The sequence below is a fragment of the Microtus pennsylvanicus genome, chromosome 15, assembly GCF_037038515.1.
Source record: "Microtus pennsylvanicus isolate mMicPen1 chromosome 15, mMicPen1.hap1, whole genome shotgun sequence".
NCBI classification, from domain to species: Eukaryota; Metazoa; Chordata; class Mammalia; order Rodentia; family Cricetidae; genus Microtus; species Microtus pennsylvanicus.
Window position 1 is genome coordinate 22,180,707 of NC_134593.1, and position 144,179 is coordinate 22,324,885.

A 144,179-nucleotide genomic window follows, 5' to 3' on the forward strand; every position below is an offset into this window, starting at 1 on the left:
TTCTGAAGAATGCCCAGCCCTGCTCTCTAAGGAGGCAGCAGGAGGTCTGGGGCAGAAATGTCTGAAGTCCAAGTGAGTCTTCCACTGGGCACACAGCAGGGCCAGCTGGCTGCTGCTCAGCTGACCTCCCGTGTTCTCACATCACCCCCAACCTCTTCAGGGGATAATCCTGAGTTCTGATGCCCTCAGCCAAGCTGAGTCTCATTCGCCAGCAGTCTCATTTCTCTTGCCTTCTTTCCAACATAGAAACGACCCTGAACCTTGAGAGACTCTCAGTGCCTTGGTGGCTGAGAAGTGAATGTCTCTCCAAACCCAACTCTACAAAAATCAATGTGGAAGGCTGGGGATGTAGTGCAGTCTGAAAACTGCCTGCCTAGCGTGCAGAAGGCTCTGGATTTGATACCTACAGTGTTGTGTTTCTTTAAACTCGGTAGCTACCCCTTCAGAAACTGCTGTCCTAATCGGTAGTTGCAACTACATAGCTATCAGTAGCTGTTGGGCCACCCTGGCAATAGCCAGGCAGGAATTCTGTTCCCTCAGGCACCAGCTTTATCATGGCCACTAAAGGGAACTTTACCTAGATCTCTATCCCTATATAGAACTCAGGATTCAAAGGTTGAGGTGAAATTCTGCTTGCTCAGAGAGCCCAAATACCAAATAGCTAACTTTCTCTCCTAGCTTGTGGCTCCCCCAAAACATGGCCATCCTTCTGCTCAGCCCCCACTTAAGAAGCCTAACTATACGTGGTTCCTCTTACTACTTCCTGTCAGCTAGTTACTGACAAGGATTAATTTTATTTAATCAAACAAATATAACATGCCTTTGCATCACTAAACAAATATTCCACAGCATAAACGAATGTACCATACCTTAAATTAATATTCCACAATACTACACCACTTAAACCTGTAATCCCCCCACTGGGGAGGTGGAGACAGGAGAATCGGGAATTTCAAGATGACTTGCAGCTGCACACGGAGTTAAAGGCCAGCCTTGGATGCATATGATCCTGCTTTAGAAATCAAAAGTCAGTATGCAAACCTAGAAGTAGGAGGGGCTGCTCCAGACATGATCCGTTTGAGCCAGGTGGTTTTGGTGACACTTTGTTCCACACACGTGATGGCTTAAAAATCTAACCTTTCCTATCTTGTGGAATCCTAAGTACTTCAGATGGAGGTCAGTGCTTATTTTGGCTCAAGGCACCTGCCACCAGTAGCATACTATTGTAGTTAGCTCTGTGTCCTTGAGCAAATCATTCTGCTGTAGGATAATGCTTTTGTACACTGTAAAGATTTGTCACTTGTACTGGTTTAATAAAACACTAATTAGCCAGTAGCCAGACAGGAAGTATAGGTGGGACAACCAGACTAAGAGAATTCTGGGAAAAGGAAAGGCGGAGAGTCAGTCACCAGCCAGATGTAGAGGAAGCAAGATGAGAATGCCTCACTGAAAAATGTACCAATCCACATAACTAAATATAAATAAGAATTATGGGTTAATTTAAGTTGTAAGAGTTTAGTAACAATAAGCCTGAGCTAATGAGACAAACAGTAATGTAAACCTCTGTGTGTTTCTTTGGGACTGAACGGCTGCAGAATCAGGCAGGACAGAAAGTTCCATCTACATTATTCCTGTTAAGACCTCAGCTCAGGGATGCTACTCTTTTCTCTTTCCTCTGAAGACTTATCATGGGAGCCTTCTAGGTCCCAGAAGTGTGATGCTGGCCCAGTGGTGACTAGCCTATTGGTATGATTGTTTCTACCAAAAGCTCTCCCTACCACGCCGTATGTTACCCTCTGTCTCTGTAGCTTCCTCCCCTCTCACTTTCATATTCTTTCATATATCACTGGACGCTGATGATGTGAAAGACAACCCTAGGAATCCATTTTTGGTTGTGCCTCAAATTCACATCCCACTGGTCTCTGAACTTTAAAGGCCTAACACTTCACGGTGACCCTATCTAAATTGTCACAGTTTCACCTGATTGTTTTTTATGCAAGAAATTCATGTACATTCTCACAAAAGGTTAGCTGGAGCAAGAGCAGGCCCCACCCCCTACTGGTGCCAGCCAGGAACCTGGATGACGATAGTCTTCTTTCTATGCAGGTCCCTGTCTAGTGATCAGCATCCAGATGCTGTTGTCTTCTAGCCAGCAGCCCTAGAGTTGCCATTTGCCCAGCCTGATTTCAGACAATTCACATCAGCACTTTTTCTAAGAACTAAATCCTATTTTGTTATCCTTCAGAAAAATCTCTCAGGTAAACTAAAGCAGATCAACAGATCTGGAGCTTGACACCTCAAGCCAGCTCTTCCCCTTCACACCCACTGCCACCAGGGGAAGCTGTGCCTTGGTTCATGGTCTGCTTGCCCAAGGGCAGAGAACCCATGGCTTGTGATGGAAACATCCCATGGTGCTGGCTGTGAACTTGTTGTACAACAAAGGATGAGTGAGGGAGGACATGTGAAGACTTTCTGTTGTCTGTTGTTTTGTTTCGTTCTTTGGCTCTTTGGGGGGCCCACCACCCAGCTCCCAAATAAACACACAAAGCTATTTTCTTACTTATGAATGCCTGGCCATAGCTTGGCTTGTTTCTCGCCAGCTTTTCTTTTTTTTTAAATAATTTATTTTAACCTTATTTTATGTGCATTGGTGTAAAGCTACAGACAGTTGTGAGCTGCCATGCGGGTGCTGGGAATTGAACCCGGGTCCTCCGGAAGAGCAGCCAGTGCTCTTAACCGTTGAGCCATCTCTCCAGCCCCCTCGCCAGCTTTTCTTAAATTATCCCATCTTCCTTTTGCCTCTGGGCTTTTACCTTTCTCTGTTTCTGTATATCTTTTCTTTCCTTCTTATTCCATGTCTGGCTGGGTGGCTGGCCCCTTCTTTTCTTGCTCCTTCTCTCACTCCTAGACCTTTCTTTTTCTCCTTCTATTTATCCTCTCTGCCTGCCAGCCCCACCTATCCTTTCTCCCAGCATTGCTATTGGCTCTCTTTATTAGACCAATCACGTGTTTTAGACAGGCAAGTAACACAGCTTCACAGAATTAAACAAATGCAACATAAAAGAATACAGTATATCTTTGCATCATTAAACAAATGTTCCACAGAATAAACAAATGTAGCACACCTTAAAATAATATTCCACAACAACTCTCCCCACTCTGCCAAATTGTCCAGGACGCTTAGAAAACAGTCATGCTCAGAGCTGCAGTATGGGAGGCAGAGGGCCGCGTGGTTGAGACTCTGAATGGGTCTAACTTCTAGAGGTCCATGTAGAAATGGCTTCAGAAGTATGAACACTGCATTTGCTTTGCTTCCTCAGTGACACCCACTATTAGCAACATAGACTTAGGGAGGTCACTGTATATGACCAAAGATTCATCTTCACTCTAGGACTTGTAGTGTTGGTGATGGTGTGCGTGTCTGTGTATAGGTGTGTGTATGTGTGTGTGGGGGGGGTGTTGTGGTGAATCTATGTTAGTGTGTCTGTGTGTGCACTCTTTTGCAGGTGTGAATGCTAGTACCTGTGAATTGCTGTGTAGGCCAAACTGTCTGGCTCCAACCTTCTAGAGAGTTTCCTGTCTCTATCTTCTGGTTCCCATCTACTTACCTGATGTGCCCAGCTTTTACAGGGATTCTAGGGATGCAAATTTAAGTCCTGGACTTGAGTGGCAACTTCTTAGCCCATGTGAGACTTTTAATAGAATAAAAGTAATTGAGGAGGGGATCTAAATTGGAAGGAAAATTTTTAGAGAGAAATTATTTTAATTGTTATAGTGAAAGTCTAGTGTTATCTCTCCCTCTCTTCCTCCCTTTTGTAAATGTTCTACATAAACATGTATAACTCATATCAAAACAGCTGAAAATTTCTGTTGCTTTGCTCATGGCTTTGGTTCATTGAAAAGTCTCTCTCAGAATTTTGATTTTCACACATGTCTCATTTAGTAAGTTACTTGGACCATGTGACACATGTTTTGTGCTTCCCACTCAAGCACCCAGCAAATGTTACCAGAAACCAAAAAGGTGATCTTCTAGCCCTACAACTTTAACAGTCTCAAGAGGCCCTGGGTGTGATTCCTTGACCCTCTTCCTCAGTCAAGAATGTAGCCTTGGCTTAAATTGTGTCAACATGTAGGTGGAGGGTAGGGTTAATTAAGTTCTGAAATTTTTTTTCCCTCAGGGCTTTAGAAGGAATCTTGGGTATCCTAGGGCATGTCACGATTATGCTGAGAGTCACTGTGCCTGTCTACAGAGCAGACTAGGGAAACACACCCAGCCCAGGAGAGACCAGGAAATAATGCTCATCTTTGCTGCCAGTCAATTTCCAGCAGATAGCAACTGAACTGCCTCAGGAACTCATCTTCCAGAGCCACTGCTGACTTTCTCCTAGGAGTTCCATGCCGGTGAGTCAGGAGGCATAGACTCTACACCATTAGTGGTTTTGAAGTGATCTGGACCAACCACTTCTGAAAGCAAATAAAATTATATAATCCTAATTTATATTGCACTTGCTCTCGTAGTTTGTAGGATTTCTTATACTACAGAAAATGTATGAAGTTCCAATATCACTGATGTTATGGGAAATCAGGCTCTCAAGAGACCAAGCTGCACTGGGAGAAGAATTTGGTTCATTAGACCATGTGGTGGTTTGAAAGAAAATGCCCACCAAAAGGAGTGGTACTATTCAGAGGTGTGGCCTTATTAGAGAAGATGTGGAATGTTGGAGGAAATGTATCACTGATGAGATAAGCAGTCTCATATGCTCAAACCATGCCTAGTGTCTCAGTTCACTTCCTGTTGCCTGCTGATCAAGATGTAGGATTCTTAGCTCCAGCACCATGTCTTCCTGCACCCTGCCATGACAAGAATGGACTAAACCTCTTAACTGTAAGTCACCCTATTAAATGTTTTCCTTTGTAAGAGTTGCTGTGGTCATGGTGTCTCTTTACAGCAATAGAAACCCCAACTAAGATGGACTAGGTAACTCAACTGAGCTAGCTGGAGAGAGATTAGCTAATGCAAAGGCTTGGGAAGACACCTGTTTGTCCACTTCTCTCTGCTAACAGAGTTGTAAGACTAAGGAAAATCTGAGGACAAAAGAGCTTCCCAGCAATGATTCTTGGCAAGAGCATTTTACTATTTTTAAACATAAGGTTTCTGTACTAGTTTCATCAGCTGACTATTCATCAACAAATAGCCAAAACCCGACACCTTTTCAAAATGTAAACAGGAATCAATGAGCTTTTGTTTTCTTCTTTGATTTGTTTTGTTTTGTGATTGTTGTTGTCGTTGTTGCTTTTGTTTGGTCAAAGCCTTGCCAAGTAGCCAAGAAGCTCAAGCTAGCCTCCTTTTCAGGGCAGTCCTTGCCTCAACCTTCAAAGCACTGAGATCACAGACGCCTGCTACCATGCCTGACATGGATCTTTATTTGAGCAGATTCCTGGGTAAGGATTCCTTGGACCTTTGAAGACTACTTTTAAAAGTAGCTTCCCTGGTACTATTGTTTTCAAGTTTCAGTAAGAGAACACCTCCCACGTGGCATGTGGCTTTCCGAGCGTTCTTCTGAGTTGGCTGAGTGTAGCTCTCACGGCCTGGATTTAGGGTATAAAATAATTATCCTGAAGATGGTGTAGCAGTCAGGGGACAGAGGCCAGGAGTGGCTGGAAAGGCTGCCCTGGATCTCAGATGGAATAGACCTGCACACTTCTGTATGCTTGTCAATGAAAGAATCCGATACTCCACACTGGCTATGCCATCTTGAATAAATTTTTACCTATTAGAACCTCATTTTTCTGTGAGGAAGTGATAATGTATTTATCTCCCAGGGATACTGGCACAAAAAAAGTTCTTAGTACACAGACTTGTTGTCATTTCTTAAAGTAAGTTAGTTCTCCTCTACATATATTTCAAGACCCCCAACTTTCCCCCAAGCCAAATACCCTCAAGGTTCAACCCCAGGATTAGTGACTCATCTCTGTGAGCTCAGCCCTGAGTTGTTTACTGTGCATACATTGTCCAGGATGCTGTGACCAAACTCCTCCATGGAAAAAAGATATCCAGAAAAATATCAGAGCTGGATAAGTGGTAAGCAAGACACTATCTTCATTGTCAATATTTCCAACCCTCCATAGCACTTCACAGTCTCTTTGTGACCACACACTTTAAAAATCTCCCTTCAGTTCTCTAGCAAGTCAGATGAAACATTTAAAGTCTTTACATCCATGGTTCTTATTTACACAGTTAAAAAGTATGCAGTAGACTGTGGGACCAGCTTACTTATTGTTAGAACATATTTTCTCTTGCCTCAAAAGTCTTTACTTTTTCCTTCCCTGAAATCACTCAAAATGAGAGGACGTCTTTTAATTTTTTTTAAATTTTACTTGGATTCTTTCCTAAATTGTATGTGATGCACCAATAACTGGAGCCTGTTCATTTTATATTTATGCAAATAAATCAGGAAAGGCAGGTTACAGATCAGAAAGAAGATTTAAGTAAGGTAGAACAAAGCCCTTATAATTCTATTCAAAAGGCAGAGTTATATGCTATTTTCATGGTATTAAGGGATTTTAAAGAACCTCTCAATATAGTTACTGATTCGCAATATGCAGAGAGTTGTCTTGCACATTAAAACTGCTGAATTTATACCAGATAATAAAGAATTGACTTCATTATTCATTCAGGTTCAAGATATAATCCACAGAGGAGACAATCATACAGGTGTTAAGGAAACCTTGTAAGGGTTGGGGCAGGATTGTGTTCTTATTTTTGTAGGAAAATACTCATCTTCAAACAGTCAAGAGCCTCTGGATGTTTGGATGCCTAAAGAGGAAAAGATAACTATCCAGAAAGGATCATTGGATAAAGAGGAATATGGTTTATGAGGACAAGTCATCTGCAGAGTAAAATTTTGTTCTCTGTACATATATATTTATGTCTACGGACCAGTAGAATTATACTCTCACTTAAAAATCAAAGCTGGCTTTGGAGTTAGACAATGGCTGTTATTCTCTAAATCCAAGCATGTTGTTAAGAGAAAAATTCAGAGTTTCTGTCTCATGTCAGGAGCTACCTGGTATGGGATAGAAAGAAGAAAAGATTTAGGAAAAGTTTTACTTTTCTCCATACCTATTTTGTCTATATTGTATCTTTCATTAAATATTTGTCTATATGAATAATATTTAAGTTTTCTACAATGAACAGTAGGTTTTCCTGCAGTAATCTTTGAAGTTTCCAGGAAGAAGATGGGGCCCCACAACAATGGCTCTACCTGGTTGATAGGACGTCATGATGTTGATAGTGCTGCTTTAAGACTGGTTTGGGGTACCAGCTGCTCAAGATGGGCATTTCCCGTGAAAAATCAAATTGTAACTTTTATGTAGGTCTCTCCTGTCTGGTTCATGACAGCACACATTTGAACCGAGCTGCTGGGCCAGGGAGTACATACCTTGCTTCCAACACAGACAAGGCTCCATCCGGTGACAGAGAGCTAAGACCAGAGTTGGGTAGGGCTAGGTCTGAAGGCCAGTTCTTAGGTCTACACCTCGGTTTCCTGTCTGTGCAGTGTGGCTAATAAAAAGATCTGTGTTAGGCTCGCAGGACTTGGGAGGGAGGGCACTTGACTGGGCCACAATAATACTGCTCCACCAAGATCTCTAGAGGGTGCCATTATTAGACCCCACTGGAGGCAGACCTGGAGCTGGTCTCATTCTCCCCCCTCCCCCCGACCTCACATCAAGTGGAGCCCCCTGATGGGAAACAGTGATTCCAAATCCTCCAAACTTTTTGGGCTGCACCGTGCAGAGCAGCCACCCCCCACCCCCCGTTTCAATGGCACCTTTAAAGAATGACTCAGGCGGTTGGTTGACGTATCATGATCACGTCTGGAGGTTAAACAGCCACGCATCTATGAATGCTCATCGCGCAGTTAAATATTCTTGAATTTTCCTGTGCTCTCAGAACATATTCTATGTGTTTAATGGTCCCTCGGGGAGCACCAGGTGCTTTGGTCCCGCAGACAGGGCCAGTTGTGTCAAACCTCTGCATCTGTCAGGGTCCTCTGTGTGACGAATAATTGCCTGATTTCCATTTGAAAGTGCAGCCCTGACATTGAGGCCACAGAAACCCACCAGGGATAAGAATGGCTTCCTGACACCTCCGAGAGAGACGGCAGTGGGGAGAAGAAGCACGTGTTCCCCAAACGAACGCTTGCCTTCCTAGGGGCCAGGCCTGACTGTGCAGCTGCAGATGAGTGTCTCCCGGGGAACAAACCAAACGAAATAAAGAAAACGAAAGCCACGGATTAGCACGAGTCTGTCGCAGCCAGATGGTCCTCTGCGGAGGACAAGTTCCTCCGCTTGCTTTCTCGGGCTCTCTGCGGAACGGACAGACGACAATGATCTCACCCCTCAGCCAGGCAACCAGCGAGTGGCTCCTTTCCTTTCTCACACAACTTGAGCTGAAGGAAAAGTTGAAAGAGAAAGAAAAAGACTAAGAAGGGACAGGGAAGCCAGAAGCCTGGGAAGAATGAATAAGTCTTAGCTCAGGAGATAGATAAGACACCAAGCCTGACTGGAGTATCAGGAATTGGCATCGGCTGGGCACAAAGAGAGCCCTTGGAGGAGAAAGCAACAAACAGGGGCCCCAGCAGACTGCCCTCTCCTCCTCAATGCCCGAGAACTTCGCCTCTACCATCCAGGACTGTCGTGGTATGCAGATTAATGGGAGCAGGGGTGTTGTGGCTCTTAGAAACCTGGGTTTGAGTTCCATGCCCCTGCAGTGGAGAGTGTTTTCAACCGTGTATTTAGGAAACTGTCACCTCCCTCCGTGGCTAGAGGCCAATGAGTCTGTCAGTCTTCGGTCTGAGGACCAGCCATCTGCCGCCATCTGGATAGGCCGTGCCTGGGAGAGGTGCCCTGAAGTGGTAGAAGCTAAGAGGGGTCTGAACAAGGCAAGGTTATGGGGTAAAATGATCCTGCCAAGCTGTAGCTGTAGCAGAAAGTTCCCTGGAACCTTCTGCTCTGGGAAGGGTTCGACCTAGAGTCAGGCTGTCCAGCAAGCAAATCATTCATGGCTCATCAGCAAGTCTCTCATCGGAGTGACAGCCCAGGTCTGCTGGTGGCCATGAGGCAGACTACCAGATGCTTGCATGAGAACACAGCATGTACGTACAGGTGTGTGCAAGGACATAGACCTTCCCTGAGCTAATTGGTTCAGTAAGAGTTCATACCACTCCTGGATTCTGGGGCCTCAACCCGCAGAAGATTCCAGACCAAATGAAGGTGCACTGGAGGTGTGAGAAGCCCTGTGAGTCTTTTATCAGCCTGGCCAAGCTTCCCAAGTGTGGTGGATTGAATGAGAATGACCCTCCTTCCCCATGTGCCAGTGATGGACTAGTACATCTCTGGTACCGGAAACCCCAAATAAACCCTCCCTTCTATAAGTCGCCTTGGTCATGGTGTTTTAACAAAGAATAGAAAGGTAACAACACACCCAACACTGGGAAGATCGTCTCTAGCAGTGTTTAATAGGATAAATGGCGGCTCCAGGGAGACATGTGGAGCATCCGGAAAGTAAAATGACTTCCTTTCACTGGCCCAGTGCCTTCCCCAGCCCGGCTGTCTTAGTGGGTAACAGTTTAGAAACTGCAGGGTCTGGGCCTTTCTTCTCCAGCTTCTCTTCCTTTCCCCTCCCGCTTCCAGTTAAATGGCATGCTGCAACCCAAGATCAGGGTGTCCTGTGAAGATGGACTCTAGAACACCAATTCAGAGGCAGAGATTGGGAAGCCATGGAGCTGAGAGCAAGCAAACAGAAACAGACACAGGCCAAGTCAATATCTAGAACAGATACAGCTCCAGCCCATTTGTGGCTGGCCGTGACCCATTTCTACAAAGCATTTTCCAAACCTCGCAGAAAGAGATGCAGTCGGAAACATTTTGGACTTCCAAATTATTCTAAGTTAATTGTCTTCGCCGCCATTGATGAAAAGAAATGAGCCACATAGGTTCGCTTTTTTTCCTGATCACAAAACAACACAGAAGACAGACGGCTCGGGACCACTAGCAGGGAAACTTGTCTTGGTCTGATCTGGCGGTGGCTGGCCATTGGCTGCATCCGTGGAGTCTGGCCCTGCCACAGGGCTCCCAGCAGGTGTGACTTCGTCAGACACTGAAGCAAGACAGAAGTGTCAGTGGACAACGCTTCCAGCTGGTTTCCCTGCAGGGGGAAACTATTGAAGCCAGGCTCCTGGAAACACAATGTGGCCCCACTCAGTACGATAAGGTCTTCCCAGCTGCAATAGCTACACCCCCACTCCTCTCCGTAATTTTGCTCTGCTATGCTGTGCTGAAAATATCATCATAAGCCTTTATCTCTGCACCACTCACGTGCCCTTGCTGGCGTGTGACTGTCTGTGTGTTCTGAACAGCAAGGCCACAGGGGATGGGGTGTTCAGACCTGGGGCTGTGCACTGGGGAGTGTGGCCCTGCTTGCCTGTGAGTGCCATGGTATTTACTCTCTGGGTCTTGTGTTTGCTCATCTGTAAAATGGGAGAAACTAATAATTAAAGTGAGGACCTATATCAAGTGATTAACACAATGTCCCACGTGGAGAGAAAACTCCAACAGCCAATTTGTCTACCTGTGGGAGGCCAGAGGGCAGGCTGGGGACACAGCAGCCTCTGGGATGTGAGCCAGGAGAGGAGGGGGGAGTGGGGTTAGAGAACTCTGGCTATAGGAGGCGTCTCTCAGGCTCTCTCTCCTCCTCCTAAGTCATCTCCATTTTCTTTTCTATGATAATCATTGTTCTGGACGCACTTATGTTTAAAAAGTCCCTGTGTTGTACAGAGGCTCATATCCTTCTAACATCCTAGAAAGCAATCAGACAAATCTGCTCTCCCTCCCCAAATTTGTGAGTAGGCTTCTGTGGCCTGGGGTAGGGCTTCGCAAATCTGCCTCGTGGTCAGTTTTGTTTAAGATCTGAAGAGGATTAGGCAGGTTCCAGCAGGGCCAGACTGTGACAAGCCTTGTTTGATAAAGTCTTCAGTGAATATGAGGTGAGTCAAAAGTCTGGGACTTCCGGACCTATCTCCAGTCATGTGCCCTCAGATCCAGAATTAAAGAAGACCCGAACAGGCAGAGCCTGCCTTGGGGCAGCTCAAGTAGGCAAAGTTATGTCTAGAATTTAAAACGGAGAGTGTAAAGTGACAAGAAATCAAGGTCCATAGAACTCTCAAATGCACACAACTTTTTCGCATATGGCATATTCTTATAGAACGTGGCCCAAGTGGTGTGGCTGAGTATAGGTTCCCCTAGATAAAGTTCATCTGATAGTCTAGCATTCCCCTCTCCCCCAGTACTCGGCCTGCATGAAGGCAATGCTCAGCCGCCAATTGTTACCTATTCAAGTCTTAGGGCTGACTGATTTTCTTTTGTTTTGTTTTGCTAATCTTATCATTCTTAATACCCCTTATTTCTTTCACTTTTAATTATGGAGTTTATTGAACTACTAGGTTTCTTGGAAATCTGATAATTATAATTTTAAAAGTGATTAAATTTTTCAGAAATGGACCGTGCAGGTTGAATGGTCAGAGAGTGTGTTTGAAAGGGCTTGGGTTCACAGTGCAGAGATGCAGGACACAAACTCAATGGTTTTTGTTTGTTTGTTGGTTTGTTTTGTCGGTTTGCTACTGAAAACACTCGGGGTTTAGAAGATGGCTCAGTGGGGGAAGGTTGCTTAAGTGCACCATAGAAGCTACAAAGGTTGGTGGGTTTGACAGTTTCCCCGTAATCCCAGCACAAAGGCATGGGAGGTGGAGACAGAGGATCTCGCAGCAAGATGGCTATCTGGACTCTGAAACACCTGGCTTCACATTTGGTGAGAGACCCTGCCTCAATATATAGAGGCAAAGACATCTGAGGCCAACCTCAGGCCTCCATACCATACATGCGCTCGCTCGCTCTCTCTCTCTCTCTCTCTCTCTCTCTCTCTCTCTCTCTCTCTCTCTCACACACACACACACACACACACACACACACACACACACACAGAGCAACCTCCTTACCACCACCTTTCAAATCAGCAAGTGTGTCCGTGGGTACATGTGAGGAAAGAAAGACATGGGTTTGGGAAGAGTCTTAGTCGTACAGCAGTGTTCCTCTGTCCCGTCCTCCATCATTGGCTTTGAGAAACTCCATCTCACTGTACGGAGATGGCAATGGCCACCATGGGAAAATGCCCAGGCCCCCTGAGGTTACCATGCCCCTTAGGAAGCAGGACCTTCCCAGATGTTTCCTGGGAACTCCAAGCTTTTTCATTGCTGCTGGAGGCCTTGCCAGTGTCCTTCATGGACCAGGGGCAACCCAAGAGACAAAAATGCCTTGACCTAGAGCCTATGAGGCTTATGGCATGCAACCCAAGACTGCTAGGAAGGAAGTGGCCATGGTGAGGGCAGTGTGTGAAAAGCGAAGAGATGGATCCCATTTGAGGGCCCTGCACAGCACTGTGCTCTTTATCTGCATGGTGCTCCCTAGCTCAAGGGAACCTGCCAGCAGAGAGGGTTGGAAGAGCAGTTGCTTACGTATCTAAGTCAACAAATCCCAGTTTCTCTCTGGAAAGCACTGGGTGGGGGAGGGGGGTGTCTCTGCATGTGAGTGGCACAGACCTGAGCAGAGTTTCAGTCAGACCTGGAAGGCTTCTGCCCTGCCCTTGTGCCTCTCACTACGACGCCCCAACTCCCATCACTTCACTTACTTCAAACACCAACAATAAAGAGGAATGGCAAAAATAACCTCTGAACTATGAGAATGGCATGATGGAAGGGAGGCAGGGACGGATGGAAGAAGGGAGGGAGGTTGTTTGTAGTAAAGGTGCCAGAGTCTAGAAATGGAGACCCGAACACCTATGAGCATTGGTCCTGGTGACTTAAGTCAAGGTTTCCTATAGTTTTTTATTAGACCCTTCCATCTCAGTGTCTCCACCTGGATAACAGCCTAAACCAACCTCAGCTCCCAGGGATGTTCAGCTGAACCGAAACTAGAACAAAAGGCCATGAAAGTCGATCTTAAAGTTCTGCGAACGGCCATCTCATTGTTGGAACCACAACACTTTTAAAGAGAGGGGCTATATTCTGTGTGTCCCCAAGAGTCACCTTGCATATCAGCTATGTGAACAAGAAGTTCCTGGGTTGAGAACTTTTCGTTTGGGGTGCTCTAGAGCAGCTGAAGATCATCAAGTGTCAGACTGAACCCATTTCCTTGTCTTGCTTTCTTCAAAGGTAACAGGAATTGCCCCTGCTATAGAATTTCCTCTCAGACCTGCATTTTCCTCTTAATCAGGGCAGCAGCTGTAGGAGATGGATCAAGTCTGCTTTGCAGCACCAGGAACCTCACTGTTGGATTCTAGTTTCTGTTTTGGGTACCACAAGCAAAACAGTGGCTTTTTGGTCCAACTCAGCACCAGGTTATTTTCCCCAAAGTCCCACTGTCTTGTTATCCTTCAAGTGAGTTATGATTTTTATCTCTCTTTCCAATTGGAAGGTTCTAGTGTGTGTGGAAAGCCTACTCAGGAGCCTCTGCTAGGGTGAAGAGGCAGGAGAAGCACTCAGTAATTTCCTAGCACAGGAGCATCTGTGGGAAAGCTCATTGCTTGGATACACAAGTGCCATGGAAACTGATGCAGGTGAGAATTTGCCTAAGGATGTGAGCATCCAGGGAAAGATTGCTGAGCTGATCATTGCAGGTGTCCACTGCTTAGATGGTAGCAGCATTGTGGAGGGTGGGATGCTGCCACGTGCATGGTATCAGCATTGTGGAGGGTGGGATGCTGTCACATGGATGGTAGCGGCATTGTGGAGGGTGGGATGCTGCCACGTGGATGGTATCAGCATCGTGGAGGGTGGGATGCTACCACGTGGATGGTAGTGGCATTGTGGAGGGTGGGATCTGCCATGTGGATGGTATCAGCATTGTGGAGGGTGGGATGCTACCACGTGGATGGTAGTGGCATTGTGGAGGGTGGGATCTGCCACGTGGATGGTATCAGCATTGTGGAGGGTGGGATGCTACCACGTGGATGGTAGCAGCATCATGGAGGGTGGAATGCTGCCACATTTGACACCTCTGCAAAGCTCAGTGAGGAACACCCGGCACCGAGGACAAGTCTTGTGGGTGTGCTTACCTTTCTGATGGGCAAGTGCTGTAGGTCGCCCCATGATCTCATCCTCAGTGGCATTCAGATTCTGGACCAGAAAGTACGTGGTCATTTTGCCTTTCCCTTTCACTTCGATCTCTCCTCTCTTGACAATTTCAAACCCTTTGTTTTCCAGGGCTCTATATAGAGAAAAACAAAATGTGCCAAATAGCAAAGATCACAGACCAGTCCCAGACCCACAGCAGAAGAGGGAGGATCTGAGGTGACATCCTCGAGAGCCTGTTAGGACATCAGGGTGAGGGACTCCATGGGGAAGGAGGGAGGCAGGAAGTGCCAGTGTTCTGATTAGGGTACCAAAGGCTGGGAATGGCTACAGGGGACCCACACACCTTGTTTCTCCCTCACTGTTTGATCTTTACTCCCCAGCACCCTAGTTTTCTCTAAATCCTTGTTCAAGTTTCAGCTCGAGCATCTCCATAAACCCTTTCTGGATACGGACCCTTCCCAACCTCCCGCAGCCCATGCTCCAGTTCTACTGGTGGGGGAGGAGAATGGTCAGAGTGGAGTCTGCACATCACCCAGCTCTTCCTGGCCTTCTCAGAGCTGAAGCAAGCTGTTAGCTGTTTTTTCCTTTCTTTTGCTTCTAAGCCTCAATATCAGATTTCCCCCCTTACTCTACTTTTATTGAAAATATTTTTTTCTACAATATATTCTGATCGAGGTTTCCCCTCCTTCATCTCCTACAAAACCATTCCCACCCATCCAACTCCAAGCCTTCTTTCTCTCCTTCTCTTTATTTAGGAAACAGGGAAATTAAAACCAACAACAAAAAATTTACCGGAATTCATTTTTAAAGGTGTTTCGTATAAATAAGAGTGGCATTGGTTTCTCTTCATGGAGCAGCTTAACAGCGGAGGAGCTGACCTACCGGTATGAAGGAACCTAATCTAAGTGTGGCTTTTCCTAACTGCTCGAGAAATAGTGCCATTTGGTGCACACTTTCATGTGTGTTCTATTTCAATCACAACCATGAATTCTCTTTCTTCCCCTACTAGACCAAGACGACAAGATTTTTCTGGGGAAGACCAGAGAGTGACTGTTTCAGGCATTGTGAGCCACAGTCTCTGTCATGACTGCCTGACTCTGCCACTCACAGACACATCAGCAGTCATGGACGATGTGGAAAGAAAAGCAAATGTCTTATATCAGAGAGACCTCACCGCTGAATTCTAGCTCTGCTTGGGTACCACAAACCAAGCAGTCACCCCATCATCCAGCTCAGCAGTGGGTGATTTCCCCAAAGTCCCATTTTCTTGTCCAATAAAACTATTTCCAAAACCAGGCAACAGTTTGGATTTGGCCTGGGGGTTATAGAAAAAAAACAAGGTATGGTAGAGGCCCCTCCCCACTTCCTGTCTGTAAGCCAGTAAAGCACGGGAGAAGAAACATCAACCTCTTTCCTGTCCTTTCCATACTGGGGGGCAGTCAGATGGTTTGGGGAAGCTGGAAGAACAGTGAAGCCAGGGGTAAACCGATGGCCAACCTGTAGGCCGTGGGGCTCAGATGCACTTTGTTGGGAAGCCCGTGACTTTCCATCCTCGAGGCTGTGTTGACAGTGTCACCAAACAAACAGTACCGAGGCATCTTGTCTCCCACAACACCTGCTAAGACTGGTCCCGTGTGGATTCCCATTCTGATCTGCGCGGAGAGAACATCACTGAGAAGAGAACTTTGAATCTTCCTGTCTTTACTCTGAAGGCACGGTTTAGCCAGGATGAAAACACACCTACCGAAGGGGTTAGCTCCACGAGGTTTGACAAATGCACGTTGTGCTGCAATCACAAGGTGATACCTTGTGTTATAAAGTAAATACATATTTAATTTTTTGCCAAACCAAAACTGCCCCGAGTTTTCCAAGGTTGATTCTCCAGTTCTCCATTCATATCTGTAACGGTACACACCTCCGCTGAGCTCTGAGCTATCAGGGACATGCTCGGCATGCATTTGCCCAAGTAGAAATATCTGCTCAGCAAAGCCAAGTCACTTGAAGTGATGTTTGAGCCAAAAAAGCAGGAATTACAAACAAGGAGCCCTCAGCACCGTCCTATTACAAAGAAGAGTATCCATGAGTCCCAGGAAAATCTCAGAACAAACAGCCTGCCCTGGAGCCTGGGGGAGCTGAGCCTTCTTCCAAGCTTTCCTGCTTAGGAGCATAAGCAAGAGAAGAAAGGACTTTGATAGAGGGTGCAATGTCAACGGTGTCGCATACCCCAAGTCCACCTGAGCAGACCAGAGCTTTACTCTCGTGTGTTATATTTTGTCTCAAGTGAAGTGCTCCTTTGCTCCCTACCTGGATGGGCTCTCCAGTGACAGGATTCATCACTTCTTCTGCAGAAATTCTCATCCCCAAAGCAAAATTAGCGACTCTCTGGGCATGGCTCTCAACAGGCACTGGTACTCCGCCTACCACCATGTAAGCATCACCAATTGTTTCCACCTGCCAGGGCAAACATAGAATAAAATAAAATAAAATAAAGTGTTCAAAGTGTTCAGGGAGTTTCCTTCATGTCCCATCCAAATACCTATATGTGCCTCTCATTGACAACAAGCTATTGATTCTTTGCTGGGGAAATGAGGAGTAGAAAGGAGAAGGAACACAAGGTGGCCAAGAGATCTTTCTGATTTTATTTTGTTTTACTTTTGGTACCAGGGATGGAACCCAGGATCTCACATGGCTAGCAAGCTACATCCCCAACCTCCTTTCTGGTTTTAGTGAAAATGAGTCCCAGAGATGTAGTGTGGTTTTGTTTGTGTTTTAACAAATAAAGCTTGCTTGAAGATCAGAGGGCAGATCTAAGCCACTAGAGGCCAGAGAGTGGTGACACACACCTTTAATCCTAGGACTCAAGAGAGAGAGGCAGAGGGATCTCTGTGAGTTCAAGGCCACCCTGGGTTACAGGAGATTGACTCTGTCTAAAAGAGAAACAGTTCACACAAAGGTGATCCCAGCATTTGGGATCACACAGCTTTGTTTAGAATTGTTTGTTTGAATTTGTTTAAAATATGTATTTTTCTCTGCTCCCCATTTTTCCTCCCCCCTCACCTTCTACCTTCTCCCAGGATACCCATGCTCCCAATTTACTCAGGAGATCTTGTCTTTTTCTACTTCCCATGTACATTAGATCCATGTATGTCTCTTTTAGGGTCCTCCTTGTTGTCTAGGTTCTCTGGGGTTTTGAACTGTAGGCTGGTTTTTCTTTGCTTTATGTCTAAAAGCCACTTATGAGTGAGTACATATTATAATTGTCTTTCTGGGTCTGTGTTACCACACTCAATTTGGTGTTTTCTAGATCCATCTATTTGCCCACAAATTTCAAGATGCCATTATTTTTCTCTTCTGTGTAGTATTCCATCACGTTAATATACTACATCTTCTTTATGCATGCTTTGGTGGAGGGGCATTTAGGTTGTTTCCAAGTTCTAATTATTATAAATAATGCTGCTATGACCATAATTGGGCACATGTCCTTGTGGTATGATTGAGCATCATTTGGGTATATACCCAAAAGTGGTATTGCTGGGTCCTGAGATAGATTGTTTCCTAATTTTCTGAGAAATCGCTATGCTGATTTCCAAAGCAGTTGTATCAGCTTGTACTCCCACCAGCAATGCAGAAGTGTTCCCTTTACCCAATATCCTCTCCAGCATAAGCTGTCATCAGTGCTTTTGATCTTGGCCATTCTTACAAGTATAAGATAGAATCTCCGAGTTGTTTTGATTTGCATTTCTCTGATGGCTAAGGATGTTGAGCATTTTCTTAAGTATCTTTCAGCCATTTTAGATGTTTAGGTCCATTCCATAATTTTTATGGTATTATTTGTTCTTTTGATGACCAATTTCTTGAGTTCTTTGTATATTTTGGAGATCAGACCTCTGTCTAACGTGGGGTTAGTGAAGATCTTTTCCTATTCTGTAAACTGTGATTTTGTCTTATTGACTGTGTCCTTTGCTTTACAGAAGCTTTTTAGTTTCAGGAGGTCTCTCAGTGTCTGTGCTGCTGGGGTTATATTTAGGAAGTGGTCTCCTGTGACAGTGCATTCAAGTGTACTTCCTACTTTCTCTTCTATGAGGTTCAGTGTGGTTGATTTTATGTTGAGGTTTTTGATCCATTTGGACTTGAGTTTTGTGCATAGTGATAGATATGGATCTATGTTCATTCTTCTGCATGTTGATATCCAGTTATGCCAGCACCATTTGTTGAATATGGTTTTTTCCATTTTATATTTTTTTCTTCTTTGTTAAAAAATCAAGTGTTTGTTGGTGTGTGGATTGATATCCAGGTCTTCAATTCAGTTCCATTGGTCCTCCTGTCTATTCTTATGCCAATACCAGGCTGTTTTCAGTACTATAGCTCTGTAGTAGTGTTTGAAGTCAGGGAGTATGATGTCTCCAGAAGTTCCTTTATTGTACAGAAGTGTTTTGGCTGCCTTGGGTTTTTTGCTTTTTTAAATGAAACTGAGTAATTTTTTTTTGAGGTTTGTGAAGAACTTTTCTGGGATTTTGCTGGGCATTGCATTGAATCTGTAGATTGCTTTTGGTAATATTTTTATTTTTACTATGTTAATTCTACCTACCCAAGAGCATGGGAGATCTTTCCATTATCTGGGTCTTCTTCAGTTTCTTTTTCCAAAGATTTAAATTTAATGCCAGCACTAGGGATATAGAGACAGGAAGGGCAGAGAGGGGGATATAAGGTGGGAGGAGACAGGAGCTAGGTGCACTCTGAGGATGAAGTCTGGGAAGACAGACCGAGGACAGGATCATCCCTTGTGTCTGAGCATTGGTAGCGGTAAAATATCGCTCCAGTGGCTGCCTGCGCTGCTTCTCTGATCTCTCAGCTTTCACCCCAATATCTGACTCCAGGTTTTATTTATTAAGATCAATTAAAATTCATGCCACACAGAGAAGATGAAGTTCCTAGGTAGTCACATGATGTTCTATATCAGATGGTGAATTATGTGGCTGAAACTCTGCTGAGCAGGAGACCGATGCCTGGGACAGTGATGATTGCTGCCCCTGGGTACCAAAGCACTGCCTGAGCACGGGCATTCTAACAGGATTCCTATGCACTTCTCAATCCCTGCATGCCTCTCCTTCTCAGACTGGTGTAGATGCAGGAAGGGAAGACAGACTCAAGTGCTTCCCTCCTTGCCTGATTTCAGAGGCAAGCAAGCAAGCACACACACACACACACACACACACACACACACACACACACACACTTACTTTGTAGACCTCATGAACACTGGTTAGCCTGTCAAACTTGGAGTACATTGTGTTCAGCATGTTCACTATTTGGATAGGTTCACAGGCTGCACAGATGTTGGTAAATGTTACCACATCACTGAAAAGGATTGTACACGTTTCAAATTCTCCTGCAACAGAAATGAGGTCAGCGGTAGCCAAGGATCCAGAATAATAATTCTACGAATTTTTAATCCAATGTCTTTTGAAGACCAAGCCTGCCTGCCCCCTCGGGGAAAGCAGCTGACGTCATCCCCTTTTCCCCATCTAGTCAACAGATATGAGCACATACATTGGGTCCCTACTGTGAGACAGCCTTTGTTCCACAAGAGTCATATTGCATGAAATAAGCAGAAGGAGCCCTGGGTCTTAGGGAGTTCCCCAGCTAGTGCTGGAGGCAGGAATTTGAGTCAGCAAATGCTCCCCTGAGAAGTGAAAGTGCTGTGGGTTGAGAGAAACGGCCTCTTTGATCCAAAAGCGGAGCCTGAACTACAGAGATGCCAGTATTGGGTCTGGAGGAGTCTGTCTTGGCACAGTGGCATAGCTGCCACATTCTCCTATTTCTTTCTCTCTCTCTTCTACCCTGGCTTCCATTGACACTAATTTCCACATGGCAGACAATGATCTTGCTAATTAAGAGTCACTTATTTATCCTTGGTATACCTACAAATGGGACCATTCTCCGTCTGTGCTGCCTCTGACCAAGTCCCCATGACTCCTGGTTTACATGGGTTATCTCAGCCCAGGGAGCGCCTCCTGCCTTGGAGCCTGCACATCTGCTGTCTCCTTGCATGATGTACACTTTTCATCTCAGTGAGAACTAGGGTGGAGACTTACTGTTATCTGCTGCGTGCTAGCTAGTGTGTACTAAGTCGATTGCCAAACCCTGGAACACAGTGGGGAGTGGGGGAGCTCAGCATGGTTTATCCGCATGGCACTAGTCTCCCTTCACGTGACTCTACTGATCATGCTTCTGTTCTTCTCAGCCTTCTCCCTTTTAATTTTTTTCTTGTTCATTGTGGCCATTTTTTTGAGTCCTAGTTTGCATCTCTGTTGCAGTCATGAAACAGTGACTAAAACCAGCGTGGGAAGAAAGGGCTGCTTCCTCATACAAGTCCCAGTTAGCAATCGATCACGAGGAAAGCTGAGGCAGGTACAGAAGCAGGAACTGAAGCAGAGACCATGGAGGAACTGCTTGCCCACTTGCTTCCAGGCTCATGTTGAGCAACCTTTCTGATACAACTTAGGACCCATGCTCAGAGGTGACACCACCCACAGGGAGCTAGGCCACCCTCTATCAACCAAGAAAACACCCCACAGACATGCCACGAGCCAATCTGATGGAGACAATTCCTCAACTGAGGTTCTCTCCTCCCAGATGACTCTAGCTTGTATCAGCTTGACAGAAACTAACCAGATGATCTTACGTCATCCACAGAGCCTAATAGATTCTAGACCTATGTAGTTCTATGCTAGAACTTTCCCTCCAGGTCTGTCTATAATTCTAACACTTGCTGCTCCTGTTAGGTGAAGTCCTGCAGCAATCTCACCCTCGACATTTCTAAACCAACCTGACTGCCATTGCCTCAGGCCTGATGTTCTTTCTGGAGTGTGTGTGTGTGTGTGTGTGTGTGTGTGTGCTGCATAGACATGAGAGTTCATATACCTGAGCCCACAGAAGAAGGAATGTATACCTTCCTCTCTGCTCCCTGACTAACTCTGTCTTGAAACAAGGCCGCTTACTGAACCAGAAGCTCGCCTTTTTAGCTAGGCTGGCTGGCCAGCAAGCTCTTGCATCTACCTGTCTCCGCCTCCTCCAACCCCAATGCTGGGGTTTTAGGTACATTCAGCCATACCCTGCTTTTCATGTGGATGCTCACAATTTGAACTCCGCTTCTCTCACTGTATCAAGCTTCTGTGTGCTCACGTGTGGCTTTTTGTGGAGGTAATGGGGATTTGAACTCAGATCTTTATGTTTGTAGAACAAGTGGCCTTATCTCCTGAGCTGTATTCCCAACTCCTTATTCCAACTTGCAATACATTATAACATGTTTTGATGTTATGACAACCTCAGAGCCCTCACCTCTTACCCTCGGGATAAAATCTTGCTGGTCCCCCCTCACCCAGCCTCGGCCCAGGCCTTGCTCATGTGTGATGAGCTCCCAGTCTTCCCTCCCTTGCTCACTACATCACAGTCAAACCTGGCATATGTTAAACGAGCCATGCCACCTCTACTATAAGGAAAAGGAACTTGGGAGTAGGGAGATGGCTAAGAGGGTAAGGTGTGAGCAGGAAGGCCTGAGTTCAAATCCCCAACACCCACATGAAAAGCCTGTCCAAAAGTCTGCATGTGGCGAGGGGTAGATACTGGAGGATTTCTGAGGCTTGCTCTGGTGTCAGTGAGAGGCTTTGTCTCAAAGGAATAAGACAGAAAGGAGTAGAAAGAGGTAGGCATCTCTGAACTCCATGTGTGAAAAGGCATAAACACTAACACACATACATGTATATATACCCCCCCAACACACCAGTGAGTCTTTACTGTCTATACAATAACAAACATTTTCTATAAGAACCCAGAATCATTATTACACCCCCAGAGTCCCCTTGTCCATGCCCTGCTCTGGAAACAATCCACACTCCACTCTTGTGTTATCTTTTATTATCTTCAGTATAGAGAAGAGAAATAAAGATGTGGGTTAACCACTAAGCCCAAGATGATGCCGTTTCTAAATGATAAAGCCACAAGTCAAGCCCAGATCTGCCTAGGTTCAGAGTCCACACCCCTTAGCATGAGCATGATCCTCCCTAGGGTACCTTACCTGCAGCCACCTTCTTGCCCTCCTTGAGCTGGTTGGCCACGTGTTCAGGCAGCATGGCATACAGCAAGGTCTCTGTCTTCTTCTTTTCGATGGCCAGGTGCTTGGAGAGGACTCGCAACTCCTCCTTCTTCTTCTCCAGCTGGCGGGACAACTCCATCTCTGCCAGCCTCTGCTGGTTGAGGAGGATGAGATCCCTGGTGGTGTCGTGGGGAGCGATGTCAGAGAGATGCATCTTGCTCTCCTCCAGCTCTTGCAGACTGCGGAGCTTTGGAGAACACACGAAGATCATGCAGCGCAGAGAGTCCATCCAGATCATCTGGCCTGCCCATTACAGAGAGGAATGTACCAGTAGAGAATGTCTGACAGGGAACAGGAGGCCAGCATCACCCGTACCACATGCCCTTTAGCCTCTGCACAGTCTGCTCCCTCCTTCTTAGCCATGTGTCATGAGAATCGTCTGGACTTCCGTCTCCACTCTCATCTGTGGCTCTCCACACAGTTCTGTGACTGTTGTTCTGAGCGTGAGGTGCCAACACCAGCTGCTATGTCTTCACTCTTCTCTGCTCTTCTACTGTCTTAAAATGTTGACTTAATCTTCCTTCTTTCTCCTGAAGCTTTCTACCACTAATTTTTCTCTGGGCTTCCCTACTTGTTTGAAGTTTTTCTTTAGTCTGTGTCTATCTGTGTCTAGCCTCCCCCGCTTTCTCTCACTTTCTTAAATGTTGCATTGCCTAAGATTTTGAGTTCAGCTTCTCTCTCTCTCTCTCTCTCTCTCTCTCTCTCTCTGTGTGTGTGTGTGTGTGTGTGTGTGCATGTGTGTGTGTTTATTTCTTTAAAAAATTTTATTTGTATGTAGGTATGTGTTTATATTCCTGACTTGAGTGTAGATGTGTCGGATGCCCTGGAACCAGAGCCACAGCCAATTGTGGACCTCTGATGTGGGTCCTGGGAACTGAACTCGGGCCCTCTACAAGATCCAGTGCTCTTAACCATTGGATCATCCCCCCCATCTCATTCATTCATTCATTCATTCATTCATTCATTCATGTATTTTTGATGTCAGGATATCACTTGTAACCTGGGCTAATCTTGTACTCATGGCAATCCCCCTGTCTAACCCTCCCAAGTGCTGGTATTATATGTATGAGCCACCATACCTGTCTGGGTTTTCTCTTTTAACATTATCCAGCTTTATCCTATACCACAATGACAATAAATCTGAGTCTCCTAAGAAATCTTGCTTTCCAGACTCAAATTGTGCATTTCTTTAAGAATATGATTATTAATGTATATCAAAAGCAGTAACCATTCATTACAGAAAAGGAAAAAAAAACATAAGTGAATGTCATCTATAATAATCCTATTGCAGATACATATTGGCTCTTAATATTCTGAATTACCCAAAGAGGCACTATCTGATATCTATTTGCAATCTGAATTTTCACATAAAACATATTTCCTGTGGTATTTGGTACAGATATACAGCACAATTTTTGCTGACTATATTGGTCATGGTGTTTTATTTTTATAAGCCAGCATTGATTACATTGTAGCTAGTGTATCTTTCTATAAACAATACTTCTATGAACAAACTTGAGACCTCTTTGTGTATACCTGTGCCTGTTTTGTTAAAGGATACACCCATGCATATGGTATTGCTTAGACAAAAACATGCTGTTTCTTGAAGTTCTAGATACTCATCTCCAGTTGCCCTCTGTGATGGCGTGGCAGCTATGTTGGTTTGTTTCCTCTCTCCCCATTAGATGCTTGTTTGCAGATGTCTGCATCTCGCTTCCCAGCATCCCTACAAATGCTCTATATCATGGAGTCTTTTGTCACTTAAATATTAAGTACCAACCATTGACCTGGCACATGGTGGCATGAACTGACAAAATTCCTGTTCTCAAGGATTTTAATCCTTGCCATTTCTCAGTTCCCCACACCTTCCTTACCAGTTTGGTAATAATTGTCCTAACTAGTCTCTCATAACACCTACCATGTCCTGCCTTATTATGTTGTGATTGTGTCCTGAGAGTCATCCCTGGACTCCTCCCTAAGTTAATCTCACCTGCACCCCAGCAATGGCCGTCACCTGCCCACCAGACTCCATTTCTCTAAACCATTATCTATTCTTTGACACACTTCTAGTCTCAAACCTCAAGCAGTATCCACAAGAGACCTTTTAAAGTGTTTCCAACTGCATGAGAGAGGCCAGATATCCATCTGGCTGCCTTTGTCTCCTATCACCACACTCTACCATTAACTCAAACCTTCAGAACACCTTTTCCTGGGGCTTTTTCCTCAGCTCAGTTTGTACACATGTTTAACATAAATACAGATTGATCATCAGTCTAACGGGCAGCTCAAGGAGCCCCTGACAGCAGGTACAAAAATGTACTCAAGGGACGAAGATCTAAGCATAAGAGGAAAAGTATGAACTTCTTCGAAGACAACAGAGGAAAATGGCTTTGCTTGTGCCAATGGTTTTGTGGATGTGACAGTAAAAACACAGCCAGAGAGAGTAATGCAGATGAATTAGACTACACTAAAATTTAAAACTTCTGTGCTTCAAGAAACACAAACAATAAACTCGGCCAACCCATAGGATGAGAGAACATATTTGTAAATCATCTGTCCAATAAGGAGTCAATAACCATAATGCATAAAGAACCACCTCTCTTACACACAGTAAAATATTGACAAAAGACTTGAATGAACATTTTGCCAAATACATGAAGAAATTCTAGGAGTGATGGTATTGGCATAACTCTAACCAGGAAAATGAAAGACTTGTATCATGAAAACTTCAAGACTCTGAAAAAAGAAATTGAAGAGAATATCAGTAGCTGGAAAGATCTCCCATGCTAGTGGATTGGCAGGACTAATATTGCTATGATGGCTATCATACCATACTCATCTACATTTTCAATGCAATCCACATCAAAATTACAACACAATTCTTCACAGAAATTGTAAAAAACAGTTTTCAACTTCTTATGGAAACACCAAAAACAACAACAACAACAAACTAACCAATTAACCAACTAACCAACAAAACAAACAAACAAACAACAACAACAAAAAACCCACCCAAAATAGTTAAAACAACCCGGAACAATAGAATAAATGCTGGAGGTATCACCATCCCAGATTTCAGGTTGTACTATAAATCTATAGTAATAAAAACAGCTTGGTATTGTAATAAAAGTAGACATGTCAGTCAATTGAATCAAATTGAAGGGCAGCATTTACTTAAGGGCACCTAGTTTTTTTTTTAACAAAGAAGCAAAATAAGCAAATAAGTAAACATTGGAAAAATGCAGCTTCTTTAACAAATGGCCAAACTGGATGGTATATACAGAAGAATGAAAGCAGCTCCATTCTATCACCTTGAACAAATTCAACTCCAAATGGATCAAGGACCACAACATAAAACCAAATACTCCTACTCTGATAAATATGAAAGTGGGGGATAGATTTAAAGTCATTGGCACTACTATTTCCGAATAGTAGTGCATCATTAGTACAGGCACTAAGACCAACCATTAATAAATGGGACCCCATGGAGCTGAAGAACTTTTGTACATTAAAGGATTGTATAATTTGGGTAAAGCAGTGACCTATGCAATGGGAAAAGGTCATTATTACTAATTATACATCTGCTAGAGAGTTTGAGAGTTTGAATCTAAAACATAAAACTGGACATCAAGAAAACAAATAACCCAATTTAAAAATGAGGTACAGAACTAAACAGAGAGTTCTCAAAAGATAAAACACAAATGACTGAGAAACACTTAAAGAAGTGTTCAGCATTCTTAGCCACCAGAAATACACAAACTAACACTACTTCCATTTTCAGCTTACCCCAGTCAGAATGGTCAAGATCAATAACCAAATGGCAGCATATACTGGCTAAGATGTGGCCAAAGCTAGTGGGAGTGAAGACTGGTATAGTGGCTGTGGAAATCAGTATGTCAGCCCCTCAGAAAACTGGGAATTGATCTACCTCAAGATCCAGCCATACCACTCTTGGGCATCTAACTAAGGGACTCTACAGTCTACTACAGAGGTATTTGTTTATGTTCACTGCTGTTCTATTCTCAAGACCCAGAAATTGAAAACAGCCTTGGTGTCTATCAACTGATGAATGGATACTGAAAAATGTCACACATTTACATGATATACTATTGTTCATAGATGATGAAATTGTCAGGTGAATGGATGGAGATAGAGAAGGGGAAACTAGAACAGGAGGATTAAATAGGGAGGGGGATTAGAGAGAACAGAAAAGGAAGGAATATGGGGAGGGATAAGAAACACTAAAGGACATTTGAAAAACCATGTGAAAATCTCCAACTATAGAAGCTTCCTAAATATATACAATATAAAAGGAATCTAAGTAGAGTAGACTGAATATTAGGTGAGACAATATGCCAAATAGACTTTTATGACACTCAATAAAACCTCCAATGCCGGGATTGAATATTGTTGAGATGTATTGTCAAAACTGTTGGTAACTCTCCACAATCTGATGGTGAGGCCCTACTGCTAAAGAAAGCACATGTGTCACCTAACATGGAGAAGTCCAGCTGATGCCTAACTAGAAGCTTCACCCCTAGTGACTAGCATTCATGGTTCTAGAGGGTACTCTGCATGATACAGGACTAAGGCAATCATCAATATCTTCTAGCTACAAGCTTTACAAACCTCACCTGTGACCTACATCCAATATATATGTTTCTGTGTAATAGTGGCACAAATGTTATAGGTGTAACCAACTACTTTGTGATTAGATTTAAGGCCCAGTCCTTGAGAAGGAATCCACTTCTGACACTGCTCAAATGGCCAAGAACCTTAGAACAGATAGGTCATGGGCATACTATTATTCTACTAAAGAAATGTGACAAATATGACTTCTAATGATACACAACTATACCCATAGATCAGTGCCTCACTCAACCCACATCAAGAGAAGTTTCTACTTGCAGTGAGTGGAAAACTAATGCAGAAATAGACAATGTGCAAAGAGTAAGAGACTTTAGATCACTCAGTTCTAAATTGAATGTCTTAATTAAGTCTCTCCCTTATGTACTCAGGGGGAAATAAAGAAGATGAGGCAGAAATATCCTAAGAGCCAGAAAGGATAGACAACACCGAGGAAACAGTTTCCTCCAGATGCCACAGGACCGATGCCCATATAAATTCACAGAGTCAGAGGGGAAAGACAGCACCAAGGAAACAGTGTCTTCCAGATGCCACAGGACCGATGCCCATATAAATTCACAGAGTCAGAGGGGAAAGACGGCACCAAGGAAACAGTGTCTTCCAGATGCCACATGAACTCACAAAGACTGTGGAATGCACAGAGCCTGCACAGGTGCAAGCTAGATGGGGACCCAGTGCTGAGAGGGGGATGCAAACATGATCCCCCACCTCTAACCAAGAAGTTATCCATAACTGATACGTGCCAACAAAGGAAAAATTAGTTTTCTCCAATGAAGTCTTACTGGTTATATTAACTACACTTCAGCATAGGATCTATCTTCAGGAGTAATTGGCCAACACAAAGCAAACTCGATGGTATTTTTGTAGTTTTTTTTTTGTCTCATTTTACTTTGTTTGGGCATTTTATGACTTATTTTTTTTTTTGCTTGCTTATTTTGCTTTCTGTTTGAGTGTGTGTTTCTTGATTTTTCCTCTTTATTTCTATATTTTAAAGAGAGAGAGAACATGAAGTTGGGTGGGTAGGTAGGAGGTGGAGAGGAGAAAAAAGATGGTCAAAATACATTGTATAAAAAACATTTTCAATAAAAAAGCAATTTACTACATGATCTAGCAAGACAACTTCTGTAAACAGGCTCAAAAGAATTAAAATCCAGGACTCAAGGAGATAGACAGATAGTCTATGGCCACAGAGAGTCACACTAGCCAAAGAAGTAAGTCAAGTCTTTAGTGAATGAGTAAGTAGACACAATAAAGCAACAGAATACTGTCAAGCCAAAAAGAGAAGGAAATGAGCCAGTCACAGAGGAACAAGTCCTATAAGACTCCACTTCCCTTACCCAGTACCTAGAAAAGCCATGTCACAGACATGAAGGTAAAGCTGGTGGCCATGGGGAGGAAGGAGGAACAGGCAGCTATTTAATAAGCATAGGATTTGAGTTCTGTATATGTTTAAAATGTTCTGGATATGGATAGGGTGATGTGTGTACAAACTGTGAGTATTCTTTATATTACTCTCCTGTAGTATGGATTAAAATATAGAAAACTTCTGGTATAATTGAAGCAAAACCAAAGTGTATTCCCTACCAATAGGTCAGATGAGTTTGTTGCTTTAGAAAGACTAGACATTAAATTAATATATTATCTCTCGTGTGACAGATAGAAGAATTTTATAACTATAGAGTTTATAATCACAACTGTGTATTTTAGTGTACAGTATAGCCATATCATATAGTGTTGGAATAGACAATATATACATTTCCATGTAGTATGTTTATGTGCATATATATATAATATACTTATTATATAACCCTTTTATGTCTAAACCAGAAATGATTTAAAATTAAAAGGTGTTATTTACTGATCAGGCCAAGTAGACATATCAGAAAATAAAAAACAAACAAACAACCCAGCAACAACAACAGCAAAAACTCCAACTTTGCTCTCAATGTAGTTCCTTCGCTGGCTTGGGAGAAGTTGAAAAGCTGCCTTCCCTGCTGATCTAACAGGCAGAAGGCAAAGGCATAGGCTCTTACCCCGGAGTTTGAGTGCCGGCTGGCTCTTCCATGCTTTGGGCATCATTTCTTTTCTTGTCTTCAAGACAAATTGGCTGTTAATGAACTTGCAGATGCTGGAGATGCTGAAGGTGACTTGAGGGTGGATGATGGAGAAATACTCATCTATCCCAAACTTCTGGGTCAGGAGTCCAGGGACATACTTCTGAATATTCACTCCTGCTTGCTTGACCCTTAGCTATCCAGAGAGGACACACATCAGTCTGGGGATCAGAGAGCCACTTCCACCACTGGCTTTCCCTAAGATACGACATTTGGGCTTTGCTTTGCAACTCACTGGGGAGAAGAAGGATCAGTGAGGGTATAAACATAATAAAACTATCATTTTTTTAAATGGTCAAACCTGCAGCTGATGTTGGAAGAGGAATGGCATAGCATGGGGCTGCTTAGAAGCCCTTTCTGACTGCCAAGAGGCATTAAGGCTCTCAACAAGGTCGGTAGTTCCATCCTGTATTATCTCTCCCTGTCCCTCACACAACCCCTGTCCCCAGTCCATCCTGGGTCTAGGGCAAGGTTTCTTTGCTTTCTCCAGAGAATGCACAGGAGGAGCACGAACTGGGGACCATGACATTACCTGCCCAATACCAGCACAGTGTCTGGGAGCCTTTACTAACCATAGGAACTCATGTAAGCTACAGAAATCACCTTCATGTATCATTCCGTTCCCGTTCTCCTATACCCAAAAGCTGAAAGGGAGGGGAGTATTTAGAGCAGACTGGATTGAAAGCAATGGCGTGAATCATGATGTTGTAGCATTGGAAAAACGTGAGCATTCATTGGCTTATAATTCTGTTTTCCACCTATGGGTGTTTTCTTACTGCCATGATGCCGTCACGTCTCAGAGGAAAGACACTACACTCAGGTGAGTATATGCATAGAGTTCATGCGAAGTAGGCAATTAACATGTAATGTGCATTTGAATTTCAACAAACACTAGAGGAAATCATATTGGCTGACCTTCTTAACAGATATTTGGGACTAAATTCATTTAGCATACATGCCCTTTAAATGAATAAAAAAAAAGAAATCAACTCAGTTCACAAGTCTGTATCATCTGTGTCTACAGCTGTTTTGGTTTTGAGGTGTTATCTTTCAATATGCAGCCCAGGCTGACCTTGAACTTAACTCTTGCCTCAGCCTCCTGAGTGCTGTGATTATAGACGTTTGCCATCAAATCCAAGCTCCAGATGAAAGGTTATTTTATCCTGGGAAATTGAGAGCCACCAAATTTAAATGGCCATGCCCTCAGCCCCACAGACCACGACAGGGAGCACTCCTAAGAATGAGCACCATGGGAGGGAGATTAAGAATCAGTTGTGCTCATGGGGGGGGGGGCAGGTCATGCTTAGGACCATGGCATAGGGTGAGATGCCTCTTTCTGGAGTGAATTTTAAGGTCTTCCTCCAGCCTTTCTTTCCCATTTATTCACTGGTTCTACTTTCTTGTTCTATTGACCGGAGGAAGATCATACATTTCTAAAGCTTCTAGAACATGACATGAAGTCAATGGCCCCTCCAGGGCAAAGTCTAGTCTCTAAAGCCACGTGAACTCGGGGATCTAAGTCCTTACAGTGAATTGAGCTCCCCAGCCCTGGTTTAGCCCCAAACCCAAGCTTCTGAAAGAAAGGAGCTCTTACTGCTTCGTCAAAAACAAGGTGGAAAGGAAAAACACTGCAGAACACCTCCTCTTCAACCCACAGTCTCTCGGGATAGACAGGCTGGAAGGTGTCCCCGAGGGGCCCTAGACACGCAGAGAGAAAAAGCCATGGTGAGAGGCCCTTGTGGAGCCACTTGGACAGGGTTAGAATCTTAAGTGTGTCCCAAGGAAAGTGTGATTCCCACTCCTTTGCACAGGCTCCCTCAGCATCTCCAGATGGCCACCGCAATTATTCCTCCAAATTAAAACAAACAGAAAATTTGCGACCAGGTTGAGAAGCCCTCCTGCCCCCTGCCAAGTTTCTGCCCACTGCTGAAGAGTTAGTTTCTGGGCCAATTGAGTATGTCTCGCCATGAAAACAGAACCGGCATTGAAATGGTGACAAGCGGACAATGAGCCAGGAGAGGAGTGAGTTTGTGCCCGGCCCAGCATCGGGGACATTTGCCATAGAGCTTTTCAGACTGACAGTTTAGGGTGGCACGTGAAAATTTAACCAACAGTCCTATTTGGCAGGGGGTGCAGATTCTCAATGGAGCCTTTTTGATATGAAAATCTCCCAGACAAAGGATGCCAACTGTGTTTGCCACAGCTTGAAGGACTCAGAATGCAGCTCTTTGAGCCCTGCAGACCCTCCCCCAGATGCCTGTCATTTGACCTACCGGGCCATGACAAGGAGCATCTAGCTCCCTTCTTCTGCTGGGTCAGAGCTCTGATTGCGACTTGAGTGTCAGGTGCCGGGGGACAGACTCGCGCGGCGCCCCCAAAGACCCAATGTGTCGAGCTTACCACCTTCACCTTGTGAATGGAAGGCTGGACAACACTTTCCCACGTCACAGCTCCTCAGAGACAGAGACAGGCATGGGCTTTCTTGGTTCTTGCTTTCTGTCCTTCGAACTGCTGGCTGGCTGTGGTTAGCCACAGATTCCCAGTCCAGAAACACACTCCAATTAAGAAGGCCTGGGTCCAGAAGAGAGGCAGAATTCACTGTGCCCAGGATGTCTGTGCCCAGCTTCCTCTTCCACTGAGCCCATACTAGTGGCTTTCCTATTCCAGAGACGATGGTGTCTCCATGCGGACCAGCACAAACAAAAGAGCTGTTGTATGGCAAGTTGGAAGCTGATTTTAAAAGTTAAAAACCACAGATGCCAAATCCAAGCTCCAAGGGAATCGGAGGCCTTGAAATAATAGAGCGTTTTGCCCTCTTTGCGTAAGGGGGCTCTCCTGCAAATGTGGTCGTTCTGATCTAAGAGGCCAAGAGAACAGCACACTTACCATTTCCAGACATGACTGATGCCCTCACATCCCAGTGAGGTTTCTCCCCAGGGCAAACAGCGCTGTTCAAAACTTTCTCCTTCTTCCTAAAGAGTCTTGTCTTGAGAGCCTGAAGGGGGCAGGAGGGAAGCTCAGGCACCAGGTTGCAGGGCATGAACAAGCCTTGCCTGCTGCTGCTGGGCCCATCTTTGGGTACTGAAGAAGGCTGGCGGCTGGAGGAACAGTGTGAGGGCTCGCAAGATCAGTTCTGTCAAGAGCCTGAGGCTCCAAGGTGTACTTGCTGGTGACTCCTCAAGTCATTTTTCTATCACAGGAAGCCAGATTTTTTTTTTAAAAAAACAAAGTCTGTGGGAAATGCTTAGAGGGTCATGGCTTTCTAAGTGTCGCTCTGAGACGATGTCCCAGGGTGAAATACAAACTTTGGCAAAAGCAGGTAGGGAAGGATGCTCACCACAGACCCCTTTTACAATAGCAAAAGGTTCGTAGTGACTGAATAGTTGCTATCTAACTATGATAAATAGTTATCTAGGCAGCTAGATAACTATAATTTCCCAGGGGACGATGTCCACACACAAAATGAGCAGCAGGAAATGACTCTCCCTAGGCAATGGACGTGTGGGGTCTTAGTGGACCGTGAGCTGATCACACACCACACAGAACCCTCCTCTAGGTTGGTGAGTCTCAGCTTGGGCCAAGAGAGTGTGCAGAGGGTTTGTGAACTCTTTACTGGTTCAGACTGTTGATACTTTTAAAACTGACTGGGCCCAATAACGATCATCTCAGCCTCCATCCAGTTCCCACCATAAGACTTACGAGGCAGGCAGTGTGCTGGTACTCCTCCCGTGGACCCTTCCCCCATTGCCAGAGCTCTTTCTCCTGTTTCCCTAATACATCTGTGTTCATTCTGAATACCCCTTATCCCCATTTCCCTCTTCTTCTTGGATGTGAGACAACAAACTCAGAAGCTACTGGCTCATCGGTGGCTGTCATTTGTCAGACACCCTAGAACCTGAGGCAAGCTCACCAAGAATGGAGACAGTCCCCATTACTTTCAAAGAACCCATAGCACTCTTCCTGATGTTGGGGGATTATTTTTTTTAAGGCGTGCTGCTTTTGTTTATGCTCCATTTGTTTAACTCTGTGAAGCTGTGATCCTTTGCCTGTCTAAAACACCTGACGTTCCTAATAAAGAGCTGAATGGCCAATAGCAAGGCAGGAGCAAGGATAGGCAAGGCTGGCAGGCAGAGAAAATAAATAGGAGAAACAAGGACGAGGAGGCTCATGAGAACAAGGAAAGGAAGATGTAAGGGGTCAGCCACTCGGCTACACAGCAAGCCATGGAGAAAGACGTAGAAAAAGGTATACAGAAATAGGGAAAGATAAAAAGCCCAGAAGCAAAAGATAGTCGGAATAACTTAAGTCAAGAAAAACTGGAAAGAAACAAGGCAAGGTAAGGCCGGGCATTCGTAACTAAGAATAGCCTCTGTGAGTGATTTATTTAAGAGCTGGGTGCAGGCCTCGCCCTCTACCCACCCCACCAAAAGCCAAAAGAATAAAAAAATAAAACATCACACAGCACCTGGGGTTGAAAACTCTTCTGTGAGTGGACCCTGAGCTTTGCATGTTCCAAGACATAACCCCCAGGCTCCAGGAATCATAGTCCTATCTGTGTGTTTGAATAGACTACGTGGATACGGAGAGATCTTAACACATGTAGCATCTAAACTGGCAATGCTCACCTTCCATGCTGCAGCTGAGGTGGTCAAGGATGGCTCTTGACTGCACAGTGGACCTGGAACTGGTTCCACCTGCTGATAGGTACTGAGGACCCGATGGGTCTGCTCATTGCAAGCAGATTGCAGAAGAAGATACCAAATTCCAACTCCAAATCCTTTACCTTGGTTTGTCATTGAGGCTTTAAGAGAGGGTTCTTGTTCTTCATCCCAGACTGGCCTCAAACTCATAGCAATCCTCCTGTCTCAGCATCCCATTATAGGTATGAACTATACCTACACCCAACTTTGACATTTTTACATGTGAACACTTGACAGGCTAAGGTTCATCCTAGAAAATCTGTATTAAGTTACCCTTGACTTTGCGGTTCTCAGCTAGAAGTGAGTTTTACCCCCACCTCTGGTCTATGGACATTGGCAATGCCTGGAAGCAATTTTGATTGCCACAGCTAAGGGACAGGGTTCTAGTCACGCTGGATAGATAGATGTCTGTGAGGGGGCAGAGGATCCTACAAAGCACAGCCCATCACAACTCAGAATAATCTGGTCCATGGTATCAATCAAGTCAGGCTTGGGACAGCTTGCCTTGAATTCCACTGCCCAAGGCCCACTCATTTGTGTTGTTTGCACAGACTCTTCCAGGACAAGCAGCCCATCCTGGGGAAACTATGCTCTCTAAAGACAACAGTGGATCGGTACCTCTTGCTCTGTGTCGATGTCCTCACTGTCCTGTGACCTCTTTGCTTTTGCAGTTCTCGTCTGTCTGCGAGCCTTTTGCACAACCAGAAACACAACATGTTCCTTTTTCCCGGTCCTCTCCACCTCTTCGTTCATGTCAAGGATACTCATGGCCACATCAGTGTCAAAAAAGTCCTTGGCCACAGCTTCAATGATGCCTGCGGAAAAATGACACCTGTGGGTGAGGGATGGCAGAAGGCAACACACTGCCAGGCAACACTAACTTTTCCAGTTGTGCAACTCTGTGGGTTTTCTTTAGTTCACTATGTCTGTGTCTCGCCTCAAGATAGACATCCTATAAGGGCTCAGAGGGAAGCATATAAAGGGATTTAAGTTTTGAAAGTCTGAATACTAATTATGTCCCTGTCATTTAAGTTTCTGCTTCAACATCTATTCAAGCTTTTATTCCAGAAAGGCACCTAACTCCCTAGACAAACTCTGTAAAGGGAAGCAAAATTTCACTGGAAATGAGTTAAAGCTCATGTGTTCAGAACTATTGTTCTGGGGATCCATCTAGGGGTGAAATATAAAATATGAAGAAAGCATCACAGTGCCTACATTAGCAAGGGATGAGCAGCAACTCCACATGCAGTGATAGGAGAGTTAAAGGGAGCGTGGCATTAAATACCCACTTGCCTATACAGGGTTTCAGGGCAGGAGATGTATCTCCACAGAGGAATATGTATACTTAGAATGCAGGAGGCATTGGGTTCAAAGTACAGACTAAATACCAAGACTTTTCTACAATGCTGAATTCTTTTAAAGAGTCAATAGATACAACAATCTCCACAGAATTATCACAGCTCTGCAAACAACAGCAGTGTGTTAAAGATCATGTCTTCTGGTGTTCTGGAATTATTGTAAAAGTCTCCAGATCCTTAAGATCATGGCAAAGAAGCCGGTCACTCTAGGAGATGGTGTCCCCTCCTCACAGCGGGTGTATGGCCACCCTAGAGGGTGCTGGCATGGGCTGATCCATTTCCTACCTGGTACAATGTGGCACAGGCCATTTCTGTCCGAGTAGTAATGGAGAAGCATTGCCCCGTCAACTCCTCCCTCTACGCGAAAGGATGGAGCATTCATTTCCTAGCGAACAGACACAGCACATTTTCCCAGCAGGGAAAACACGTTGTTTATATTAAGGACCATAGCATATTTTTATTTTTCTAGGTTAATATACAAAATAATAAGTTTAACCACAGCATCTTTATATATCATGTTTTATTCTTATTCCGTCCACTCCCAGACTGGCCCTACACCTCTTCCAGCAGGTTCTCTTTCTTCTTCACTTTATACCCATGGGCTTAATTCTCAGATGTATTCCATCACCTTTCCTTCCCACCTCTCTTAAGATCTCTCGTTCCTCTCATGATCCCCTTTCTGTTCTGTAATGCTAACACAATACACGTTAACATATATGCATTAACATACACATATATGTATATTTGCACACACATAATTTAAAAAATACTTGGGTTACTTATTTTTACTTGACATGTATAAGTGTTTTGCCTGCATGTGTATGTGTACCACATGTGTGCTTGGTGCCTGTGGAGGCCAGAGAGGGTCTTGGATCCTCTGGAACTGGTGTTGCAGATGGCTGTAAGCTGTCATGTAAGTGCAGGGAAATGAGCCCGGGTCCTCTGAAGAACAGTAAGCTTCTTTAATCACTATGACATCACTTTAACCCCTCCCTGTAAATTTTATTTTTGAGATAGGGTCTCTCTATGTAATCATAACTAGTCTAGAATTCACTATATAGACCGGGCTGACCTCACTAACAGAAATCCACCCCCCTCTTCCTCTCGAATGCTGAGATTAAAGGAGCACACCACCACACATGGCCTGCACATACATGACTTTAAATCCAGGATTACCTATGGGAGAAAACACATAGTATTTGTCTTTCTGAGTCTGGCTTCTTTCACTTAACGTAATCACTTCCGGTTGCATCCATTTTCCTGAAAATATCATGATTTTATTTTTCTATATAGCTGCAAAAAACTCAGTTGTGTATGCATATCATATTTCCTTTGTCCATTGATGGGCATCTAGGCTGGTTCCATGTCTTGACTGTTCGTGTAGTTCAGCAATAAACATGGATATATAAGCATCTCTCTAGCCAACTTAGAGCCCTTGGGTATATGCCCAAAATGGTATAACTGTCTCAGAAGCCATGATTGTGTGAAGCAATAGTATGCAGCCATTAGCACACAGAGAACTACAATAGTGCTTACCCTTTACTATACACATAAAAGTACAACAGTGTTTATAATAGATAAATAAAAATACGCACACACAGATCGACAATAATATGCATACATCACCACCACTTCAGCTCCTGTTGAGGAAGCTTACCCTGAGTCTCTCTCCCTAAAGTATTGCATTTGGCAATAGTTCCCTCACCCAGGGAACTTATGAAGGAGATTAATGAGAGAACCATTGCTAAGCCTCCATGATCCCTGGCACCACACCATGCTGCTCCTGTACACCCCCAAGGGTTATCTGTCGCCGTGCTTGGCCTGTGACCAAGCCACGCGAGCATTTTCACTTGGGAAGATGAGCTGCTCAGAGACTTCACAACTAGAAATAATCAACTCGTTTTTGTTCCAAAGGCTGGTTCCACTTGAAAACTAGAACCCTCAAGAACATACAGAAAGAAACATTATTTGTCCAGAAATAATTGTAGACCCTTCAGCATGGCCCTCTTATGATAGGCTAGGAAAAGGTCACTGGGAGGTTCTCTGAAGGAGTGGACGGGGAGGGGGTCCCCTACTGCTTGTTCAGCCACAATTCAGGACCCAAGACACTGGACTTTGGTCTAAACTAGGGGAGAAGACTAGTGTCCTTCACGGTGCAGGGCTGCTTGAGAAAATAGGTTTCTTCTTGAATTTCATATACTTGTTTTATATTTCTAAAAGTTTATTAGTGTTGGTAGAATATCAGTTTCCTCCCGTATTGAAATATTCTGTCCTTCAGGGAAGCTTTTTAAGCCATCAGGTAAACAACTCAAAACAGCTTCAGGAAGTTCCCGAAATTGACCAGACTCACTAGGCTTCTTCCTCCCAGAGTAAGCAATAAAGATGGCTGAGGATCCCCCTCAGACAAGTCATGCTACAGAGAAGACCCTGAGACTCAACCAGCTGCCTGGAAGATGTTTAGAATCATTCAGTCACTTGGCAGGGGCATGATCCAACTCTTGAGCTTGCTGCCGTCTGTGTTGCATGTTCCAGGTTCCCAGCTCTTGTAAACTGTCACCGGAGCTGGGGTGAGCTTTTGGTGTGAGCTAATGCAGGTGTCTGGGAGACATTTCAGCTCCTGTAAGTAACCCTTCACCCATATTCCAGTAAGTAATCCCAATAAAACTCATTGGTTCTTCAAGTTGGACTTGGGTTGTTTCCATGCTCTGGTCTGTCATGGACTCCCAATCTAAATGTCTTGCATCTCCCCAGGAAAGGTCTTGTCACCCAACAACAGAGTATGTATGAATATGTGTTTATATCTCTATTTGAGTGGTATGTGTGGTGTATGTGTGTATATGCACACGTGGGGTTAGGAAGATAGGGTCTAACTATTCGCACCCTGCTGGGTGTACTTTGGTGAAGAAACTTGACCGCAGCTGCCCTGTAAGTTCTTATGATGTTGGAACTGTCTATGCTGACCAGAGTGAAGGAAGCGCAAAGAGAAGCAATTGTTCACAAAATGCCTTCCTTGGGTTTACTCCAATATTATAGACCTTTGTATTGCCTCTTTCAATCCACACATCACCATGAGGTGGGTTATTTGGTTCCTTATTTTTTCTGTGTCAAATGTCTTTTTTTAAATTTTATTTATTTATTTATTAAAGATTTCTGCCTCCTCCCCGCCACCGCCTCCCATTTCCCTCCCCCTCCCCCGATCAAGTCCCACTCCCTCATCAGCTCAAAGAGCAATCAGGGTTCCCTGACGTGTGGGAAGTCCAAGGACCACCCACCTCCATCCAGGTCTAGTAAGGTGAGCATCCAAACTGCCTAGGCTCCCCCAAAGCCAGTAAACTCAGGCCCTCACACTTTCAAAGTAAGGGTTTTTTTTCCCCATTGAGTCATCCTGACAGCTCCTAAATAGTTAACGGCATGCCTACTGTGTATGAAGCACTCTTAAAAAAGGCATTTTCCTCATACTTGGTTGCCTTGACCAGCCTTGATAGGAGAGGTTGTGCCTGTTTTATTGTAACTAGTTATGCCATGTTCAGTGGATATCCTTGGGAGGCCTGCTCTTTTCTGAAGGGAAATGGAGGAGTGGACCTGGGGGAGAGGGGAGGTAAGAGAGAGATCTGGGAGGAGTACAAGGAAGGGAAACTGATCAGAATGTAATGTTATGAGAAAAGAATAAATAAAACAAACTGTTTTATATAGGCTAATAAACTATTATTTATGCTATGAATGAACACTATATCTTTACAATAAAGCATCTTGATGAAAATCTAAACATTTGAGTTTTCAATAAACTCTCCCAGGGACACCAGCAAGGCATGGACTCCAGGGGGACATATCCCACTTGGGAATGTAGTTTCCTAACACCTTAGTCCGTCACCCCAAGGGGTTAATCAGGGTTGGATGGTTCCCAGCTCTGGTTCCTGGCCCTGCCAAGCTTTTCCCTCCGATATTTGCACAGGCCTAATCTGGTTGCCCAAGCTATTATCAGCTCTACCCAGGCCAAGAGACCTGAAGAGAGATTGGAAAATCCACCCCAACCTGTTTTCCAGCCCTTGCTCCCACTGTGCTTGACTTCTCAGATTCATTCCAAATCTGGGTCCAAACTTCAGAAGTTACCCCCTCCCACAACCACCCCAAGGCTAGAACTCTGACTTCTCGCCAACCATTTATAAAGGAAGCCATTGGGTAGTCATCCTCCTTTCTATCCTCTAAGAGAGCTACTGGGCCCACTGATGCCAGAGGCTACGGATTGTGCAGCTCCTCAACTGAGAACACTTTCTCTCTCTCTCTCTCTCTCTCTCTCTCTCTCTCTCTCTCTCTCTCTCTCTCTCTCTCTCTCTGCCTCTCAGGACCACCAAGACAAAGCTCAGATGGCCTTACCTGATAAGACAGTGCCAGGTAACTGTGAAGGGCATCTAGGTTTTCAATAAACTCCGTGAGATTTCCTCCCAGGGTCCGCAGCATCCTGTCATAGCCAGACACCTTACAGAACTTGAAGAAGTATTCTCCAAAGAGTTTCAGAATGGCTTCCATGGATACATCTGTGGAATACATACCCCAGTAAGGTCCTGAGGTGGGGTTATCCCTTCGGTAGTCTTTATCCAGATCCAGAGTGCTCAAATCCTGCTGCTGGGAGACTCATGTCTAATCCTTCACCTTCATCATCAGTGACATGTCTAGAATCACCTTAAGGCATCATAAAGAGCTGGGAGCGGCCCTGGTTCACTATGAGTCCCTCCCAAACTCCCTCACTCTCTTCTGTAACAGCTAAGAAAGATATTTCCCAGGGGTTCGAGCGAGATCTGTCGAGCTAGTGTTCTCCCTTGAGCACTGATCTTGTGCCCGGATCCAGGTTAACTTAGGGCAGGGTAGAGCACAGCCGCCCCCCAAATCTCACCCACCACCTCGTGCACCTTCAAACAACAGCCTGCTGCAGAACTGAAGGCTGACTCTGAGCTGACAAACACGGAAATGCAAAACGAATTTGCCCAAAATGAGAGCAAATACCTGTGACTTCGACTCCTCTCTCTCTCAGCTTCCCCAGGTCTCTGTCTCCCTTCAGGGTTGTTCTCAGATGAAATTCTCCATAACCATTTCCCTGCCAGTCTTGTGGCCACCCCAACTATGCTATCCCGGCATACTGCACTTCCAGCTTCCTAACTAACGGGCAATTCTCATGGGCAGCAACTGAGCCCTACTTATTTTCTTTAGCTAGATACAAAGTAAGTAATGATAAATTCCTGAGTTATCTACAATCAAAGATGGGGGCAGGACCCCGTGTCTCCCCATTTCTCATCTGTATGGTGGGGGCAGCGAGCAATTTTCAAGTGTAGTCTGGAGTTCCTGCAAAGTTCGGTAGTCAGTTACTCTCAGAGCACGCTAGGATATTGGAAATAGATGATCCTGTTATCGTGTCCCGCTTTGTCCAGGAGGGCAATGGAAGCAAGTTAGAGGACAGATTTGCTGCCATGTCTCTGACTATTCCATGTCCTCTGGACCACACCCCACAGCCAAACAAGGTGAAGGCTGCTCTCACTGTCATCGTGGACACAGGGCGTAGACCTCACTGTTGTGCCAGCCTGGAGCATCCTGAGACCATTCTCTTACGTAGGGTCGAGTTCTGACTTGTGAAAGTCCCTGGAACTGCTATGAGAGTCACAGCTCCCTAAGGCATTCTTAGAGGCTGCTTCTCCTGATGGAGCTACCATCACAGTGAGAAGCTCACCGCCTTCAGAGCACTTTGGTGCAGAACACTCCAGAGTGGCAGGTGTGCAAAGTGGTCCTTACTTCCCAGGCCCTGCTCACTGAAGATCGTCTGGACAGTGAGGCCTTATGGTACATAGCTATAAGATACTCAGGAGGCTGAGGCAGGAGGATCATAAACTTTTGGCATGTCTGGGCTACAGAGTCAATTCAACGCTAGCCTGGACAACCTTGGGAGATCCTGTCTCAAAGTGGAAAATAAAAAGAAGGATGGAGATATAGCTCAGTGGTAGGGGGTCTCTTAACACACATGAGCCCATAGACTCAATTCTTAGCAACATGTGCATGTGTGAGTGAACACACACACATACACACACACACACACACACACACACATACACACACACACACACACACACACACATACACACACACACACACACATACACATACACACACACACACACACACACTCACACACACACACACACACACATACACACACACACACACACACACACCACGACAGGTTCCTTACAGCTCTCTGTTTATAGCCAGACCTCTGGGAAGATAATTCTTATGGAATCTGAGCTTACACAAATAAATCAAACATAGTTTGCCAAAACTACTAGTCAGTTCTTCTGAGTCTAGACAATGGTCCGGATAGGAGGGTGGGAGAAAGCCATGGCCTGTGTAAATTGTCTCTTTTGTCCCTCCTAGCTGACAACAAGCTAGTCTATGCCAGAATTCAGGAGCCACTGCTCAGTCCTAAGTGAACTGAAGTAGGTTCTATTTAGGTCTTTCCTGACCCGAGAAGCTTGCAGACAGGTGTGCAACTGCCGCTTTCCACTCTGCCCTACCCCTCCCTGCTGCGTGAATCCAGCCCATTCAGGCTAAGTCGAAACAGCTGTGCTGTGCAGCCGCAGCCTGAGCCCTGTACAGGTGCATCCTGTTACCTGCCAGGAAACCTGCAGGGCTCCCTTCTCCCGGGGGAACCGCCTGTCTGACTTGACTTACAGCTGAAAACCTGGGGGAGGAGGAATCCACAGTATTGGCTGTTTCAGCCCCTGTTGCTTTGTCTCTGGGTACCCAGCACTGTCAACAGAAAAGTCTCCCCCGTCCGCGGTTAACTTCCTTAGACCGCGACGTGGGCTTAGGTGGGGAGCTACCATCTGTGCTGGCCTTGAGCCGCTCCTGGGACTCTTCGTGCAGAACGCCTTCCTGAGAGGGGACAAAGGCTCCTTTTCAGATCAGCAGCTGTCTTACTTTTTAATTCAGTTCCACCTCTGTGAATTTAGGATTCCAAGAGCCCTCTGATTCCCAGGAGACCAGGGCCATATGGAAAAAGGAGGGAAAGGGAAGAGAGCCCAAAACCCAAGTCGGCTTTAAAATGTTATTTGGTAGTGGGAAGAACGATTTCTAGTACATGAGCTTTTGCATCTTTTGTCTAGAAGAGGGAACTGAAAAGGGAAGCATCTCTCTGTTTATCTGACAAATTAAACACCAGCAGTATAAACCAGGGACTTTTGACTGGGTTCCTAAGGGACGTTGGTGGGAATGGGGTGGAGAGTAAAGTCGTGAAGGGTCGGGGGTTAGCACTTCCCGAAGCAGACCTCCGTGCACAGCTTCAGCCTCATGAATCATGTTCCTGACTCATGTGCTTAGGCTAAGTAAGTAAGACAAGGATAAAGGAGAGCTCTGAGACAGAAAACCAAACCAAATCAGCATTCGGGAAATAATCTCAGCTATTCAGGGGACTGAGGCAGGAGAATCACCAGTTCAGGGTTCAACTGGACTGCATAGCTAGTTCAAAGCCACCCTAGGCCACTTAGCAAGACCTTGTCACAAAATAAAAAATAAAGACAGGGCTGGGTACATGACTCAGTAATAGAGAACTTGCCTAACAAGTGAGATGAATTAGACACAATCCCTAAAACAAGGAGAGAAAGACATCACACTCACACACACACACACACACACACACACACACACACATGACAGAGGGAGAAGGGGAGAGGTGTGGACATACACAAAGAAAGAAACAAAGAAGTCATCAGAATAATGTTTCAACAGAAAAATTTGGATAGTATAATTACTCAGGAAAAAAATTTCACCTATCTGGGCAGAGAGATGGTTCAGTGGTTAAGAGCATGTACTGCTCTTGAAGATGACCTGAGTTCAGTTTCTAGTACCTATGCCACATGGCTCAGAACCAGCTTTAAGGGATCTGATGGCTCTTCCGGCCTCTTAGGCACCAGCACTCACATGCATATTCAAACACAGGCATAAATATGATTTTTAATATCATTTTTAATCCTTAAAATCCAATAACAGTTAAGCATAACCTTTCGACTTCTTTGTTCAAAAGTTAAAGACAGAACTCTGAGCAACTGTCTGGTTGTAATCTGAAGGCCTTGCTATCACATCAATGTGTCAACAATTTTGAACGTACTTTCTAAACATTTAAGAACTGCACACATAAGCAAAGGCAATGACAATAAATAAAGCCAGGTTTCTCACAATCTAAGAATGTAGCATGAATAATAAAAATTCAAAGACAGATATTGGGGTACAAGCTAAAGATCAGAAAAGTAAAGCAGCCAGCCACTAAAGAGACCTTTTACCTCTACCAAATCTTCAGACTGAAAGGGTGAGATCCTGTCTTCACAAATCCTCAGACTCCACACTCCACTGACTTTCTGTCTTTCCCCTTTATATTCCTCTCTCTGCCCAGCCATATCACTCCTGTCTCTACCTCCCTAGTTCTGGGATTAAAGGTGTGGGATCCCAAGTGCTGGGATCACCTTTGTGTGAGCTCTGTTTCTCTTTTAGACAGATTCAATCTCATGTAGCCCAGGGTGGCTTTGAACTCACAGAGATCCCCCTGCCTCTGTCTCCCGAGTCCTGGGATTAAAGGTGTGTCCCACCACTCGCTGGCCTGTATGGCTGACTAGTATGGCTGCTTTGTTGTCTTATCTTCAGGCAAGCTTTATTTATTAAAACACAAATAATATACCACTATGTAAGAAGAAGGCTACAACTTCAGAAAAAGGAAGAAAAGAATGAATACTGTGTGGTTGGATGAGACAAATCTGCCATAGCAATGGGCTGGAGAGGCTCTATTAGTAAACATGAGACCCAAGTTCTGATGGCAGCACCCATGTGAAAAGGAGGGTGTGGTCCTATGTGTGCTTGTAGCCCTAGCACTGTGCAGGGCAGAGACAGGAGTCACTGGGGCTTACTGGCCACCAGTCTGGCTCCAGGTTCACTGGGCAATACTGTCTTAAAAAGAAGAAAGCACAGGGTAGGCAAGACAGCCCAGTGGGCAAAGGGGCTTGCCAACAACCTGATCATCTGAGTTTGGTCAGGACTCCATGGTGGAAGAAAAATACAGACTCCTCAAAGTTGTCCTCTGACCCATGCTTACAAGCCATGGCAGGGTCGCACACACAATATAAATAAATTGTTGTAAAACATTAAGAATACACACAAAAAGACAGAATGATAAAGCAGGACACTCTCACATACAATGCACACACATACATCACACTCATACAGACACAAACATATGACATAAGACCATGAAACCCAGCGTAGGATATAGAAAACTAGACAGTTGAGGTTAGATAATGGCTGAATAGAGAGAGAGGGGATAGGTAGATAGGAAGGTAGGTAGGTAGGTACGTAGGTAGGTAGGTAGGTAGATAGATAGATGATGGATGGATGGATAGATAGGTAGATAGATGAATGGGTGGGTGGGTGGATAGATAGATAGATAGATAGATAGATAGATAGATAGATAGATAGATAGATAGATAGACACACAGATGGTAGACAGTGTGTATGTGTCTGCCCACTGAGGAGGCCTAACAGAGGTCAGTCTTGGTAAGAGCACTGAGTTCTCCTAGTGTCCAGATCATGGATTTTTAAAGATGGTATCCTCGACTAAACAGAACCAGAGCTTCTTTGAGAAACAGAACATTCCCTGGCTGGAACAAGGAAAGGAAAGAACAAATTGAACTTGTCATGCAAGAAAATAAAGAGATGTGAAAGAATGGTAGAGACATCAAGGTATCGGGGAGGGGCTGTCTCCGTTAGTCAGGTCTTGAATTTGATCATCAACAAAAATAATAAAAGCAGTGTGACCTGTTTTTACAAATGAGACTCAAGATCACATTGGTATAAACAGACAAGCAGGGACGGGAGACATCTTTCCTCATGGCAGACTAAATAATAAATAGGAGAGGAATAATACACACAGAGAATCTCAAGTATTCATCCACAGAGGTCACAGGGGACAGTGTCCCTGAGAACTAAGATCAAACAAGAGGGAGTTTGAGAAGGAACCAGACACCTGCATTATCCGAGAGCTGCTTCTCATGAGGTTCTAATTACAGAGAAGTCGCCGGCTTCAGCGTAGAGAAACCTGGCAGATGCCAGCTTCACCAAGTGATCCAAGTTCACACTGCCCACAGCAAGGACACGGAACACCTGCCACTCCTGACAAAACCAACTGGGAAAGACGAGAGATCACTTTTGCAATCTCCCTGCCAAGAGGCATCAAGAAAAACTAGTAATGATCCCCCCAATAGAGGACACTCTACCAAGCAGCTGGTGAAAACTTTGGCAAAGGCCTTCATGTTATGAACTGTAACAGAGACTGGGAATCTTCCAGACTAAAGAAGCCTGAAATAACAGGGCACTATTAAAGGATTTCTTTTCTTTTTTTTTTTTAAAAAAGGACATTATAGGTCATTTGGAATATTTTTGTTAATATCTACAGGACTGTCTTGGCACTCATTTCCTGAGTTTGATACTTTCACTCCCCAAGAGAATTTTTAAGGACAAAGGTTATTTTATCAGTGTCTTGCTAACAAGCCAGAGGCTATGCAGATCCAGCCTCAGAGAAGGCTGGAGATGTTCACAGGGGGGGAGGGAGCGGGTATGAAGGGTAGATGAAATGGTTTTGGTACCGTTCCGATAAACTTGTAGTAGGGTTGCATTTATGGTGAAGTAAAAGGGTGTAGCTGGTAATCCTGCAAAGACCTGAAGAGATTGCATGCAAGACATCCACAGAGAACTTGTGTCAGATGTGGCTGGAGCCACGCTCTTCAAGGTCTCATGTCTAGAGTCAGAGCATTGTCATTATGTTCCAAAATGTCTTTACACTGCTAGAGACTCCTGCTGAAATATTTTTGAGTGAAATTATAGGAAACCTGAGACTTGTTTTTGAACATTCCAGCAAAAACAAAACCGGAAAATGGTGGAGGGATCCAGACATGAAATAAGATGGGTAAAATCATTTGATTAGAGAAATTGGGCAAAAGACATGTAGGCCCCAATCTATGAATCTCTACTGTTGTAGATGTATTAAATATCTATTAAAAAGTGTTTTTGTTTGAATGAAAGATTCCTTCCTTCCTTTCTTTCCTTTCTTTCTTCCTTTCTTTTCAAGACAGGATTTCTCCGTATAACAGCCCTGGCTGTCCTGGAACTCTCTTTGCAAAGCAGACTGGCCTCAAACTCACAGACGTATTCCTGCCTCTGCCTTCTGAGTGATGGGATTAAAGGTGTGTGTCGGCTTGTCTGGCTAAGGATGAAAGATTTCTCTGTTAGCAGGAAAATAGCTGGTACGCGGCATCTACACTTGGCCTCCCCAGAGAGGTGTGGAGCCTTTAACCAGGCTCTTAAATTGGATGCTGTATGAACTTGGGAGGTCGAGCTTAACAAGCTTCGCTCTTCTGTGCTGCCCAGAAGTATTTACTTCTTGTGTGGTTACAACTCTGGGAATTGGAAAACAGAGGCAGACTGTCCAGGGCTGGGAAGAAAGGCCACCTGCTGACGTCTGGATGAGGGCTGCAATGAAGCAGCTACCACCTGGAAATCATCGCCTCAACGAAGGGCAGACTTGGGACTGGATTTCTCATGACCCCTGCCCACATCTCATCATCCAAGATTGGGACATCAGGACCTATTCCTTATCTCTGTCCCCAGGGGTACCCAGAGAAGCATGCAGGGATCCACAGGATAGGGACTTGCTCTACAACTTACAATGGTCTCCTTTCACGATAACGGCTTTTGTTTATGGTGTGAAGCATCCGCTATGTGGGAAAAGCCATTCACAGAATTCCTCTTCTTGTTTCTCTGTGCATGGACAGCGGTTAATGCAGAAAGCAAGAGAGCAAGGCCATTAGAGGGCTCAGCCCCCGAAGAGACATCTGTGCCATTCCTCCCATACACGAGGCTCTGGACCATCAAGAAGCTAGCCTGAGTCTGGGGGAACCGGGACAAAGCAGCATCTCCTGGGCAGGGCTGCTGGGCTTATGCAATCATAGCAGGCATGCTTGCCTGCACAAGGTCAAGCTGGTCAAGTGTGGAGAGGAAAACGGGTTCATGAGCCTCCAGCCCTAACTGAGAATGGACAGGTAGTGGTTTGCAGGGAGAGCAAAAATCAGTCTTCTTTAGCCCTGTGGCTCCTGGTAGCCCCACCATGCTGCAGGGAACGGCCACATACCTAGGAGTGTATGGGTGGTACACACTGGATTTAATGACTTGTTTTAAAAACAAATGGAAATGAGTACAGGGATGAGTAGGGAGGTAGAGGTAGGTCGAGAGTTGGTAGAAAGGGCAGGGGCATGAAATTCTCAAGGAGTTAATGCAAACATTTCTTAAAGAATATATTCTAGAATGATACCACTTAGGTCAGTCTTGGACTAAAATGTGCATTTTATTAAGGCAATACAACTGATAAATATCTACAGGGTACAAGATCATTGTCCCACAGCAGAAACAGAGAGGAGTGAGTGTGTGTGTGTGTGTGTGTGTGTGTGTGTGTGTGTGTGTGTGTGTATTTGGAGGTATGTATATCCATGCATGTGAAGGTCATAAACCTCTTTGGTTAGGCCAGGCAGGCTGGTCTGTGAGTCCCTGGAATTAGACTGTATCAGGCTGTCTCAATCTCCACTGGGATTGTAGCCTCATGTGACCATGCCAGCCTTTACTCAGGTCCTAGAGATTCAAATTCGAATGTTCACCCTTGGACAGAAAGTATTTCAACCCCCCAACTGCTGTGTATTGAGATTTCATGATCCTAATATCCTATTTGTGTGATGTACCTGCATGCTTATCTTTCTTTTGAAATATGACCCAACAGATTTTCTAGAGATAACAAGGAGACAAAATTTTTGATAGTCGAAGTGAGCCAAAGAGAAATGATTGTGGTAAGGCTGGCTTTGGGTTGGAAGGAACAGGGTCATGTCCACACATGGGTCTACAAACTCGTTGCTGCCTCTAAACGTGTTGGTTGGGTTGGAAACAGGACCAGGACAGGTGTGTGATGGCGTCTCCCCACTGAAACTGCTGCCACATTTAAGAGTGTTCTACAGAATCATTACCAAACACACAAGGCAAGTGATCTATAGAATCACTACCAAATGTGCAGGCTGAGTGTTCTACAGTGTTGTCACCAAATGCACAGTGAGTGTCCTACAGTATTGTCACCAAACACACAGAGCGAGTGTCCTACAGTATTGTCACCAAATGCACAGTGAGTGTCCTACAGTATTGTCACCAAACACACAGAGCGAGTGTCCTACAGTATTGTCACCAAATGCACAGAGTGAGTGTCCTACAGTATTGTCACCAAACACACAGAGCGAGTGTCCTACAGTATTGTCACCAAATGCACAGAGCGAGTGTCCTACAGTATTGTCACCAAATCCACAGAGCGAGTGTCCTACAGTATTGTCACCAAATGCACAGTGAGTGTCCTACAGTATTGTCACCAAATGCACAGAGTGAGTGTTCTACAGTATTGTCACCAAATGCACAGTGAGTGTCCTACAGTATTGTCACCAAATGCACAGAGTGAGTGTTCTACAGTATTGTCACCAAATGCACAGTGAGTGTCCTACAGTATTGTCACCAAATGCACAGTGAGTGTCCTACAGTATTGTCACCAAATGCACAGTGAGTGTCCTACAGTATTGTCACCAAATGCACAGAGTGAGTGTCCTACAGTATTGTCACCAAATCCACAGAGCGAGTGTTCTACAGTATTGTCACCAAATGCACAGAGTGAGTGTTCTACAGTATTGTCACCAAATTCACAGTGAGTGTCCTACAGTATTGTCACCAAATTCACAGTGAGTGTTCTACAGTATTGTCACCAAATTCACAGTGAGTGTCCTACAGTATTGTCACCAAATTCACAGTGAGTGTTCTACAGTATTGTCACCAAATTCACAGTGAGTGTTCTACAGTATTGTCACCAAATGCACAGTGAGTGTCCTACAGTATTGTCACCAAATGCACAGTGAGTGTCCTACAGTATTGTCACCAAATCCACAGAGCGAGTGTTCTACAGTATTGTCACCAAATGCACAGAGTGAGTGTTCTACAGTATTGTCACCAAATGCACAGTGAGTGTCCTACAGTATTGTCACCAAATCCACAGAGTGAGTGTTCTACAGTATTGTCACCAAATCCACAGTGAGTGTCCTACAGTATTGTCACCAAATCCACAGAGCGAGTGTTCTACAGTATTGTCACCAAATGCACAGAGTGAGTGTTCTACAGTATTGTCACCAAATTCACAGTGAGTGTCCTACAGTATTGTCACCAAATTCACAGTGAGTGTTCTACAGTATTGTCACCAAATGCACAGTGAGTGTCCTACAGTATTGTCACCAAATCCACAGAGTGAGTGTTCTACAGTATTGTCACCAAATCCACAGTGAGTGTCCTACAGTATTGTCACCAAATCCACAGAGCGAGTGTTCTACAGTATTGTCACCAAATGCACAGAGTGAGTGTTCTACAGTATTGTCACCAAATTCACAGTGAGTGTCCTACAGTATTGTCACCAAATTCACAGTGAGTGTTCTACAGTATTGTCACCAAATTCACAGTGAGTGTTCTACAGTATTGTCACCAAATGCACAGTGAGTGTTCTACAGTATTGTCACCAAATGCACAGAGTGAGTGTTCTACAGTATTGTCACCAAATGCACAGAGTGAGTGTCCTACAGTATTGTCACCAAATGCACAGAGTGAGTGTTCTACAGTATTGTCACCAAATGCACAGAGTGAGTGTTCTACAGTATTGTCACCAAATTCACAGAGTGAGTGTCCTACAGTATTGTCACCAAATGCACAGAGTGAGTGTTCTACAGTATTGTCACCAAATGCACAGAGTGAGTGTTCTACAGTATTGTCACCAAATGCACAGAGTGAGTGTTCTACAGTATTGTCACCAAATGCACAGAGTGAGTGTTCTACAGTATTGTCACCAAATGCACAGAGTGAGTGTTCTACAGTATTGTCACCAAATGCACAGGCTGAGTGTCCTACAGTATTGTCACCAAATGCACAGTGAGTGTTCTACAGTATTGTCACCAAATTCACAGTGTTCTGCAGTGCTGCTGCTGCAAAACTACGCAGGATGAGAGCAGGCGTGCAGAATTGCTTATTTCTGAAGACTTAGACACTTGTTAGAGTTTCTAATCCATGAGGGCACCTGTAACAACATGCCCCGGACAGGCCTTTAACCACGGCGCTTTGTTTTCAGACTGTGGTGACGGCAGCTTGAGATGCTGACCAGGATGGTTTCTGGTGAGGGTTCTTCTGGGCTCATGAATGACTGTTTTCCTGCTCTGTCCTCACAGGAAAAAAGAGACAGGCTGGGCCTCTGGTGTCAACTCTCAGTGGGACACTTTACGTCTAAACCTAGTTGTTTTCTAAACTCCATCGCCAACACCTGGCAGCCAACACCTCAAGAGGTAACTTTGTCAGGGCGCAGTTCAATCCACAGCGGCTCTTAGCTAATACCAGGTATTGTTTGTTTTATCTTCAAAAATAAGTGATTTGTCAGAAATTCATTCTCTAGACTATGAAACAGCAGAGTTCTTCTCTAAAAGGAACTTATGGAAGGAACACTCTAAGCGTCACAAACCATATGGATTCCATTGGGACAACTCAATTCTAACAATATGCCACAGAAGACATATAGATAATATGTAAACAATCGGGTACGGCTGTGTTTCAATAAGACATTGTTTACAAAACCGGATAGGGACCCAGATCTGGCCCGTGAACTACTTTGCAGACGCTTTTCTGAACACTAGCCAGAGGGCTCAGAGCATTATTATGAATTTTGACTACAGCCATTTGACGTGACCAGCAAAGCCCTGCCACTACTCTTAAGCGAGGCCAGTGGCGCGCCCTGCCTTTCTCTGAGGTTCAACACTCAGTCACATTTGCTGAGGTCCTAAGCATTTTGCACACTGACCGCTTCATGGCTTACAGTTGGGATTTCACTGATTATTCGATCCCAAGTGGTCAGCCCTAAACACGTTTGCATGAGCAACGCCAAATAGACTCAGTAGGGTGTCTCTAATAATTGAAAGTTAAGAAGCCATGAATCTGAGGCAGAGTGGGGAGGGCAGAAATGGTTGGTGGGGGATGGGGTGGAAATGATGAAACCCTAAAAATTTAAATATTTAAATTTTAAAAACTGATAACTAATCTAAAAAAAAAAACAAAAGCAAGAACGCAGCCATATGATTTGGGAAAGGATATTTCATACCACAATCATGCATTTACATTTTTTTGTCCTTTCGTGCTTTTAGATTGGCCCAGAAGATATGAGACATTGTTATGGCATTTTCCTGTGTTTTAGGGGGTTCCTCTCACTCTTATTCCCAGCCACTTAAGGAAGCCATGTCTAAGCTGGACATGGTGGCTAATGCCTACAGTCTTAGTACTTCAGAGGCTAAGCCAGGAGGCTCACCATGAGTTCAAGGCCAGCCTGGGCTATAATGTGAGACACCCCCGCCCCCAATAAAATAAACAACACAATGACTAGAAAAAAATTCCCTTAGCAGGTGTATCAAAGATAGCTGATAGGAGCAGTCCTATGGTTGCGAGTCAAGCAAGGCACTATGGGGAGCGGAAGTGAGGCCGGTGGTCAGGTTCCTAGTGTCCTGACCCCACAGAACAGAGTACCTGCCCTGAACCAGGACTCCATGTAGAAAAGCGGCTGCCAGCTGCCCTGACAAGGTGCACCACCACAAACTTGCCCTGCTAGTGGCTGTGATTGCCAGGAGTGTGCAGGGGCCTAGAGCTATGAAAGGAAGGGACCACCAGTGGCTTTGGGAGGGGTCCAAGAAGGTGGCTGAGCAAAGTTTGAGTGCTGGAAGCTGGAGGAAGGAATGCCCCCTCATTCCAATGTGACAGTTCCAGTCTTAGGCCCAACCCTGTCTCCTAGCAGGAGGTGCAGATAGCAAGTGGCCAGGGCTTATCTAGGTGGGGTACGGGTCCCATGAGTCCCTCCCTGACCCAGGTTGGGCCAGTGACAGGCCCAGACTTGTGGAGATTCTGAACAGGCAACTGTACTGCTGTGAGATCCCACCTGCCACGGCTGTCCACACATATTCTTTCTGCCTCAACCCTTTTAATCAGAGATTTTTAATTTTTTTTAGACTCAAAAGAGAAGGTAACAAGTCTAATACCTTGCCCACTGCAAACCCTGAGCCTCACAGCCAAGAGGAATCAGCCATAGTTAGCTGTCCAAGCTCTTCGAGGCACCTGCAGGACAGGTGACTGTTATACCTGGGGCTGCATTTAACCTGTAACTGTTGGACACTTATCTCATTGAGATTCTAGTTACTGTTTTAGGCACCAAAGGCTCAGTAAAACTGTCCCCGAACCACAGGTCCTGTTGTTTGATTGTTTATGAGCTACACAGGATCCAGTCTGAAGGCTCCATAACCAGACACTTGTGACAATTCTGTCCTGGGTGATCAGGTACTGGACACAGACACTGATGCTCCTGCCCATGATGGCTCTAAATGCTTGTCTCACATCCTCACGGGTTCCCACAGTGTGAGGAAAGGGTGGACGGGGAAAGAAAGGATTCTCTCTGAGTCGTTCTGTGCTGAAAGCCACACTGTATGTTGCCACGTGCGCTACCTCCTACCTTGACACAAACCTAGAGGGCAGACGGTGATCTTTTTCTTTGACCAGCTAGAAAATTGTGGCTGTTTACTTAACTTGTCTTACATATTTATTTTTTGGTTTTTCCAAAGTAGCTCTGACTGTCCTGAAACTCACTCTGTAGACCAGGCTGGCCTCAAACTCACAGAGATCTACCTGCCTCTGCCTCTCGAGTGTTAGGATGAAAGGCATGCACCACCACCTTTGAAATAGAGACAAAGCTAAAATTTTCTTTTGTCCTATACTCTCCCTCATCCTGAAAATTCACGTCCACGAGAACCTGTGAATGTCAGCCTTACGTGGGAAACAAGTTGGGGCAGATGTACTCAAGGTCATACATAAGAGTCATCTAGGAGTGCCCCTAAATCTAATCTGATTGATGGAATCCTTATGAGACAGAGAAATTAAGACACAGAGAGGAGGTAGCTGCCTGGAGACAGAGACTGGAGTTATGTTGCCACAGACTACATACTCCTGGGGCCACCAGAAACTAAAAGAGGGAAACATTCTCCCCTCGCATCTCCAGAGACAGTGCCATATACCAGCCTCTTGGTTTTCACCTTCCTACCCCGTATAATGACAGAACAAATTGCTACTGTTTAAAATTACTCAGTTTATGGTGCGATACAGTTGGTCCCCATTATTTGCTATTTTTACTACCAGCTAAAAGAGGGGAATCTAAACTCAGCCGTGTCTGTGGGGCATTTTCTTGGTTGATGCCTGATGAGGGAGGGCCCAGCTCACTGTAGGTGGTGTCACTACTGAGCAGCCGATCTTGGGTTCTAAAAGAAAGCAGCCTGAGCAAATCATGAGGAGCAAGCTAGGAAGCAGCATTCCTCTGTTGTTAGGGTGTGTAAACCAGATAAACCCCCACCTTTCCCAAGCTGTTAGGTAAAATATACGAGGCTCTGTGCCATGTGCTTGTTGCAGCTCTCCTGAACACATAAGCTCACTATAACCCAGGCTCGTGGTTTTCTGATTTCTAGTTGTGATTCTGCTGTTTAAAATGCCCAAGTGCATGTCGAAGAGCTCTCTAACGTCCCAGAGAACAAGAAAGCTGCCACGTGCAGACTTACAGAGAATTTTCATTTTATTGTCTTTTTTTCAGACATAATGTTATGACACAACTTGTCGTGAGGTTAGTGGGTTTCTTTAAATATTTTATTTTAATTATGCGTATAGGTGTATCCCTGTGTGGCTACATGCACGTGAGCTCATTGCAATAGGATGCCAAAAGAGGGCGTTAGACCCTCCAGAGCCAGAGTGGTGGCCCCGATGTGAATGCCACATTAGAATTCTAGAGCTGGGATTATGAGCCCCCAGTGTAGGTGTAGGGACTGGACTTGGTTCCTTAACAAGAACACTATACACTTTTAATGACTGAACCAATGTCAATGAATCCTGTGTGTGTCTGTGCATGTATATATGCCTTTGTATGTCTCTGTGTATATGCCTGTGTGTGTTTGTATGTGTGTATATCTGTGTGTGACTATGTGTGTGTCCGTGTATGCATGAGTATGTGTGTGTCTGTATGTGTGCCTGTGTGTCTGTGTATGTGTGTGTCTGGGTGTCTGTGGCCTGTTTGTCTATGTGTCTGTGTGTGTGTTTAAACAGAAACTCACATAAACAACATCACACTTTGGTTGCTTCTCAGATATTGTGACAAAGACACAGAAGCTGAGCCCCGTATTTCCCCTAGGGGTCAAATGTCTGTATTTACTACTTCATTGTCTGCAGGAACTTCCTAGCAGAACAACCGTAAGTGATGAAAATCAACTGTAGTGTTTCTTTCTTATAACAGCCTTAGAAAACCCAAACAAGCCTTTCTGGACTTACCCAGGACCTTGCAGGCTTCTTGGATGAGCTTAATGGTGATGCTGTCGTCGTACACAGTGTAGGTCATGAAGGCGTCTTGCACTTCTGCAGAAGCCCTGAAAGATGCAACAAGTGCAGTTGAGCACTGGTCCGCGGGAGCTGAGTCCCAGGACAGTCGCTGACCCAGCAATGTATGGTACAGCAAGCATTGCATTCAGGGCCCTAAGCACTGTGACTGTGTGGGTGTTGACTCCTGCTGAGCGCATCCTCTGGACTCCAGTTTGAGCCTGAATAGGCTCAATTTAGATGAAGATGGTTAGTCTACCCACCGCCACCCCTGCTGGACTCCTCGAGGGTGGCTACGGTCATTCGCCCTTTATTTCTGAATCCCAGAAAATGGCACTGGTCCTGACTCGCACATTCCAGGATGCTCAAACAGACAAGGGGTACTTGGGTCTGCAGCTGAGTCTCTGGATTCCCTACAGGATTCCTGGTTTGGGTCCAATGGTTTCTAAGAGTTATTATGTGCAGCTGGAATAGATGAGGAGGCTGGGGCCGATGTGGAGTTGCCGCAAACCCTCACTACTACTACGAAAATGGGGTATTCTCCACTATGTTGGAGTGGCCTCTCCACCCAGGCCACCAGGGGCCTTGTGAACCAAAAACTAACAGGCCAGACCCTAATTTAGACTAGATACATGGCCACAACCTGAGATGAAGGCTCGAAGGGAGGCGATGTAAATCCCAGGCCCTTACAGAGTATGCTCTCTGTGGCCGAGGCTGTCCTCACCTCACCTCCACTTCACCGTCCAGGTCACACAGCCTCTTCCTTCCTGCAGGCTGAGCTGACAATACTGTAGTGTCGGGTGTTTTTCTGGTTTGTATACATGCTATACGTTGCTGGGGTGGCAGACATGCTACCAGCTAGGACTTCTGGCCTCATTCCGGGTCTCTAACGCTGCATGCAGCGGTCACCACAGCCACGGCACACTGGGACACATAATCTGTCAAAATCCTTTTGGGACACAGTGTGCTGGCCAATAGTTTATTCAAAAAATAAACAAATAGACATTTTAAATGAGATGACCAAACTTCTGCTAAGAAGGGAGGAAGAAAAATGACAGTGGGAGACACCTCAGAGAGACCAGGACTTGAGAGAGCAAGTGGAAAGAGACATGAAGAGGACACTCAACATGTAATGTCAATGCCAGTCATACATACAAGGGCTCACCTCCACACATGCAGGGCCTCACCTCCACACATGCAGGGGCTCACCTCCACACCTCCACACATGCAGGGGCTCACCTCCACACCTCCACACATGCAGGGGCTCACCTCCACACCTCCACACATGCAGTGGCTCACCTCCACACATGCAGGGGCTCACCTCCACACATGCAAAGACTCATCTACACACACACACACACACACACGCATGCATGGTCTCACCTCCACACTCAAAGGCCATAGACTAATTGATATTTTACTGGAACACCCAGGGTTCCTCATTAGTGAATAACACCTAGTGTTATCCAAACTATCTATGCAGCAAGCCAGGGCTGACTGCCTGGCTCAGAATAACTTGAGGAGAAAAACAAGCACACACACACTCACACACACACACACACAATAAAACAAAAAAATGCAGGCAGGCTCTGAGTCTTATCTTTTAACCACTTGTCTCTTGTTTCTCAAAGCTGAGAAACTGCAACTCCCCTATACTTTCTAGATTCAACACAGAAAGGAAACGAGTGACAAATGACGGACCTTACATTATTAAGCTGATGTCATAGTTTGTTAGAGTCCAGGGTGAGTCATAAAGGTCCCAGGAGAAATGAGAAGTTCTTCAAGGTAAGTCTTGGGCCACGGAAATGGGGTGGACTTAAGCACTGGGAAGGCGTTCTTTCAAGAACCCCTTACAGTAGTAAGGTTTGCCTACAGCTGTACTGGGGACAAGGAGATGAGGAAAACTGGAGCGTATTTCCCGTCCTGACGATCTGTCCCTCTAGCCCATCCCTCCCCTGTAGTGATATTTCATTTGTATTTTAATAAATAAAGCCTGCCTGAAGATCAGAAAAGTAAAACAGCCACACTGGCCAGCCTTACAGATCAGGCAGTGGTGACACACATCTTTAATCGCAGTAGCCACACTGGTTTGCCATAGAAACCAGATGGTAGTGGTGCACACCTTTAATCTCAGAACTAGAGAGGAATATAAAATGGGGGGAGACAGCTCCCAGTCTCAGTCTCATTCTGAGGTTCCCTGGAGGCAGGATCGCTATTTTCGAACTGAGGTTGAGGTAAGAGCCAGTGGCTGGCTGCTTTGCTTTTCTGGTCTTCAGGATGAACCCCAATATCTGTCTCTGGGTTTTTATTAACTGTGCTACAGTCCCCAGTTCCTCTAGTGTCCTTGGCAGCATCCAGACTTAGCTAGACATTTTTGGCCCTCCCTCCCATACTCCCGAGCCAACCCCCTGCTGCTTGGACCCCTCTAGCTGCTCACAATGCCTTCCCTGCCTTCCACAGGCTCCCTCCACCAGAAGGGTGCCCACTCCCTCTAACCTGGCCAGCTTATCCTCTTTCATCTGGTTATTGTGAATCTCATGAGCGTTCATGTATCCACCCCCTCCATGGTCCCCAGCGCCTGCAGCACCTGCCTGGGCATGGACAAGTCCTGACACCTATGAATGACTCTCTGATGCTTCTTACATCCCAAGTCTAAAGACCAGGCTGTGTCCTTTGATTTCATATCTCCAATATCTGACACTGTCCCTGTCACACAAATAAAAACTGATAAACACTTAAAAGAGGATTTAGGATTTAGGATTTGTGTGTGTGTGTGTGTGTGTGTGTGTGAGAGAGAGAGAGAGAGAGAGAGAGAGAGAGAGAGAGAGAGAGAGAGAGAGAGAGAGAATCTTATAACTTAGCATGGCCTCAAACTCAAGAGAAAGCTGAGCATGACCTTGAACTTCTGACCCTCCTGTCTCTACCTCCTGAGCAGAAGGATTTTAAGCATGTGCCACCCTGCCTAGTTTATGTGGTGCTAGGGATGGAACCACATAACCATGCTAGGGCTCTACCCACTGAGCTACAGGGCTATCTCAGTCTCAGAAGTTTTGATAAAAGATACAAATCAACAGAGGCTCTTAACCTCGCTGCAAGAGTCAGGAAGAGATCCGTATTTTGGCTAGTGCTCCACCACTGGGCTTGTCGCCTACCCCCTTTTGTTGTTTTTGTTTTGAGGCAGGGCCCCACCAAGCTGCCCATCCTGACGTTGAACTCCATCTGTAGTCCCATAGACCTTGAACTCGCTGTTGTTCCATCCCACACCAGCTACTTTTATAAAGGAAAGTCTCTAGTCAAGGAAACTTCAGACCTCAAAATGCCTGTTTCTCATCCTGCTAAATTCGCCCCCAATATTGTTGACAGAGGTTTCTGTCCCACCCAGTCCTGCAGCCATTCAGTCCCAAAGAAACACACAGAAGTTTACATTAATTATAAACTGGTTGGCCTATTAGCTCAAGCTTCTTATTAACTCTTATACTTAAAAGTTCACCCTGAGAAAGGCTCGGTGCCACACTGGGAGCCTGATCACCCAGTGTATTTGCCGACCAGCTAATAAAGACTTTCTATTGATTTAAACCTGTGTCTGAGCATCTCCTCTGGTAAATACCCCACCACCAGGGCCATTTATCCTCTTCACTTGTAAGTGGGAGTGAAGAAGCCCAGGGGTTAGTAACCTGTGCTCACTGGAAAGAAATGTCAATGCCTTCCTATCTTCTACACATATTGATGCTCTGGTCCCTAAAAACCTTCTCTCCTTTTACCTTCTCTCAGACAGCACACGTGTGATACTCCAGGCATGGTGGTTGCTTCCCACCAAGTTCAGCTCACCTCAAATCTTTTACTTTGGCTGTTCCCTCTTTCTGGAGCACACACACTTCCCTGACCCAGCTTGGCTCTTTCCTTCCAGTTCATAGATTCTTGTTGTCTGAGTTTTCTTCCCTGCCTGGTCCCTGCAGTCATTAAGTCCCCCCCCCCAAAAAAAATCACACAGAAGTCTACATTAACTATAAACTGATTGGTCTAGTATCTCAGACTTCTTATTAACTCTTACAACTTATATTAGCCCATTATTCTTATCTGTGTTAGCCACATGGCTCATTAACTTTTTCAGTGGGGCAGTCATATCTTGCTTCTTCTGTGGTCTGGTCAGGACTGCAGAGGAATGGGCTTCCTTCTTCCCAAAATTCCCCTGTTCTCTTTGATCTGCCTCTACTTCCTGTCTGGTTGTCCCACCTATACTTCCTGCCTGTCTATTGGCCAATCAGCGTTTATTTAAAATATAATTGACAAAATATAGACATTTGTCCCACACCATATTCCCTCTCCAAAGAGTCTGTTTCTAACCCTTACAGGGAGACCTGCATCTTTAGGCAGTCTCTTTCAAACGCTTTACGTTTGCATAGCTCTCTGAGCAACCTGAAAAGTTTTTTGTTTATTGTTTGCTTTCTGTTCCTCACACTAGACTCCATTTCCTGACACAGTCCCTGAGTCTTCTCATCACTTCCTTCCCCAATGCTTGTACCTCTGCTCGGCACATGCTAGGAGCTGAGCAAGCTCCTGCCTCATGGAGAAAGTGGCCCAGCTCAGCCAGTGAGCAATCTGGGCATAGTTTGGAGACAAAGCTTACCCCAAAGGTCCCACTCTTCCCAGACTATCAGCTGCCTCCACTGTTGAGGTTTAGGCCAGGAGGTTACAAAAGCGTGGCTCGGAATTAGAAACCTATAAATCTAGACTATATGAGAGGAAAATCAGCAAGGCCAGCAGAGAAGGACACACATCTGTTTCTGATTATTCCATATAAAATATAATCTATGTCATAACGTCTGGAGACATAGTTCACTTTGCCTAATCATTTCTTCTTAAATTTTGTATGGGAATTGATGGCTTTTTTCCCCCCTTTCAGCAAAAATTCTGCTTTAAGAGCACCAGGGAATTTGTTGTTTAAACACAGCCCAAAGGAGATCCTTCGGCGCAGCAAGCAATCTTGGCTCGGTTTCGATTTATGTTTGTAAGCTGAGTTTTCTGCTCTGTGAAGTTCTTTTTCATAGTATTCCCTAAATGAATCCAGTTTCCCAGCTAGCTGTGCTTCTCGAATAGGCCTTCCTCTTGGCTTTTCCTGTGTAGTCGCACAAACCGCTAAACACCGTGTAAACACTTCCTCAAGTCTAGGTTAAGCAGACACTCCTGCTAAAACCTGATGACACAAACCCTGAATATTGTCTTGCTAAGTCCTCTGCTCCCGGAGGTCTTCCTTTAATCCCCCTGCAAACGTGTGCTCTGTTTTGGTCATTTTTCTCACTGCTGTGACCAGATGCCTAGCAAGATGTAGCTTCTCCTTGATGACAATCTGAAAGACAACGTAAGCGGCGCAGGCATGGCAGTGGAGACTGCTCACATTTGGGTGAGTCAGAGGGAAATGAATGAAGATGTTTAGGCCACATGCCCCTTCTCCCCTTTTTATTTGGTCTTTGCCCCTAGCCCAGGGAACAGCACCACCTGTGTTCAGTGTGGAGTTTCTATCAGTTAATCCCCTCCAGAAACATCCTCACAGATACACCCAAAAGTGTGCCTCAACCCTGCCCTACGCCTTTTGTAATACCATCAAGTTGTCAATCAACTAATTATCCCATGCTCCTCTCTTAAAGTCTTTTATCATTTGGAATCCATGATTTTCTGGTGTCAGGAAATGCTGAAACCTGTCCACTTAGAGTGGTGTGGGAAGAGATGACACAAAGAAATGACATGATCCGTATCGTGAGGTCACACCAAGGATCCAAAGAAGGGAAGTCCTTACCGTATGTTTGCACATAAACTAATAAACCCACTTTCGTCCTGGATTTGGGATGCTCAGCCAATCAGAGTGCCAGTCTGTCCATGCTATCATGCAGCCTTGTGATGGAAGGGAGGGGGCAAGGCCTGCCTTAGACAGTGCATCTCAGATGCCAGCAAGCAAATTGCTGTTTACCTCTGCTTCTGAGGACTTCAGCAGTTTCCAAAACTCTTCCCTTTCTCCTAGGCGGGATTGACAATGGCAGGCAAGCTTAGTCCTAAACAGGAAATGAGATGGTACCAAGTGTTGGCCCAAAACTCAGTCTTTCCCTCTCACTGGCTATGATGGCCCACACTGGATACCAGGGTGATCGGGTTGAAAGAAAAGTTCATTAACACATGCCGGCCTTAGGAAACCCTGCCTCTGGACAAGGAAGGGGCTGTGGAGACACAGTGACCAGAGCAGCGGAACAGTTTCTGACAGTGTTGGGTGTGGTGGCCCCTCCGCACCTGTGTTTGGAGGCGGGATGAACACGGCCAAGTTCCTCCAAGATTCCTCCGTGTGTTGTTCTGCTCAGCCCTCTCCTCAACCGCAGAGGGTGGGCATGTTATTCCCCTCTCATCCAGAATCAAAGATTTAGGGAATGAGGCCAAGTGACTCATGAACACACAGATCAGAACAGCATTGCCTCAACTCAAGTCTGGTTCGAAAGACTGCACACCCTAGGGTCCCTCCATTTCCCTGTCCCAAGGCTTGCATCTTGAAAAGAAACTGACAACAACCCATGACTTCTATGACCGCAGCTAGTGTTTGCAGGGTGCTTGCTGCAAGTTGGGTGTCTGACTTACACATCCCATTCAGTACCTGCAATAATCCTACACGGAATAGGCACTCCTTCATGACAAGACACCTGGTTCACTGAGTGGTTAGATGCTCGGCCGGGGCCATGTGGACTGTAGATCGTATTTCTGACCTTTGACCCTCCAGTAACTGTAGCCTTAAACTATATAGACTGACAGCCCAATACAGTAGCTTCTGGGACTAACATCGCTCCTCAAAGAGTTTCCTTTTCCTACTCAGTGATCACCTCACAGCCTGCAAGAGCTACCTGTCTGCCCTCTTCCTCCTAAGGCTGGAACCCCCAGGCATAGATCTTCTGGGAGATAGACGGGCATAGAGCTTTAGGTGACTGACAGCTGTCCATTCTGTGCTGGGACAATGGTCTCAGCATCCATGGGCTATGGACCAGTGAGGCCTTGCTTTCCACATTCCAGGTCTGTAAGGTAAGGTCTCTGCCGATGGTGAAATTGGCTGGGTGACTGATTATTGGATTCACTAGCCCTGCAGTGTTTCCACAGCACCAGACAGAGCAATGGAGGTCAGTAAATGCGTGTTTAGAGATTTCCTCTGTTGTCACCCGGAGACAGCGTAGGTTAAAAGGGGGTGCTTTTGCTTTCTTTTCATAGCCAGACTAGTCCGGCCTATCTACTACACAGCCTCCAACAAGGGCCTTCCCAGGGCTCAGTTTCCTTCTCGGGGACAGGGGAAACAATGTGCTCTCCAGGGTATTTGTTAGGCTTTGATAAAAAGGTGTCCGCCGCAAAGTAAGTCCTCAGCGGAGGAGGAGTTTCTCCCTGTGTTCTCCCCACACTTGCCCTCCATCACACCATGGCTATAAACAAAGGCTGTGCCATCCAGGCAGTACTCCCCGGGGCAGCTCCCCAATGGAGCCCTTGAAGATACGGATGCTGGCACTGGAGAGAGGACCCAGGGTTTGGATTCCAGTGCTCACACTGGAAGACTCACAGCCACCTACAGTCCCAACTTCAGGGAACTGAATGCCCTTTTCTGGCCCTTACAGGTGACCACATGCATGTACCTACCCCTACCCACCTTGGGAGGCAAAACTGATGCTGATATTTGTGTCCTGGCCTAGTCCCTGACTTGCAGGTTGGTGTCAGTCAGGTCACCTAGCCTGTCCAAGCCTCAGGTTATTTATTTATTTATTTTGTTTCATTGCTTTCTTTTTGAAGTGAAAATATTTGGTCTAAATGATTGCTGATTTGGATCGGGAAGATCCTTCAAACACCCGAACGCAGGCGCCCACAGAGCCCAGGGTGTGGGGTCGTGCCTGCCTCCACCTCAGTTTAACCCATGCTAACAGGTAACACACTCCCTCCTCAGCTCTTTATTTGAAACTGGAGGTAGAGAGAAAAATTTCACTAAGCATTTTAGGTTTGTTTAAATAAAAAAAAATAAGAAAAACCTCTTAAAAGTTAAATAGAAAAAAGGGGATGGGGGAATTTGGCTCACAGGTATTGAGAGAAAATCCAAATTCAATTATTACTTGTTTTGAGCTTTGTCTTACGTTTTTGCTTTGTGTGTGATTGATCTGGTAGTTACATGAGTTAATTTGCTTCTTTTGTTTAAATAAAAAAATAAGAAAAACCTCTTAAAAGTTAAATAGGAAAAAGGGGATGGGGGAATTTGGCTCACAGGTATTGAGAGAAAATCCAAATTCAATTATTACTTGTTTTGAGCTTTGTCTTACATTTTTGCTTTGTGATTTTTTTTGATCTGGTAGTTACATGAATTAATTTGCTTCTTTGGTCTTAAACCTAATAACGTCACACAACTTGACAGTGAACCTCACAGACTTTGCAGGCATCACATACAAGAGTACAAATTGTGTCGTTCCATTTGTTGGCTGACTTGTTTTTGACAACCGAAGAATTTAATTTCTAACTTATTCCATAGAAGGCGCTGTCATATCTTCCCTCACATATGTGTGTGATGCAGGACGAGATCATATACTTTCCAGAGAGCAGATTTTCACCAGCTGGCTCCGGCATGAGCGTGTAGCTCATCTTCATAGCTTTCCACTCCCGGGACTGCACTGACCGTCAGTGCCAATGGGCAAGTTCCCATTTTGTTCTGCTTACTTAACTAGAATTGGCTATTATCATGTAAAATTTTGGGGGATTTAATAAACGAAGCTGTGCCAGGTTGTCGTAAGTGACCTGTTATTGATTAAGTGGGGAAGCCAATCATCTTCCGTATTTTTGCACTCATTTTGCTTCTAGAGGACTGGGTGGTTTCTGAGACCTTTAGACCCCAATCTGTAACTCTGGAAGGTGTGGAGCCAGGAAGATTACAGAAACCGAACGAGGGACTATTGGGAGTTGTAAATGGCAGAATTAAGGAAAAAACTCCTGGATGAAGTCAGGAAGGGAAAACTAAGAATTATCTGAAGAATTTGGAAGGAGGGAGGCTATGTGTTAGGAAAAATCTTAAGATGAGCCTCTCTGCCCATGCAAAATAACTCAAATCAGACCAGATTAGGCCAAGTTAAAGATGCCCATATTTAATAAATGCAGCGCTCCCCGGTGGCACAGGAGCATGGGGGGGGAAGAAAGAGGGGAGGCCACGTAAACCCCAAGACCATGTGTTCCTTTTTCCTGGTTTGAGCCTAAATAGCCTGTGGGAGGGGTCAGTATCTGGTGGGCTTTCCCAGAGGTCAAATCCGGACCAAGGCAACTCCCGGGGGGGGGGGTTTGAAATGGAGCATTCTGCACCATTTGCACCCCTAGGACGGATACCAGGGACTGGAGTGATGCTTCCAATCACTATGGCTTAGTAGTAGTGTGTTTGCCTGACACATCCAGGACTCTGGGCTCTATTCCTACTCCCTTCCTGTCCCCCTGTTTCCTCTCCCCACGATTTGCTCTCTCATTAGGGATGACAAAGAGTGAATGAGCAGGTGTCGGCCAGCGCTAAGGACCTAGCATGTCCAAGGCCCTGAGTTTAATCCTACCGTTAGGAGAGAGATACATAAGAATAGAGAGACAAGAGTGCAATGGAAGTTCATTCATGAAATTCATGCTAGCATCTTGTGAATGCTTATCAACATCTGGGGGACCCTGTTTTAAGGCTTATTTTAGGAATAGAGAAGACGGGGGGCTGAGAAGATGCCTCAGTCAGTAAAGTGTTTGTCACACAAACACGAGGACCTAAGTTTGGATCCCTAACACCCACATAAAAGCAGGGCATGGTGGTACACATCGGTAACCCAAGCATAGGGGTAGGGGAAAACAGAGGCAAGCCTGTCCCTAGAATTTGTCGGCCAACGGTCTAGTCAAATCAGTGAGCTCCACGTTTAGTGAGATACTCTATCTCAAAAAAGACAGTGGGAGAGATTGAGGAAGCTACCTGATGGATCTCTGGCCTCTCCATGCAAACAATACACATGTAACCACATACTCACACGTGGACACAGTTGCACAAAATCCAGATATGGTTTAAGGAGTTTTTTCCGTATCTAGCTAGTATGTTTAAGTGTCTCCACGTCACTAAAACTCCCTGAGAATTAGAAGGGTACAGTTATCCACTCAATTGACTCTCTCATCAAGAAATCAGTAAAATACTGGAATCCTTCAAAGCAAAAGAAAACAAACAGCAAACCACGTGGAAGCCCACAGGGTGCTTCACCTTCCTATTGATATACAACAGCAGACCACGTAGAAGCTCACGAGGTACTTCACTCTGTTTTGATGCACTTACTTCAGTTTTTCCCACGTCTCTTCACCAAACTTCTCTGTCACAAGAGACTGCAGACAGGTGTTGATGAATCCATACTAGAACACAAAAGGAGAGAAAATTTGGAAAATGAAGCATGCCACCTTAGGCCTAGCTTTCCTGTGGGTATCTGCAGGTGGGTGTGGCCCTCGGGAGCTGACTGTGGCTTTTCTGCGGTTCTCTAGTCACTGAGTACTAGCTATCACTCTTTCCTGGTGGAGGAAAAACTGAGCAGCCAGAGGCTGGTAGAGTGCATACAGGGATCGTGGGAGCCGGAGTTCTAATCTTACATCTTCAGAAGGTGTTTCCTGCTCCTTGGGGCCCCACTTTGAATAGGAAGCTTCTTTTGTTAGATGAAGGGTTCAAAGGTGTTACAATGAACATTGGAAGACTAAGGGTACACACTTCACATCAGGTCCAAGAAATTACTAAAAGTACAAATTGTTTTTTCTTTATGAAAATGAATCTAGGGGCTGGAGAGATGGCTCAGAGGTTAAGAGCATCGACTGTTCTTCCAAAGGTCCTGAGTTCAATTCCCAGCAACCATATGATGGCTCACACCATCTGTAATGAGATCTGGTGTCCTCTCCTGGTCTGTAGGCAGAAAAATGCATATATAATAAGCAAATAAAGTCTTTAAAAAATGAATCTAGGAACAGAGGCCACCGCTCGCTGCTTACCATGATGTCCAGCGACGTGTCTCTAGGAGCAAGCTGCACACCCTGTGTCCTGGCTTGTTGAGTCTCTGGAAGCTGTCTTGCAGCTGTGGAGATAATTCCACAATGAAGTTAGAACTAACCACGGCCTTCTGCTGAACCCGGCCCAGGGACTTAAAGGCTAGGCTGTCGCTGTTGGGAGCATCAGGACCTGCCACCTGCCACCCCAGCGGGGTGCACATCTCCTGAGCTAAGCTCTCAGGAGTTAAGTGTGAAGCCTGAAGCATCCCCCTGAGTGTCAGCACGGTAGCCTGGCGCCATGCTCTCCCCATGGAGGCTGTAGCCCATACAGCAGAGACTGGTAGAACTCCAGGAGGCTGGCCAGATGGCCTTGCCACTTGTGTGTGGTGAGTTGGGGGACTTGAAGGGAAAGAGAGCCACAGTCCTGCCACACCCTCAAGACTCTGGTGACTGGTGACTCTTCATGCTGGTTCTGCCGTGTGTGCCCTCCCTCCATAGAGGATGGCTGGTGTCTTCCTTCCTTCTTTCCTTCCCCCTCCCTCTTCCTTCCTTCCTTCCTTCCTTCCTTCCTTCCTTCCTTCCTTCCTTCCTTCCTTCCTTCCTTTCTTTCTTTCTTTCTTTCTTTCTTTCTTTCTTTCTTTCTTTCTTCCAAGACAGGGTCTTTATGTAGCCTTGGCTGTCCTTGAACTCACTAGATTGACCAAGGTGGCCTTGAACTCAGAGATCTGCCTGTCTCCGGCCCCTAAATCCTGAGGTCAACGGTGTGCCTGGTTCATTCTGAGAAACAGACGCAGAAATTCCTGTCTGCTGTTTGACAGAGCCGCTTTACACACAGCGTGTTTGAGGACTGAGGAAAATGGGGGCTCACTGCAGCAACGCTGTTTCTGGACGCCAGGTCACAAGCGCATTCCCAGAACCCTGAACTTGGCTTCAAGAGGACCCCTGCATCCCTCAGGAAAGCGGCCTCTTACAGGAGAGTCTCTGCTGGGAGGCCTCTAATGAAACCCCTTTGGGTGACATCCAAGAAATGCCTGCCTCGACCAGCACTTGACCCTGTAATGCTATCGATGTGGCATCCCCTGGGGCCTGAAAACTTTCTTCTCCCACTGAACCACTGAATCACTGCTATAGTGAGGGCTCAGGTAAGCTGTTGGCCTGAAGTCTACTTCCTGAGTGTCTCTTGGGGTTACAGATGAGAAATCCAGCCGCTAACCGGATCCCATGAGTGTTGCCTGAGGCTGTTCCAGCGGACCTGGTAACTGTGGTGCAAACACAAGAGGACGGATAAATAAATGCAATAAACTGAAGGAGGAGGGTGTGTTAGACCCTCCTGAACACACAGCATAGAGGTCCCTGGCAGCCACTCAAATGTGACATTCGGTTAAGACAGCATCTCATGACCTTGGCCATGAGGAGGCTGCGCTGGTTCACTGACGTCTGTCCAGACAGACCCTGGAGCTCTCCTGAAGACAACTGGCCATGGGTCTCAGGAGCTCCAGCCTGGCAAAGGGTGGGTACCCCTCACATTCTCCTCTCCAGAGCCCCCTCCCACACAGCTGCAGCTTCCCTGAGAAAGCTTTCCTGGCATCCCCATCGTTGACTTCCTCCGGCTCCTTGATCCCCTCTCTTCGCTCTCACCATCCACTCTACAGAGAGGCCAGACCCTCAGGGACACCAGGACCCCGGGAAGCCCCTCCTCACTACAAAATTGTGATTTTGCAGATTTGCAAAAGCTCGGTGACTCCGAGCTGCTCCTATGTGGAGGGGACATGTGGTCCTGAGAAACCGCCTCCAGAGTAGACGATTTCCATAATTACGCTCCCCAGACCCTTCCCACCACGTTCAGCTGACAGCTCTTTCGGCCCTGCCAAATGGCCTTGCTCTGGCTCCCCCTTATAGCCCACACCCCCCACTCTGTTTCTTCAAACATACAAATACTCACACTTCACAATAAGTAAATGGTTTTCTTAAAAAAAAAAAAACCCTCCTCCTTTCTTTTTCATGAAGCAGATGGCGGGTCTCAGGAACTTGGTGGGAATTAGGCTTTCTGATTTTCTAATAATTTTCAGCATCTCGCACAAAAAGCACAAGCTCATTTTCATTCTGATGTTAAGTACCATATGGCCCATCATCCGTGGAACGTGGCAGCTTCATAACCAGAGTAATGTGGAAGGGAGGAGCTTCCTTACGAGGCCAGTGTGAATGAGCCAATCGGACTCGAGGGCGACTGCCATTTGATAATAATATTGTATATGGCAGAGGCCTAATTATCCCTCTTTTATGGTATGTGTTAATTTTCTCTGCCAGTTTCCCTAATTACAACTGCCACCCAAAAGACGACTCTTTGTAAATACTCCGTAAACATTTGAAAAGACAGTGTGTGCACGGATAAAGCCGTGCCCGGGTTGCGGAGCTGTCGAGAAGATTAGCTGACATTTCATGTGTTTGTCAATTGCTCAAGCAGCCAAGAAGGACTTGTTACTGTATGGAAAGAGCCCTTCCTTTCCCATGACATCATGGGCGTCCTGTATATTCTGGGACCACTGTTTTGAGGGACAGTTTTGGGGTTTTTTTTTGTTTTTTTTTTTTTATGGTTGCCTTTTGTTACTCTGAAGTGAACTGTCCTGCGAATTCTGGCAAACGTATATGCCAGCATTATTCAGACCCAGATATAAGAGTGTCTCTATTGTCAAGCAAGTTCCCTTGGTGCCCCTTCTCTGCCAGCTGGTCCCCAGCTTTCCACTGCTCTCTTCCCTGGACTTGGGGATGGTTTTGCTTGCTCTCAAACTCCACACGCACTGAGTCATAAAGCACGCCTTCCTTCCGCTGTGACTGCCATTTTGACGTTTTGCTCCCTTCCCAGTACACTCGAATCGGACATTATCCTTTCTTTTAAGCGGACATTTATAAACACAGCTTCGTCGGGTGCACTTCTGGTAAGATGAACGCTGACCCAGCACGACAATCTTATTGTTATGTGCAACGAGAAACTTTCATTGTTCATAGGACAGCGGGGAAAGGCAAGATACCACACACTCAAGTAAACTTTAGCTATTGTTTAACAATATAAATTAGAAGTATGTATCAGGGGCAAAGATCAGCGCAAAAACCCCACCCTCAGCTGGTTTTGTTGAGTGTTTTACATGTGCATTTGTCTAGCTTTGTGTGCTTCTTGATCTCCCCTGGCGTGGCTAACACCTCAAGGTGGCTTGGGTGGGGATGCCTAGGCTGAAGGTATATCTGGGGTTAAAGCCAGAGTTTCAAGTCAGGCACCGTGGGACTGGCTGGTGGCCCCAGCTAGTTGGGAGATTGTTTTACAATAGACCAGGCAATGGAACAAGAACCTGTTTCAAAACCGAACACTTATGTCAGAAGACTGGTGTGAATGGCGCTTGTAATCTCACCGCTAGGATGGCTAAGGCAGGGGGATGAGGAACTCAAGTCAGGAAGACCCTGTCTCAAAACAAATGAATGAAAACCAACAAACCAAAGGCTGCAAATTTCTTTCAGTTCTATTTCCAAAGTTATTAATTCAGCATTCAAAAGCCAGGGGAACCAATACCGGCAGACCAAGCAGTCTGTTTCCTTAAATGCCCACAGCCACAGGGTGCTTTAGACTGGCCACACCAGCTGTGGAAATCATCGGGTTGTTTTTTTTTTTTTTTCTGCACCCCCGCACTGCACCTGGCACCAAGCACTCGGCTTGGTTTACGATAAATCACACAACACTGCCGGGTTTGCTCCAATGGATATGAGCAACGTCCTTCTGGTCTGCCTAATTCCCTTTCCTCCTTATAACGACCTTGTAAAGTTGGTCCTCTAATTCACACACACACACACACACACACACACACACACACACACACACACACACACACACACACACACACACCGAAAGATGAAGTCAGAGGCTTTCTTGAGGCTGCCACGCTAGCCGGGGGGTCAAAGCTGGAACTGCCCCCTTTCTTTTACAGTAAAAGCTTAGGGAATCAGGTGATGTCCCCTTCTCTAGCAAAGTCAGCTATCAGGTCTTATTGGTCCGTTTTCCCTCTTCTAACAAAGAAAGATGGGAGTTTTGATTTGCATGTGGACCGAGGCTTGGGTTTCAGCACCTAGCCCTTTCATTTCACATCAGAGTCTTCGCTTGGGACCCAGGAAACCAGCGAGAGCGTAGGCTTTTTCCACAGTGAGGACACCCACTCACGAACCCAGATCGCCTCCCTGCGGACTCGTGCCCACACTACCCGGATCTCACTTCCTCTCTTCGGTTTGCCGTTTATTTTCAGTCAGCGGCGGACCGGGAATTGTTGGGCGTAGAGCGCCACCATGTGGCCAAAGTCGTGCACCCAGGCAGATCCTTAAGAGGGATGCGGGGTGTGAGGTTGGCTCCCCCTACACAGCCTTGATCACCAACCTAAACTGGGGCTAGTATCTTCTCCAGGCCACTGTCCTTTAACTGCAGTGCTACACACAGAAACAGGCTTGAGAGGTGGTTATAAATCTAAATGTACCGTGACATGCAGGGGCTCATTTAAGACCAACTTCAGCTTCCTTTAAGTTTAATTGAATCTGATTCACTTGATAAAGTAAAAGCCACCTGCAAAACAGATAACCCAACTGTCACGTTGCAGACAACTGACTGTCGCTTAGATACGGGTGCTTTGAAAGCCCGGAAAATGTTAGCCGCAATACTGACCATTCCCACTGTGCCCCAGCCGCTGCCGTGAGGACCCAGGCACCATCCAGACATGATTCTGCATCAGGAGCTGGGGGCCCGGAGCAGCCCTCCGCAGACACGTGACTTTGGAGAGCCCACTTTCACCACAAGTTGGTACTCTGTCTTCCTGAAAGTGGTTTTCTTAGTTGGTTCTTCCTTCAGCGATGCTTAGAACATTCTTGGAAGTTTTATTTCACTACTGTTTAAGTGTGTGGCAAAAATTAATAGCCTAGGCGGTAATTAATCCTGCTTCATTATAGCCAGTTAATGATATGGACAGGCCTTGCACTTAGACAAGTAATGATCACTTAATCATCACCTTAATGCTCTAAGTTAGAAGTGTTAAACCACATACGTGAGGTGCACTGTCTTTCAAAGCGCCGTTACAGCACAGGAAGTCTGGGTCCAGCCTGGGTCTGACGTCAGGCTGAAGATGATGATGATGTCAATGATGATAGTGAGGCAGGATGGTGGCACACACCTTTAATCTTGGGACGTGGGAAACGGAGGCAAGACCTCTGAATTTTAGGCCAACCCAGCCTACATACTGAGTTCTAGACCTGTCAGAGCTACATAAGGAAACTGTCTTTAAAATGGGGGAGAGGGGCTGGAAAGAGGGTTCCACTCGCTGTTCTCCCAGAGGACCCAGGTTTTATTCCCAGTGGCTATATCAGGTGTCTCACAACTACTTATATCTTCAGGTCCAGGGGACCCGGTGTCCTCTGCCTCCCTGGGCACCTGCACATTCATGGCATACATAAGCTCATGTATCTATAAATGAACATGTATAAATGAATGCATTTTTATTTTATTTTATTCTATTTTATTTTATTTTGAGACAGTGGTTTTCCTTGTAGCCCTGGGTGTCCTGGAACTCACTCTGTAGACTAGGTTGGCCTTGAACTTGGAGATCTTCCTGCCTCTGCCTCCCAAGTGCTGGGATTAAACGCATTGCCATCACTGCCAAGTATGAATACATATTTTTAATTAAAAAATAAAATAATAATAACAGAGCTAAGCATAATGATAATCTAAGCATTTAGGATGTAGTAATAATGATGATGATAAAACATAATTATACTAGATTCACATTTGAGACATATGTGTCCTCAAGATCCCCCCCACCCCCATGCTAACTGGTTGCTGCTCATACATCCAGCTTACATCCATCTCGTTCTGCTCCAGGGTTCCCCTGCACTCAGTGTTTGACATCTCGGCTTGTTCTGTAATATCTCATGAATGAACTGAAGCCCTGAGCCCCCTCAAACGAGCCAAACCTCCTCCAGCATGATACAGCCTTGGCCTGAATCCCTCTCTAGCCCCCAAACCCTTCACAAGCTGTTGCCTCTTGCTGTCCGCCGATCTTAGTGCCTACACTTCACTCTGCTTATTCAGATGAGCTGCAGATCAACCCACCCACGATTTGTCATTAGCGTGGTTCCAAGCACCGAGGACAGAGAGGACTCCGAGAGAAACGGGGAGTGTCTGTGTGAGTGAGCATCCATCCACTCAGGTTAGGTCCCGGTGAATACAACCAAGAGGTCCTCTGCTGGCGGGATGGAGTGCCTGCTGGGAGTGCCTGCGAGCTGACTGTAGAGCTGGAGAGAAACTTGGCAAGGCCCGCAAAATCTTTCCCCGCTAGCCTCTTCTCCCTAAGAAAGACGTTCCTGTGACAAAACTCGGGTGACATCAAGGACCTTCTGCAGAGCTTGCTGCCATCCTTCTGGCACTTCACACTTCAATGCAATCTTGTCATCAATGTCCGTCCCGCCCACAGAATTAAAGCCAGGCAGGCCTCTATTCATATTATAATCCCAGACGCAGGATAGAGCGCTGCTCAGTATTCTGGGCCAAATGACAAATAAATCGACAAAGACACAATGCCCTTTGCCCCACCCAAGAGAATATCCATCATATGCTGGCATCTTGTGTGGCATGAGATCTATTCAGTGTCAACTCTGGCAGGAGGCAGATAGCCACTGGGGAAGCAGGCTAAACCACACACACACACACACACACACACACACACACACACACACACGGATCACAGAGAGATCCAGCCCAGGGGTTCCTGGCCATATCTGGCAATGTCTTTGGGTGAACACCATGATCCCAGGAGGAGAAAGATCAAACAGGATGGAGAAACTGAGGAGGCCAGGTCAAGCAGGAGCAGACAGGAGGCCGGAGAATGCCTCCTGAGGATGGACAGTTCAGACTGATTATCACAACATCCTGGAGACTTGTTACCTCTTCCTCCAGCTCCTGCAACTTCTCAGGAGGCTGCCTCACCTCCTCCTTCCCACCTCAGCCCCAGCCCATGGTCGATGCTTTATCTCCATATGATCAACTCTTTCAACTTCACCTCCTTTCCATGGCTGCCTGTTAGAAAACCCCGCCTTTCCATCAGGAGCATCTCTTGGTTGTGCACTTCTTCCCCACACTTCTGATGGGCTGTTCTTTGAATGCTTGTTCCCCGACACAACATGCCCCTCTGGAACTGTCTGCTGGAGCCTAAATCCATCTTTCAGGACTCCAGGCACCCACAGAACCTCTCCCTCCCCAAGCCTAGGCGACATAAACTCTCTATATTTATAAATTTCCTGTGCAGGTAGAGACCCTGGATGAAGCAACAGGATCTTGACTGTTTAACCCAGGTTCATGCTGATCTCTCCTTTGGATTGCCAGCTACTGAAGAAAAGGAACTGTCTTTATTCTACATAATGGCTGCTTAATAAAGACCCCATGGAAGGCCCACCACTCTTCTTCTTCGCAGAATGGAACCACCATATTCATCTACTTGGGGATTCTGTATAGCTGGAGTCCTCCTGAAACTGGAAGCCATCTGGCAAGACAGAATCGACTCGTAACATAGGGTAGGAGGCAAAGGGATCTGGGAATAGCAGCTCTGCCAAAATGAGCTTGTCACTGAGCTATCAGAATCAAGTGTCAGTAGTGATCAAGTCGAGTTCATAAGGACTAGACTACCTTGTGGTCCTGAATAGGTACAGTTGAAAATGAATGGCCTCCCAAAGATGCTCACCCAACCCCAGAACCTGTGAGCATGACCCTGCCTGGCAAAAGAGATTCTGATATTTTATTAAATTAAAGACCTTGAGATGAATCAAGTATCCTGAATTACCCAAATAGGAGAGACTGATATTATTGCAAATTTTCTTATAAAAGAGAGGCAGGGATCCAAATGAGCAGTCAGAGCTCTGAGGAAGAGTCTGGGGCCATGCAAAGAAAGGGCCACTAGCCAAGGAATGCGGGCATCTCCAGAGACTAGAGAGGGCCTCCAGGAGAAACAAGCCCTACCACACTTAATCAATATGGCTGATTTGGGCTTTCTCACTTCCAAACTTTAGGAGAATAGACTTGTGGGTATTGTATGCTTTTATATTTATGGTAACTTAATTTATAATAATAACTCACTTGTGATCACTATTGAGATAGTAATTTGTGATAACTTATTAATAACAGCAAGAGACAAATCCCTATAAAAGGTGCAGGGAAGACAGCCTCCTGTTAGAGCCACGCTGGCTTAACACCAGGTGGCTGTGTTCTCAGCTGTCGCATAGTAACCCAGGAACAGGAGACTTACATGGAGTCAGAAGTTATGGGTGAGTGGACAGGAAGCCAGTGGCTAACGTCCAGGGAGTCTCACTCTCTTTTGAATTTCTTTCTTTCTTTCCTTCTGTTCTTTCTCTTGTGCATTTACATATTATGAGCCCATGTGTGCACACATGTGCATGTGTGTGCGGGCCAAAGGACAATCTCAGGTGTCTTTCCTCAGGTGCCACCCACCTTGCTTTTTGTCTGAGCTGGGTCTTTTATTGGTCTGGAGCTCACCCATCAGATACTTTAATGGACCACGGGAATCCCAAAGATCCGCCAGTCTCTACCTTCCCAGCGCTGGGATGACAAGTGTGCGCCACCAAACTTGGCTTCTAGAGATTGTGTTCTACTTAAAAACAATTTTATCATGGGTTGTAGGGATTGAACTTGCAAGGTGAGAGCTTCATTGACTAAGGTGTCATTTTACACACACACACACACACACACACACACACACACACAATTTGACATTCCATCTTTGCAGGTTTTCACGCACCCAAACTAAGAAAGTTTTGACCAGCTGATCCCTTTGAATAGTTGGTCACCCCAGGAAGGACAAGAAGCAGTCAAAGTATCTTGGTTTTGCAAATTGGCTTTATTGTTTCCAGACTGACTTATCTCAAATTCTTATATTTCCTAGCCAAGATTCCTAAGCCATAGCCCAGATCCTGGTATTTAACACCAACTTCGAGGATAGGAAAGCTGTCCCAGAAGACATGAGTTCACCCTTTAGAACTCTTCAGGCAGACTGTGTCTTACTAAAGACAAAAGCATCCAGAACCCCAAGCAAAGTGGACCAGCACAGCTTCATGTCCTGCGGAGAAGAAACCCTAGAGAAGAAGAAAGTGTGTTGGGCTCTGAGCATCTTCTCTATTCAAAGCACAAGATTTGCATGGTCCACTGGAGTGGCCTATAATAAACTGTTGCCTGGTGAGGCTGAGGGGACTCCCCACCCCCACCCCCACGTGCGTCAGCAGCAGAGAAAGCCACATTCAGGGAAGACATCTGTGCTGAGGAACCACAGCATAAAAACTGTCCATTAAACTCTCTCCAGACATGGCTTTTCTGGTCAAACAACACACAAAAGAACCACCCCCTCCCCAGATACTGACATTGGCACTTGAAAAGCACTGAAGAGGAAGACACCAAGGGTGGGCGTGGGTTCTCCAGGGCAGCACGCTGGCTTGAAGTCCTTAAGGCTGCTGCACAGTTGCTGCTGATTTTTCCTCCTCAGAGTTCAGAATTCTCAGCTTCAGACATCCAAGATCACAGAAATAAAGGTTTTTATTCTTACTATTTCATCACACCAACCATGCAGGTGTCACGGCCACTAAGCCTGGAGTGTCCCTGGCTTGATTTAGATGATGCTTCTCTTTTGATGTGTGCTTCTCTGTCTCAGGTAGGCTCACATTCATGAGCATGCTCCCCTAAGAGTCACTGCTATACACACTCACACACACACACACACACACACACACACACACACACTGATCTCAGCTCTCTCCGAAGTTAAATAGGTATAGGCCTTGTGTGGTGTTTTGATTGATAATGGCCCCCATAGGCTCATTTATTGAATACCTGGACCCCAGTTGGTGGAACTGTTTGGGGAGGATTAGGAGGTATTGCCTTGTTGGAGGAGGTGTGTCACTGGAAGCAGCCTTGAGGTTTCAAAAGCAAAATCTATTCCCAGTTAGCTTGTGTGCTGTTCTCCCGTCAGCTGCTCTCACTCTTGTCCTTGTCCTCATTCCGCCTTATGATGGTTTTCTCAAGATGTGAACTCTTAGCTTATGCTCCAACGCCATGCTGGCCTGCTTGTTGCCATGGCTCCCCTCCATGGAGGGGGGGTGGTCATGGCTTCACCCTCTGGAACTATAAGCTCCAAATGAATTCTTTCTTCTATAAGCTGCCTTTCTCACGGTGTCTTATCATGGAACTAAGAATCCTGGTTAGTAGTTGGGTGAAAGAAAAAGCAGGAAGACCAACATGTAGTGTCTTCTGTAACCTGTGGCTTTTCAGCTTGACTGGGGACAACTCTCTGGCGAATGAAGAGTGTCTGCTGCACTGTATACAAAGCAGGCACGGAAAGAGGAGCTGAGAGTCAACATCAAAGGGAAAGAAAGCACGTGGCCTCAGGGCCCCCCAGGTCAAGTGCTCCACACAAAGGGGATTTCTTTGCCCCAAGGGACAAAGGGCAAGGAATAAGAGACAGACAGGAGATAGAGGAAGAGGGAGAAGGGAAGGAGAACAAGGGAGGTGGGGAAGGGAGCAAGGGAGAGGGGGACGGGGTATTTGTCCTGGGTGGGGGGAGGGGATCTGTCTCTGGATAAAGGAGAGACAAACGTGGCACGTGGGAAGATGGCATTTTATAAAGATAAAGGGGGAAACCCCATGTTAGGATGAGGGGTTGGATTTTGGTTTGGGTATGTTAATTAGGTTAATTAGGAAGCCACGGGGCTTCCGGTTACTTGGCTTCAATACTTTGGTAGCTGGACCTTGGTGGTCAGCCTCAGGAGGAGGAAGTGGCCAAATAAAAGAATAGACATTAGTGGCTAGATTCAGGGATAGAATCAAACGGTTTTTTAGCAAGGTGGGGGGAATGGGGGAGAAGGGAAGTCCTGCCGGAGCCATGCTCAAGTGGGTTAGTGTCTCTTCACAGACAATGTCGGAACTACAAAAAGTCTTCCCAGTCAGAAAGAACATTATGCTCCTAGCTACCTGTAAGTGGGAGGTGCAGCACCTGTCAGGGGCTGGTTGCTTGGATACAGCTCTTTATCTGTGTGAGAATTGGAAAAGAGGAAGACCCACCTACCTCCACCGCCTTGAGCCAGCGTCTGTGTGCAGGAGTTCTGGGCGGCAGTGTGATCACCAGGCAAGCCAGGACACAACTGCTCCCTACCCTACTGCCTGGATATGGGTGTCTTTTACAGCCTAACCTAGCAACCAATTTGTGGAAACCTTAAGAGGACCTAGAGGAGAAGGGGCTGCTTTCTTGACTGTGTTCTTCATGAAAGGACTCCAGGAACTCAGGATGTCACCATTGGGCTTCTGAGACTCATCCCTGGAGGCTCCTTCCAGTTCTGAGCACGTGGAGCCTTCCCCACCATCTTCTGTGTGTGGCAGGAAAGGCAGGACGGCAGGGACACTCATTTGAAGCCTCTGTGCTTCTGCTCTAGGCCATGAGCAGCCGGGCTCTACTCCTTTCCTGCCCACTGCTGTGGGAAGTCCAGTCTCTGAGTCTCCAGGACATGTCCCCTGGGAAGCTCGGGCTCTTTTTGGCACCAGCTGGGCACTGCCAGGCAGTGTCGGAGTTTGGTTGTGTTACAACTTTATAACTTCATTTTCGACTCTACCCAATACCCCAAGCAAATCTCCTGTCAAAGACCCAAGAGAAGACTAGTCAAGTCAGGGCACGGTCCGCTCCCAGAGTCTTTCTCGAATCAGCCATTGCCCTTTGGGATTCTCTGCCTCGAAGTGAGCCTCCTCCAAAGCCCCCAGGGACTCCTGTGCAAAGAGCTCCTCGTCCCGCTCCATGTCTTCTCTGGAGAAGCCGCGGAGGATCTGTCTGGAGCTCCCCAGGCTGCAAGGGAAGGGTAAGGGAGAAGGTCAGGCTCAAGCTGGCGGCTGCATAGGAGGAGGGACCCCCAAGTTAATGCCATTCCTACTGAGACTATCCATTGTTCCGCCAGTTCAAGGCTTTAGGGAGAAGCTTAAAGTGATACAGGGTGGGGTGTGGGTGGACTTCAGGGGGCCATTGACCTGGCCTTGAAGGAGGTCAAGGATGAGGGATGGATCATGGCTTCACTACCGTTGAGAGCATGGTTTATTACTATGGGAGTAAACTGCTATCAAGAAAACCCTGTATCTATCAGAGTTGAAGGACTTGTGAAGGAGTCTGAACAGGCTCTTGTGTCCTGTGGCACGGCCTGAGTGGTTGCCTTGTGTAAGGCAAGGGAAATACGGGGAGTTGGTCCTGGGAACTAATCTTGGGAGAGAAGGGTCTGGCAGCAGAGGTCACAGAAGCCAGTGGCATTAGGTCCTCACAGGGACCAGGCCAGCAGGAAGTCCTGCTCTGCCCAGCAGAGGCTGAGCCAGTGCCTTCCAACACAACAGTATCTCAGTGTAGGTTTGCTTTCTGCTTGGCACTCTACTCTGTAGGTAGAGCTGCCGTTAGAGAATACGCAGAAGGTACAAGCAGCAGACCAGACAGGAGGCAGGTCTGAACAAAGGACAGCAGTGAGCCAGGCTGCCGGAGGACAGACTGTGAGAAAACACATCGCAGCCAAGCCCCGCCCCCCATAAAATCAACCAATTCTGCACGCGGGATGAGGGACCAGCACACCCTAAGAAGCACTCCGCAAGTCTGGAACACGTGGAGATTGTCATGTTTCTGCTAAGTCCAAGCACTTACTCTTTTTTGTGGGCTTTGGGCTTGAATTTCAGGGTGTTGAATGCCCCTTCCACAGCCTTGGGCAGGTAAATGGGGTGTCTCTCGAGCCTCCTCTGGGTGCCAGTGACCCTCTGTTCTGTGCTCCTTCGAAACCGGCTGTCTGCAGTGGCGGGAGCAGAGACGGCCTCGGAATGTCTGCGTGGTGCCCGCAGAATCCAGTTGGAATGCAAGCTGTGCTCCTGGGAGCTGGTTGCCACTGGAAGAGAGAAGCAAGTGACCTGGGCAGCTGGCCACTATCGGGGGAGCAGACCTTAAAAGAGGGCGTGAACAGGTGGGCATTCCACAGCAAAGGAAAGACAGGAGGCAGCAGGGCCCCGGGGACGGAGTCTGACTCACAAGCTTGAGCCTGGGGCGGAGCCCAGATCCGTACTCACTGAAGTACTCACTGAAAGATGTCCCAAAGTACTGCATATTGCTCAAAAAGATTCTGGTTTTTGTTCAAAGTAAAATTATAAGTAAAATTTGAGTGTGTTGAAAATCCTTCCGTGAAAGTCATCTGCCCAAGTGTTAATTAACAGTGGTAGTGACCTGGAGGTGGAATTTGTCTTTTAGTTTCTTCTTTCAATTAGTTTTTAGTTTTAATGATGTGCATGTGAGGGTGGGTGCTCTCAGAGGCCAGAAGAGAGGGTTGAACCCCCTGAAGCTAGAATTACAGGAGCACCGTGTGGGTGCTGGAACTTATAAAAACAAAACAAAAACAAACAAACAACAATAAAACGCCTCAGATGCAGGCTGAGGCGGTGGCCAAAGAGCGACTGAGACAAGTTAAAGAGATCAAGCCTAACATGACAGTGAAAGAGCCCCTTTCAGCCAGGAAGTTGTGGACCCTGGTGCCCTCCCAGGGGCCCACTCATGGCCCGCCTCCCCTCAGCACATTAGGGTGCCTCTCCCAGCGCTCACCATCAAAGTCCACATCTTCGTTATGCAGGTCGGCCTCAGCCGTCCTCGGCCGTTTCTCTGTGTCCAGTTCTGCAATGATGGAGTCGAAGAAGGCGATAGCCTCGGCCACATCGGTGCTGAACTGGGAGTATTTCTTTGAGGCTGCTTTCTGCAACGCAAGAATAGGGCAGGGGGTGCTGAGAGTTTTTTGAGTGCCAGAAACATTAAAAAGAATTAGTATTCCTAAAACTAAATGCATGGGGGGGGGGTTGGTATTTGTGAGGTTCCAGAGGAAAATTAGATGGTCCAGATGTGGGTTTAATTAGGGGTACTGATCCCTGGACAGATGGAATCTTTTACAAGACGGAATACTGTGTATCCACAGAGAAGAATAGAATCTGGTCATTTGTTACAATGTAGACGGAACTGGCGGCCATTACTTCATGTGAAATAAATCAAATACTGTAAGGCAAACACCCCATGTAATTCTTCACATGTAGAAGTTAAAAGATTTTATTTGGTAGAAGTCAAGTGGAGACAGGGAAGAGAAGGGGAGAAACACATAGAGGTTAATGTGGGCTAAGGCAGACAGGACAGGTTCTAAAGAGTTCTATGGCACAGCAGAGGTTGTAGTTAGAACAATTTACTCTATGTTCTATAAAGAGCAAGAAGAGAAGCTTGAAAGACAGAAAGAGTGAGTGTTTAAGAAATCCTCACAGTGGAGATGCTCGTCCACTCCTTTCTGCACACGCACATCAAAGCATCGCGCTCTACACATCAACGTGCATAGCTATGGTACATCAATTAAAGCAATGCAAAGGCGCATTTGATGGAGAGTCTTCTGGAAGGAAGATCCACGGCTGCTGCAGGATTTCTTGTCTCAGAGGGGAACTGGGAGAGGGAAGACAACAGCATCTATTTCTATCCTGGTCGTAGATTTATCATCAGACATGAGAGAAAATAATTTGCCCTTCTTTTGCCTTCACACCGGCCCAGAGACCTTGGGAGAGACCCACCTCATGAAGCCCGGGTACTGTGGTAGGCTCGCTCCACAGAGAACTTCAGGTGAGGTGGGCACGAGAGACACACGAACTGAGAAAAACTCCATGAGGAGTTCCAGAGAGACAAACAGGACGCTGCTCACCAATGTGGGCTGTTGGGTGAGACATGGAATCCCATTCTGTGAGGCTTTGAGTGGGCATGGCATTAAACATGAACAGAATTAAGTCACGGAGCAGAAGGTGGGGTGGCATCTCTAGGTGCACATTGTGGGGTACACCTTGTATGACTAGGAAGCAGTAACCACAGACTCCATTTCTTCCCTATTTTCTTCTTCGAATTGCAAAGAACTTCCTTATAGGAAAAACTGACAAAAGACCACAGCACACACTGAATATTTTGTCTTAAAAGTGGGAGATTATTCTCAGACCTTTATCCAACACTCTTTAAAGAGCTTCTGAAAATAAGAGGGGAAGTGGGAAGCCCGCTGGCAAGAAGAGCTCATCCTCCCACAGGCAGACCTCATCCCCCCTCCCGCCCCCCCCCCCGCCCGCCACCCATGTTTCTAGAAGGTGGAAAGCAGTAAGAAGGAGGCTGGGGCAGAAACCGCAGTTCCCAGGACAGCAGGAGTAGAGAGAGCAGCTGGGCACTATTTGAGCACCAGAAAGTTGAGACGTTGCAAATGTGGTGTCCTGGGTACCAAGGGCTGAGAGTGGTTTCAGGACTTCTGATGCGACTCACTTCCACCTCAGCTGCTTCACAGCCTTGATTGTTCCATGTTTCCTATCCTTTCGTAACTCTCTGCTACACATCATGGAAGGCAAGCCCCTTGACACTGAACTCCCCAGCTTCCTGAACGATAAGAATAAATCTATCTTCTTCATAAATTACTCCGCATCAGATCATCTGTTAGAGCAACTGAAAATACACTAAGACCGCAAGTTTTATATTTTGGTGATTTCAAAAACTTATTGTCTTCCCAGTCATTTGATGACAATGCTGCATTGTCTTTTGAGTTGTCTCTGATGAGAAATCTGTAGCTTTTAATCTTTGTCCCATTGTATAAAATATGTCCTTTTCCCTCTTAGCTTCCCAGCAGTTTTCTCATGAAACACCTAGGTTTTACTGGTGTGATTTATCTTCCTGTTCATTATTTTAAGCTTCTGGATTCTGTGGTTTGCTGTGTACAGTCCTTGTTGTAAAGCCCACAGCTACCGGGTCCCCACCGCTTTCCTCCCTCCCTGTTTCTCTGATTGCATTTGAGTAGCTCCTCTACCGTCCCACACTTGCCAGAGCGCTGCTGGGCTCTTTTGCTAACTTTTCTTGTTGAGTTTGTTCTGAGTGTTTCTCATCTTCCATTCTGTCTTCACCTCTGCTCATCCCTTCCTTGTCTGTCTGCTGGTGAACCCATTGTCTTAGTTAGGGTTCTTTACTATAATAAAACACCGTGGAGAGGAAAAGGTTGATTCATTTTACAGCTGTAGTCGTCCATCACCCAGCAAAGTCAGGCTGGAAACTCAAGGCAGGAACCAAAGGCAGAAACTGCAGCAAAGACCATGGAGGCGTGCTGCTGACTGGCTGGTTCCCATGGCTTGCTCAGTCTTCGTATAGCACCCAGGACCAGCAGCCCTCAGGTGACACCAGCCATGGGGACTAAGCCTCCCATATCAATCGTCAATCAAGAAAATGCCCACAGACTTGCCCAGGGGCTAATATGGTGGGTGGGTGTTTCTTTACTGTGGTTTGCTTTCCCCAAATAACTCTAGCTTGTGTCAAGTTGACATAAAAAAAAAACAGCCAGAACAATTGATTCCTTGTGAATTTGACACACAAACACATTTTTATTCAAATATAACCTTTCCTTTCTTATTTATTCCCAAGATCTTATTGAGACATTAGTATCAATGACTCAATATAAGACATATTCCAACCTTTTAAAGCCCCACATACTTTAAAAATTCAAACATCTTTAAAAATTAGCTTCTTTAAAATACCCAAAGTCTCTCTCAAAGTTCAGTTTCACTATAGCATCCAGTCTCTTTAAAATCCCCAAAGTCTTTTTAAAATATCCAGTCTCTCTCTGAAATATTCAAAGTCTGTCTAAAATTCCAAAGTTTCTGTAAAATCCCAAAGTTTCTCTAAGATATCCAAGATACGAGTTCCTGTAAAATCAAAAAGCAAGTAATTATTATTTTTTTTTATTCCAAGAAGGAAGAACCAGAGCACAGTTGCAACATGAACAAGGCAAAACTAAACTCCAAAAGCGTAAATAGCTCAGTGTCTGATGTCTGACGTTCAGAATAATCTTCTGTTCTCCAGAGGACGTGGAGAGCCGCGTTTCTCTGGCCCCGCCCTCACAGCTCACTCAGCCTGTCTCACCAGCTCCAGCTACCTGTGCTCCACAGCGGCGGCTGTTCTCAGAGGTCATCCCGCAGTTCCGGCATCTCCGGATTCCTGGGGTCTCTGCAGCTGGGCTGCAGTGTCACCAATAGCCTCTCGTAGAATCTGTCTTCAGGAACTTGAACCCTGCCACAGGGTACCAAACCTTAACTTCTCTCCATAACCTCTTCAGACTTAGGTCTTCAATTACAACTGAGGCTCCGTCTTTATCAATGGCCTGTCCTGGTGCCAAGCTGATCTCCATGACCTCTTCGTGCCTTCAAATCCAGGACTATCTGTGGGATTCTTAGATGCACAGTTAAGCTGCCAGCACAAGATACAGCCGTGGCCACCCTGTCCCACAGATTCTGTGTGCTGGCCGTGAGAAACACTTCCCTGAAGATTTTGCCTCCAAGATTCTTCCTTTTCCCAATCACAGCTGATCCTTTAGCTTCATTCAGCTCATCAGAACCCCAGAAGTGTTGTTCAAAATATTGAACAACCTGAGATTCTTTAATGGGTTCTTTCAAACTTCCCTGTGAAATTTCAAAGGCCAGGCCTCCATTACCTGTATTGCTCTAAGCATTGTATCCCAAGTTCCCACGACAGCTTAGTAAGCTCTGGGCACTCAATAGCATTTCTAGTCCAATGTCTCAAAGTCTTTCCACAACCCTCCTCAAAATACGGCCAGGTCTGTCACAGAAATAGTTATTAATTTCTGTCTTAGATAGGATTTCTATTGCTGCAATAAAACACCACGACCAAAAGTAAGTTGGAGAGGAAAGGGTTGATTTCATCTTATAGCTACAGTTTATCATCCAGCAAAGTCAGGCCAGGAACTCAGGGCAGGAACCATAGACAGGCCCTGAAGCAGGGACCATGGAGGAGTGCTGCTTTCTGTCTGGCTCCCATGATTTGCTCAGCCTGTTTTCTTATAGCACCCAGGACCACAAGCCTGAGGGTGCCACCTCCCAGTGACCTGGGATCTCCCACATCAATCATTAACAACAACAACAACAAAAGTTCCCACAGGCTTGCCCATGGGCCAAACTCGCAGGTGACTTTCTCTGTTGAAGCTTCTTCCCCCAAATAATTCAAGATTGTGTCAAACTAACACCCTTACTGGAGGCCCTCCTTATTCATGATGCATCTGTGGCTTTTCTGGTCTGGTCATTGGATTCATTCCGAAAGTTTCTGTCTTTTGACTGGAATTCTCCACAGACATGTTCTCTACTTTTCCCACTCAGACTTTTCAGCATCAAAAAATTGTTTAGAAACAATGAGCTCCGGCTGGTCCCAACATTCATCACTCTGAGTCTTGTCTGTTTGGTGTCTTGTTTCTTGACACCTCTTTCATTTCCCCTTCCTCGTGTGATGTTTTTGTTAAAATCTACACACTGTGTTGTCAATAGGCACTGCGGATATGGGTATCTGAAAGCTGTCTTTGTTTTGCTAGACCTTCAGTTTGGCTTTTTGTCAGTCTTAGGCAGTCTGCTGATGTCAAACTCTTTTGTTGCTATGGTTACCATGTGTGGATCATTTTTTAATCTCTCTTGAAACACCATGCTTAAAGTGGAGGCTAATTAATTTCCAAAGCACTTCTTTTTCCTCGGTGTAGGTCCCCTCTGTGATGCAGTTGCCAGAGGTTTCTTTCTCCACTCTGTGGCTGTCTCTTGGCACTGTCCCATCTAGGGACCTACTAGATGCTTGTTTGCCTGGTAGTGGGAGGCAGGGAGACAGTCTGCTTTTATGATCGGTCCCAGTCTTAGGTAGTACCCTGTGTTTGAGGATGTGACCTCTCAGAAGTGGTGTACTCCTCAGCATCTGTCGTCTTGGACCCAATATCCCTCAGAAACTCCCATGCTCCCCTCCCCAGGAAACTTGTTTCAGGAGCTGTAGAAGAATAATCTGGCCTGAGGTTTTTACGATAGCATCTGGAAGGAACCTTCAGCATCTCCCATAGGCCTGAACTGTAAGGGATACTGGCTTAGGATCTGCCAGTCTTTGTGGGCATCTACTTATGATAATAGAGAGAGCTTCCTGTATTTGTGACTTTCTGGGCCTCCTCTGACTCCCCAGTTCCTGCTTTGCCAGTTGTCAACAGGTCTAGGAGGCTTTCCAGGTATATGGCTGCCTTACTTAAGCAGGTACAGCTGTCCTGCTGAGGCAAGATGAAGGCAACATGATGAAGACAAGAGAAAGGGGAAAGAGCCTCCTGTTGTATGGGAGGGCGCTTGTTTGTTCCCGGCTGCTCAGCCCCGAAATAATCACACAGAAACTATATTATTTGCAATACTGTTTGGCCAATAGCTTAAGCATATTTCTGGCTAACTCATATCTTAAATTAACACATCTCCATTAATCTTAGGCTTCTCAGCTGTCCTGGAGTGTCTTTCTTTGGAGTGCTTCTCATTTTTTTTCCCCTCAAGCTTTGTGTTAAAGCTTACATGAAAATATTAATAAACTCTGCTTTATACACTAGCCAGTCCTGAAATTCTTCTCTGTATCAGAGTTAAGAATCCTGCTTTGGCCTGAGGTTTTGGCCTAAATGTCTAGACAAATTCCTAGAGCTGTCGGGAGTGACAACAGGGAGCTCTGCTGCTGCCTCCGCCTCCCCCAGTGAATAGCAACACTTACTGCAAGCTGCATCCAATTCTCCCCTTGGATTTTAATTTGGCTGATTTCCCAGGGACCTCAGCTATCTGATGCTGCCAAGAAAAACTATAAACTTGCTGCATATTTGGGTTGTTGTTGTAGAAATGGGTATGGACAAGGAATGGCTCATTCTTCAAATCTCAGAACCTTGGAAGGGGAGGCAGAGGATCAGGAGTTTGTGGCCTTCTAGGCTGTATGACACCCTACTTAGAAACATAAAATAGAATATTAAAAAGATGGAGTGGAGATAAAACTCAGTGGTAGAGCACTTGTCTAGAACAAATGAAGCACACAGTTCAATTCCCAATATCATCAAAACATAAGTTAATTGATTAATAACATTAACTAAAATGAGAATCTTATTTTTCTAGATCTCTACATCCTGAATATCTCTCAAATTAATGTTATAATTTTCATTTTTCTTTTTTTGTATCCATTTTACATTGAAACAAAATAACTTCCTGTATCTTACTGTATGTACAAGATCAATTCAAAGCAAGAGCAACATCAACCTTGAATGCTTTTCGAGACAGGGTTTCTCTGTGTAACAGTCCTAGCTGTCCTGGAACTTGCTCTGTAAACCAGGCTAACCTCAAATTCACAGAGGTCGGCCTGCCTCTGCCTCCTGAGTGTAGTCCTTAAAGGACTACTCTTTTGTTTAATTCTTTAAAAGTCACAACCGCATTCATGGTTCCACCAAGTTTTGAACCATTGCTCAAGAAAGAGGGTGTTTCCATAACGGCCTCTTTTCCTTGTGTCCTGGATCCTCTAGTTAGTCTTTGTCTGTCTTCCTGAGATTTCTTTCTGGAAATATAAGCAACCATGTAGGGTACACACAGGATGATGAAAACCTATAACCCCAAGATCCAGATAACTGAAATAGGAGGTGAGTTAAAGGCTAGCCTAGGTTACACAGTGAAGTGAGTCTTATCAAGAAAAAGTAAGTGAGGAACCAGGAGATAAAGGCACTACAGAAGTCTAATAACGCTGAATTCGACCCCTGGAACCCATGCAAACATAGAAGGAGAGAGCTCTGAGCTCCACATGTATGCATGCCATGACCCATGCATCCGTCATGTTCACACACACACATAATAATAAGTAGATAAATTTCCTGTTTTTCTCCTTATTATGGTGTTTTGCCTGTGTATATGTTTGTGTACCATGCATGTGCAGTGCCCTTGGAGGTCACAAGAAAGCACTGGATACCTAACCAGAGTATTGTAGTTACAGGTGGTTGTGAGCTGCTTCCTGGGGGCTGGGAATCCAACCCAAGTCCTCTGGAAAAGCATCAAGTGCTCTTAACCACTGAGCCATCTGGGAGACAGCTGGGAGACAGCTCAGAGGCTTGCTGTGTGAGCGTGGAGACTTGAGTTTGGATCCACAGAACCCACATGAAGTCAGGTGAGGTGACAAACACCTGGAGAATCCCCAGGGAGGCTAGCCTGGTTTACACAGCAGTGAGCAAGAGTCCCCATCTCAGACACAGTGGAAATCAAGCACAGACACCCCAAGTTGCCCCTCTGATCAACACATAGACAAACATCCATTCACAAACATGAGCAGGCACACATGGACACACACACACACACACACAATATTTTCAGAAACAGGGTGAGTATATTTATTCTTGTGTTTACTCAGTGAGTCATATATAATACACACCTGTGAACACTGCCATCTTCACTCTGCATCCAGAGTTCAGCTCCCTAGTCTACAGAGAACCATCTTGTCCCTGGATAGTTTTCCATTATAGCCACACACCATGGCAACAAATAATCTTTGGATTATTCTTCATCTTCGACTCCAGCAATTAGTGCTTCAATGAAGAGTCTCACATCTGTGTTGTTTTGAACATTGCCAGTAGGAGCCTAGCTTAAGGTAGAGCTGGGTGCGTGAGTGCCCAGCTTACTGTGAATAAATATTGAAGTCACAGTGGTGAGTAAATGACAGCTGGGCGTTTCCTTCATGGCTCCCCTTGGAAACGCCTCTGAGTGGATGTGGGGCTATTTTCACATGCAGAAGATGAGGCTTGCTTCTGATCTTTCTGCCTTCCACGGTCTCCCTGACCCACGCTTATGACAGTTCCTCCTCTCACACACGCAGAGGATGAGGATTTCAGGATCCAGCTGACATTACGGAAAAACCTACCTTACAAAGAGGTGACCAGCAGGATGGGGTGTCTATCACCAGCACACTGAGTGAGCTCAAGAGTCCTACAGCCAGGAGCTCAGAACTCCAGGCAGACTCCACTGTTTCCTCTGCTCCTTAACTGTTTAGAAAGGACTGGTATAACGCATGTAGCCTGTTTTCTGGTCTGATGGCCCCTTTGCCATTTCTCCTTCTCCAGCTACTAGGGAGGGGGTTATCTATGCCAGAGAACAGAGGGCACTCATTTGTACTATGCATATCATTGTCCAAGCTCCCCTGGCCCTGCTGCTTCATCAAGCAGAAGCTTGCATTGCTCTTCCTGGATGGAATCTTTTGCACATTTCCAAGCCAAACCCCCTCATAGTTCTCACTTCAGTTTCTGACTCCCTGGAGGCAAACACCACGGTTTTTCTGCATTTAGGCTGTCAGTCTGCCCTGCTGGTATCTAGGCTGCTTCTTTTCTTCGGGGCTCTGTGAGTTATTATCTGCAGACCTGAGTCCTTCCATAGGAACTTCCCATGTAAACAGTAACCAGAGGAGGGGGAGGGAGATGCTCACTGCACCCAGTGCCAGAGAAACCTCCACGAGCTTCTAGTCCCTTTCACCCTTTCTCACCTGTCTATTCGTGCCCTCCTACCCCACCCTCCCCCACCCCGATGGTCAGAGAGTCATTTCCTGTCTTCTCTCTTCTTTGAATTCCTCACCGTGGTTGCACAGACAGAGCTGGGCATGCTCTTCCATGCTAGAGTTCTGCCTTGTGTGCGTGGGTCCACCCGTTGGACACTGAGTCATGCCCACTGCCACTCTACCCTAGAGCCACACCTCTTTTGGCCAAGCACGCAGGGTGGAGAACACTTCTACAAAATGTGATCTAATCAGAGGACTTTAAGATAAGCTTTGAGAGGCTTCAACTACATTATCCTGCCTTCTGCCATCCCTGCCTGTGGGGATGAGGATGATGTCAAAAAGCATTGTGTATCTTTATTTCTTTTCTTTCTTTGTTTTAGGCAGGGTCTTATTATATGCCCATCTGGTCTGGAACTCACAGAGAATCCACCTGCCCCTCCTTCCTGAATGATGGGATTAAAGATGTGCACCCAAATACCCAGCTCCAATATGCATCTGTTCTTTTAACACTACAGTATTTAAAGAGCGAGGTGCCCATAATTGAATGGGATTTTATTTCTTAAAAAGCAAGAGTTCGTGAAACAAGACCTATCTATAAGCAGAACAACTCCAAGAGAGTAGTCACTGGGATATGAATGCAGGCATGCACGCAGCCGCATACCCATTTCTCCACAGAGAAGCTAGCTGATAAACTTGTCCAACCTGAGCGAAAACTCAATGGAGTAGACAGCAGAGCTGAGGAGATCAATACAAAGAGATAAGAGAGAGGAAATAACCCTAGAACCACTCGTTGTTGCTGTTGTCTACAACCCTTAACCACTATAAGAGCAAAGACATAAACTCTCAGTCAGTAGCAGCCAGGTCCTATGTTTGGCTGGAACTTCCAGTTCACTGTGGAAGCCCCACCTCTCTCTCCAAACCCCACCCTCTCAGAAAATCTCCAACAACAACAACAACAAAAAAGCAGCCAAAAAGTCCAGTTCCACATTCTTGGCGGCTGCAGTGGCTCCTCCCCTGAAGTTGCTAGCTGCCCGGGTCCCCACCCAAAGCACACCATACTTGGGTACACAACTAGTTTGTAGCAGACACATCTTTGCCCCTCGACTCTAGGGTACATAAACACCCCAATTTAGCTGGCCATGTGATTGTGATTTTCTCCTGCCTTCATCTCTGGGATCTGGAGGCGTCACCTGGGAGTTGCTTTGCCCAAAATAAAACTAGTCTTTTACTTTTTAAATTCACCTTGATCCAGCTTACTGATTTGGCAATGAAACCTTTTATTGGGGTACAGAAAACCTACTACTCAGACCTCAGGCCACAGGGTTCTGGTGCTGTTTACCTGAAGCTAATATGGATCCTACAAGGAGGAAGCTCAGTTCCCAGAATGCCCCTGTTTCATATCTGCTCGGTGTCTCAGGTCATTGCTCTATCTATGCTTCTGACTGTGGTTTATTCCTGGAAAGAAGCCGCATCTGCAATGACTGTGTTGTGGGTCCCCCGGATAGCCTACCTCTGTGTCAGTACTAATATTCTGTGAAAAATTCGATATCTGGACTCTTTTAACCTGGCAGGCCCACTAGCTCCCATCAACCCAAAAGCTAGAATGCAGTCAGATATCGTCTGAGGCCCTATGGAGAGATTCCTCCATCTTGTCTAACTGTTTTTCTGGCATACCCACCAATGTATTTTTTAATTACCTTGATTTATGGCTTTTTTTTGGTTCTGTTACTATAAAACTACACAAAACTGCTTCCACGTTAGAACATTATCTTTGGGAAGACCCGAATATGTGTTCCTGGGTCATGAGAATTTAAATATGCTCTATAACAAATCATATCTTTTATTCCTCTGAGGTGAGAGCCGCTTGTTTCAGCATGAATGAAATAAATCAGGTTTCCTACCACCTCCTCCTTGGATTGTTAGTTTCTGACAGAGACTCATGTGACTCTGCTGTTAAATGAAGCATGTTATGAAGAAAATCCATAAAGAAAGGTAAAGGGACAGATGGGGCAAAATGTGCTGTGCAGGGGAATCAGTTCCCATGTCCTCTAGGGGGCGCTATAATCCCAAACCTCCACTTGCTCTACTTGCTGGTAGAAAGACTTCTGGAACCCAAACTTTCTGGGGGTTGTAGGGAGTCTATTACATAGATAACGACTGATCAAATCATTGGTCACTGGTAACTAGGTCAACCTTTCCCCATGCCCAGAGGGCTGCAAGTCCCAAGCTCTCACCGGGCTTTGGGCTTTATCTGCAGCCAGCCCCTTACTACTGCTGCCAAAGAATCAGCACACAAAGGCAACCCAGTGGAGATCCTAAGGATTTTAGAAGATTAATGCTAGGAAACAGAGATCAAGACAAATACCCATTTCATTGCATCATGCAAATGGAGAAGACCCTAAAAGTTAATGGACATCCACCTCTCACCCACAAGTCATGACTCTAGGAATCTCTGGTTTAAAATCTCAGCATTTGGGAAACCAAAGCAGGAGGATTGCCATGAGTTCCAGGTAAGCCTTGGCTCCAGGGTTAAGACACCTTGACTCAAAAAAAAAATGTAGCATAAATAAATAAATGCCTTAGAGACCACAGAGTAAGATATATTCATGTATAATCTTTTAATAATCATTTAAAGTGAGTTTTTAATTTTTTACCTTTAAATTTTTTACTTATAAAAACTATTGAGACCCAGTTGTTTATGTAAGCTTGTTACTACATAAACATACACACACACATACATACACACACACATACACACACATACATACATACACACACAAGTACTGGGGTTGCCAAATTTGACAAATAAAAATATGAAATGGGAACTAAGCTTTGATATCACACAATGAGTAATATTTTTTTCAGTATAAGTAACTACCAAGCCTGCGATGATGTCCCAGCCCTCAGAGTCACAGCTGCCCCTCCCAGGCAGCAGAATCACTTGAGCCTAGGAGTTCAAGACCAGCTTGGGCAACACAGCAAGACTCCATTTCGAAAACTAACAAACAGACACAAAACATAAAAACTCATCTCTTATTTACTGGAAATTCTAATTTAGCTGGGTATCATTTGTTTCAGTTTGCAGCCCCAGTGTGGAAAAACAAATGATTGACAAAATACACACCTAAGCTATTATAGTAATTATTTTTAGATCATGGACTTCTAAGTTATTTTTATTTTCTTCTTTCTATTTCTTATGTCCTATAAATTTTATCTAAAGAGCAAATATACCTTTCTAAAGTCGTATCTTGTGAAACTGAGCAGCCCTGGTGGGCTGACCCTGAGAGCTAAGCATCACCAGGAGAAACCCACTTTGATAATTTGATAAAACTCAGCTGCCTGTGTGGCCTTTCTCTGCAGTCCAGCTGCTGCCCAGCCTCTGTTAGAGTTTTGCACACTTCAATGGGTTCTTGACACCCTTGTGATATCAGGTGACTTTCTTCAGTCAGGTGACAGAGAGAGGTGTACATTTTGCAGTTAATTCCTTCATGCACAACCCAAGCTGCTCAATGCTAGAAGGTCCAGGGAAGAATGAATGCGCTTTTGTCTGACAGGGATGGGTGAGCAGGAACCCTGACTTCAATAACAAACATCCTACACACTGCGGGCTCCATAGGAGTCAATTCCCTCCCCCAGATGACCCCTCCTCAGCTACCCTGAGCTCTAGGAGTGTTTCTCCATGATGCCAGGATTGAATGCAGGTCCTCATGCTTGCAGAGGCTCCTGGCCATTGAGCCATTTCCCCAGCCCCATAAAAAAAAACTGATATAAAACCATTCAAAGAAAATGGCTTCTTAAAGAGTCATTAGCTGTAATGTACATATTATCTATAGTTTGAGGACACCAAAGAGCAGTCACTTAGGGGTTCTGAAGTGCCGCATTGAAAATAGTAAACTCCATCTTATCTTCATTCTCTCTCTCTCTCTCTCTCTCTCTCTCTCTCTCTCTCTCTCTCTCACACACACACACACACACACACACACACACACACACACACACACAGCTGAAATGGAGGATGGAAATGTCCAACTAGATGGCAGTTAAAGTTTCATAGCTCATAGCATCTCAGCATCACTGACTTGGACATTTCAAAGGGGTGAGCTTTGTATGCATGAATGAGAGCTAGTTTTTAATGGAGCAAGGAATGATTACAGGGAAAGAAAGAAGTAAAACAGCTCAGGAAGCGGCACTGTACATAGAGAGGAGCAAGGAGAGGGCCCCCAAAACCTAAGCAAGCAAGTCTAAGGGAGGGGCCCAGAGAGAGCCGCAGAGGATGCTGGGCTTCCTCGTCCTCTTTGATGTGGGGTGATGGCAGAAAAAACAGGAAAGCGGCAAGACAGCGGTTCACCATCCTTAGGGAGAGAGTATCTTCAGTGCTCTTGATGTTGCTGCTTTGTTCCTGAGTCAAAGTCTTTTTATGTAGCCTCCAAGTCAGCCTTGGTCTCACCCTAAAGCCCAGGCTGGCCTTTAATTGACAATCCTCCTGCTTCGGGCTATTCAGAGAATTTTTCCCCAACATTTTTATTATACACATGCACGCACACACACTGAAGACATTGTCAACCCCACATCTCGGGGATCCTTACGTCAGGTACCATATAAGAAAGTTTAAGTCAATAGGTATGTTACTTTAGAGTAAAGATTTTTCTTTTGTTTCCACAGGAAATGAGAGGCTATTGATTCATTCTGGGCTAAGAAAAATAAGGTTTGATCAAGGAAGACTTCCTGAGAAATCTCTGATATGAGCAGATGGCCCAGATGTCTGAGTTCTACATCCCAAAACAGTTCCAAGACTGCTGGCTGAGATGATCAAGCTTCACAGAATATTCCATTCAGGACTTGACCATAATTCAAAATTTTCTTTAGGTCCCCATAAGAATATCAGTGCCCCAAATCAATAGGAAGTAGCCTGGAAATACCCACATTCTGAAAAATGGATTATGGAGGCTTGCCTTTGTTTAGAATATTGGTTACAGAGCTGGAGAGATGGCTTAGAGGTTAAGAGCACTGACTATTCTTCCAGAGGTCCTGAGTTCAATTCCCAGCAACCACATGTTCGCTCATAGCCATCCATAATGAGATCTGGTGCCCTCTTCTGGCATGCAAGCATACATGGAAGGAATGTTGTATACATAATAAATAAATAAATCTTAAAAAAATACTAAAAAAGAATATTGGTTATATGTTATGGATAGTGGTTAGAAGAAAAGCTAAACAAAGGAGATTCAATTCAGAGTTCTTGTTTTGAAAAAGTGGGGGAAAGTGTTGTGGGACAATGGTCTGTACCCTGTCACTTGTATTTTAATAAAATGCTGATTGGCCAGTAGCCAGATAGGAAGTTTAGGCAGGCGACTAGGCAGGAAGTAGAGGCAGGGCAATGAGAACAAGAGAATTCTGGGAAGAAGAAAGATTCAGTCTGTAGTCATCATTCAGACACAGAGGAAGCATGATGTGACTGCCTCACTGAAAAAGGTACCAAGCCACGTGGCTAACACAGACAAGAATTATGGGCTAATATAAGTTATAAGACTTAATAAGAGGCCTGAGCTAACAGGCCAACCAGTATATAATTAATGTAGACCTCTGTGTATTTCTTTGGGACTAAATGGACATGGGACCTCTATCAACAGAATTTGTTTCAAAACCAGCAGCAGAAATGAACTCATTTATGCCAGGCTTTCCAAAAGCAACTTGAGCTGAGAAGTTACAGGACTGTGGCCTTATGCAAGGTCGCATGTGCTCTAACCTTGGCCCCTCCAATGCTGCTTGTGATATTTGTTTCAGCAATAAAAGTATTTCAGAGATTTTCACAAACCCAGCATATCACCGCAAATACCTCAAAACTGAGGTCTGAAGACAAAGAAGAGAACTGTCTGGACAGTAGTGAAGACATTTTAGACAGGTTTGTGCTGTCAGATCACTGAAACAATGGTTCCCTGAGAATTAAAAAAAAAAATCTCAAGGCTAAGAAACTACATCAGTTGATAAAGTGCTTGCCACACAAGCATAAGGACTTGAGTTCAGTCCCACCACCCACATAAAAAGTGTACTTACAATCCCAGTGCCCGGGAGGTGGGTCCCAGGGATTTGCTGGCCAGTCAGCCTAGCCTAATTTGTGAGCCCCAGATCTCAGAGAGAAATGCTGTCCCCAAATCCAAGTAGATGGCTCATGAGCAGTGTGTCTGAAGTTGACCTCTTATGTGCATGCGCACACACACACACACACACACACACACACACACACACACACAGGAGAATTTAAATTCCCCTAGGCATCTTATGCTTGCAGTAGGGAAAGACTGAAACCCTGCTCTCAGAGAAGAAACTTGACTCCAGGAAAGAGACATCCTGCGGTGCTAACAACTTTTCTAGACCACCCTGCAGGACAGACCAGAGGCAAGCTGGTGATGGATTGGTCAGTAATGGGGGGGAGCACACTTTGCCCAGGACTGTTTTCCTATACATCCTGCTTGTCCAGTATTAAGCCTGAATTCACGTCAGTGTCCTGAAGATGAATAACTTTTCTCCTCTTCCCATTGCAGCCGAATTAGTTGCCTCCCCTTCCTCTTCTTCTCAATAGTCCCATCCTTTAACTGATGTATGGGGTAGACTGCTCATTTTGCCCCCCAGAGCCCGGGCTTTGCTCTAAAACTCTGGGGACCGCTGGCCTCCTCTATTTGATCTTCTGCCCGATGTGGCCACGTTGACTAAATCTCCTTTCTCTGCCTTTTACGGCTGCTCTTCTCCTGAACTGGAATTTGTTGGAGCCTCCTGAGCCTGGGCTTTGACCCTAAAGCTTCCAGTTGCACTGTTTCCAACTCTGATCTCCTTCTGTGGTGCTGGGACGAGATCTCCAACATGTGAATTTTGAGAGACAGCATCCAAGTCAACCCGTAACGGAGAACAGGAAAAAGAATAGTGCAGGCCTAATTCTTGACTGTTGGCAGGACCACGAGGGCATTTCAGGAGGAAAGAGCTCTCATGGTAGCTACCCTGCTGGCCCTGGAGACTGAATGCCCAGCAGCCTACTTTCTGTAGGCTGAGGGCAAAGGATGCCCGCAGCTGGTCTGTGGCTGCTGGTTGGACGTTCCTGGCGTTTCTGTGGGAATAAACATGGGTGTAGCAGGATGGACTGGGTACCAGCACCTGTAGCATGGCACTACTCCTCCCAAGGCATGGCATTACGTCCAAGGCATGGCACCACGTCCAAGGCATGGCACCACGTCCAAGGCATGGCACCACGTCCAAGGCATGGCCTCAAAGACAGACCCAGAAAAGTGAGAGGAGCAGGAAAAAAAAAATCAAACTTTGGTCTGTTCTCCATCAGCACCCTTTCAATATTCGCCCTTCGAATGTAAAAGACCCTGAAACAATGGCCCAAAGAGCAACAGAACTGCCCAGTGCCAACAGAGAAAATAGGCTGAAACCCTGGCACCAGGAGGAGGAGCTTGCCTCCCTGGAAGGGATGGCGCAGGGCTCAGACAGCCTCTCTCAGAGCTAAATCAGCATATGCATTTCTTTCCATAAAACTGCAACGTTGTCTTTTCTATAAAGTTGAAACGCGATTCCAGGAAGGGGAGAGAATCTAAGAATTTTCTCCCTCTAGTTCTGGTCAAACTGTAAATAAATCCATTTTTCTTTACCAATGGCTGCTCCCAAATAAATTTCTTCTGAAATCCAGGGAAATGAAAGAGTAGTTTCTGAACGGAGCTGTCAGATAGCCTACAGTGGTCACACCTGGCGGGTAGCCATGTCATGCTCCGCGGGGAGCAGCTTTTGTGTGCCCTTCCCCCGTCCTCAGCACTGTCAGAAGCCAGCTGTGTCCTAAAAGGGAGGGCTCCATCTGCAGGCAAACACAGAGCTGTTCTCCGCCAGCAGCTAAGCAAGACCCCATTCCCAGGAGACTCGGGCTGGAAGGAAGCCCAGAGCCTTGTGGCCCTCTTCATCCCCAGTACCAGTTCCAGTAGAAGAAACTGGCTCAAACCCTATAGCTAACTGGCATGGGTTTCAGCATCTTGACCCCCGACTAGGAGGCCCTCTTCGGGGCTCAACACTGACACACTTTTACAGCTAAAGGGATTATTTAACCCATTTCCACCTGGTATTAAGTGCAAACAATTGAAACCTGTTAGCTAAGCCCGGCCCTGGAGATTTGATAACAGTCCAATCAGGCATTCAACATTAATGGACCTTGGGGAGCCCACAGAACTCTCTGGGGGAGGGAGTGGGGTCTGCTCTGAGCACTTAGTCTGGCCATCAGGAAAACGTTCACTAGAAATATTCAACAGGCGACATTCAAACTACGGGTACAATAAATAATGAGAAACAACGGGAAACAGCAGCATGACCACAGAGTGGCCTGGTGGCACATTCAGGGGGCCCAGGTGGGAAGACTGCCAGCTCAGGGCCATCCTAGGCTACGTAGAGAAACCCTTGGCATAAAATGAAACATGCAAAGGAAACGAATAAAGGGAGTCATTGGCCCAGCGGACAGAGATGGGTCCCTGCACCTCAGTTTGCCCTTCAGAAACATGTCTGGCATATTCGCGTGCTAGAAAAGAAGAGGAAGGTAATATCTGCCAAGCCTTGAAGTGAGCACCAACAGTGAGGCGAACACACAGGTTTCTCTCCCGGATGTCACCCTTGTGTCTGGCTCCAGGCCGTTCGCAAGTGACGACAGCAATTGTTTTAAGAAGAGTAAAGCGTTCGTGGGAAATTCCTTGCGGTTCCGCTAAGCCATGCAAGCATTGCCCCCTTTATCAAGTCAGACAATAAGTAATATGTTCAGACTCCGGTGCGGAACCTGGTGGCTCTGAAGCCCCAGCCCTTGCCCCCTGCTCTGGATCCGGTCCCCCTGTCTCCTCAGGATCCAGGGAGGTGTGGGAACTGAAGCCCATAATGGAACCTGTCAGACCCACTCAAGAGGGAGAACGTCCAGCAAGTATCCCAAGACCGGGAAGAACCACGGCTGGCAGCCAACCTGTTCCACACTTACTTTGCCTTCTGCTGGGGTCTTTTGTGCCCCTTTGGAGGACTTGGAGGAGGTGGACCCAACGCCCTGTGCGCGCCGGGGCCTCAGCTCACCCAGGCTGCTGAGATATTTCTTTCGCAGGGCCAGCAGCTCCTGAAGATATTGCAGGCAGTCCTGGGTGCGGGAGTACATCCAGGCACGGTCCTCCTGCTGCAGGTAATGCAGGCTGGTGTCCATGCTGTGGGTGCTTCTGTACTTCTTCAAGGACTCGCCGGCCTTCTCGAAGTGGTCCCCAACCACGTACATGGAGCTACTACGAATCAGCCTGACATTGGGGTTGGCTCCTGCGTAGTAGGGGCCCTCGGCTGCCGCCTTCCCCTGAGGGCCGTGGTGGAGGATGGAATGGATCTTTCTGAACATAGTCTCCGTTTCCCTCCGTGGGAACCGTTGGCAGACCGCACAGGGGTGTCACTTGATCCAGCGGCAGGCAGAGGAGCCCATATCCAGCCCTGCGCCACCTCCTGCCTCCCAGTAGGCTCAGTTCTCTCAATTCCGGTGAGGAACAGCTGTATCCCATAGGCAAACTGCACCTCTCTCATTGGGTACTCTTAGCTGGAACAACAAAGACGACATGCAGAGGGGTCCCCGGCTCCAGGAGGCAGTGTCCAGGCAGGCCTTTCGAATCAGTCGCTGCAAATATGTCCTGTGCTTTTCCATGGAAAGCTTCAGCTGGAGGGAACATTCTACCTGCTGAGTCGCTGTCTTTCCCTCGCGTTTTCCATCTTCAAGAGGGGTCTCATCCGGCTTTGCTTGATGGTCACAGAGTTTTCACAGTTTGGCCTAAGCTGAGCTGGCCCTGGTGCTGAATCTGTCGATCCGAAACAAAATCGTACTCTTTCAGGGGTACTCTCTAGCAAAACCCAGGAGTTGTTCTGGGTGAGATCCAACCCCCCTTGTAGGCCAGGATGGACACGACCAGGGCCCTTGGCAGGAGCTGGAAGATGCCCTGATAAACCGGGCACTGAGCAGGCATCCGAGAGTCCTGGAGGAGGCCGGCTCTGTGTAAGAGGACCTCACGGTGGTCATCCGATAGCAGGCCTTTGAGGGCTGGAGGATTCAGGTATCTGGATCACGACTTTCAGCACAAATGCGTCAGTGAGCAGATGGGTGATTACATCCACTGGGGAAGAGTCATTTCTCCCGAGTGCGTTTTAACTCGGGACAACCCAAACCAAACAAATTACTTCTCGAGAACACTGAGCTCCCCAGGGACCTTCCCCCCAGTTTTCACAGTTCCATCCAGAACTTTCACTGCCACATTGGTTTCTCTCTAGAATTTTTTCTCCTCCAGGCAAGGATCTGAGAACTGAGTTCTGAATGTTTCTAGTGCAGGTATTTCTTTGGGTATGGGTTAGGATATTAGAGGAATTGGGGACTCGAGAGTATGAAGTATTTTTGCCTATATCCACACACTTTATTTTTGCTATTTATTGGGTTTGCTTTCTTTTATTTTTGAAACAGAAAGCATTTCTAGCGTCATCGGATACAAAGAAAAACATGCTTATATCCTGCTCTAAAGTAGCCGTTTATTTTAAGTGATTACAGAGCACTTTATCTATAACCACTGTATGAGGCACCCTCTGCGTGTGTTCTTCTCCTAGGCAGGCTGGGGGCAGAGTTCCTTGTGGGTGAAGCTATTTAAGCCTCCCCATTGCAGAGGGATTTAGGGAAGATGAAGTATTTTCCAGTGAAGTGATATAGTTAGTATTTGTAGCTTTCTGGGGCGGGAAGCGAGGTCTCAACCACTGTCTTTAATGAACATCTGTACTCTGGAAAAAGGGGAGCCCCCGGGAGAGATTTGTCTAACGTCTAAACAGCTCAGCTGCAAGTCCCATGTTCCCCCTCAAAAAACCACAGAGCTGCATCTCCCCTTGACTCTCTGTCTCTGCCTTTACCGGGACACAATGTAGAGGAGTCCATAGGGGGTAAAGCCAGCTGCAGCTCTTCTCAGAAGTGCCCATGACAGAGAAACTCAGCCTTCCTTAGGAGACGATGCCGGTGACTAGTGATCATGTTTGTACTGCCTGGATCAAGAAAATGTGTGAGGAGATTTTAAAGATGGCACCTCCTTTTCCGGAACGTCACCTTCAGCCTCACCTTTTGCTCACAAAGGGCATAAAAGTTCCTTGCTCCACATGCTCACCATCTTTGTGCATGCCTCTCTGCTGGATTCTTCTCACCGGCCAGACTTAGGGGGAACCTCTAGTAATGGCTCTTTCTTGCACTGGAGCCCGACGACATGAGTTCAACTCTAGGAAGAAGAGGGAGAGCACTGAAACCAACTCCCACATGCTCTGACTCCACATGTAACCTCATGGTATGCACACACACAGGCGCACACACACAGGCGCACACACACAGGCGCGCACACACACAGGCATGTTCGAGCATACTCATGTGTCAGACTTCAACAGCTGCTCACACCACAGCCACACTTGAGAGAAGAGGGAAATGCAAGCATGCTTCATGCTCAGCTAGCTTTCCCTGCTCTTTAACTATCCAGGGCCCCAAACCAGGGAATGGCGCATTCCACTTTCAGGCTGAGTCTTCCCAAGTCAATTAGAGTAATTGAGACAATCCCCAGAGACAAGCCCACAGGCCAACCTGATCTAGAGAAGCCCTCATTCAGACACTCTGACCATTAAAACTAACCATCATGCTAAGAATTTCAACACTGTGACGAAACAGCCAAGATAAGCAACTTAAGGAAGGAAAAAATATATTTTGGCTCACAGTCACTAAAGTCCATGGTCAGCTGGCGCTACCTCTTTGGTCCCGAGGTGAGACTAAACATCTAGGTGCAGGGTGTATAGAGAGGAAGCAATCTCATCCAGAGCAGCCAGGAAGCATAGAAAGGATCATTCAGTGAAGTTTGAACACTTCAAAGGCCTCCAATGCTCTGTTCCCTCCAACTCATCCCCACCTCCTAATTGTGCTACTTCCTCAAAATGTCATCAGATTACAAAGATATGAGTGGATTAACCTTTCTATGATGCCATAGCCCCTGTGACCTTACACCCTTCCCAAGCCTCTGCTCTCAAAACTGCTGCAATCAGAACTAAGCCTTCCTTCCACCCATGAACCCTCCTGGGCAACACTTCCTAATCAAACCATAGCAACAACACATCTCTCTCCCTACTTATGCTTCTCTTCCCACCATAGTTCATTTTCCATCTCTGTAGATTCAACCTTAAAATTCCACATAGAAAGTGTGATTATGAGATACTTTTCAATCTCTCTTAGCATGATGTCCCCAAGGCTGTGTTTGTTGTGGCAAGTGACAGGATCTTCTATTCTGAGATGGAATAATATCCCACTGTATATCTGAAATAGTTTCTTCTTCTTCTCACTGGTCAGCAGATATTTTGACTGTTTTTACAACCTGGTCGCTGCCACAGTCTGCAGATACATAAGACGGGCCCAGAGATCGAGTGTACCACATGAAAACTATGGTTACTAATACTGTGTTTCATTGGGATTCTCCCACATACAGAGAAATAGGCTTTAGGTGCCCTTGCCCAGGAAGAGAAGTGGAGGATGGTTCTGTTAGATCAAGAGCAATGTTAGAAGTATGTTGTGTGTCTCAAACATACACAATAAAAAATTTAAAAAGCGAGAAAATGAGATAATATAATGAGAGCACCAACTGTCCTATCTCCTCCATCACAAGTTGCATTTTAATTATATAAAATATCACCATGGTTTCCATTTCATAGCCCCTGTCAGTTGCCAAGCTCTTTTCCCATACAAATGTTTGGATTCAGTCAAAAGCAGGAAGTCTGCCATGCTTTGATATTTATAGAGGTCCATGGACCTGGATGGGTCGCTAAGTAACAATCAGACAAGATACTGCCGCTACCATGAGGACAATCTTTTTCCTAGATGCCAGTTGGTTGGCCTGTCTGGAGCAGCCAGCGGCTTCCCAGGCCGCCTGCCCTGTGCCTTTCCCTTCCTGCCAGGATTTCGTGAGCACCCCACCTACTGCACAACAGCCAGGTGCACAGCAGCCATCTTGGAACAGCCTGGAACCCCAGTGGGATGCCCATCTCAATCAATGGGCCACAGGTCAGCGCCTGAACATCCTAAAGAGAGAGCTGACTCAGACAACAACAAACTGTCAAACGTTGATGCTCCCAGTGGCAAGTCTGGAAGTCTCTGTCACCCTGTTCCCAACAGGAAGAAAGGTGACTTTGAGTCAGCTCACTGCTTCCCAGAGGTGGATAAAACGTTGGAGCAGCGCAGTTGAGGGGCCGGAGGAAAAGTGTGGAGGAAGAAGGGGACGCTGAGAGAAGGAAGCGGTCAAATTCCTCTGCTGAATAGTTAATGAAGGATAAGATTACAAAGTTCGACAACATGGATCCCATGTCATGGTGGTCCATTTGCACAGCTTACTGGAACATTCCACTTTCTGAGTGTGCTGAATAGCAAGGAAAAGAATTCTCCCTACAGACAGCTTCCCTGACTCAGGAAGCAATGCTGTTTGCTTGAATCTTTAGCCCTGTCCTGTTCCCCGATGGGCTTAGTGAATGGCTAATCCTGCTCTAGGACTCGTCTAGGGTGATTCTAAGGACTCACCCTGCTCCAAAGAGGAGTAGTTGGTTCTAAGAAGCATTGATTTGACTGAATTAATCCTTTGTTTTACGTAATTGATCATACCGTTTAAGATGCAGGACCCCATCTTTAATCCAATCCGAATGGGAATTAAAGGCCAGCCAATGCTAATAACAGAGTAGTTAGTGAACCAGGGGGTCCAAGAAAGAGAGATTGGTACCAATTATCTGACCTCTCCTCCCCTCTCTTTGATGTTTTCCCCAACCATGGCAAAATTTTCTTTTAATTACTCTTGATCTATTAGCATAAAAACCATGTTAATGCTAATAAAAACCTCCTGAAATCCTCCCCTGTTTTATGAGAATTAAGTCTAAACCTCTCTGATTTTGTAGGACTACTTCCACAAGGGAATCTGCTGTTCTAATTCAGAAATGGAAACTCTTTATTCCTCTAAGTCCTGATCAACTTGTCTGCTTAGTTTCTTAAGTTTTCATCTCATGATAAAGGTTGATGTGCCTATGGGTGTTGAGTTGACTAAACCTGTTCTGACCAGGAGTAGGATAAAGACAGGCACAGTCCTTTTTTACCTCTGTAGTCCCGGGTCCATATTAGAATGTATTTTTTCCCATCATATAGGTATATCTGGGGCAGAATGTGTACTAAGACACATAAAGGGGTTATTTATCTCAGTTTGGAAAACATTAGAAAAGGCACACTTAGTCAGACATGAGTACATACCAACTAGGTAGACTCAGGGACTTGGTAACAAGGCTGTTGTTCAGATGAGTTAACCTGCAAGTCAAAATAGTAAGCATCAGAAAAAGGGGAAGAGTCCAGAGTAAAGGTTTTGGATATTAGACAAGTTTTAGCCCCTTGTAAGTCCTCTAACGCTAATTTGGACTGCCCCCAGTCACTATGATTTTTATCAATCATGGGCCGCCAGTCTGGTTAGTTCCTATCCCTATGTAGTATGAGGGCTGAGGTGTTAAGTTTAAATTCCTGGTTAATGGAAATCCACCACCACTGATGTAATAAACCAATCAATCTGAATCAATAAATCCAGGTTTATTCTGAGCACAGCATTCGTGGGTGGCCCCAAGGGAAGTTGAGGAGAACACAAGTTTGTTCTCTGGGGGGCAGTTTAAATACTCTGTGGGAGTGGTCTTGAGCATCTCTGGGGAGGGATCATTATTTGGTGGGCTTTCTCATGAGCAGAGTCTGGACTGAGATAACTCTGAGGGAAAGGGACTTGGGATGGAGCCCCCACATGAACATTCCAGACTCTAGATATATGGATGCCAGGGGTTGGGATGATGCTTCTACAAAAACATGAGGATCTAAGCATAACCAGCAATCCTGACCAATTTCTGGTTGGGAATGATTAACTAAGCAATGGACCTTGTCAATAGTGAAAAATGGGGATGGGGATCCCTCTGCTGCCTGGATAGGAAGGTGGGAGTCTGGGCCCCGATATGTCAAGTGAGATAGTGTCTTTGGAGGAAGAGTTGGTTGGGGCTTTGAAACAGGTAAAAGATTTTTATTAGGACCCAAAGGTCTGGGGACCTTGGGTGGGGAGTTTCTTCTGGATAGTAAATCTATCCTCAGTGTCCCTTCCTGTGGCCTGGAGTCTGTTTCCCCAGGATTTCCCTGTTTTACGTAGGCCAGAATATCTTTTAAGAAACTTCTAGACCTTTAATTTTATGGGCATTGAATTATATTTTCTATTGGATATCCCTTAGGATGGGGATACACACACACACACACACATACACACACACACACACACACACACACACACACACACACACACACATCCATGTGTTTTCAGAAAGCCTTTGCTTCACAACCCCAAATTTTGCTTTGGAAACTCCTTTTTCTTTAGTGACTAGGGCACCTACCTGTAGGCCATGCATAGAATTATAAACTCTGTGTTTCTATCTCAAAAGATAAATTCCCACAGCTCCCCTTTCTCTAGTACAACCAGACACTTAAAGTGGGCTTCAGTTCAGGGTGGAATATGGGTTACATTTCCCCCGTATTTGTCTTCCTAGGTTCCCAGCTTCAGGCCTGAGGGTGGTGGGAGTTGGACCATGATCCTGACTCATATCTATAGGATGAAACACAAGACTCAGGAGGAGGAAGAGAACAGAAGGGAATAGGTAGGGAATGGATCCTTAATTTTAATGGGTCCATAGTCTGGGAGACTATGCTGGTGGTGTCGCTGGCTTCCACTTTCTTGACCTGGGTGTGGTGGATCCATGGCATAATGCCAGTTATCTTCATGGCTGTAGGTGTGGAGAGAATCACTGTGTATGGTTCTTACCAAGTTGGTTCCAGCACGCCTTTGGCTACATGCTCGACCCAGAGGTGAGAAAGAGGAAACTGGTTGCATTCTCAGAGGACAACTGTGCCTCTCGGATAGCCTTTATGAAGGACGGGGGTAGGGGGCGCTGTAGTGGCTTGAGAAAGGGATGCTTAGACAGTTCTGCCAATTGTTGGTTTCTGAGCCTGGGAAGCTCTGGGGGAGGTCTTCCAAACGTAACTTCAGAGGGGGTAAATCCCTCCCTACATGGAGAGCAGTGGGCTCAAAGCAATACAAAGGGAAGGAGTTCTGTCCACTCTGCCAGATTCTAATTAGAATGTTTTTAGAGTTTCTTTCAACATCTTGTTTACTCTTTTTACCTCCCCAGAACCCTGAGGACTATCTGCACAATGAAGTTTTCAATCTATGCCAAATGCTTTAACTCATTGAGAGGTTTTGGTTATAAATGCCAGGCCTTTGTTGGACCCCATTGCTAGGGAAAGGTCAAACTGGGGTACCACTTCCTGGAGAAGCTTTTTAGCTACTAGTTAAACAGTTTCAGTCTAGATGGGGAAAGCATCTACCCACCTGAAAAAGTTGTCTATAAAAACTAGCAAGTCCTTATATCCTTAGGTTGAATCTCTGTGAAGTTGGTTTTCCAGAGTTCTCCAGGGTGTTGGTCGGTAAACAGAAACTGCTCGTTGGTTTCCCAGATGCCCAGCCCCAAATAATCACACTGAAACTGTATTAATTACAACACTGTTTGACCAATATTTTAGGTGTCTTTCTAGCTAGCTCTTACATCTTAACCCATTTCTTTTATTCTGTATATCACCATGAGGGCTGTGGCTTACTGGTCTGGTGTCTGACTCCTTTGGCAGCTACATGGCATCTCTCTTTTTATAGCTGCCTATACTCTTTTTCTTCTTCTTCCCAAGCCTGTGTACATTTATCCAACACTGTGACCCATTCAGAGGTCATTTTTATCTGAATCTGTCTTTACTGAGTATCTGTAATCATTTTCTGACCAGGAGCGCTTCTTAAAATGCTAAGCCACATGTCTGGGGCTAAGGCTGCTTTGGCTTTTGGCCCTGCCCAATCCAACATGGCGGAGGTACGATCGTTGCCAGCTCTGTGAACCACGCTCACCACCCCAGCTCCAGGGACACAGTGAGTCTATGCAATTTGTAGCACGCTGCTCACAGATTCCATTTAAATGCAGGACCTCCCGAAAGAACCAGAGTTCATTCTGCCAGCATGAATCAGGAAGCTGTCCCTTAAAGAAGCTGTGTAATTTTTTTTTTTTGCTACTAACACAGAGTCAGGAAGACTTCTCTTAAAAGAGCTGTTCTTCTTCTTGCCCCAGCAAACAGTCTGCCTGAAAAAATGTGGCTACCAAGAAGCTGTGCTTTACTCTGTTCTTTTTCTGTCTAGAACTCCTTCCCAAGCTCTCTTGGTTTTTATGTGGATGTAGTTGCCCCAGCTTGGTGCTCCATTCTGTGGACAGAGACTGTGCATTTGTTTCCTGACCACTCAGACCCAAATAATCACATAGAAATTATATTAATTGCAACTACTTAGCCTATTAGCTCAGGCTTCTTATTAACTAACTTGTATACCTTAAATTAACTCATTTCTATGAATGTATTGGCACAAGATGTGGTTTACTGGTAAGGGTCTGTCATCTGTCTCCTTTGGCAGCTACATGGCATCTCCTTGACTCCACCTACTCTCTCTATATATCTCTTCCAGACTGACTATATTCTGCCCTGCTATAGGCTGAATCAGCTTCTTTATTAACCAACAGTGATAAAAACATATTCACAGCATACAAAGAAGAATCCCACGTCACAGGACAGATACCCAAAGACCACTAAGGATGACTGAAATCCAAATTGAGAGCCCATATAAAGCCAGCCTGCAACTGCCTAGAGAGAAATACTTCTCACAGAACAGCCTCATATGCATTTTACAGGGACAAAGAACACAGTAAAACTGCAACCTTGTTAGCCGTTGCAAGGGGAAGTAGGGCAAGCAAACAGATTAGCAGAAGCCAAAAACTTGCAGTTATCTGGGGGCATTTTTATCCCAAATTTCTTAAACAGGGTTGGGTACATTCCCAAAGTGGGAATGGATGGGGTGAGGCTCATATCAAAGATGGCTCCATCTGAGGCACGAAGGAGGTACCTTTGCCCTGTCACAACAGTGATGCCATTTGGTTAAAAATGTAGAACAGAGGTAATGTGACAACAGAATTGTGAGAAATTTCCATCTGGAGACCTTGAGATGGCTGAGCCAGAAAGATGCTTCAAGAAAGTCAGGCATTGGAACTGACAGCGCAGGTGTGTGAGCTCGGCAACCACATCTACTGCGTGACAACGCTGAGATTTGAGGCCAGAGCTGCAAGAAATGGGCAGGTTTGCCACACTAGAGCCAGTTCCACCCACAGAGAAATGTTTGTCTCTTTTTGTTTGTTAGAAAGACCCCCCCCAAAAAAAACTATTCTGGGGATTCAAACAGGCTGATCCAGGGCCCAGAAGCCTCAGACTTACCATGGAAGTTGCAGAGTGCTTCCAAATCGTGGAAGCCATTTAAAATTTAAAATAAGATAGCATTTGATGTGGTTAAACCAGACTTTGAGAAAAATAATGCTCCATGTGGTGAGGGTAAGAAAAGCTGGCGTGGGCTGCCATTCTCATGCACCATGAATCAGAATATTCTGAAACAATTTTGTGGGCATAGTTTGGAAACATCTACTAAAAATTCTAAAATTCGTGCCATCCCTTTGCCCTAGCTATTCCGTTTTTGCAGTTGCAGAAACGATGCTGTAGAATAACAGATGATACCAAAATGTTCCCACAGTGCAAAAGGGCGAAAGGCCACAAAGGCAGCATGCAGACCACACCCCTTCTGCTTCATTTGTAGGGACTGTGTCTGTACTGGCTTTGTGTGGGTGCAAACAGCTTGCTCTCAAGTCATGTACAGAATAAATTTTAAATACATAAGAAACACTTATGGCATATTAATAAAAATGTGAATGTCAGAATATAGGATCGAAGAGAAGTCACAAATTCAAAACTGATTTTATAGGCTTTTGTTTTCTATAACTTACGTGGATGTTTGTGTATGTTTGTATGAATGTCTGCACACGTGTGCAAGTGCCTGTGTATCTGGGAGAAGGTATCTTTAGAGCTGACAGGCAGCTGTGAGCTTTTGGATGTGGGTGGTAGGAATCAAACTCCGGTTTTTCTTAAAGCAGAAAATACTCTTAACCACTAAGCCATCTCTTCAGACTCTGAGTTTTGTTCTTTGAGACAATGTAGCCCAAATTGGTTTGCAACTCACATAGCCAAGGAGGGCCTTGAACTACTGACCCCGCCTTTACCTCCTACGTGTTGAGATTACAGGTGTGAACCATCACATCAAGCTTAAAGAAAAAACAAAATAAAACTTTATCATCTTGTAAAGTGCCGGGGCAGTCATGCCCCCTAAGAAAGGCTAGAGGCATAGCAGCTCCCCCAGACTCTTTATAAACTTCTGCACTCCCTAACTGCTCCCTCGTACTGATCCAGCAGCTGCTAGGCCTTGACCCCTTGTGGATCTTTATTCCGATCATCTGCTCTCACGAGAAGTCAATCCCACAGGAAGGTTTGCTGTACAGAGGAGAGAGGAGACCGTTAGCCTTCAAAAGGGTCCTTAAGCTTTCAATTGTGCCACCTTAGCTAACCAGTTCTCTCCAGCCTTCTCCAGAATAGTCTGGGACACACAGAAAGAACTTGACATCTGTGGGCCTGCGTGAAGAGTTTGGCAGATAGTGGGAAGGTGTAGGGTTCCAGAACCCTGGAAATGTCAGGGGTTTGGAATTGTACCCTGCCTCCGGTCTGCATCCCCTCGCCATCCAGCCTGCCCTGGAACTAACTCCCTTGACCACTCTGCTGTTATCTTACACGGTTTGAGTTTGGTTTGGAATTAGAACTTGTCTGAGTGTTGGAGGGGGATTGCGAAGGGAGATGGTTGTCCTTGGGAAGTCCTGGTGGTCACAGCCCACACAGTCAGGTTGTCCTTGGGAGGTCCTGCTGGTCACAGCCCACACACTCAGGTTGTGTTTGGGAGGGCACACACTCAGAGCTCTTCTGACTTCTTGGCACTCACCAGGGTTGATGGGACATTTTCCCATGTTCCTGGAAAATTGAAGCGGTCTCCCACAGAGCTTCAAGAACTATCCAATTAGGACCTCAGTTTGACGTAGGTTTTGTTTGTTTGTTTCTGTTTTTTAACCTTCTAATACTTCTCATTTCTATGAGCCCTCATTCCTACAGTGAGTTTCTTTGCCTTCATAATAAAGCAAGCCGCTTTCCTCTGGGGCCTCCATTTCCTTTCAGGGGTTGAATACGAGTTTTTCTTTTCATCAGCCGCCAAAAGAACATGCTGCTTTTATTCTGCAGCAAAACCCCACATAAACACTGCTAATTTCCCATCTTGAGTTTTGCCTGGGAAAAGGACCTGGAGATTGCTCCAGGGTTCAGGGTGTCTGCCACCAGCCTGCCAGCAGTGACCGTCTCTCCCCTGGGGACAGGCACCTGTCTTATTTATGACAAAGGAGGAACAGGTGTACATGAAGGCAGAACGTCTCTCCGGATCACAAGACTGGCAAACGTGCCAGGCACCTGTCTACTCTGACCTGCAATTATGTCGTCTTCCTGCTAAAGCCACAGCTCGAGGCGTGCCTCTTCTTGCAAAGCTCTTTATTTGATCTTGGGGGCCGAGTGAAGCCGCCGAGGAAGAGTGCTCTGTGGTGTGGCTCGCACCTGCCAAGCATACATATTTCATTTCATTTCTAACCCCTTCTACCGCCTTTAAGTGGAGAAAAGGCTGCCCAGTTCCATATCGCAATTCAGAAAGTCGAGGGAGAGAAGCCTCACAATTCATTTCCAGTGCTGGGTGGATTAAGCAATGGCCAGAAGAGAATACTGAAAAAATTTAAGGCTCAGCAGGATTCCCACTGTGCATGCAGAACTGCCCAGATTACCTCAGCTGGCTTCCTGTGCCCAGCAACACCCATGTCTACACAGTCCCTGGGCTTATCTGCTGAACCAATCAGCAAATAGTCACTGGGGGCGGGGGTGGTCTATGCTCACGGTTGTCCTGGACTCGATGGGGTTCCCCAGTTCCATCATTATGACCTCTTTATCTGTTAAAAACAATAAAACCACAGCCTAGCGAGCTGATGCAGAGCCCTTGCCTGGTGATGTCTGATGTTGTCCATCTAATACAGCAAGCGTGTTTTGTAACTGTCTCCAGAGGGCACCCTTCCACAGCCACCCCTGCTCTGGTACTGGGTAGATAAGGACAATCTAGCCACGGTTCTCCAGGGTGTGCTTTGTGCAAACCTCTGTGGGGGCAGCTTGCTTGCATTAACAGATTCTAATTTCTCGTCAGCGCCAGAGTGCCTCTGCTGCGGAAGGGTGGACCTAGAAGAGCGTGCTCACGTTGAAGCTGTTGCAAAGACATTGTCACGACACTGTGCAGCCTTTACCAAACTGTCACCATAAATCAGAGGTTGTGCCGCTTGCTATAGCTTCCCCTTTAGTGAGGACGCCTTGGCCAGGAGCACCTTGCAGGAAGAGCGGCACTCCGGAAGTGGCCTTGTGTGTTCGTCTTATTGCTTCCTAAAGCAAGCATTTCCCTCCGTTCCTGCTGATGTCACCTCACCGGCTTAGAAAGCATCTTGACTGTTAACACAGTATTAAAGAATTACATTCAAATGAAATTCTATCGTGTGCGTTGTGTGTGTTGAGGAGTGTAGGCTGTGCATGCAGGAGTTTGTCCTGTGTCCGTACATCACATATGGAGGCCAGAGAAGACAGGCAGTGCTTTCCTACATTGCTCTCCACCGTATTCCCCTGAGACAAGATCTCTCACTGAACTCGAGGCTTGCTCTTTTGGCTTTGCTGGCTGGCCAGCCAGTTCTTAGGAGCTATGTATCACCACACCCGCATGAGTCTCCGGACCCCCATTTCCGGTCAGCCCATACCCTTACCAAATTAGGTTTCCATATCTGAGTTTCTAGAATGTGCTAGTCATTTCTCATGCTACACAGTCAACTCTGTGACCACCGTGAATAGGTTACTCTCAGGTTCCTGCTGTGAAGATAGAGATCCACCCCACCCACCCCAAAGAAGTCCAGGAGAGCCTAGGTCATCTTTAGCCAAAGCCCAAGCTGGGGGCCATGGGGAACAGGGCTCCTTCCACTCTTCCCACGACTTTCCCTTCTCACTGGAGAACTTGTTACATGGACCCAGGTGTGTGTGTGTGTGTGTGTGTGTGTGTGTGTGTGTGTGTGTGTGTGATGCAGGTATGTTAGTCAAAAGTTTACTTTTAAGTCATAATGACACTTTTTTCTAAATATTTATTTATTTATTATGTATACAATATTCTGTCTGTGTGTATGCCTGAAGGCCAGAAGAGGGCACCAGACCTCATTACAGATGGTTGTGAGCCACCATGTGGTTGCCTGGAATTGAACTCAGGACCTTTGGAAGAGCAGGCAATGCTCTTAATCACTGAGCCATCTCTCCAGCCCCATAATGACACTTATTAAAAACATTTTTCAACATGCCTATAATTTCATTAGTTATTAAAGACAAAAGCAAATGTGCATACTAATGAGATGTTTCAGTTGCCAGAGAGATAAGTCAGAAGTTTAAAAGCCTTTTTTTGCTGCTACGGGGGGCCTGTTTGGTTATTAGCACACACGTGGTATCTTATAACCACCTGTAGCTCTAGTTTCAAGGACTGCAGGTCCCTCTTCTGACTGTGGCTGGCTCCTGCACCCTTGTGAGGCACGTACGTACTCAGGCAGTACAGAGACATGTAAAATAAGTAAAATGCTTCTTTCTGTGTGTGGTTTTTCAAAACAGGGTTTCTCTGTGTAACCACTCTGACTGTCTCACTCTGTGCCCAAGCTGGCCTCAACCTTAGAGATCCACCTGCCTCTGCCTCCTGAGTGCTGGGATTAAAGGCGTGCGCCACCACCGTCTGGCAATAAAATTATTTTTTAAAAAAAGAATTAAAATCTGGCTGAATATTTGATACTGCAGGATGTAGAAAATCTTCAACATTTTTCAGAGTTGGTTGAGAGATGTTTTGGTTTTATGATTATCAGTGCTAAGGATGCTGCTTTGCCTAAATACACAGGACAGACTGGAAGAAATACATTTGACAACATTTCAGAAATTGTCGAAAATTCTTAATCCTAATCCCAAGACAAAATTCATTTAACTATTGTTTTCTGAAACTCAAGTTAGCAATTCAAGTAGTAATTTTTAAAACCAAACATTCTGGCTCGATACATCCAAAGATTGCTAATTTGAGGCTTGCATGATGCGAAATGACAATAGAAAAGTCCTCGGTCTTTGTTTTTAATAATTAAACCATTGTGTTTCCATAGAAGCAGAAAACATTGCACACACAGTAAGAACAGCGCGGTCCATATCATATACGACTGTAGCATGTAGGCCGAAGTATTTCAGGCTCACTCCTTGGCAGTGGAAGGGTGCAGTGTTGGCAGCGGGAAGTATGCATGCTGTGTCTTCACAACCATGCTCTTAGGTTCCTCATTGTTGTCTAGGCAGAACAGCTCATTTTAAAACAGTTCTGAGTCACTCCAGATGTGGGGGTCGGGTTCTCCAAATGATCCCAGTTCTGGAGATGGATGTATACCTTAGTTGTGTGCACTCACAGCTCTTTGTTGTCCTGACAACTAAGAGCACACGGAAACATTAAGCAAATCCATTATGTAAATCTGTTTCATTAGCAGCAACAGAGGAGTTTGATCCTGGTCTTTAGCCTTTCAAAAGCTCCCTGGAACACCTGCCACGCCTGTGTCTGCACTCAGGCCTGGACTAACCCCGCCCTCGGGCTTCGAACACTAGGGCAGGCTGAGGAGCCGTGACTCTCCGAAGCCCTGTCTACCATTCCTTTCTCTGTTTGGGGCTCTGGTGACATGCATGGGTCCTCCTCCATCTCACCTCTCTTCCCACTAATGAGGTCCAGGAAAGCAGATGAATTTGGGGTACAGGGAACCAAGCAGCCCTGAAAATACTCTGCCTTGGCACAACACACCACACACACGTGATGTCCTTTAACAGCAGCCGGTTTCCGGTGAAGGGCCAGCTAGCTCTAGGTAGGGCCTCCAGGTCCTAGGGCTTCCATCCTCCACACCAGTGAACCAGTATGCCATACCCGCCCCAGCATGTGTCAGGGATACCTGTAGACACAGCCCTGCTCTGGAAGCCCCTGCTTAAGCAGCAACATGGAGGACGAGACAAGAAGGATAACTAATGTTGCAATGGCGAGCTGAGCAAGCACTTGAAGGAAGCCTCCAGGCTCCGGCTGAGGCCAGTGGTGAGACTAGAGGCCCTACGGGGCTGTGACACCAAGGTGAAGTGCTGCAAGCTAAGGAGGCAGTCCAACCCTGAGCTTCCAGGGAGTCACGTGGCACCTAGGGATTAGGTAATAAAAGGGATGTGGCTAGTTTATGGACGGGGCAAGAGCCCACTCCCACTGGACAGGGACCAGCTGTAGGAGATGGACGAGCCAAGCCCTTTAGCCAGCGGGAGACACAAATGTCCCTATGGGCCACAGCAGTCAGGCCTGGCTGATGAGAGAGCCCTTCCCCCTCCCCCTGACTCCAACAGCAGCATCACAAGCTGGTCAATCAAGACTACCTCAAGTAGCCCTTTCTTTCTCCAGAGAAAGCCACAGGAAGCTACTCCCCTGATGGACAACCGCACGCTGTTTTCTTTCCATGAAAGCAGAAGCATCCTTCTGCCTGGCCACGTCTGCTGCTTACAGTCACGGAAAAAGTCCCGAATTTTCAAGATGTTGAAGGAGGCCTTCTGCCCACTGGAAGGATTGGAATCCTTAGCCAACCTCCCCCGGGCACCCTCACCCCCCAGTTTCTTTCAGGCTGGAACTGCTGTGACAGCCTACAGTTTCCCCACTAGGTGGGGCCCTTGAACTCTGCAGCGCCTTGATCTGCTTGGAAGCTGCAAACTGGTACAGGCGCTTTGGAAATTAGTATGGAGATTTCTCAGAATATTAGGAAACAACCTTCCTCAAGACCCAGCAATACCACTTTTGGGTATATATCCAAAGGATGCTCAATCGTGCCACAAGGACATGTGCTCAGCTATGTTCATAGCAGCATTGTTTGTCATAGCCAGAATCTGGAAACAATCTAAATGCCCCTGGACCAAAGAATAGATAAGGAAATGTTGTACATTTACACCATGAAGTACTACACAGCAGAAAAAAATGACATCTTGAAATTTTCTGGCAAATGGATGGATTTAGAAAACATCATATTGAGTGAGGTAACCCAGATCCAGAAAGACAAGTATCATATGTACTCACTCATAAGTGGCTTTTAGACATAAACCAAAGAAAAACCAGCCAGAGAACCTAGACAACAATGAGGACCCTAAGAGAGACATACATGGATCTAATCTACATGGGAAGTAGAAAAAGACAAGATCTCCTGAGTAAATTGGGAGCATGGGGACCATGGGAGAGGGTTAAAGGGGGGGGAGAGAAAGGAAGGGAAGTGGAGAAAAATATACAGAGCAATAAAAACAATAAAATAGAAAGAAATCTTTTATGGCAAGTTGCCATAAGCTGAATTTAAAAAAAAAAAGCAAAAACCATAAACCCTTGGAAATCTGCCCTGTTTTTCTCCTTTCATTTGCAAAATAAAGGGCAAGCAGAGGTGGCTGTGCAGATAAGGAAACTGCAGGAATCTGAAAGGTGGACATGAAGGAGGTCAGCTAATAGTGGTTCTCAACCTTTCTAATGCTGTGACCCTTTAATACAGTTCTGCATGTTGTGGTCACCCCCAATCTTAAAATTATTTCCATTGCTACTTCATAACTCTAATTTTGCTACTGTTAGGAATCGTAATGTAAACAACTGTGTTTCCCCGGTGGTCTTAGGCGACTGCTGTGGAAAGGTCATTTGACCTTCCAAAGGGGTCACGACTCGCAAGTCGAGAACCGCTGTACCACAAAAATGATTTCTGTGAAGAGCCATGTTGATGAGCGCTCTGGTTGGCTGTCCCCTTTGAAGCCTTTTCTCTCAGCCATCAGGCCGTGGGGAATATCCTTTGCCCTGGTATCCATCACTATCATTGAACATCCCTAGCCAGGTACCGTGAAGCCAGGGAGAAGCTGCTGCCAGCAATTAGGATTCTGGATTCTCAGATTCATGTTACAGTACCTCATCCTGACTCCGCGTGAGCACTTCCTCGCCAATACACACGCAACCCTGATCCCGTTTCTTCACCATGACATTTCAAGGCAGAACTAAGGATGGTAGTAGGCATAGAAAGGGCAAAAACATACTGACTATGCCTTAGGGAGGCTACTTTTACCCTGGAAACACAACTTTTAGTAGAAAACAGTGTCAAGGCGCACATCTTCATACCGCTTTAGAACTCGGCTCACGCAAGAGGAACTCCCGTTTCTGAATGGGAGAGCCTTAGTGGGGATGGAACCTAAGGGTCTTGCACATGCTCAGCAAGCACTCCCACTGAGCTATACCCACAGCCCTTTTTACTTTCTAACACAGGACCTTATTAAGTTGCCCAGCCAGTCTTGAACTCGTTTAGCTCAGGTTGACTTTGAACTTGTGGCCCAGCAGCCAGTCTCGATTCCATCACAAGCTGTGATCACAGACCTGTACCACCAAGCCAGGCAACTCATTACATTTTGAAATTTGACCGTTACACAGGCAATCTGCAAGAGGAGTCACCAGAGGATGATACTGAAGCGAGAACACTCAGCTGACCACAATTTTATTCCCTATGAAAGTCCATTGACAGAGACTGCCACCCCCTCTGGCCTCACCCATTCTTCTTCATGATTGGAGATGTTCTTGACAGTCTTTGGGTACCTGGCTATTGCACTTGACAGTGATTGCTCAAATTTCTAGCCACAGACTCCAGCTGGGAAAGCTGGGTGGGAGAGATGCTGGCCTCTGTTTGCATGACATGCTGGGAACAGGTTCAAAGTCCGCAGCCACGGAAGAAGGGCCTTGAAGACTTCTCCATTCTTGTCATAAGTTCCCAGCATATATGTTCTTGCCATGGTTTGCCATTACTTCTATGTAAGCTGCATACATTTTCAGCAGCAGAAGTTGAAGCGCCTTCTAAGTACACGGACTAAAAGCACCTCCTTGCCTCCAGAGAGATGAGCCTAGCCATAGCCCATCAGTCTCGTGCCACCAGGAAAACAAGCACAACAAGTGACTCCTCGTAGCTGCAAACAGGCATCCAACAAGAGGCAGCTGGATAGAGGGATTGGAGCTCACAGTCTGAAGGTCCAGCCAGGAAGCAGAGAGGGGGCTGGAAACGGGGCCAGGCTAGGGAACTCGAGGGTGAGCCAAAGGTTCCATAGGCTCCTGAAACAGCATCACCAGTGATTCATGTGCCCAGATTCATGAGTCTGAGGGGAGCACTCCACCCTCAAACCACAGCAGCCTTCATGGTTGCTAACTTCTCTGCTCAACGTGGCTGAACTTAGAACCACCCAGATTTGTGCTCTGGATCCATGCTGATCTAAGCATTCGCATAGGCATCTCATGCATCAGCAGGCCACGTGTCTTGAATGGGAACACTGGGCAAGCTTGACTCCAAAAACATGTAGTCACAACACATCATCTTGTTTTTGTTAGAAAGTGGGACTTTCAAGCCAGGTATGGTGGCCCATGACTTTGGCTCTACCATCTATATTGCTTGTCTGTCTGTCTGTCTGAGACAGGATCTTACGCTATAACCAAGCTAGGCCATAAACTCATGGGTATACTCTGGCCTCAGCCTCCCAAGTGCTGGGATTATGGACATGAGCTACCATGTTTGCCTTCAGCTCTAGCAAATATAATGGAATAATTTTTTTTTGGCCTAGCCTGTGATATCCATCCCATAATAATTTACCCTAGATCTTCAAATTGCTGCATTTTGATTCACTTCTATCAACAGTAAAACCCATCTAAAGGCTCTGAACTCATAAGACAAACTTTTATTTTTTTAACATTTTATTTGTTTTCTTTTCTGTGCACTGGTGTTTTGCCTGCTTGCATGTGTGAGGGTATCAGATCCCCTGGAACTGGAGTTACAGACAGTTCTGAGCTGTACGTGGGTCCTCTAGAAAGGAACCAGGGATCTTAACCACTGAGCCATCTCTCCAGCCCCCAGAGCAGCTCTTTCCTTAGGACTTTGACACTAAGCTGCATGCATTGCCTCCCACTAGCCCAGCACCACAACCTCTTTGCTCTGCTGGCACTCCACTTTAACGCTGGATCCTAGACACACCTGGGGCTGCTTTCCATTCCCTCAGAAGCCTGGAGACACTTCTGCTACGAAGGCTGAAGTTGAGTGGGTTTGTGTGCCTCAACTGGGGTTGGTTTCTGCGGTTTTACACGGTACCCCGGGGGAGTCACATCCTCCTGGGCTCCTCTCTCTTTTCAGAGCCTCCCACCCCATCCTAGCCCCATGCTTTTTCTCCTGAATGTTCTTCTGCTCCCACCTAGCAGGGGCTGTCTCCAGAGAGGGCCAGACACGTAGTCCCTCCAAGAAGCAGGGCACAGTTCCCAGCACCCCTGAGACTCTGGCCCTGTTCCATGGATATCCAGTTCCTGAGGGGATGCAACATGAAATGGCATTCATGAAATGAACTCTCGCAGGCCATATAAGATCAGAAAAAGAAGAAGCCTTTCTTTGGCCTTCTTTGATTTATAGTAAAAGTCCACAGAGTAGAAAGTTGCTCTCTAAACCAGCATGAGTGTTTGGAAGTAGGAAGTGTATTCTCTCTGTGCAGCCAATCACAGAACTGCTTCCTCCTATGTTTTTATAACTAGACAGTTTCATGCATTCATATGATGAACTTTATATTCCCCCTTTCCCTTCCTCATTCCCCCTCCTCTCCTGCTGACACCCTGCTTCTTCTCAAAGAACCACTTCCTACCTTCATGTCTTCTTTTGGGTGTGGCCTGATGAGAAGCTACTTAGTGGGGCACAGGCAACTTATACACCTCTGAACAAGGTGACGCCTCTTCACCAATAATGGCTAATTGCCCATGGTTCCTCTGGGAGAAGTGGGGCCTCCTGAGCCTCCCCATTCACAATGAAATGTCGAGGGGGGGTTCCAAGCTTTTGCACATAACCACATCCTCAGTGAGTTTGTTAGGGCAAGGATTATGTCATGCCCAGACAACATCTTTTGCCATGCATTTTGCCATCCTCCGCTCTTACATTCTTTCTGCCCATCTTCTGTGATATTCCCCACGCCGTGGAAAGATACTACAGCTGGGGCTGAGCTCCACCAACACTTCTTGTCAGCTTCTTACTACAGTAGCCTTCTCTGATGGACACTGGGCATAGTCCTAATCTACGGGTAAAAACATGATTATTTAGAAGGCAGTTTGATAACTGGATCATTTAACAAAACAATCGTTGGTTCCCCGCTAGGGTCTATGAACATCCAAATCAAGGACTCTTAACCAGGTTTGCAGAGCCAGGCATGAGTTCCCTCCTGGGGGAGGGGGGGGGGTCAAGTCCAACCAGAAAGCATTTGGTTATATCCTATCAATTGTACCATTGTTGTGCTAGAGAGTACGCTGCCCACACTATGATCTCTCCCCTCTAGCACGACCTAGATGAATGTTAACCGGATAGACTGGATATCTGAGAAGTGATCCTGCTCAAGCCCTGCACAAGGGACCTCAAAAGGAGACTGCTTACATAAGGACCACCTTCCCCCTCGCAGGTCAGGAAAGGGCAGCTGCAGAGCCCAGGTGGGAGCCAGGCTCATTCAGTAAAGTTTCAGATTCCTGTGCGTCTGACAGAATGTGGAGACTGCCACCAAAACTGGAAAGGTTTTTCCCTTTTTTGTAGCAATTTGTGATACAATTTATGGTTAAAAATAACTCTTACATTTTTAAAGACAGGAGCTTTTGCTGGACCTCACAGGCAGTGTTAATGATACATTTTGAGATCACTTAAGACTGAGAGCCTACGGAGTCCTCTGCCTGTTTCTTTTGCTGCCTTTAAAGAAACAAGGTAACAGCCAGCCTTACCTGCCTTGGGTTTCCCATGTAATCAACTTTATAACCTAAACTAATGCATAGCTGTAATCTTATACTATGTATCCTTCCATGCCCTTGACCCACAGATTGCCGTGTGTGTGTGTGTGTGTGTGTGTGTGTGTGTGTGTGTGTGTGTGTGTGTGTGTGTTGTGGTAATAAATGCTGGAAACCACAAACATTGAAGTGACTTTTTTAAAAAAATGAATAGCCACCATAGATGCTGGAAGCGGAATTCACACATTGCTTGATAGCATTTATTTGTTATCTGGGTCAGTTGGAGTCAATAACTTAATCCCTTGTTACATTGTTAAAGATTTCTGAGAACTATCCCTCATTATTTCCCCATGCGATGCCTTCTGTGCTGTTCAATAAAAGAGAGAGCCGAGCCCTTTGCCAGGGATGCACACACAGATATAGACATAGGGACAGATTCAAAAGACAAAAGTGAGGCGGGCACTGATTCCGACTCATACGACAGACAGATGGGGAAGACAGAAGTCACGGGGGGAAAGAAACAGAGAATTCAAATCTGGGTCCACTCCATCTAACAGCACCAAGGAAAGTGTTTTATAATTTCTTTTTCTTAATATGACACTGGGGCATTATTGGTGACTCCGAGTTTATTGTTAATGTGGTCAAATCAGCATACTCTGCTTGCTTGAGGACAATGGCGGTGTGACCTGAGATCGAAAAGGATAATGGGTCTCAACCCTTCCTCCTGGCCTGGAGCCCAGAAGAAAGCTTTTCCACAGAAGCAAACCAGACTTGCTCACCTTCCAGGCACTTGGGAATTTGGTGTCCCTTATCTATAGAGTAAGACAAAGGTAATGGCTGGGCCAGACAATTTTACTTTGTTTCTCAAAATATGACACCTGACAGCCAGCAGAATAATTGCTAGTAAGCTAACATCCCTTACCACAGGCCAATAGAAATTGTGTGCCCAGTACTCCACACAGATTAGTCCCAAATGCCCCCGAGAGATAGTTGCTATTATCCCCATTTTTGAAGAGGAGGACATTTTGGCACAGAGAGTCCAGAAACTCACCCAAGTTTACACAGCAAGAAAATGAGAAGCTGGAACTTGAATCCAGGAAGCGGTTCTGTAGCCTGTGTCCTCAAGCCAAAGATCCAGAAGACCTGGGTTATGATATCGCTCACCTCTTGCTTGTAAAAACCACTTTAATTTGCAGATTCAATGGTAAAATAAAACAAAAGATCCCTGCATTGTAAGATCACTGCAAAAATTCGAGGGGAAATAGGCAGTTTAGAAGACCCAGTAGACTTCCTTGCTTCCTCTGTATCTGCCTGGTGACTGTGTCTTTTTTCCTCTTTCTAGAATTCTCCCAGTCTGGTCATACTACCTATAATTTCTGCCTGCCTACTGGCTGATCAGTGTTTTATTAAACCAATATGAATGACAAAATCGTCACAGCATACAGAAGCATTATTCCACAGCACTGGCATTGAAGGCACAGGGAATTTCCAGAAAGTCACTGCTCTTCAGTTCACATAGGAAGCCCAGGGTCGGTGAAGGGGTGTCATGGAAGCAGAGTAGATGAACTGAACAGCATGGTGGGAAGGCGAGCGGGCAAAATGTTCAACTTGCTCTCTAACCTTCTTTTGTCTTGCTGCCACCAGAGTGAGTCTTCCCACGTCAAATCACCTGATCAAGAAACCCCCTTGCAGCTGTGTCCCGATGCAGGAAGCTGACAACTAAGACTAACCATCACCGGGTGATCAGAGGGAGATCACAGGTTCCCAGCCCGCCCTCTTATTAACTGCCGATAGACTGAGCAGCTTCTCTTCATTCTTTAAGTGGTGAGACAAGGAAGAACGATGTCCACCCGGCTGGCTTACCGAGAAGTAACCACAATGGATAAAGTATCTCTCCTGCCTGATACTCAGCTCAGGGCAGTCGGTGACAGCGGCCACCCAGGACTCTCCAGAGGCCACTGCAGGCCACAAGGACAATAGCTGTATCACAGAGTAAGCCTTACCTCCCAAGTAGCGGTGCCGTCCTTGGTTAAGACTGCTATGTCAACATCAACACAGTAAGCTTCCCCAGGGCCTGTCTTTGGCCTTGGGTCCCATAGCACTTTAGAGGCTTGGCAGCAACTGAACACACAAGTCAAGCAATAGACCCATCCATTCGGGGAAGCAACCCACGGTTATTGATTGCTGGGCTCTCCCTCCCCGCTGCTTGTTTAGCTGAATTGATGGGCACTCTGTGGAATCAATTGCACCCGCCAGTGCTTTCCGTGTGATAGAGACAAAATGACAGTGTGCCCCCAGACAAGGAGAGAAGCAGCTCATTAGAGAGAGATTATAGCAGGTATTTTTCCAGTGACAGTCTCGCCCTGTCTCTGCTCGCGCATAGGTGATTGGAAGGCACTTAGATGCATTTTACCGCATGTCGATACGCTGCTGAACTGATTCCTGTTAATTTCCTGACTGTTCCAGGGAGCTTGTTAGATGCCGAAAAAGAATTCACCCACTCTCTCTTCCTCCCCGTGTAGACATTGACTAGTTCTGAGTCACTGAAGCTGTTATGTTCTAACTGGGCCCCTCTACCACCTGCAATCATATGCTTCCAAGGTCCTCATTAGCGTTAAATGAAAATTCAGACAGGCAAGCTAACAGATCACCAGCTCAAGGTAACTTACAAACCTGCGCATGGTAGCTCCTTCCATGCATGCGACTTTTGTGTTTTTTGGAGAGCTCCACACTTGCCTTCACTGACAGCAATGAGCAAACAGAAGCCATGGTAGGGCTGGAGGGGAATGGAGGGACTGGGGCAAGAAGAGAAAATGGTTCCAGAGCCTCTCTCTGTGCCGCTGTGCCCTGGTGTTTCCTTCAACCCCCAGGAGGCACCAGCTCGCTGACGTCTCCCTAGAGAACCGATTATAACTGGATTTTTACTAACTTTCAGACATCAGCACTCACTCTGCGGCTCTCCTGCTGTCTGTTGTCACTGTCATCCCACCGCTGTGCCGAGACCCTGAGGACCTGGGGTCTCACTCACGGGAGGCCGGCGATGACGGAGAACATAGTGTCTACTTCCCGTCTAATGCGCCGCGTGCGAGTGAGGCATGACCTGTCTGCTGGCTCGGGGAAGACACAGTGGCGTTAAGTCAGTGGAGTGCTGACTTTGAAAACTGTGACTTGTTCCTTCCTCTCCACTGCCACACTTTAGCGTTCACAAAGGTAAGTCAAGAAGCAGGCACCCCGCTCCTTGAAAATGGATGAAGGATGGTGAATTTGACTACAAGATACTCAACACTAGGGAATTTCTTAACGGTGTGAGGAGAGCCACCCTCGAAGTAGCAAGTAGACTGTGAGTGGCAACATCCACCCGTGACTGAGATCTCTTAGCAGACTACAAACAGCCACGGAGTCCTTGAATTCATTGTTAAATGCCTACTAAACTCCCACGGTGTGTACTGCTCCCCATGCGATCCTCTCTGAAATGAGAACGGGACAAGACACTGTCAGGCCAGCCAGATAAGAAAGGAAAAACCCTACAGTGACTGGCAACAGAGAGACAAATCCCCTGAGGAGCGGGGCCCATTGGACTTTATTAATGAGATTCCTGACTTTTCCTTGGGCTCTGTCTGTGGGCACATCATCAAAAGATCAACAGGTAAGAGGCGAGGCTACCCAACTGTGGATCTCTGCATAGCTGCTCTGCCGAGCAGTGGGTTGAGTCTGTCTACTATTCCCAGCCAGTAGCTCACACATTCTGCTTCCCTTTCTGGGTTCCAGTAACCACCTACTGTTTTCAGCACCAGAACACAGATGGTCCCTAACTTAAAGAGGATGCGACAATGTAATAGATTGCTTGACTTTATACTGGTATAAGAGCGATACACATTTCGTACAAAACCATTTGAATCTTGACTTTTGGTCTTTCCTGGTACAGGAATGGCTTGGTGGACATCCTCTCAGCCCACTGGGCAGTGACAGAAATCTCCATGAGCAGAAGAGGGAACAAGCCTACGGTCTGAGTACTGTGCTATTGATTGAGCATGTCTGCATGGTAAATATATTCAATGCATGTTCCACCTGCATTATCTCCAGCAATGGGTTTATTTGGACATAACCCCACCATAGTTGCTGGAGTTCTGTATTCATTACTTACAGCAAATGCTCTAAATGATGCTTGTAAAATTGCTCCTCAAATTTCTCAGTTTTTTCCTATCAGGACACTAACTAATGTAGAGATAAAATTAAATACCACTTCAAGACTAGGAACCAGTGGCTGTCAACCCAAGAGGCTGAGAAGAAGGGAATTTGATGGGGGCTCAACAGGAGACTCCAGAAAGGAAGCAGATGTGTGAGCTTCCTGGACAGTGCACACGGCAAGCATCTCAGGACAGACGTCCAGCTGTGTCAGGGACACACACAGGGCTCAGGAGACAAGGGATGACAGGGAGTGCTTCCGCTTAGCAAGAGGGTAGTCACCGATGAACTTAATTAATGCAGTTATGTGGCCTTAGTGAGGGGTGGAACCTGCGTGTGCAGAGATCTTGGGAACCAAGAGAAGACTCTGATGAGCTTCCTGATTTTGCTACAAAGCAATGGCTTCTGGGAAGATTGGCTTCTATGCAGCTCCATAGAAGAGCCCTTGTATACCATGCAGAAGGCCCTGACTTTCAGCGCCCAAATCATAAAATATTGGTTATAAAACTATATTGAAGCCAAAGTTTTAGTCGCCTAACACTATCAACATGCAGAGAATCATGAAATGATGAACCATAGGAAGCCAACATCCAGAGCCCTCAGCCCCGGGGTTTAGCAGTGCTGTCTTATTTAATCTCTATGATTGCCCCATTAGACCAAATTACTGTTTCAACTTGATTGATTTATTCAACTGCAATTTATTGAATGTTGCAAGCAAAGTAGCACTCTATTTATGGGGGTATGTCAGTGAAGAGAATTATATCTTCTTCAAAGAACATACATTCTGGGGGTAACATTCAAACATGGAACCTCAACAAGGGAAGTTATATCATTTGTTCAAGTTCAGAAAACAAGAAAGGACTGTTCTGCCATTTTTGTGACTTTGGAATAGCATACAAACAAATTTACCACTTAAAAGTTTATCTTTTAGCCAGGCAGTGGTGGCACGCACCTTATTTTAACCCCAGCACTCAGAAGGCAGAGGCAGGTGGATCTGTGTGAGTTCAAGCCCAGCCTGGTCTACAGAGCGAGTTCCAGGACAAGTTCCAAAGCCACAGAGAAACCCTGGAAAGCTTTGGGGAGAGAGAGCCGGACATTGTGTGCCTATGGACAAGGCAGGAAGAGTGGATTTCTAGGCAACAGCCCACAGTGCGCTGGCTCAATTGATAACAGCCTTTGTGGGCTTCTACTCAGAAGCATCCCCCATCAAGCCCTAGGAGCTTTGACTCTGAAAAGCACTGCAGGGGCCTCTGTTCTCAGCACTCTGCCCTGACTTGCAGCACTACAGTTTGAAGAGCATGCAGTCTCGCAAGACAGAGCTAGACTGATATAAGTAATTCATTTTAAATGCTGCACCACTCCCATCCCCTCAGATTCCCCCCAGTTCTGCTTCCTGTCAGCCACCATATGAGAGGTCCACCCCCCCCACCCCCAACACTCAGTCCTACCATCCTGAGCTAGGCCCTAAGGACCTGCAATCTCTCTGCATCTCGAGCCAAAGCAAACCTTTCTGCCACCGGTTGTTTCTGTCAAGTATTTTGATCAAAAAGAAAGAAAGAAAGAAAATGTGAAAGCAACTAACACAGCTTACGAGAGCAGGAGTATCCAGATTCATCCCTAAAAGAGAGTCCAAGGAAACATGAAAACCCAGGACTCCTTCCCAGAAGATACAGGGACCAGCTGACTGCACCCGAGGGAAGACATGGAGCCTGTGAGTCTCTTTGTAAAGCAAAACGGCAGGGAAGTGACAGACAAAAGACCCTTAAATTCTATTTTTATGGTTTGAAAGTCACTGCGTGTCTGCTTCTTATTCGTAAACACACAGCCTGCCCTTGTGTGTCCAAGGGTTTCTGACTCCGTGCAGGTATGCCAGAAGGAAACATTCACTTGTAACCTAATGACAAGGTTTTGGGTGGATTGCATCTCCCCCTGCCTGCAGCTTTCATTTTTATTCTCCATGAGCCCTGTGAGCTCAGGGAGAGGCTCTGCAGAAGCCGCAGCCCAGCATGCGTGTCCACACAGGAGGCCCGATTCCCATGAGCAAGGCAGGGTCCAAGCCTTCCCCCAGCTACCCAACACACCCGATGGAGCATTCAGCCTTCCGCTTTCTAGAAAGCATTCATCCCGTTTACCATCTCCATTTCATACACAACAAGATGCACCCCCAGGGAAGCTCAAATCGCAGGCGACACAGGCAAGATTCCGTTTCAATGGCTGAATGCCCAAGAGTAGTTAACCACTGGCTGACTATCCACCCTCAACAGCCGCTCTCCCTGCTCACTCAGTGTTAGGTATATAAGTGGGCTGCCCAAACCAAAGCTGGTTTTTTGACCTTCCTCACAGCACAGTGACTAAGTGCTCATGAGCAGCAAGTAGGGACATGCTACAAGCTGATATCCATTATTCTTGCTCCTTTTACCTGCCCTCCCTCAATCTTTCCTTGCTTCTAGTAATTACTATTTTCTATCTTTTACTGTGAAATCAACTTTTTAAAATGTTACATATGAAAAAGAACATGCAGTCATGATGGACATGGATTGTTTTGTTTGCCATAACACCCTCCAGTTTCTCCCAATTTATTATCAACAAGATTTCACCCATCTTCATCGCTGAATGATGCTGTGGGTTCATACATACAAGCATGTGTGTGTGCACATGCACGTGTGTGTGTGTATGCATGTGTGGATGTGGCATTTTCATTGTCCGGGCATCTGTCAGTGGATACCGAGGCTGATTACAAACCTTGGCTATTGTACACCATGCCTCAGACAACATGGGACTGCACATATCTCTTTGATAGGCTCCCTTAATTTGCTCTAGATACCTACTCGGAAGTGAGAGAGCTGGGTCACATCTCCACAGCATCGTCCTCTGTAAACTAAGCTAGGGCTCCAGTGTACACACCTGCTCAAGCAACACAGAATGTTAATCCAAGCCATGGTCTCTCTCCAGCTCGTTAAACTACAGTGGGCTAGAACGCACACAAACTCAGGCCATGCATGTTCTGTGTCTCTTTCTCCACCACTCCTCCAAATATTCCTTTCACAGCAGTGGAATTCTGTGAAGGGCATGAGGTCCTTATGATCCCAGGCAGCACTAGGGAAACCAGGGGTGTTAAATATACAGGGTTTCCTCTTCAACGAGAGCAAATTATACCAGTTTCCGCCCAGAAATCTGGAAAAGGATGTAGTTAATAACCTGGCGATCTTTGCTATTTGTATGGCCAAACCTCCTCCAAATCCCCCAGCCAACTATGTTTATCCCAGACTCCTAAGCACTGTTTCTCAGTCAGTAGAACCCATTCTTATGGATTAGGTCACTGGGACTTTGCCAAAGGGTTCTGATGTATCCATACCTTAAGCTTTATTGTGATCATTGTCGCAAGGAAACTTTCTCCCCCAAAGTCATACCATGTTTAAATCTGTAAAAAGTAAACTGCTCCGGGTCAGACTCTAGAAGTTTGAACCAACACCAGCTACTGAGTTGTGTAGAACTGGATTTCCTTCTTGCTTCACTGGCCATGACACTCTCAGGGCCCCCCAAAGAACCCAGAAACCTCCTAAAACTGACTTCTCAATGCCTTGAATAGTGCTGGGTTTTCAACATTCCTTTTAGTCATCTGCAAGGCCAGCTACCTGTCTTTGCTGAAAAGTTCTGCATTAATGAGAGATACATTAAGTTTGAACATTTTCTATTTCCAAAGACATATGCTATGTTCTTCTTTCTTTTGTAAAAGTTTTCTTGGGAGAAGCAAAGCCAATGTTAAGTCCTAGCTATGTTGGAAGAACAGAGAAACACTTTCCTCGCCAAACATACTTCTCTTTACTCAAGACTTTTCTGCAGAAGTCACTGGTAAGAAAGGGGTTAGACTTGGGGTCCAAAGACCTGGGGTTGAATCCAAGTTTTCCTGAGCACTTATTGTGCAACGTTGGGTAAATGTTAATCCTTCCTGGACTTTTGCCTCACCATCTGTGTAATTAAGGAGATGGTAACTTTGCCAAACAACCAAAAATATATGAATCATATCTGGTATCTGCTATTAACACAATACATGGCATCTAGAATTCAATTTGCAAGAATGCAGATATGGGTCAAAACTTGAGCGTTCATTCCAGGTCTTAGATACCTGTCTTAGTATCCATATCTGTTCCATGATTTTGGAAATTCATTTAGCTTCCAGATTTTGTTTTGCAATAAAGTATTCATGAAAATTAATGTGCTTGGAAGGAAGAGAAGGGCTGTTTGTAATAATCACTTAATGAGCAGTGTGGGCCTTATAAGCAGTAACTGTTACACCATTGATATTTCTATCAGGAAGGCAAATGAATTTTTAAAATTATAGTACTGATGTGGATACTAATCCCCAAGAACCACACAAGCCAGAAAATTGAGGGAAAAAAAACTGTGCACATGGAGAAAGCAAGGGGCACCCAAAGCACATTGGTTAGGACAGGGACAGTACAGGCTAGAGAAAGGCTTTATTCGCATACTAAACATATCACACAGGGATGTCATGCCTTCTCACGCCTCATGTCCTTACTGAAGGTGTCCTCATTCACTTGATGTTACTCTGGTGGCATCCCACCCGTTCCAGCCACAGCCACACTTAGTAACCAATACGTAAAATCCATGCTAGGGCAAATCAGCACTCACCATTTTATAACACCCACTAAAACAAGCTGGAGACAGACTGAGATGTGAAAGCGTCAGCGTAACAATAAATAGTAGTAAACTTGGACTTTATTTGAGAAGAGGAAATTGTTTTTCCAAGCTTAAAAAATTCCTAAAATACAAAACATAATAAACTTGCCTATATAAAAAGTTAAAACCTGGTATGAAGAAAAAGAAAGAAAGGAATGAAGAAAGAAGAGAAAAGGAAAACATGTTAAATGACAAACAGCAAACAATAATACTGACAGATAATATGGCAGGTAAGGAAGTGATATCTTGAATATAGAAAAGCCAGGAATTAAGGCAGTATGAGCAAAGAGCATGAACACGATCTGCAGTGACAGGAACACAAACGGGCAATCCATGTACAGGCATTTTTCAAGTCTTCAAGCTAGCCAGACAGGAACATTAAAACACTGTACCATCCTTTCCCTCCAAGTTGCTAGCATTTAAAAGCCAAGTTATAGGTTTATTTACCAAAGGTCTGGGAGACCGGAATGTATAAGGGCTGCTATGAAGAACTAGATTTGTGCCATCTCCAACCACCATACTAGGTTTGGAGACTAAACAACTCATTGCTGAGTGATGAATGCGTCAAAGACGAAATCAAGAAAGAAACAACAAGAACTCCTGGGACTAAATGGAAATGAAAACACAACAAAATTTCCGGGACGTCCTGAAAGCAAGCCTAAGAGGGAACTTTGTAAGAGCGCCAATAAACAGCTTCATCTGCAACTCAGAAAGTTAGAAAAATAAGAACAAACAAAATCCAAACCTGGCTAACGGCGAGAAATAAAAATCAGAGCAGAAGCAAAGAAAACAATACGAAGACTCACCATAACCAAGGGCTGGTTCTTTGAGAAGATAAACAAGATTGACAGACCCTTGGCTCAACTGACCAACAGAAAAGAAAGAAAGAGAGGACCCAACTAACAGGAAATGAATAGGGAAAGATTACAACAGACACCAAAGAAATTCAGACTATTATTCAGGGATACTTTAAAAACTTTTATTCCCTTAACCCTAAAAGAAATGGATAAATTTCTTTTTTCTTTTTTTCTTTCTTCCTTTTTTTTTGGGGGGGGGATGTTTTGTTTTTCAACACAGGGTTTCTCTGTGTAGCTTTGGAACCTATCCTGGAACTCGCTCAGTAGAACAGGCTGGCCTTGAACTCACAGTGATCAGCCTATCTCTGCCTCCTGAGTGCTGGGATTAAAGGACTGTGCCACCACTGCCCAACTGAAATGGATGAAATTCTATAGACAGCCAAACCACAAAAATTAAACCAAGAAGTCAAGAACCTAAACAGACCTGTAGACAGAGACTGTACTTTTGTTTCCTGACTGCCCAGGCCTGAATAATCACACAGAAACTATATTAATTACAACACTGTTTGTCCAATGGCTCAAATGTATTTCTAGCTAGCTCTTACATCTTAAATTAGCCATGTATTGTCATGTGGCTGTGGTGTTACCTCATTTTCTACATGTCTTATTTCCTCAGCAGCTGGCTGGCATCTGCTTGACTCCACCTACACTCTCTCTACATATATATCTCTCTGTTTGGATTTCCCACATGGATTTACTCTGTTAAGTCATTGGCAGAAGCAGCTTTATTCATCAATCAATAAAAGCAACACATATACAGAAGGACATCCCACATCACAGACCCATAATAAATGAGATTGAAATAGTAATAAAAAGTCTTCCAGCTAAAAAGAAATCCACACACAGGTGGATTCACAACAGAATTCCACACATTAAAAGAGGAGCTACAGTCAGTCTTCCTATACTATTCAAGATGGCAGAGACAGATGGAGCACTCACAAGTCCTCCTAAACCATTCAAGATGGTGGAGACAGATGGAGCACTTACAAGTCCTCCTAAACCATTCAAGATGGTAGAGACAGATGGAGCACTTACAAGTCCTCCTAAACCATTCAAGATGGTAGAGACAGACTGAGCACTCACAAGTCCTCCTAAACCATTCAAGATGGTAGAGACAGATGGAGCACTCACAAGTCCCCCTAAACCATTCAAGATGGTAGAGACAGATGGAGCACTCGCAAGTCCTCCTAAACCATTCAAGATGGTAGAGACAGATGGAGCACTCGCAAGTCCTCCTAAACCATTCAAGATGGTAGAGACAGATGGAGCACTCGCAAGTCCTCCTAAACCATTCAAGATGATAGAGACAGGTAGAGCACTCACAAGTCTCCCTAAACTATTCAAGATGGTAGAGACAGATGGAGCACTCGCAAGTCCTCCTAAACCATTCAAGATGCTAGAGACAGGTAGAGCACTCACAAGCTCCCCTAAACTATTCAAGATGGTGGAGACAGATGGAGCACTCACAAGTCCTCCTAAACTATTCAAGATGATAGAGACAGGTAGAGCACTTACAAGTCTCCCTAAACTATTCAAGATGGTAGAAACAGGTAGAGCACTTACAAGTCCTCCTAAACTATTCAAGATGGTAGAGACAGAGGGAGCACTCACAAACTCCTTTTACAAATTACTCTAACACCCAAACCAGGTAAAGGAACAAGGAAAAAGAAAACTATAGGCTAACATCCTACAAAAATACTCAATATAATGCTTACAAGCAGAATACAGACACACATTTAAAAGATTATCCACTATGCCCATATTGGCCTTAGCCTTAAAACTTAGGGATGGTTCAACATACACAAGTCAATAAGTGTAATAAACACTAAAAATGAACTTAAAGACAAAAATCTCATGATCCTCTAAGTGATGCAGAAAAAGCCTTAGATAAAATTCAACATGTCTTCATGTAAAATTCTTAGATAATGTAGAGCTAAAGGGACCACCATATCTCACCCTAATAATAGTTATATACGAGAAACCCACAGCCAACATCATCCTAAATGGAAAAAAGGTTGAAGCAATCCCACTAAAGTCAAGAATGAAACAGGGATGTCCTCTGTCCCCCACTCCTTTTCAATATTGTGCTGGAAAGACTAGTTGGACAAATAAGGCAACAGAAGGAAACTAAAATCATACTAAGAAAAAAGAAAGAAGTCAAACTATCTCTATTTACAGATGATGTGATACTATACATTATGTAGCCCAATAATTCTACTGGAAAACTTCTGGAAATGAAAAGCAAGCCAATAACATGGCAGTGTACAGAATCAATTTGCACCAATTAATAGCTTTTCTAATTATCAACAGTAAATATACAGAGAAGGTCATGGACACACCCCCGTTTACAATAGCCTCAGAGAAATAAAATACCTAAGAATAAACCTAACTAAGGAAGTGAAAGGACTCTACAATGAAAAGTTTACATTTCTAGAGACCAAGATTGAGATAGGGAAGGACACTACATAATCATCAAAGAAAAATCCACTAAGAAGATACTGCTTCTGAGATCAGATGAGATCGGGCGCGTTCAGGGTGGTATGACTATAGACAAAGATAATGCAAATCTCAATATTTATGCACCAAACACAAGGGCACTTGAGCTCATGAAAAAGACATTACTATACCTTCAATCATATATTGACACTCACACACCAATGGCGGGTGGCTTCAATATCCCACTCTCTCCAATAGGCAGGGCATTCAGAAAAACTAAACAGAAATGCTGGAGTGAACTGGCATCATAAACCAAATGAACCCAACAGATATCTACGGAATATTTCACCTAAACACAAAAGAATATTCCTTCTCCAAAGTAGCTCATGGAACTTTCTCCAAAATTGACTATATACTCAGACACAAAGCAAGTCGCAACAGTTAACAAATGTAATTAACACTCTGTAGCCTACATAATCACCACAAACTAAAGCTAGCTATCAACAACAGAAAGCTTACAAGTTCATGGAAAGTGAATGACTCACTACCAAATGAAAAATGTGTGAAGGCAGTGGTGGCGCACGCCTTTAATCCCAGCACTTGGGAGGCAGAGGCAGGCCGATCTCTGTGAGTTCGAGACCAGCCTGGTCTACAAGAGCTAGTTCCAAGACAGGCTCCAAAACCACAGAGAAACCCTGTCTCGAAAAAGAAAAAAAATTTTATATAATGAATGAAAATAAAAACACAGCATACTTATTGGACACAATGAACGTGGTTCTAAGAGGTAAGTTCATAGTCCTAAGTACCTACATAAAAAATTGGAGAGATCTTATATTAGTAACTTAACAGCACACCTGTAAACTCTAGAACAAAGTGAAGAAACAGTGCCCAGTAGGAGTAGATGGCAAGAAACAATTAACTCAGTACCGAAATCAGCAAAATAAAAATAAGAGCAAAAATAAAAGAATCAATGAAACAAAGAGTTGGTTCTTTGAGAGAATAAATAAGATTTACAATCCATTAATCAAAATAATTATACAATAGAGAGAATATATAAAATAATAAAATTAAAGATGAAAAAATGGACACTGAGGAAATCCATAGAATTATAAATATACACTTTAAAAATCTGTACTCTACCAAACTGGAGAATGTAAAATAAATGGATAAATTGCTTGTTATGTAACACCAGCCAAAGTTAAATCAAGATCAGATAACAATTTAAAAAGAGCTATAACCCCTAGTGAAACAGAAGCAGTCATGAAAAGTTTTCCAATCAAAGAAAGCCAAGGGCCAGATGGATTCTGTAGTGGGATTTTCTTGTCAGACTTTCTTTGGAGAGTTATTAATTATGAAAGTTTGACCTTAGCTTAGACTTGTTGCACTAGCTCTTATAAATGAAATTAACCAGTTTCTATTAATTTACATTTTCTCCCATGGCTCTGTACCACTCCGTGCTATCCGACCTGCTCCATGTCTCACTGACACCTAAACCACACAAAACTCAACAAAAAGAAAAAAATCACAGACCAATTTGCCTTATAGAGATAGAGGCAAAAATTCTCAGTTAAATATCTGTAAAAAGAATCTAAGAACACATCAAAAAGATGATCTACCATAATAAAGTTGACATCGTTCCAGAGAGGCAGGGGTAGTTCAACATATATAAGTTGATAAATGTAAACTCTCACATAAACAGAGTGAAAGGCAAAAACCAAATGATCATGTCATTAGATGCAGAAAAGACCTTTGACCAAAAACAGGACACCTCTTCATGATAAAAATCCTGGAGAGATTAGGGATATAAGGAACATACCTCAACATAATAAAGGCGGTTTACGGCAAGCCCAGAGCCAGCATCAGTTTAAATGCAGAGACATTCAAAGTCATTCCACTAATATCAGGAATAAGACAAGGTTATCCACTATCTCCATACCTATTCTTAGCTGGAGCAATAAGATAAAAGAGATACAAATTGGAAAGGAAGAAGTTAGAGTATATTGATACTTGATATAAAGGTGATATGATAGTATACATCAGTGACCCCAAAAATTTCACTGGGAAATTCCTACAGTTGATAAACAGCTCACCAAAGTAGCAGGATACTTATCAGAAAAATGTATTCAATACCCTTAGTCATCAGGGAAATTCAAATCAAAACTACTTTGAGATTTTATCTTTATACCATCAGATAGCTAAGGTCAATAAAACAAACTACAGCTCATGCCGGTGAGGATGTGGACAAGAGGAACACTTGGGCATTGTTTTGGGAGTGCAAACTTATGAAGCCACTATGTAAGTATTGAGATGTCCCTCGGGAAGACGAGAATCAATCTACTTCTAGATCCAGCTATTCCACTCTCGGGCATAAACCCCAAGGATATTACATTTTATCGCAGAGACCCTTGTTCAACCATGTTCTTGGCTGCTATAATCATAATAGCCAGAAATTGGAAACAACCTAGATGACCCTCGGCAGACTAATAGATAAAGACAATGTGGTACATTAACACAATGGAGTATTACTTCTGTCTAGGGGACCAGCCTCCAGCAGCACAGGGCTTGGAGAGAAGCAGACACCTAAACATTCTCTTCTGATGGACGAACAGAACAGTCGCATAACTGTTATATGAACAAAAGCATATTATAGGTTGCTACATAATGTGTATCCTCATAGCAAGGTCCCCATCCTAATTTACATGTGTTAGTGAGGGGACAATCACATGCCCCCATCACTCTATTCCTTCATTATGCATTGTGTGCAATACACAATAATACAAGAGCCCCAGGTGTGTCTGAGGTGTCTTGTGACCAAAGTCATGGTAGGTCCCAAGGTAAGAAAGCATGACAATCGTTGTTTTCCACGAGGATTCTTCAAGGTCAAGGTCCTCCTGAAACACATATGTTTGTTCTAATCTCTATGCCGCACAGTGATTTTGCTGAGTGCCTGCAGAGTACAGGTAATATGCTGTTCATCTCCCTTTTGTGATTAAAAACAAAGTCATCCCAATAGCCCATATACACTCACGTCTAAGTAACACATTGCAGACTAACAAGACAGGAGCAGACAAAAAGCATCTCTCTATAGCCAACTCCCTTGCTGGCAGGCTGCACACCCTGGCTACCAAAGAAGAATCAATTGTTCTACTGTCTACCTACAAAGTTAATCTTATAAGGAATCCTGAAGGAATCACAAACCTAAACTTTTGTACATAAAAGACAATCAGTTAGCTGTACTTTCTATCTTTAGGGTGGATAACCATCTATCACTGGTTTCTCCTATCAGGAAATTGAGGGCAGGAATGGGTACAAGAAGTTAATATCTTTTAAGCATTTAGAGAATTAGGGTCAGCTTGGATCCCGGAGAATTTAATTGTTCTCCTTAATCATTAATCTGAGCTATGATCTAAAACAACTCTCAGGTGTAACTCATAGGCTTTGGCTATGAAACATGTATTTTGTATGTATTTTTACTCATTAGTAAAACTCATTAGTTTTGTGGTAAATATGCCCAGTTGAACAGATATTTCCATGAGATAAACGCATTACCTACAGGCCGTGGGGAGTCTCCCCACATTCAATTCACCCATGCCAGATATCAGTGAAGGACAGCAATAGCAAACATGTAAAGGGCACAGCAAGAAGCCAGAGACATTCTGGGGTCTCTGATCTCAGGGACCTTGCCTAACAGAACTATCCATCAGAGGGTTGCCTCCTGGTGGATGGGCCTTTCTACCTCGGTGAAATCCTTAGGAGGGCAATAGTGTGGAGCATGCAGAGAAATGCCTTCTAAGGTGAAGGATAAGTTATTGCACCTGGCCCCTCCCTCCACCAAGAAAGAAGCACAATGTTTAGTGGGCCTGTTTGAAGCTGGAAACAGCACAGTCCCCACTTGGGTGTGTTACTCCGGCTTATATACCAAGTGACGCAGAAAGCTGCTGCCTTTGTGTGGGACCCAGAACAGAAGAAGGCTCTTCCACAGGTCCACGCTGCTGTGCAGGCTACTCTACTTGGACCATATAATGCAACAGACTTGATGGTACTTGAGGTGGCAGTGGCAGCTAGGGATGTAGTTTGGGACTGTAGGCAAGTCTCTATAGGTGAATTATAGAGGAGACCTCTGGGAGTTTGGAGCAAAACTCTACCATTATTTATAGACAGCTAGTCTCCCATTAAGAGACAGCTCTTGGACTGTTGTTGAGCCTTAATGGAAACTGAACATTTGACATACACCACCAAGTTGCCATGTGATCTGAGCTGGGTCACCTTAGTTGGGTATTAACTGACCCACCAAGCCATAAAGTAAGATGTGCACAGCAGCAACCCATTATCAAATGGAAAATGTATATATGTGATAGGCCTAAGCAGGACCTGAAGGCATAAGCAAGTTACATGAAAAAGTTGCCCAAATGCCTATGGTTTCTACTTTCATTACAATGCTCTCTACACCCAGGAATACCCTACAGCCTCATTGGGTGTGTCCTATGATCCGTTGACTAGGGCTTGGTTTACTGATGTTTTCAGGCATTATGTTGGCACCACCCAGAAGTGAACAGCTGCAGCATTACAACCTTTCTCTGGGAAACCCTCGAAGATGTTGCTGAAGGGAACTCTTCATTCGGGCATAATTTCAGACAGTATACATAGTTACACATTTTGTTTGGAAAGAGAAATAGCCAGATATGTGATTCTTTATGGGCTATAGCTAATGGGTTGGGTGGATGGTCAAGGACTTGCAAAGAACATGACTGAAAAATTGGTGAAAAAGACATCTGGGAAAGGGTGTGAAGATATTTGTGTCCCATGTAAATGTTCATTGAAAAGTTACTTTGGAGGAGGAATTCAACAATTAAGTAGATAGAATGAGCCATTCCAATGGGCCGTCAGCCTATTTCCCCAGCCATCCTGGTTATTGCCCAATGGGCTCATGAGCAAAGTGGCTTTGATGGGTTATACAAGGACTTGACTTACCAAGGTTTACCTGGCTATAGCTGCTGCTGAGTGCCAGATCTGCCAACAACAGAGACCAACACTGAGGCTCCAATATGGCACCATTTCCTGGGGTGATCAGCCAGTGACCTGGTGGCTGGTTGATTACATTGAGTCCCTTCATTTGTGAAAAAAAAATACTTTGTCCTCACTGGAGTAGATACTTATTCTGGTTATGAATTTGTCTCTCCTTTATGTAATGTTTCTGCCCAAATTACCATACATGAAGTAAGCCACTCTAATAAATCTCATGTACATGTATAAATGTATTATATATATTCATTCTATCAGTTCTGTTTCTCTAGAGAATCCTGACATTGGAAATGTGGTTTTTCACATCTCAACTATTTCTTTTTACTTTTTTGAAAAGAAAAACCATGGAGCATAGATGATTCTACCAGCACTTTTTTATCCTAGGCTACTTAAATGGGCATTTCAATGTTGCACATGTGCCTAAGAACTGCGGTCTGGCCCCCTCTGCTCTAGAAGTCTTCACAAGGATGTCTCTGTGGGCTCTTCCATCCCTATTGCAGTCCTGACAATGCTAACAAGGGGAAGTGTACCAGGCCTGGATGTCTGGAAAAGCTAAGTACCCCATGATTCCCCAAAGAATCACCACATAATGTGTGTTCGTGGAAATCTCCTGCTGCCCACAGCTGGTCCACAGGCTGATGCAGGTTCCAAGGGGGAGGCTCAGCAGGCACCTCATGTTCCTCTCTGTGGGGGCTGAAAGCCGCACGCACAGGACTAGGACATCCATCCGAGGATGAGTCAAGCCTGCAGAGTAAGCCTCTCATAAGAGCAGGTGGAATTGAATGATCAAGTCGGTCTCCCGGTGTGTAAGTGGTACTTTCTGATACCTGCTTTAATAAATTACATCTCCAGTGTATCATTTGCATACTATTAAATATCCTTATTATGAAGATAGGAAATTGAGAAGTGAGGGCTAACGGCACAAGTGGGGGGCACTAGTTAGCACAGTGGGAGGGCCAGAAGTAAAGCCAGCTCTCTGTTTACTGAGTGTTGGGGAAGAAGTGATTTACCATCAAAACAGCAGTTCTGCTTCTAACAGTTTATCCTACAGATGTGTTTCACGTGGCCCACTTGACAAGAGATTGCAGGAGAATGTTCATCAAGGAATTAACAAGAGATTTCAGGAGAACATTCATCAAGGATTTACTTGGGTATATAAACATATTACTAGATGAATACAGATGTACACAAGATGAAATACTTAAAAGACAAAGTGAATTTTAAATAAATACCACCACAAAACAAGTATTCAATGTGAAAAATGAATCAATTAATTCTCTTTAATTAGCACATGTACACATACATATACATGAATATGTATATATATGCCTTACATTGTACTCTATGAATAGATAGTTATATTTATAAATATACAATAAAATTACAAAGAAAGCAGATTCAAATGCATGCATTTAGGAACATCTATAAAATACTTTAAAATACAGGCATAGTACTATCTCAATATAACATTGCAAATACATGAAAGAATGTATCCATATACACAAGTGTTTGCACAGAAAGTATCTAGAAAGATGTGGAAAAATGTGTGAGGGGCTTGGGTAAGTGGAACCAGAAGTTCGGACTGAAAAAGAGCCTAACTTTTCATCTCACACAGTTTTGTGGTATTTGTCTTCTATGCTATATATAAATATATATTATTACATAATATAATTACATGTATTGATATATATTAAGCTTAACAAATCACAGTGCTAATTCACTGAAAATTCAATATAACACAATAAGAGAACTTGCTAGAGTTGAGATGCTTGAATTCCTCCAAGCCTTTTCATTTTCTTTACTTCTCTTGTGCCCAGCAAGATCCCTGGTTACTCCAGACCAAAACTTTGGAGACTCACTGTCATGCCCCGCTGCTCACAGAGGCATTTTCCAAAAAGGTCGATCCTGTTCTGTTTATTCCTGAGCAGTCTCGGTGCACAGTGGATAAATAAATAAATAAATAAATAAATAAATAAATAAATAAATAAATAAATAGTGTGTTAGGTGGTGGCTGATGTAGAAAGAAAACGCAGCAGAGAGGGCCTAGAATGAGGGACAACTTTGACAAGGTCTTAGAGAAAGGCTTGTTAAATTGATATTTGATAAAGACCGGCACAAGGCTATCAGGTGGAGGGAATGTCCAGGCGGATGAGTAGCAAGTGTAGAGACCCTGGGGTAGAGTGTGCTTAATCAAACAGTGTGCTGAATTCCTATAAAACTTTCACTTCAAACGTACACAGATTGTTCGTGGACTTAACACACACATCAGTATGATGGATTTTAACTATTTCCGGGTTGCTTTCATTCCTAGGATTAAAACGTATTAACCAAGTCAACTACTTTATTCTCTCAAGCAGCTGTACTAAGAGAACCAGAATTGACTTAAGTTGGCAGCCTGGCGGAATTGGGGTGACTTGGTGCAGCAGAGCTAAGTCAATTCCTCCAAGAACAAACGTTGCTTATTAAGTGCTTTACAGTATTCAGGGTGATTTTGCCCATGACCCTGAGTGGTAAGACTTAGTTCTTTCTTTATAGACAGTATCCCAAGAAAGATGCTGGGATGGCTAGGCTTAATTGTCAGCTTGACACACCTCAGGTAATCTGAGAAGAATCTTCAGTGAGGGATTGTCTACGCTGGGTTGTCCTTTAGGATATCTTGGGGGCTTGTCTTAAATACGCTCATGGGTACTTGAAAACGGTTCTCTTCGTCTCCTGCTAGGGGCCCATTTTTCAGCAGCCACCATCATGACCCTTTTGCCTCCCTTGTGGTGGAGGCTTCCTCCAAGGTCTCATGACACTTGACCTCTACCTTATATCTGACGCCAGCTGACCAACCTCTTCCCCAAACTATCGCTCCTTTCAACCACCATGACATGGCCTCCTACTAATCTTGAATGTCCTTTCCTGATGTCCTTCCCATGTTCCTCCTGTAAACTACCATCTTCCCAGGTGCTGGAACATTGTCTAAGAACAGAGCCGTGTGTGAAGAATTCTGAGTGCTTATGAGAAAACTCCAAGAAAACACGACAAGAGTCTTGGGACCCTAGTTTTTTTCAAAACATGGGATTGTTCTTAGAAGGTGTTGTCACGCTCCTCCCAGGTGTAGCGGATCTGAATGCGTTTACTTCAGCTGTGTTATTCTATGACTCAGTGGGGAGAGGTTTGCCCTTGCGACTGGACACTTTGCTCCTGTGACTCCTCCTAACCCTCAGAGTATAAATTATTTGATGCTCTCAATAAAGTTGGCTGTTGCATGAGATTTTAGTCCACCTCGTTTATCAGCTCCGCTGCCCCAGGTCCCACTGCCTGCCGGGAGGTGACAGCCAGGGTCTGTCTTTACTTTTTTCTTTTACCACCTGGCACTGAGTAAGATACTTCTGACAATCTCCCAGTGTTAACTCCCAGGAAGAGAGGCTACTTCCCTCCTTCCTCCCGGTCATCGCCATTGCGACTTATAAATGTCACCTGCCAAGTGTTAAACCGAAAGCCAGCAATGTAGTGTTAATGTCAACTAGAGACAGCAGGAGACAAAGAGATCTTGGGTACACATGAGGTAGACTCAGCTTGTGTTTGTGCAGTTAGCTGTGGGAATCTGTTTCTTCCCACAGAGGCACAAGGGAAGTGGGGTTTTCACTTTCAAATAAGGATCCTGGAATCTGAACAATAATATTTTACTTCTTCTGAAGAAAGACTTGAGTGGCAGGTGGGACAACAGGGAGTCTAGAGAAAGAGCCACTTATAACACCCTTCAAGTATTCAGGGGCCCAGAAGAGAGAGTCTCTGTGCAGACCGACTGAAAAGCTCACATAGCCTACAGTTTATCTGATGTAAGCGGCTGAAGTTGGGGTTCTTGAGAGGAGAATTCTATTTGGGGTATCTTGGCAAGAAATCAAAAATAAAAAGCCACCAAAAGTCTGTCCGTGCCCACCTTGGCCTCATAGCCTTCTGAGTGTCCATGAGTGCCAGCACTGTCTTCTCTAATGGAAGCTTACTGCCAACACTGCCATTGCTTTTACTGATAGCTTTTACTTGGAACTTGTTTCCAGAGAATCAGATAAGGAGTGATGGTTTCTGGAGACAGAACTCGGGAATTAATCACCTAAATTAAAATCCCATTGAACATTTTCTTGACAATACAATTTTTAGCACATTATCTTGATTTCCATATCTGTGATTTGTGGGTAAACAGAGCATCTAACTCACAGAATTTGAAGGTTCAGCAAATTAATATGCTCAAAGGATGTTGGCTCAGAGTTAGGTTCTCAGTGTCATCTAATAGGGAGGGGATCAAGAGGAAGACCTCACACTTCAGCCATTCTGATTTTAGGGTGCTTGCTGTGTGACCCCCAACATCTGCTCATCATTTCACTGATTCCTTCCCCCAAGAGCAGTCAGTCAGAGGTATGGGACTCATCTCTGGTGATTTTTTTTCTCTCCTAAGATACAAGCAGAAGAGAAGTCTTACATTGCTATTCATTCACTATACTGTTTTATTTCCCCGAGGACAAAACATCTCATAATTCAGAACATTCTTCTACATGGCTCCTAAAGAGTGTGAATTCACTCTACTGAATCCTGATCTGTCTTGAGCTGAAGAGTTCTGAGTGTAAACCATTTCACAGGTGTGTGTTCTACTTTCAAAATAAGCTCACTGGTTTGGTTTTACTGTTAGAGGCGGGGGAAAACACTTTCAGAAAAAGAAATCTCATGTACAACTAGCTGCTCAGTTATTTTTACACCAACTGGAAGTTTAGCTAAATGGAGCCCAAAGAGATTGGTCAGCAATTAAAAGCACATGATCTGCAATCATGGGAGACAGAACTCATGCTCCAGCATACAAGTAACAAGCCAGGTGTTCCTTGAATGACTGAACCCAGCTCTAAAGGTGAAGATAGCTGAGCCTTGCTGACTTCCAACCACCCGAGAAAGCATTAACCCCGTGATAGTGGAGGGACCCTGCCTCAAATAAATAAGTAGAAAGTGACAGAGGATTCCAGAAGCTGTCTTCGGCCTCCATGCTAATGCACAGGCATGCATGCAACACACACACACACGCATGCAACACACGCACACACACACATGCACATGCAACACACACACACGTACACACACACATGCAACACACACACACCACAGAGTTACATATGTACACACAAATAAATAAATCTAGAAAATATTTAACTAAGTGCACAGAATTTTAAGGTGCTTTCTTAAAATTCTGGGCTGGAGTCATACTTTTGATTATCCTGGATCAATAATTCAATAAAAATCCTCCCACTTGTTTCCTTGGCTTGATACCTGCACTCACCATGGAGTTCTCTGGTTATAATGTGTTACAATAATTTGTGTTTAGGCAGAGAATGTTCTTGGTGGTGATATTAAGTCCGTGCCCACTCACTCATTCCCCCCTCACTCCCCCACCGCCCACCCACCCACCCACCCACCCCCATCTGCTGAAGCAAGCTGATCTTTAGCTTCCAGCCTGAGTCCTTTCCACCTCCTTCTTGAAGAGGCAGCTTCTGTCTCTTCCCATTTCTCACCTTCTCCCTTCCCCTTATGTCTCTCTCTCTCTCTCTCTCTCTCTCTCTCTCTCTCTCTCTCTCTCCCTCCCTCTTTCTCTGTGTCCCTCTCTCTGCTCTTCTTCCTTCTCTCCTTCCCTCCCATAACCCACTAAATAAATATCCAACCACACTCTGCATGGTGTGCCTATCCATCTGTCTCTCACCCACTGCATGGCTTCCTGCCTGGAACCAGCTGCCTTCAGAGACCTGCAGCATAGTCTCGTGGTGTGCCCACCTGTCTGTCTGTCCTCATGTAACTCATTGCCCCTCGTGGCCCACTGCAGCCACTTGGATAACTGCTCTGTCCCTGCCTGGGACTGGCTACTCTAGGGACCCATTGCCCTGCTGCCTGTCCTGGCTTGGGGATTTGAGGCATGGTCCATGGCCGGCTGCCCCCTGCAACCACTTGGGGATCGGCAGCATTTTTACTTAATCCATTACAAGTATGTGATCTGCTTTTTTATTTTGATTTTGCAAGGGGTTAAAGTTTAGAGGTTGCTTTGAGTCTCAGAAGAGACTTTGGTCTTTTAAACAATGCTGAGACCATGAATGACTATGGGGACTTTGGGAGCTAGACCGAATGTGTTCTATATTTTGATATAAATAAAAGCCCAAGGGAGCCAGGGAGTGGAAGGTGAAGTTTGAATTATAATGGCCCCCATAGGCTCATATGTTTGAATGCTTGGCCCTCAGTTAGTGGAATTGTTTGGAAAAGATTAAGAGGCATGACCTTGTTGGAAGAGGTGTGTCACTGAGGGTGGGCTTTGAGGTTTTGAAAAGCCCATGTCAGGCCTAGGCTCTCTTTCTGACTCTTGCCTGTGGATCAGAATGTAAGCACTCAACTATAGCTCTAACCCCATACCTACCTACTTGCCTTGTTCCCTGCCATAATGGTCCTGGACGAACCCTCTGAAATCATAATCAGGTCCCCAGTTAAATGCTTTCTTCTAGAAATTGCCTTGGTCCTGGCATTTCTTCCCAACAATGGAGCAGTAATTAAGACAGGGACTTAGTACTGAAGCCCAGCTGGGAAAAAGAAGTGAAGGGTACTTGTATTTGTGAGAATTCATAGGATCATCATGGCGAAGAAAAGAGAACGAGAATGAGAACCGCAGGGGCCAGGTCTGATTGGAAATCAGTTGAACTACAGAATATAGCAAAGGAAACCAAGAACAGGACACAGGAAAGCAGAAAGAAGCCCTCAGGGATGACACTATGGATGTCAAGAGCAGGAAGTGCTCTAGGGAGGATGGTGTACCTCTAAGAGCTGAAGCTAAGGGTCAAGTTGAAGTTTCTTCTAGCCCTCTCCTGGGAAAAGCCTACTCTAGAATTGGAATATCTATTTTTAAAGGTTCTCTGGATTCACAATGCAAATTCCAGTTACACTCAATATAGAAAAGTTGCAAAAATTATTTATTGGCGCCAAAATAGAGATTTTGAAAGCACATAATTGTTCATCCAGAAATGTCTGTGCAATGCCAAACATTTTAATGTTTTCAAATATCTCAGTGTTTGGCATCATATACCAAGTGGACAGATGTTTAGCTTTCTATTTCCCTCACAAATCGTCCTGGCATTCACAAATGTACAAAGCAATCTAGAACTTTACATAACTTGCTGACCTGCATTGCCATAGTTTCGCTAAAAGCCGGTGGTTTCTCTGGACCTCCTCATTTTCTGCGCTGTTGGTTTCTGAAGTCTCTTAGCATGGCTCTGACAGCGTTCTGAGACTTACAGAGAGAATGCCACATGCTTCGCCTCTCACCACAAAGCTGAACCCAGATGAATTTTTAGTTGGTAGCATAAGCTCTCCAAGTTCCCCATATTGGGTTTTGCTTGTTGCCAAGGTGACAAAACCCTAAGACTAGTTATTATTCCAAAGCACAGAGCCAGGCATTCATCACTATGATCTATTCCGTTTTCTATTTAATCTCAGCCCCAGGAGACAACTCAGGGATTCCACAGGGTTCCACACCTGTCCTTCTGGCAGACATCCGCGGGATCATGGTGTCATAATGCAGGAGACCTGGGGAACTCAGGCAGTCAAGCTTCTCCCCTTCCACAAAATTGTTAGCCTAAGCCCGAGAAACTGAATGCTGTCCATATTTAAAAGATACTCCCTTCCCTCCAGCAGAGAAGATTCTACAACTTCTAACATACAGCTCCCTGCACTGTTGAACCCCCCGCCCTGAAGGACCCCCCAAGTGACCCAGAATCAACACCCATTGCATTTGGAGATCAGCATTGGCAGATAGATGTGGAAGAAAGTGACCTAACACCTAGGAATGACTCAGACAGACTACTTGGAATTCTGGAAAATATGGGGAAGAAAAAAAAAGAAAGAAAGAAAACAGAAAAGCACAGCCAGTTCACAAAATCATGTTTTTCCAAGTTAGATTACTCATGCCTGAGAGAGTCCAGAGGTCACAGTGCCCACTGGGGTCAGTTCTGGCGAGTTACGGGGGTCAAAATTATCACTCTTTGTATTCTTTGTGCATGCCTCTGTCAGTTAAACTCCCAGGGGGAGAAGATGTAATGGTTTGAATTGTGTCTGCTCTACTCCAGTGTTTCTTGCCATGTGAACACTTGAATAAAATTGCCTTTTAAAAAGGGAGTAGTTTTTCATTTTCCCTAGCTTCCTACAAGGGTTATAAGAGGAATAAAAATCTTCCGAAACCATCTATTCGGTCAACCCTTCATCAACATTTGTGAATGGCCTACTATGTGCTGTGTTGAATGATAACTACTAGACAAGAAAGTCCTTTTAATATCACCACTGTGTGGAACAGTCACTAAGTTGACTGAAGGTTCAACAGTCAGTGTCCAGTCTCATCTCCATGAAACTTTTGATTCCAGGAGAGAATAATCAGGGAAGCTCACAAGCAAATAATGAACCGGGACTTTGTGAAAGTCCCCTGGATGCCTTAAGTTGGGGAGGGGGAATTGATCTAGGTGAGAAGAGGAGAGTGACCAAGTAGGAGTGTGCCAGGTGACAGTGGATCAAAGAGAACATTTAGGTTGCCGTGTGCAGAGGAAGACATCTAAAGAACTAAAGCAGGCCATCTGGATGGCAGACGAGGACCCTCTGGTGACACATGAACGAAGGCTGGGATCAGAACAATGGGAAGCCGTCATTGCACACCTGTGTACTGAGGAGGCGATGGCATGGTCTTC

At 45.3% G+C, this 144,179-nt stretch overlaps 2 protein-coding genes across 2 annotated transcripts; both read right to left on the reverse strand.

Moving 5' to 3' along the window:
• Nucleotides 1-10,011: 10,011 nt before the first annotated feature.
• LOC142835620 (guanylate cyclase soluble subunit beta-2-like) lies at nt 10,012-65,778 on the reverse strand. The gene is made up of 15 exons (XM_075949230.1): nt 65,761-65,778; nt 65,066-65,139; nt 54,691-54,785; nt 39,538-39,698; nt 35,449-35,548; nt 34,424-34,620; nt 31,992-32,100; nt 30,700-30,803; nt 29,025-29,241; nt 22,267-22,587; nt 19,430-19,578; nt 16,494-16,640; nt 15,687-15,841; nt 14,171-14,322; nt 10,012-10,162 (listed from the first exon to the last, which is right to left on the reverse strand). Exons 1-15 carry the CDS (start codon nt 65,761-65,763, stop codon nt 10,017-10,019), a joined length of 2,130 nt encoding a protein of 709 aa, XP_075805345.1. The 5' UTR covers nt 65,764-65,778; the 3' UTR covers nt 10,012-10,016.
• Nucleotides 65,779-74,667: 8,889 nt separating this feature from the next.
• C15H13orf42 (chromosome 15 C13orf42 homolog) lies at nt 74,668-97,617 on the reverse strand. Its single transcript, XM_075949072.1, has 5 exons — nt 97,227-97,617; nt 95,046-95,065; nt 79,437-79,584; nt 78,498-78,732; nt 74,668-77,666 (listed from the first exon to the last, which is right to left on the reverse strand). The coding sequence occupies exons 1-5, from the start codon at nt 97,615-97,617 to the stop codon at nt 77,492-77,494; spliced, it is 969 nt and encodes a 322-aa protein (XP_075805187.1). The 3' UTR covers nt 74,668-77,491.
• Between the last annotated feature and the right edge of the window lie 46,562 nt (nt 97,618-144,179).

Excerpts from the sequence above, each read along its gene's own strand:
- LOC142835620 (XM_075949230.1), bottom strand. Across the intron at positions 19,579-22,266 it reads GGGCAAGAAGGTGGCTGCAG|GAGAATTTGAAACGTGTACA; the intron begins GTAAGGTACCCT and ends TTTCTGTTGCAG. Across the intron at positions 14,323-15,686 it reads CTGAGCCCCACGGCCTACAG|AGCCCTGGAAAACAAAGGGT; the intron begins GTTGGCCATCGG and ends TTCTCTATATAG.
- C15H13orf42 (XM_075949072.1), bottom strand. The coding sequence starts at position 97,617 with ATGTTCAGAAAGATCCATTCCATCCTCCACCACGGCCCTCAGGGGAAG. Across the intron at positions 95,066-97,226 it reads ACAAAAGACCCCAGCAGAAG|CACCACAGAAGGAGATCAGA; the intron begins GCAAAGTAAGTG and ends ATCTCGTCCCAG. Across the intron at positions 79,585-95,045 it reads CACCACAGAAGGAGATCAGA|AAAGCAGCCTCAAAGAAATA; the intron begins GTTGGAAACAGT and ends CTTGCGTTGCAG.